Source organism: Physcomitrium patens, chromosome 25 (assembly GCF_059467195.1).
Source record: "Physcomitrium patens ecotype Gransden chromosome 25, ASM5946719v1, whole genome shotgun sequence".
Classification (NCBI taxonomy): Eukaryota; Viridiplantae; Streptophyta; class Bryopsida; order Funariales; family Funariaceae; genus Physcomitrium; species Physcomitrium patens.
Genome location: NC_143434.1, coordinates 15,482,219 through 15,626,397, shown reverse-complemented (window position 1 = coordinate 15,626,397; position 144,179 = coordinate 15,482,219). Strand labels below are relative to the sequence as shown.

The window sequence follows — 144,179 nt, the reverse complement described above, 5'->3', positions numbered from 1 at the left end:
AATTCTAACAAGATTCTAATTAAATCTTAGTCAAATTTTAATTATATCCTTTAACAAATTTAAAACTTCAATAATTAATAAATTGGCCATCAACCTTATCAAATAATTATCAATTTTTTAGTTGAAAATCTCTCATTAATCATTTGATGAGAATTTGACTTAATAATTGAAAAGAAAACTCTAACATACTTGAGTGTTGGAAGGCCTACTTTTCCAAACTTAATGCCACACTTCTAGTTCTAACATCTCTCTTTTTTATTTTTTAATTGCTCTTAAATTTTGTACAAATGTTAAAAATCAAGTTTACTACTAGTCTACTAATTTTTATGTCAATCTACCTAGTAAATTGTTGCAAATCTTAGAAAAATTTACTTGCCTTCAAAATCCAATTTTTGAGAGCCAATGCCACTTAAATTTAAATCACCTTTAATGCAACCATCCAATTAAACTTACATATATAACACACTCAAAACAACTATTATCAAATATCTACAAAGTTTTACTTATAGATCTACTAAAAGACTTACTAAATTTTTCAAAGTATAAATTATTTTTTTATTTTAAAAAAATCAAAGTCATATAAAGCAACCATTACTTTGTAAAAATCCTAAAATGTCATAATAAACTCAAATCATTCAATAAAAAAATGCTCAAAGAAGCTCTCTTATGTTTGCTTTTAAATCTTATTCTTTGGTTAATAAAAAAAATCCCAAATTGCCATTGATGCACATTATTGTGCCTTGGGATTTGATTTTGATCCAAGTTCTCAATCAATGTAATATTGTAACACAGTTATTAGGTAAAAGAAGAAAAAAAAGATTGTACTATAGAGGAGCTTGAATAAAAATATTTTAACAAATTATCTTAAAAATATAATTAATAGATAAGGAGATAATAAAAATTAATAAATATTAATACTCTTTTCTTATAAAAGAGATTCCTATTCACTTTATAGGACCATATTGAGACAAATCAAAGTAGAAAAGATAAATAATTAATATAGACATCTTTGTAAAAAAATTAAGAGCGATTTCTAGCAAAATTTATCTTTAAAAATCAAGAATTAGTACCCAAGCACGATTAATTATGAATCTAAGTTGACTTTAGATTTGAAGGCACAAAACCATGTACCTATAGCAATTCTAGAATTCTTTTGCTAATCAAAGGATGTATTTAGGGAGTAGATTTTAGAAGGATTTTTTAAGCATTAGTTTTAAGTAATTTGAATATATATTGAATTTTAGAGGGCTTTTTGAAGTGAGATGTACTCAATGGTTTTGGATTTTGAGAAGTAAAAAGAATTTTATAAATTTAAAGATTATGTGACTATTATAGTAAATTTATAAAAGAAGTTTTGTGAATTTGTTAATGTGGTTTTTTAAAATGTGATTAATTTTTTTGATTACAATCAAATGATTAGATTGAAAGATATGAGAGTATTATTAAATTAGAGTCTTAGATATTTGAAATTTAGGATTAATGAAGTTTTTTACAATTCTAAAAAATTTACTAGTTTGATTAAAGAAAAATTTGGTGAGAGAAATTTTGACTTAAATATCTATACATGAGCTAATTTATAAATTAATTATATTTTTTAATAAAATAAATTATTGTTGAAAGATCAACATCTTAATTGGAAATAGAAATCAACTAACATCTAAGAATTTTAGAACTTTTTTACTCAATTGGTGAATTCAAATTTTTTCAAATATTGTATATTTTTTATTTATTTGTGAATTAAAATATGAAAAAATGGATTAATAATATGATTATTAATTGTTAAGATTTCAAAATGGCTATATAAATTTATTAGAATTTAATTAAGATTTGGTTTAGAATTAAGAATTTAATTAGGATTAATTTAAGATTTGATTAGAATTTTATTTTGGATTTAAAATTCAATTAAGATTGGTTTAAGATTTGGTTAAGATTTTATTAAGATTCCATTAGGATTTTATTAGGATTCGGTATAGAATTTAAGATTTTATTAGAAATTTATTAGAATTTGATTAGGATTGATTTAAAATTTATTATGGTTTATTTAAGATTTAATTATAATTTGATTAAGATTGGTTTATAATTTTAATAAGATTTATTTACAACTACATAAGGACTTAATTAGGATTCAATTCAGACTTATATTATTAATATTTTAAAAATAATTCTTTATTATTTTTTTAGAATATATATATATATATATATATATATATTTTAGGATTTTTTTCTTACATATATATTTTTAAGGTTAATGTATAATTTTTTTATGCTTCTTTTGTAATTTCTTTAAGACTACTTTTGGATTTGATTAAAAATATATTAACATTATTAATGCTTAATTGAAGTTTATTTAGGATTATATTAGAGTTGTTAGGATCTTATAATTGCAAATTCTATTTTATCTTTCATAGCCAAGTGCCAAGTGTATTCTTAAGTAGACTTTATAAAATACAATACTAGTATTTTTCAAATATCAAAATCTAAATATTTTATGTAATTCATCTTAAAAACTACTAATTATTTCTATCTAAAATTATCTATGATACTAATTTTACTATTCTATATTTTTTATCTTATTTATGATTGTTTTGACAAAAAATAGTATTAGGATATATTAATTTTATTAATTTTTAACTTTTGTTTATATTTTAAAACTATTTTGTTACTATAAGGTATTTTATAATATTATTTATTAATTTTTTTTATCTTTTATCTAATAGCTATATTATAACAAAATACTCACTTTTAATTACACAACCATTATTAATTATAATACTTATTTAATCTTATTTTATTGCCAATACAATATCAAACATATTACCAAGAATAAGTACTCAAAGAAGATATATAAATAAATAAAAAATGAATCAAAGTGAGATGACAAACTAGAAATAAGAAATAAATATATTCAATAAGAAACTAGAATGTCTATTATTAAATACTAAAAAATTAAAAAAATCTTTAAACTAGATTAGAAGCAAGAAAAGAATTGATAAGAATGAGTCAAGCTTCATTCTTGTTTTTAAATATATTATCTATCTAAAAACTATGTGGCAATATTCTACAGTACCTCCAATACGTGTCCAATTTCAAAACACATATCTTAACTTGCAAAATAAGTAACTTATATATATGCCACATTGTTCACTTGTATCACAAGCTACTAAGACATGTAACACTTGGCTAACTTGTTGGCTAGGTTTCCAACCTATCAATTACCTATAAAGATCTATAAAGATGAAATTGTATCCATAAAGCTTCTAAGAAGCTAGTCTATAAGATATTATCAAATTAATTTATTTTCACCTATTTCTATCTATACATATTATCTAGATAACTATAGGTATATTTGTGACATTACTCCCTTTTCTAGAAATGAGTTCTTCAAAGAGCCGTGATTACATGTTGAAGAAGTCCAAGATGTGGCAAATTATATTTGCGACATACTTTGATTGTTGTTCCTTTAGAAAGTAGTAAAAAGATCCTCTTAGTTATCAAAAATTTCATATTTTAAGGTGAAAATATCCCCTATTATTTGATCATTATTGGTGCCATCATAAATTTTGTCAAATAAAACATTTATAATACCATTAAGAATCATTCTTATTTCAAAAAAATCATCAAACATTGAGAGTCTCTTCCAAAATCATGATATCAAACGCGTTGTATCTTCCTATCTATTTAAGAAAGAATAGTCATTTTTGAAGGTCATCATCTTAATTATATTATCTTAAAGACTATAATAATTATAATCTTTTGTCTAATAAGTCAACAAACATTAGTTTCTAAATTAAATTTGTTGACTATTGGTTTTTCATCTACTTATTTCCACAAATATATAGAAACTATAAATAAAGATAGAAGGTTAAATGTAATCTTTCGTAAATTATAATTCTTTTATAGCAAAGATTTATTATCTTTCATCTTAATTTTAATGGATGTCGTTGATGAAAAGTATCAACCTTCTTTAGTATATTTGTAAGATTTTTGATTGGCTTTCATGAGTATTCACTAATATCATATCCACTCCAATAAATAAGATATTTTAAATTAATTTGGTGCCTCTTGAGTTTACGACTTCTTCAATCTCAAACTCTTTATTATTGTCCACTTTTATAAGAGGAGATGGTATTTGTGATCTTTTCAGTATATCAATTGTCTTGTATGGATCAAAAAAAGACATATGAAACATTGGGTGGATCTTCATTGACTTCAATAGATATAATTAATAAGTAACTTCATTGATTTATTTACAAATAGGAAAAAATCCAAACCTAGGATAATCTAACTTGTCATAATAACAAATAGTCTTGATATTACGACAAAGTAATCATATCTTATCACCTACATTGAATTGTGGTTATTTCTTGTAATAGGCATGTGCTTATCTTTTATCCTTCTTAAGCTTCTTTTAACTATACGTTCATTGTTGTATGTAATTTTTTTAACTAGTTTTTCAATTCTTTTATCAAAAGATTATCAAATTTTTGAAAAGTTAAAAGTATGAAGTTATAGATGATAATCATAATTGGTAAAAAATATATATATATTAAATAAAAGAATATATCAAATTACTGTATTCAAATTCTACCAATGGCAAAAAAATGTCAAATCATCTTAATAATAGTTGATGATACACCTCAAATGCTACTTTAAAACTTCATTCACTTATTTTATTTATCCATCAATTTAAGAATAAAAGACCACAGATAGTTTAATATCTACCTTCAATATCTTAAAAAATATTCTTCAAAAACTTGATACAAATTGTATCTTTTTATCTAATATAATATCTTTTGGTAATCTACGTCAATGTTAGATTTTTCAAAAAAAAACATAGCTATTTGTAATTCCTATCAATGCATCTTAATTGGTGGATTGATTGAAAATATATTTTTAAATCATTTAATTATATAAATATTAAAATTAAAGATTTTTTTAATATTTAAGTATTTATTATAATTTAAAAGTATTTATAAGTTACAAAAGTCTTATTAAAAGAATAGTTATAATAATTGAATCCTTATAAGTCTTAAACATAATTTTTTTAATTGATTTGATATTTTTATTTATTGTTAAGTATTAAGAATTGGCTATTAAAACCAATGTCTTTATTGGCCTCCTATCTACATGTATTACTTATAAAAATCCTATTAATGATTAGTTAGTAGTTAAAAAAAGAATAAAATAGAATTTTATATCTTTTTAGTTAATTGTATAAAAAATAGGATTTTTAGTGGATTTAAACTAATTATATTATTATAAAAAATTACTAAGATATTAAAATATAGATTTAAATAGATATTATTATTATAAAATTATTATATATTTTTTATAGTTTATTTAGAACTTATTTAGAAGATTTTTAGACTTTGATAATTCTATCTAAATATATATATTTTTAAATATTTAATTTTACTTTTTATTAGATAAAAACTTAGTGAACAGACTATAAACTACTTTTTTTTTGTATGTAATTGCTTGATTGTACTTATTTCACTTATTTTATATTTTTCTTTCTTATATTTTTTTTTATTGCATCTTTCACTTTACACCACCATTTACAAGTAATTTTGAATTGAGAAGATCTTGTAATTTAGGTTGAAGGAGAAATTTATTCTTATGTTATTTTTTCATTTGAAATTGATTTTGTATATGATACAAAATATGCCATTTTGATGAAACAATCTACTATCATGAATATAGAATCATATAAACTTGAACTTAAGAGTTCCATAAAAAAAATATCTTTAGAAACAAAAAAACATGATTTGTTTGATATAAGTAATGGTTGAAAAAGTCCATGAGATCAATGATAAGGAGTTTTTGACCATGAATAAATATCACATAACTATATAAAGTCTTAAATAGCCTCCGACATTTGCGGCTATCAAAAATCTCTCAATATAAGTTCTAAAGTCTTGTTGTATCTAAAATGTATTGTTGCTAGAAAGTCATGATAAACTTAAAGAACATGTAAATATATATATTTTTTTTATAATATGTAGGAAACCTTCAAAATACAGTAGGTTGTTTTTAAATTTTAACTTAGATATATCATGAGACTTAAAAGAAGTATTCTTGATATTATGAACAAGAAGATCATAAGGCATACTTGATTAAATTTACTTGATAAAAGTTGAATCAATAATAAATATTGATTTTATTATTTAAAGATAAAATTTCTCAAGCTTCAAGATAATTATTTTTTCTTAATCAAAAAGTATATCTCCTTCTTTTGGTATAAGATAAGAATACTTAGAAAGTGAATCTATAAAATCTTGTTGTATTCCATATCAATATAGGATCTTAAAATCAAATCTTGATAATGATATGTTCCAACAAGGCTGAAGAAAATTTAATATATACATTGACATGAAGTACTTGAGGTTCTTGTGATCCATATATGTAATTATTGGATTAGAAGCACTTTCTAGATACTAACACTATTCTTAGAAAGAATCCACAATTACAAGAAGTTTTTTATTATAGATTTTATAATTGATTTGTGTTATTAAAAATTTCTTGAAATAAAAAGCTATTTGATGGAATTTGTCATTTATTTTTATTTATTTCAATATCACACCTAAGGCAAATTTTGATGTATTTTTTTCCAAAACAATGTCTTTGAGAAGTCAATATCATATAAAAAATAAAAAATACAAGAAATAAGAATCTTAGAAAAGTCAACACAATATAAAAAAATAAAAAAAATGTGTTAAAAAAGTTAGCTGTGGCTTCTTTACTCCACTCAAGTTTGTCTTTACAAGTCAAATAAGTGGAGTTTCAACTTAAAAAGAAATTGATCAAGATCTGATAATAATTGACAAAGCTCAAAAAACATTGTATATCTCTTATTATTCTTGAGATCTTTCAATCCATGTTAGTTTGGACCTTCTTAGAATCTATCATAAGCTCTTCATTGGAAGTGATATACCTTAGAAAGTCAATTTGAATAGTATAAAATACATTCTTTTTTATCTTGGAATATTATTCTATATTCTAATTTTTTATAATATACAATAAATATGAAGTTTATATTTTTTTATTCTTAGAATAGATTAGAATATTATCTAAATAAAAAATAATAAAATCATCAAAAAATTTATAAAATACTTTATTTATAAGATATAAAAATTAATTAGTGTATTTATAAATCCAAAAGGCATGATATTATATTTAAAATATCCATATCTAGTTGAAAAAATAATCTTCTATTCATCTTTTTTTTTTTTAATGTGGACCATGTTTTATGCTCCTTGTAGATCTATTTTTGTGTACATCTTTGCTTAATTGAGTTGGTTAAGAAGTCTTGAAATCAAAGGTAAAGGATACTATTCTTGATGGTGATCTTATTAAGTCTTTAATAATCTATGCACATCCATAGAGATCCATCTTTTTTCTTTACAAATAAGATAAGAATTCTTACTGAAAATTTTGAATGGTATATGAAATTTTTATCCAAGTTCTTTTCAATGTATTCTTTAAATATAGCCAATTTATTTTACAATAAGCTGTAGATTGATCCAAATTACAATTGAGCTCTTTCTTGAAGATTAAATAAATATTTTTATTCTTTTTTTCAAAACCATCCTAAAAATCTTGATATTGGCTAAAAATACCACTTGACATCTTTCCACCATCAAAAATGGATATGACATATATAAAAAAAGATAACCCTTCTTTTGCTATATGTATGAAAGTTCTTACACCTACTAGTAGGAATTTAGATATATTATAATTATGTAACATTTATATTATTTTATATTATTTTTAATTGAATAACAAAATTTTGGATTTAATTATAAAAAAATTGAATTTATAAGAAATCTAATATATTTGGGGGTTATACTTTTATAACCATGGTAATCCTAAAATAACTTGATTGAAAGGAGATTTTATCATATTAAATATTATTTGCTATTATTTTCTTTAATTACTACATTTAAAATAATAATCTCATAGATTCATCTCTTGAAGACAATAGATGACGATCTATGACTTCTACATATATGAATTTAATTTTCTTGACTAAAAATATTTCTTATTTTTTGACAAAGTTATTATCTATAAAAAAGTTGAAGCTCTTGAATCTAATAAGACAAAGATTTTATGATTTTTAGGTCCTAAATATACATCTATTTTAAAAAAAGATGAGAAATTTGAAATAAAATCAAACTTTTATTAGATATTACACATGATTCTAGTCCCACAGTCCCTATTGTAGTTGAAAAAATTAATTTTTTAATAAATTATCTTTTCTAATAACCACGCTTTTTATTTTTTGATTGTGTTATTTCTTTGGATAATAATGAGTAATATGCTTAGCTTCTCCATAATATAGGAATAAATCTTCTTGACAATATTAAATCTTTTCTTGCTTAGTGAAAGATTTAAAATGTATTATATCAATTTGCATTGATTTTGGCCTCAATGAATAAATTTCTAAATACTTAAGAGCTATCATCATTATCTAATTGGTTCTTCTTCAACCAAATCTTTGTTCTTGATATGTTTCAAATTGTCAATTGTCGCATGCAATGGCTTAAGTAATAAATTATTCTAAAGAATTTGCTTTTAATATTATTAATATAAAATCTTTGACATTCTCTTTAAATTCATATCAAAATTGATTGACAAGGACTTTGTTGTGCTAGTCTATATTATAAGCAAGGTTTTGGAATTCAATAGTGTATATAGTAGCTAATCATGATTCTTATTGTAATGATAAAAATTTGGTCTTTGTTATTCTTTTTTAAACATTTTTTTCCATACATGGCCTTAAATAATTTTAGGAATGAATTAAAATCATAAAAGAGCCGTGAATTCCTTCCTATTAAAGGTATAAACTAAGAAAAGATACTTTTAAATAGAAATATGTATATAAATTCAACTTAAGAAAATCCATTAAGGTTTTAGAAAAAATGTAATCTTAGATAGAACTTGACTTATTACAAAAATCCTTGAAATTTTCATCTTATTCTATCTAAATTCTTTGGCATATTAATTCTTGCCTCTCTCATGCTTGTAGAAGCCAGACTTCCTAGATTTGGTTGTAAGGTCGATCTACGTTCTTCTTTCAATTATACAAATTCTTTGTGTAAACTTTGAATTTCTTCCATAGGCATAGAAATAATACTTCTATACTTGATATTAATAATGTGTGAAATTTCTACTATAAGAGGATTGATAAGCTTATGAAGATATACAATAGTTGCAACTCTATTCTTACTTTTGCTTATTATAGTATCCATGATTTTTCTTTCTATTTAAAATAACTTAATAAATCTACATGTCAAATTAAAGAACGGTAATCCATAACCTCTAATATCAAATCAGAATTTCTACAAAAAAAGATAATTCACTCTCTTTAAGGAAAAAATCAGCATTAAAAAAGTAAATATTAATATAAGGTGGATAGTGCACAACATTTCAAATACAATAATAGAAGTAGAGTAATCCACTTACTTCTAAAAATAAAGTAAGAACAATGAATTAAAGTCATGTTAATCTACCAAGAATAAGAACTCAAAGAAGATATGTCAAGAAGTGAAAAATGAATAAAAAAAAATAAAAAACTAAAAATCAGAAATTAAATATATTTAATAAGAAATTAGAATAATTATTGCCATAGGCTAAAAAATTAAAGATTCTTAAAACTAGACTAGAAGGAAAAAAAAAATTTGACAAGAATGAAGAAAGCTTTATTCTTTCTTGAATATATACTATATACGTAAGAACTACAGAACAACAAGACTTCTAACACATGTTTAATTTGTGATGCACATATCTAAACTTACAAGGTAAGTTTCCTATATGTGTGTCACATTGTTAGCTTGTACTTGTAGAATAGATATTAATTCGTTTTTGAAAGATATTGATAAAATATATTAATAGTCCATATAATAAGAAATTCAAGAGTACGGATGAGTGATTTAGTTATTAAAAGCGGTTAATTATAAAATTACGGTTGAAATCTGGAGAATCAGGGGAAAGTATATAGGAATTGTAGAAGTTAATTAAGATGCCAGACTGTGAGAGTTGTGAACTGGGGGCCATCGCTATGATAGTGTGAGCCGGAGTAAGCTTCGTGCTACCTCTTTTCTTTTGTTTGTTATTTTCTTTAAATAAGAGGATTGAAAGTTTCTGAATATTATGAAGTGAATTATGGAATAGAAATGTGATTGGTATTATTTGAGAAGAAGAAAGATTGAATGCTGAAATCTGATTGTAGTTCAGCAGAGAGAATGAGTCTGTGTTTGTGTGAAATACTGTAATGTGAATGGCAGTTCTGTGTGAAGAATTCCAATGATTGGAATGAAGGTAATTGTGTGCTGAAAGCTGTGAGGGTGTAGTATTACAATTGGAGATTCTGAGGGTGAATATATTAGTGGAAATAGCAGTTATTGGTATGACTGAATTATTGTAAGGAGGAGACTGATTGTTAGGGACATAATCCTTAGAACCTTCTAGAGACAATTTTCTAGAACCATCTAGAGATAAGTTTCTAGAACCTTCTAGAAGCTTCCTAGTTGGTAGAAGTTGCTTGAGAAGCTTCTTAAATAGAATTATATATTGGAATCGAGGTTGAAGAGTTCTTCAGTCTCGACAACACATCTTTTGGAGCTCTAGCTCACCTCTTTGGTGTTGTTCTCATCTGATTAATCTAGTTCTTGCCAGTTCTTCTTGAACTTCTTGTTAGATCTCAAGTTTATATTTTTGTGTCCATGACAGTTTGTCGAGACTGGACTCACCTCAGATATCAAAGCTAGTTTCTTCTTTGTTAGAGTGTAGATTACTCCTGTGCTTGGAAGTGTACTAGCATTTTAGAGGTTGCGGATTACCCTCCTCTAAACTGATACTTCTTTTGTTACAATATTGGAGTCTTATTCTTCTTGGAGAGAGTGAATTATCCCTTTTCTTGAAGCTCTTAAGGCATTTTAGAGGTTGCGGAGTACCCTCCTCTAAACCAATATTGTCTTCTTGTAGAGTCATTTCTGTCTTTCTCTTAGAATGGCCGGAGGCCAAGACATTAGTATGACAGAAAGTTCGGAGTCCAAGTTGAATGCTATCATGAAGGCCCTCGCTACGTTATTACAAAGAACTGCAAAGATTGAAGGAGTCATGGCAAGGCTTCATAATGATGGAGCATCTGAGATGGCACAATGTAGGTTGCGCCAACCTCAAACTTCTGCACTTGAAGAAGCAACTTTGCCTCAGGTCCGACAAGCACCACTGGTTCTACAACATAAGGAGCCCTGAATTACCCTTCCGAACAAGTTCGATGGTACGCATTCCAAGTTTTAAGGATTCGTCAACCAAATCAGGTTGATAACAGTTTTATAGCCCGAACGCTATCCAACGAAGTAGTCACGTGTTGGGCTTGTTGGAACCTTACTTATAGGACAAGCTCTATCATGGTTTGCTCCTTTGTTTGAAAAACGATCCTCCATACTAAAAAACTTTGAAATCTTTTTGGAGGCGTTTGCGGAAGCATTTGGTGAACACGACAAGATTCGATGAGCTACAATAAAGATCCGATCACTATGACAAGGGATGCGCTCTACATCAGTCTATGTATTGGACTTCAGGCAATTAGCATGTAACATCAATTGGGAAGAAGAAGCATTGATGAGTCAATTCTATTGGGGTTTAAAGGACGATGTGAAGGATTTGCTGTTAATTCTTCTTGATCCAAAAATGCTCAATGAAGCTATTAGTCAAGCTATGAAGTGCGATAATCCCCTATTCCAACGCCGCCAAGACCAACGTTCAAGATAACATACGGTTCGCCATGCCCCAACTATGTCGGCAAGCAGTGTGAATTCACATTCAGAGGTAGAAGACATGCAAATTGATGCGGTACGTGTCAAATCCCTTATTCTAGAAAAAAAAAAGCGGCGTATGGAGGAAGGTCTATGCTTGTATTGCGGTGAAGAAGGCCACAAAGTTGGAAACTGTCCCAAGAAGCAAAATCGATGTATTGTCAAGAATAGGGGTGCGTTTATTCAAGAAAACAAGGATGCCCAGCTATAATAGGAACCGTGCGGCTGGACAGTGAAACATCACAACAACAATCAAGTTCCTTTCTTTCCGCTCAACCTGCCCTTTGATTTACAATCCCTTTGCTTATTGGCCCCCAGAAACTAAGAACCTTAGTATTATTAGATTCAAGAGCATCTGCATGTTACTTAGACAAAGAATTTATAAAGCATCATAAGATCCCTTTAGTACAAAAATCCAAACCTGTTCACATTGAGGTCATAGATGGGCGACCTTTATTGTCTGGTAGTGTCACCCATGAATCAAAACCTATAGAAGTGACGTTTAAGGGCCATAGTAGTCATATTATTTTCAATATTATTAGAACCCCATCAAATCCTGTTATTCTTGGTCTTTCCTGGTTGAAAAAGCATAACCCATCCATAGATTGGAAGTTGCGAAAGATAACCTTTTCTACAAAACCACCCAAGAGCAAACCTAGTAGAAAACCCCGAATAGAGAAATCCTTATTCATTGGAGCAAGAGCGTTTATAAGATTGTCTAAGGAAGACACACCGTTTGTCATTTATGCGGCTCCAACTACCGGGGAGAAGATCTCGACAACAAGTATACTGGAGCAATATAAGGATTTTAAAGAGGTATTTCAAAAGAAGAATGCCGACATGCTACTGAAACACAGACCATAGATTCCGCTATAGACTTATAAGAAGGAGCAGAATTGCCTTTTGGCCCAATCTACAATCTATCGCAGATGGAGTTGGCGGTGTTGCGAAAGTACATCGACGAGAATCTAGCCAAGAACTTCATCTGTCATTCAAAATCGTCAGCTAGAGCACCCATCTTATTTGTGAAGAAGAAAGATGGCTCATTGCGGATGTGCGTGGACTATCGAGACCTCAACAAGGTAACAAAGAAGAATCGTTAACCATTATCCTTGATTTCTGGTCTCTTAGAACAACTTGGACGTGCAAGGATTTTTACAAAAATTGATCTAAGGGGAGCTTATAACCTCATACGAATTAAGGAAGGAGATGAGTGGAAGACAGCATTCCATATAAGGTATGGCCATTTTGAGTATAACGTCATGCTCTTTGGTTTTACCAATGCTCTAATGGTCTTTCAACATATGATGAATGACATTTTTCGAGAGTACCTTGACGATTTTGTTGTCATCTATTTGGATGATATTTTGATATTCTCCAAAAATGAGGAAGAGTATGAAAAGCACGTTCGTTTGGTCTTGGAGAAACTACGCGAGCGAGGACTATATGCCAAGTTGGAGAAGTATTTATTTCACTAAATAGAGATGGAGTTTTTGGGGTTTGTTACGACTACAGAAGGCTTGAAGATAGACCCCAAGAAGGTGGAAGCAATCGTGTCCTGGGAGGTTTCGAAGATGGTGAGAGACGTACAATGCTTTCTTGGCTTTGCCAACTTCTATCAAATCTTCATCAAGAATTACTCTCAAGTTGTTGCTTCTCTTTCTCGGTTGACATGCAAAGATAAGCTGGAATGGGGACCTCTAGCGGAGAAGGCATTTCAAGACCTAAAAATCATATTTACTACGGCTCTAATCTTGGTACATCTAGACTTTACAGAGGCCTTTTATTTAGAAAGTGATGCTTCAGATTTTGCTTTGGCAGCTGTACTTTTACAAATAGAAGAAGACAAGAAGCTCCATTCAGTGACATTCTATTCTCGAAAGTTCTCCGCTGCTGAAATCAATTATGAGATCTACGATAAAGAACTTCTTGCTATAGTGGATTCTTTCTAAGAATGGTGTCATTTTCTTAAAGGAAAATGACCATATATACAGATCACAAGAATTTGGAGTATTTCATGTCAGCTCGAGTTCCAAATCGACGTAACCGAATGGAGCTTCTTTCTCGTGGTAGATCGGCTTACAAAGATGGCACACTTTGTTCCTTGCAAGAAGACATCATCCAGTGAAGTCACAGCAAGGCTCTTTCTCGATAATATGTATTGATATCGTGGACTACCAGATGATATTATATCAGATCGAGGAACCCAGTTCGTATCAAAGTTTTGGAGATCTCTCTTTGAGATACTGAAGGTGGATATCAAGCTTTCTTCGGCTTTTCATCCTCAAACTTACGGCCAAATGGAACAGGTGAATCAAGTCTTAGAACAATACTTATGATGCATCATCAACTATCAACAAGTTGATTGGACCACATATCTGCCGCTAGCCGAGTTTGCATATAACAACACCCTCCATGCATCGATTCAATACACACCATTTTTTTCTAACTATGGGTATCATCCAAAGCTTGATTTATTGAGTCCATCAACAAATAACAATCCAGCAGCTGAAGGATTTACAAAACAACTATCAGAGCTTCAAAATACATTGAAGCTTCAATTACAATCTGCTCAAGAATCCTACAAGGTGTCTACAGATAGATTTCGAAATCAAGCACCTACTTTCAAAATTGGAGATAAAACATGACTTCTTTAACGGAATATCAAGACCAAGCGACCATGTGATAAGTTGGACTATCGAAGATTGCAACCATTTATCATCCAAAAGCAAATCAATCCAATGGCGTACCGTTTGGAATTATCGGCTTCTATGAAAGTACATCCAGTCTTTCATGTTTCCATGTTAGAGCCTTATCGAGAATCATCTTTTCTTGGAAGAGTACAATGTTCGCTGTGGTGTTGTAACACGAGTATACCGTGAAAATATAAAGAAAAGGGACTTTTATTAATATTCAGTTACCTCGAATATTGGGAGCAACGACCAACTCCAGTGCAAATACTGAGTGGCCAGGTTCAGTCATCCCGTTACAGTCAGCCGGGGCATACTGAAATGCTCCATTCGATTCTAATAACGGGAGTCAGCAGGAAGAAAAAGGACCAATTCACACGATGGGTGAGCCTGGTTCGAAGAGCCAATTGGATCCAATTTCAAGAATCCAATCCGAGTCATCTTACCCAATATGAGACCTGCATTGGTCAGGCAACCCAATGCAGTCTAATTACGAGAAAATCCAGGTCTTACTACGGGCCTCAGCTAGTCTGATGCGAAGGACCAATTTGATCCAATTACGGGAACATCCAGGTTACTATGGGCATCTTACCCAATATGAGACCTGCATTGGTCGGACAACCTAATGCAGACTAATTACGGGAAAATCCAAGTCTTACTACGGGCCTCAGCCAGTGTGATGCGAAGGACCAATTTGATCTAATTACGGGAAAATCCAGGTCTTACTACGGGCATCTTACCCAATATGAGACCTGAATTGGCCGGGCAACCCAATGCAGTCTAATTACGGGAAAATCCAGGTCTTACTATGGGCATCTTACCCAATATGAGACCTGAATTGGTCGGGTGACTCAATGTGGACTCGAGTACAGGGTTTCGATTCTGTTTCAGGCTGTCCTATTCTCTGTGCCGTTTCAGGGAACGTTGTTTTCAGTAAATGGATCTCTTAAAGGTAAAAATGGAGGGAAAAGCTCTGGCGGCGAGAGCCAATTTCGGATCTAAGCCTTGATGGCGAGAGGCAATTTTGGATCTAAGCTCTCATGGCGGGAGCCAATTACGGATCCAAGACGGAAGATTGAAGAAATTCAGAGAATAAGGTTATGGGAGAGAATAAGTTTTTTGGAGAGGTTTTTCGGAAGATCACGGGGATCGGAGAGAGCTAGCTTCATGCTTCGGGTCGGGGAAGACTGAGGCAATCGTTGCTGAAGTCAAAGTTGTAATGGTGAATCGGGATTTTTTTTAATGAAGTAGGTTTGATTACTCTCGATTGTTTTGTGAAATCGAGTTACGTCTGTGATTGAAGAATTAAAAAGGTGTCTATAGGATTGAGTATGCGGAGTGAATGAAATTTTATTGGATTAATCTAACGAGACAGTCAGTGGATACAAGATCGTAAGTACAAAGCGGTATCGGAGATTAGCAGATTGGGTTGTTTGGGGTTCTCTATAACGTCTAGAGATCTACCGGCTGGGACAAAAATAACTTCGACAAGCAGTTAAAGGACATCCGTATAGATTTACAGTGTATTCTTGCAGTCGTTTATATTCCAGCAGTCAAAAACTGATAGACTGCTTGACTATTGGCGAATCTCCATACTAACTTCTACAGCTAGACGCCCGGCGCGTTCTTGAGCAGGAAAGCACGTAATACGAAAAAAAGTGGTGAAGCCGACGTGAAAGCTTCAGGTGGAAGGTATTGGATTTCGTTTGATTTTATCTTTATTTTATGGAAAACGAAAATAAAAATTTTGAAGGATTTTTGGGAGAAGTTTCTGGTAGGGATTCTTCTAAAGGACAAGGTATACACATGGATCCATCTATTGCTAGTATGTTTCAAGCCTTCTCATTATCAATGCAGCAACAACAAAGCAATCATCGAAAGGCAGCTTTGGCAACCACAGCATTGCAAGCAGTGGCCAATAAAATTGATCAATTTGATGGGAGGAATATTTCAAGATATTTAAGATGTTATGTTCGTCAAATGGAATTAAATCGGGTTTCTGAGAAGAAAATGGTTGCACTATTTGGACTTGCCACGATACTGGAGATAAGAGACCATATTACATCGATTATGGATCATTATGGGAATTCATGGAAGGTTTTTTCACATGCATTGAAAGACGAATATTTCTTGGAAGATGCTGATCGCATTACTAAGAAGCTATATCTGGAATGGATTGAACGGCCCAATAAGAATTTGCAAGCAACAGAGCTACTAAGGGAATTTAAGAGGCAGTACTCTCAATTATCGAAGGTAGAAAAATTGACATTGGAGCCGAACAAAGTTGATCTATTTCTTCAAGCTGCTGATGAAGAATTGCTAGGGAAATTAGAACTTCTTCTTGAAGACAAAGAAGAAGATGAAGGATTGACAACAAAGTGGAAGAATGTTGAAGATGCGGTGGGTTTGCTTACAAAAAGAGAAAGGAAGAAGGATAGAAGCAATATTCCGAAAACAGTACAAGCACCCAAAGCTCCAGTACGTACAACACCACCAACAATGCCTACAGTTCAACCTTCGACATCCTTATCAAAGAAAGCAGATATGGGGATGGAAAAAATTATACAAGGAATGCGAGATCTTCAAATCAAATTGGCAAGACTTGAAGAGAATACTTCTATAAACAATTCGAAGAATGTTTCGAAACAAGGATACGTACAAAGATGCATTTGATGTGATGATGCTTCACACACTAGAAAAGATTGCAATGAATTTAATAATATGATACGGCAGGGAATTATTTGCTGGAAAGATGGGAAGATAGCATTGAAAAATAGAGAGGATCTTCTTCAAACCAATTTTGGCAAGGGAGGAATGAGAGCATTGGTTCAAGATTATCTAAAAGAGCATGAAACAGCGGCACGAGAAAGTGCAAGTTATGGTGCTAGAGTAGATGATGAAATTGGTGGAAGTACGGAAACTAGTGAGTTTTGGGCTTCTGCCGTTTCTACAATGCAAGAAGGGAAATTACCTCGAGAAGCATTATTGAGGACTGCAGCTACAAGTTGAGAGGATCCTGTTGAGTCTCTTTCAGTTCATGCATATATTGCTAAGAGCCAACATGAAGCTTTGATGGAAGAAAAGAGACGAGGAAATTTTGATGATACTAGAGAAGAGAATTCTTTTAAGAGGCAAACTCGAGGAGACAAGGCTCGGGAGGCAGCTTCACAAGAATTTCTTGTAAAGGATACCTCAGCATCATTGGGAGAAAAAACAAAGGAAACACAAGATAAGGGCAAATCAATTGCTTATAAGCTACTTTCTGACATTGAACCAGCAACAAATTTGAAAGGGGTATTGGAAGAACGTATATTAAACGCTAAGGTGGAATTCACATTGAAAGAAGTCTTGGGAATTGCAAAGAAGGAGTTTCATGATGTTATCATTGACAGCATTAAGTGAAAGAGGCAATTAATGGACGAAACTAGAATGAGTCAAGCTATTGATGTAAGAATATATAAAGATGGAGAAGAGGTTGATATTGGTTACAAGCAACCAACAAATAAAAAGAATGGGTATAATCAACGAGTACGTTTCAAAGATTCTAGTGACAAGGAAATGGAAACTTTGAGCCATTATATTCGAAAGCATTGGGCAAGGGCAACTACTGAGGTATTGGTGAAAGTAGGAGATATAGAAGAACCAATAGTTGCTTTAGTCGACCATGGTTCTAAAATAAATCTCATGTCTAAAAATCTTTATAAGAAGCAAAAATGGCCAATTGATATGGAACATGGATGGGCAATTCGAGTAGCTAATAATACATGGGGCGAATTATATGGAGCTTGTCCAGATGTCAAAATTCGGATTGGGGATGTTGCGACGGAGCAACATTTCTTTGTTCAAGATACAACGTCTTATCCGTTGATTTGAGGACAACCTTATAATACGGCAACACGGATGGAAACAAAAGTACTTGACGATGGTTCTGCTTATGCAAGAGTATGGAGCGAAGATGGGAGGAAAGCTGTACAATTTCTAACAGTACCTCCTAACCATGAACGGAATCGAGATAGGTTGAGGGAGAAACCATTGCCAAAGATTGTTGAAGGATTTAAGGATTTTGGGAAGGTACCACTGTAAAGCGAGATTATGGAGGTACAAAAGAGGAGGCACTCTCGCAAGATGAAGGTGCCTTTGATGCAAGTTTTATTAGTATATTGGAGAATGGAAATATTATGTATAAGAAAGTTGATGATTTTAAAAGAAAAGAAAGAAAAAGATTATATGATATTGAAGGACAATTATGCAAGTTAGGTACATTGCAAGATGATGAGAGGATTTTAGGTGTTAATGAAGAAAATTGATTGGAAGATTCATTGAAATTGATTACATCTATTGGGTTAGGGGATAATGATAAGATTGTTGAGATTTATTCAAGAGAGGTTTATACCATACTTGAATCTTTTCAAGCACCAGAAGTCACTGTAGAGACGAGATATAAAACGGCAGATAAGAAGGTAAAGCCTGTTGCCGGACCATTACCAGAAGATTCTAAAGAACAAATGGGAGAAGCATCAAAAGAAGCAAGTTTAAGAGATCCAATGAGTATTAGACATCAATTTACTAAAGAGACTTTTGAAGAATTGAAGATTGGTTCTGATGGTTCTTTATTGCCCGAGAAAATTACTTGCTTCAAAAAGATGTTGGCTAAACAAGGTAGATGGTTTGCCTTCGAATCTCATGAAATTGGGTGTGTGGATTCAAATATTATAACACCTATGGTTATCTTCACTATATCACATGTACCTTGGAATCTAAGACCGATTCCAGTACCAAGGGCACATTTACCTAAATTGGTTGAGCTATTAAAAGAAAAGATAAAGATGAAAATATTAGAACCCTCGTTTGTGCCGTATTCTAGTCGATGGTTTACGGTACCTAAAAAGAATGGGTCACTACTGTTTATTCAAGATATGCAACCAGTGAATGCAGTAACTGTCAGAAATGCAGGAATTGGACCTATTGTGGATGAATTTGTTGAGGCGTTTGCTGGAAGGGCGATCTATTCAATAGGTGACTTGTATTCAGGTTATGATCAATTTCAACTTACCGAAGGAAGTACAGATATGACAACAATGAAGACACCACTTGGATTGGTTAGAATGTGCACTCTTCCTCAAGGCGCGACCAACTCAGTTGCGCATATGATGAATGGGATGAATAAGGTATTGAGAGATTTTATTCCGAAAAAGACTATGCCTTTTTTGAATGATGTTCCTATAAAAGGGTGCAAAGAAGGAGACAAGGATGAAACTTTAGATTCGAGGGGGTGTCGCAAATATGTTGTTGATCATATACAAGATTGTGAAAAGATTTTAACTCGGCTTGGAGAAGTTCATCTTACATTATCGGGTATGATGTCCGTATTTGGAGTACGAGAGGTTGTAATTATTGGACATTTATATAGATCTTATAGAAGAAAATCAGATGCGACTAAAGTTGATGCAATTGGAAGGATGAAAGAGGATTGTGATTCTTTAACAGAGGTTCGCAGGTTTTTGGATGCATGTGTATTTTATCAAATCTGGATCCCTCATTTTGCTCACATAGCGGATCCATTATATGAACTGTTATGCAAGGGTTACCGATTTAAATGGGAAGAAAGGCATATTCAAGCAATGCAAAGATTGAAGAAATTATTGATGTCACCTCCAATATTGAGGAAGGTTGATTATAACTACAATAGACCAGTGATTCTTACTGTGGACGTTAGTCCAATTGCCATTGGATGGGCTGTGGGTCAAGATGATTCAAATGGGAGTAGATTTGCAGTTCGGTTTGGGACTAAAGTTTTAAGTATTCGTCAACGTGCATATTTGCAAGTCAAAAGAGAACTTTGGGGAGTCGTTTCGGCTATGAAAGCTGAAAAGGACTATTTGATTGGGGCACTAGTAGTAATTGAAACAGATTGCTTGCCATTGCTTGGAATGATTACTAACTATTCAACGCCAGATATTGCAATGTTGAGATGGATTGCTTATATTAAGTCACTAAATGCAGAATTTAAGCATATTATTGGGAAAGACAATTTAGTAGCAGACATGCTATCTCGAGTAAGATACGAGAGGGAGGACGAAATAGTTGAAGACATTGATGACGTCGGATTGAAATTCTATTCAATATGAAATCTCAACAGAGAAGACAAGCTATTTCTTGAAGAATCTTATGGAGGAGAATTATTGGATATTGGTCATTACTTGAATACCTTGACTAAACAGGGGAATTGGTCTACAGAAAAATTCAAACAAATAAGAAAAAAAGCATATGGATTTTTACTTCAGGATGGATTCTTATGGAAGAGACCAAAGAAAGGAATTGAGATGCCACGACGAGTGATAGGCAAAAAGGAAGAAAAACTAAAATTATTGAAGGAGTTTCATGATAGTTTATAGGCAGGGCATAGAGGGAATCTGGACTACCTTTGTTAAACTCAAGGAACGATATTGGTGGAAAAATATGTATCAAGATGTGCTCTCATTTGTAGAGTCATGTGAAATCTGTCAATCGTATTCTAATATTCGACATCGAGATGGTCTTCATCCTACGTATCCTCTTGCTATTCATTTTAAATGGGTTGTTGATTTGGTTATTATGTCGGTTGGATTATGGCAGATGAGATATTTGGTTTTAGCTCGTGAAGATTTATCAAATCAAGTAGAAGGAAGAGCATTGAGGACAAAATCTACAAAGGGGATCTGTAGGTTTTTACTTGAAGATGTCATTTGCCGCTATGGATGCGTAGGAAAAATCACTGCAGATCGTGGAGAATTAAATGCACAAGAAGCTCGTAAGTTCTTTGAAAGATGTGGAGTTAAACTAACACTGACTACTGCTTATAATCCGGAAGGGAATGCAAAAAGCAAACGCGGTCACACACCGATTGTGAAAGCATTAGTTAAAGCTTGTAATGGGAAAGTTAAAGAGTGGCCACGGCTTTTGTCATTTACATTATGGGCTGATCGAACAACACATAGTTCAGTGACAGGATATATGCCAGTAAAACTTATGACAGGTCGAAAACTAATTATGTCGATTGAAGAAAAGGTATTTACTTGGAATATGCTACCACGGGAAGATAGATTGATAAGAGAGGATCTTCTGGCTATTAGAATTTGACAATTGGAGCAAAAAATGGAAGATGTCCAGATAGCATTGGGAAGGTTAAAAAGAGCAAGGTTACAAAACAAGGCGCGATTCGATAAGCAACATCGATTGAGACCTAAAGCAATTGAAGAAAGTGACTGGGTACATGTTTATGACAATAGTCTAGATAATCAACATACTACTTTGCGGAAATTTTCAAAACATTGGTTTGGACCATATGTGGTAACAACAGTTCATGATAATGCGACTTACTCATTACGGGAGTTAGATGGTACAAAATTGAAAATACCAATTGCAGGGAAGCGAGTAAAAATATTTAAACAAAGACATGCAGAGATGAATATGAAAGACCTTAATGAAGGTATAGAGATTCTGCAGCAAGAGATTGAAAGTGATTTGGATAATGAAGGTGACGAAGACGAACAGGACAAAGACGTAGAGGATATATTCTAAATCAAACAGCAATTGGGTGAATTGGTGCATACCGGAGGATGCTCAGATTCAGAGGGGGTGGATGTCGTGTTGTAACACGAGTATACCATGAAAATATAAAGAAAAGGGACTTTTATTAATATTCAGTTACCTCGAATATTGGGAGCAACGACCAACTCCAGTGCAAATACTGAGTGGCCAGGTTCAGTCACCCCGTTACAGTCAGCCGGGGCATACTGAAATGTTCCATTCGATTCTAATAACGGGAGTCAGCAGGAAGAAAAAGGACCAATTCACACGACGGATGAGCCTGGTTTGAAGAGCCAATTGGATCCAATTTCAAGAATCCAATCCGAGTCATCTTACCCAATATTAGACCTGCATTGGTCGGGCAACCCAATGCAGTCTAATTATCGGAAAATCCAGGTCTTACTACGGACCTCAGCCAGTCTGATGCGAAGGACCAATTTGATCCAATTACGGAAACATCCAGGTTACTACGGGCATCTTACCCAATATGAGACCTGCATTGGTCGAGCAACCCAATACAGTCTAATTACGGGAAAATCCAGGTCTTACTACGGGCCTCAGCCAGTCTGACACGAAGGACCAATTTGATCCAATTACGAGAAAATCCAGGTCTTACAACGGGCATCTTACCCAATATGAGACCTGAATTGGTCGGGCGACTCAATGTGGACCCGAGTACGGGGTTTCGATTCTGTTTCAGGCTGTCCTATTCTCTGTGCCGTTTCAGGGAACGTTATTTTTGGTAAATGGATCTCTTAAAGGTAAAAATGGAGGAGAAAGCTCTGGCGACGAGAGCCAATTTTGGATCTAAGCTCTGACGACGGGAGCCAATTTTGTATCCAAGACGGAAGATTGAAGAAATTCAGAGGATAAGGTTATGGGAGAGAATAAGTTTTTTGGAGAGGTTTTTTTGAAGATCAGGGGGATCGCAGAGAGCTAGCTTCATGCTTCGGGTCGGGGAAGACTGAGGCAATCGTTGCTGAAGTCAGTGTTGTAATGGTGAATCGGGATTTTTTTTAATGAAGTGGGTTTGATTACTCTCGACTGTTTTGTAAAATCAAGTTACGTCTGTGATTGAAGAATTAAAAGGGTGTCTATAGGATTGAGTATGCGGAGTGAATGAAATTTTATTGGATTAATCTTACGAGACAGTCAGTGGATACAAGATCGTAAGTACAAAGCGGTATCGGAGATTAGCAGATTGGGTTGTTCGGGGTTCTCTGTAACGTCTAGAGACCTACCGGCTGGGGCAAAAAGGACTTCGACAAGCAGTCAAAGGACATCCGTATAGATTTACAGTGTATTCTTGCAGTCGTTTATATTCCAGCAGTCAAAAACTGATAGACTGCTTGACTATTGGCGAATCTCCATACTAACTTCTACAGCCAAACGCCCGGCGCGTTCTTGAGCAGGAAAGCACGTAATACAACACCGCCACCTAATATTGAGATCGAGAACCACGAAGAATATGAGGTTGAAAAGATACTAGATTCACGGTGAAGTTGGGGCAAGTTGGAGTATCTTGTTCATTGGTGTGGCTATGACATTAATGAGTGAACGTGGGAGCCAACTGAAAGTCTCGCTAATGCGTCACAAAAAGTACAGGAGTTTCATCAACAACATCCTCATAAACCTAAGCAGGTTCGACGATAGCTTCCTTCTAAAGCTTGCTCACCTAAAAATATAAGAAAAAGAGAGAGCACCACCAAAATTTGTAGTTGATGTAGTTATTTTTTCCAAGATAAAATAGAATTTTTTCAGTAGCCATAGTTTGGTCTTCTGATATGAATAGCCAAGAGATAGATACTATGCGAGTCAGATTATCTCAACCGACTAGCTCATGAAGGCGACCCCGAGTTGAAAAACCGCCTATACCACGACGACGATGGAGGATACCGAGTAACCGATTACTTGTGATTGTATTTGAGTCCGAGCTTGCTTACAATGGTCAGCCAGAAGGCGTGTTTGTAGGACAATTTTATAATAAGGACACGGAAGTTCATGCTTGGTCAGAAGTTGAAGGAGTGGGCCACTACCGTTGGCTTCAAGGGTCGATGAACCACTTGCCTTGTGAACAACAGTTGGAGTTCATAGCAGATGTTATGCGACAGATCTTCATTTTCTTACGTTGGTACTGATCAACAACATTGCTTCTCACAGACCTCGAAGCTAAAGGAGGGGGTGATGTTAGAGACATAATCTTTAGAACCTTCTAGAGATAAGTTTCTAGAATCTTCTAGAGACAAGTTTCTAGAACCTTCTAGAAGCAAGTCTTTGGAACCTTCTAGAAGCTTCTTAGTTGATAGAAGATATTAGGGACATAGTCCTTAGAACCTTCTAGATATAAGTTTCTAGAACCTTTTAGAGATAAGTTTCTAGAACCTTCTAGAAAGAAGTCTTTGGAACCTTCTAGAAGCTTCCTAGTTGGTAGAAGTTACTTGAGAAGCTTCCTAAATAGAAGTATATATTGGAATCGAGGCTGAAGAGTTCTTCAGTCTCGACAACACATGTCTTGGAGCTCTAGCTCACCTCTCTGGTGTTTTTCTCATCTGATTAATCTAGTTCTTGTCAATTCTTCTTGAACTTCTTGTTAGATCTCGAGTTTGTATTTCTGCGTCTGTGACACCGAAATGGTGAAGGGAGAGATTATAGTTTCCTTGTGTGTTCAGATATTGGAAATAGAGATGATACATTCAGGAGGTAATTGATTGTGTGACCTTAACGTGAACTCTTAAGCAACTAGTCATTCCTCGTGTTCGAATCCTCCTCTACGGGTTTATTTTGGGAGATTTCTTCCAGAATAAATAAAATGACAACCACATTTTGGCACTGCTGTCGGAGATTGACAATATTATTGAGTGTTAGAAATTAACTATTGAAGCAGTAAAGGGGATTAGGAAGCAAACTCAGTAGAAATAATGAAAGAGTATGGTTATTAAGAATGAGAATTTAACAGCAAAGAGAATAAAGCAATCAAAGAAAAGAACAGAGCGATTGCAAGCAAGAAATTTATTGCGTAATGAGCGAGATTGTAAATTAAAAAAGAAGCATCGATAAAGTTGAATTAAGCCGTGATTGCATGCTTGTCGGCATATTCGATCATATCCAGAAGACAATCGACCTCTAATATTTCAGAAGTACATACTATTAAAGAAATTACTAAGAGTACTCGCGAGGAGTGTTGCTAATAGTCCAGCATACCTCTCGAAGCCATTAATGGAAAACGAGGAAGGCATAGAGGAATTAGGTACCCCACAGGATATCTTCTCAATTAAAAATACGTCCAGTTCTAACAAGATTGGTTCTGAAGATCGACATAAATTACTTGCCAATAAAGACCAATTCAGAGTATATCAAAACCTATCGTTTTCACCTTATATTCAACTAGTAAAATTATTTGGAGATAATAATAGTCAATCGGAAAGGCTTGAAAGTCCAAAAAAGACTTTTGCGAGAGACAGTTTTTATTTTAATAAGGAATTGAGCAAAACGCCGGCATCTTTAATGACGTCCGGAGGACCAGCAGTTCTGATTGCAGTTCAAATGGGTGCAGTGGGTGATCGAATGACTAGCATCATGCCATTACCTACTTTTTGGGGTTTGCTAGGTGCGGATCCAGATCAACATTTGTCTCAATTCTTGACAGCATGTATAGCCAATAATGGAAGAACAGAAGACATTTGGCTGAGATGGCTGCTAGTGACATTGAAAGACACAGCGTTTGAGTGGTATAACCACCAACCTGTGGGACAATTTATCAATTGGGAGGCATTAAAAAATACATTTTTAGTCCATTTTCGATCAATTGGTTTTGAAGAACGTTTGAGAGAAAAATTAATGAACAGGAGAATGGTACTAGGGAAAGCGGTACAGTCATATTATGGTCGTGTAGCAGATATACTTCAAAAATGGCCAAATAACCAAATGCCAGAATCATTTCTGTTGTCCATATTGGTTAATGGAATACAACCACCAGAATTGAAGATGTTTGTAAAGGAGGTACAATCACCCACCATTGCATCATCTCTTAAGCGAGCAAAAGTATGAAAGGAATGTCACTATGACCAGAACTTAACAGTTAGAGCCACGATGATTCCATCTCAAAGAGGTTATCAAATGACAAATTGGAATGATGCATCAAAAAGTTATCTGGGAAGGAATGATTATAGTACAATTCCATAGGGAATTATAGATGTTGTTCTATTGCAAGCTATACCACCATCATCATCACAACTGTATGCACCTTATTTTGCGTATCAAAAACTAATACCTATGAAGAAATTGCCAAATACATTGATATCAAGGGATCCCAATGAGTCATTGTTGTTAACATTAACAAAAAAAAATGGATGAATTGGTTGTAAATCTGGCCAAGGATAAAGAAAAAAGGCATAAACCAACCAATATGCGTCCCAATGTTTGATGCAGCAATTCTAAGGGGCAAGGTCATTTAGTAACAGAATGTACTTTACCACCGCAAATGACTGTACAATGTACCTTTTATGGGGGCAAGCATATTACCACCAATTCTTGGAATTTATGGAAGCAACAACAACTAAGTAACCAGATAATGACTCAACCAACTTCGTGGGATATCAATCAAGTACAGACAAATAATAGATTTGGCTAGAATGGAAATTGAGCGAATAAACAAAACAGGAATTATTCTAATTTCCTCAACTTTGAATTTCATCAATATTCACGGATTGGCGATGAACCAACCAGGATACCATCAATATCCACCCATGACAAAGCCAATGTCAGACTCTACAATAACAATGGGTCAACCAGGATCCTTTACTCATCCGATATGGAACAGACCTAGCCGTTATATACTAGTAGAGACACCCAATATCCCTGAAGGAGTTGGCATGAGACCACTTCATTGCTATCGTTGTAGATAAATCGGACATTATGCAAGTGAATGTCCTAATCCAAGGACTAGTGATGACTATGCTCCAATATGTAGAAATTGTAAGCAGTTTGGTCACACTTATCAGCAATGTAATGCACTCCTTAATAATAATAACCGAGACTAGCAAATGCAAACAAGCCAACTGATGGAGGACAAAGGCCCTGTTCAACGAGACTCACCAGTACATTGTGTTGAGGTGGTGAACGCAGTGCTTACCAGAGGCCAACAAAAAGATAAGAATCCAATTCAAGACCTTGATGAACCAATCGTAGGAGAGCAAGTAGCACCGTCCATGGAGCTAAACAAACCAATATCAGTATTGGGACGTATCCCAATATTGAGACCTCAACAGACTGAGGAATCCAATTCGATCTCACGTACCAATTTATCGAGACTATCAAGATCGATCCCAATTGACCAAGTATCAATACCTGTACAGTCCAATAAAAGATTTTACGCATTAAAGGAACCTTTAGTAGTAGAAAAGTTGGCAAAGTTACCAACGGCAATTCCAATCGCTATGAAGGAATTGCTGCCAAATGGAATAAAATCAAAACCAATGAAATGTAAAAGAGCATTGGAAATTATTCTCAATATGGAATCCTACCACATTCTGAAGGGTTTGGATGTTATTCAACTTTCAATTACAATGAAGCAACTTTTGGCTGTAGCACCGGAATGTTGATCTACATTGAATTCGATGGCATTTCAATTCCAGGGGTACAAGTCGATGGTGGTTCTAGTGTGAATTTAATGAACGTGGATACAATAGAGTACTTGAATCTAAAGCCATTGCTACCTACGACATTGCTCTTGCGAATGGCAGATCATAGTTGGGTAAAGCCAATGGAAATCTTACGCAATATTGCCATTGTAATTATGGGATTAACATACAAAATCGATTATATTGTATTATGATTACAGAGTTCTACGTTATCGTATCCCATTTTATTAGGCAAACCTTGGCTTTATCAAGCCAAAGCTAAGAACGATTGGGGCGGAGGCACATTGACAATTGAAAAAGGCCGTGACCAGATTGTTTTATAGATGTACTTGGTACAATATCATGGAAAATCTCAATTGCCAGAATCAGAATTTATATTGGACAACGAGAGTCAATTGATTGAGGCAAATGACGATGCTATGAATTCACGACAATTTGGGGTAGGATAAAATACTTCAACAGCAAAGACAGGAGTCTACCTATGTAGAAGTCCCAACAAATATTTATTGCATCAGGAAGATGCAACTAATTCGGATCATGCTATTGTCGAATGGATGAACAATTCCGCAGTCAATAGAGTCAGCACATTGGAACCAGATTTGGGTGATTTCCATATGTCGAATAATACAAGATATTCAGATCAGGAGAAGACAATTAAATTAGAGGTTGTTAAACACCCTATGTGTCAATCCATTAACCTGGGCACCAATAAAATGCCACAGCTAATTAAAATATATGTTGGTATTATCAGTACAAAATTGGATGCTTGGAAATAATTTTTCATCCATCATAATCTGCCTTTGCGTGGTCGTATGCAGATTTGAAAGGAATTCTAATTGACGTGTGTGAGCACCAGATTATTTTGGAGGAGGGTGTTACGCCAGTTCATCAAAGACAATACCGCCTTAATCCAAAATATTTCCTTTTAGTGAAAGAGGAATTAGATAAACTTCTCGACGTGGATTTTATTTATCCTGTTTTGTATAGTGCATGGGTTTCACCAATCGTGATGGTATCGAAAAAGAATTGGAAATTCCGAATTTTTCAGGATTTTTGGAAACTTAATGCGGCTACCAAGAAAGATTACTTTTCATTACCTTTCACGGACAGTATGGGTAACATGTTGTTATTATCACTAGCTAGTAAAAGAATAGGAGTGAGGCACCAGTTAAAGTCATTCTATGGTGTTGTTTTGGATTGGCTGGAGTGCCATTTTTTTGTATTTCTTGTATTTTCGAGATTAGTAGTTCCAGTTAAAAGTTAACAGTGAAGAGCCAGTCACAAGTGTCGATTGAAGATATTCTAGAATGGATGAGTCAGCAGCAACAATAATTAGAACTTTGGAATGTCCAGATCTTGAAATTAGAAGCTCAAGTCCATGAACTGGGCGAGTACAATGAAGACCTTTCAACTCAGTTGAGGTAGGAGCCGATGGAAGGATTGGAAGAGGATGAAGATTTGCAGTTGGAACCAGAATCGGTGGAACCAATAACAAATACTATAGAAATTGATTAATTAGATAGGCCAGAGGGATCGTAATTTTTGTAGAGTTTTGTTAGATAATTTTTAGATAGGTATCAATTGAGTATTTGCGAGGACGCTACACAGATAGGAGTGGGGCTATGTAGAATAGATATTAATTTGTTTTTGAAAGATATTGGTAAAATATATTAATAGTCCATATAATAAGAAATTCAGGAGTACGGATGAGTGATTTAGTTATTAAAAGCGGTTAATTATAAAATTACGGTTGAAATCTGGAGAATCAGGGAAAAGTATATAGGAGTTGTAGAAGTTAATTAAGGTGTTAGATTGTGAGAGTCGTGAGTCGAGGGCCATCGCTGTGATAGTGTGAGCTGAGGTAAGCTTCGTGCTACCTCTTTTCTTTTGTTTGTTATTTTCTTTGAACAAGAGGATTGAGAGTTTCTGAATATTGTGAAGTGAATTATGGAATGGAAATGTGATTGGTATTATTTGAGAAGAAGAAAGATTGAATGCTGAAATCTGATTATAGTTCAGCAGAGAGAATGAGTCTGTATTTGTGTGAAACACCGTAATGTGAATGGCAGTTCTGTGTGAAGAATTCCAATGATTGGAATGAGGATAATTGTGTGCTGAAAGCTGTGAGGGTGCAGTATTACAATTGGAGATTATGAGGGTGAATATATTGGTAGAAATAGCAGTTATTAGTATGAGTGAATTGTTATAAGGAAGAGATCGATAAGGTGAAGGGAGAGATTATAGTTTCCTTGTGTGTTCAGATATTAGAAATAGAGACGATACATTCAGGAGGTAATTGATTGTGTGACCCTAACGTGAATGCTTAAGCAACTAGTCATTCCCCATGTTCGAATCTCCCTATATGGATTTTATTCTGGGAGGTTTCTTTTGGAATAAATAAAATGACAACCATAGTACTATAAACAATCAATACATGTGACATAAAGCTAACTTCTTGGCAAAGTTTTTAACCTATCAATCATCTAAATATATATATATATATATATATAAAGGTAAAATAATCTCTATAAAGCTATTAGGAAGTTTTTGTATAAGATATTATAATATTGGCTTATTTTTACTTACTTCTACTTATTCATATTATGTAAGTAATTATAAGTATGTTTATAATATATATCTATACACACTTTTATTTTATTACAAAAAGTTAAGAAAGCAATTAAAATCAATAAATATAAATGTATACATGGGTATAATGGATTCTTTAAAAGAACATCTAATTGTCAAAATCAATACTATATTATTAAGATTTTTGATAGATTATCTTGTAAATAAATTTTTTACTATCTATCTAATAATAAAATTATCATATTTTCTTTCAAGATAATCTTTAAGACATTAGAATTTGTCTAGAAGTTAATTCTATTTTTTAAAAAGCTTATGATTAAGCCAAGAACAATAGAGATGTATTTTTTTAGATGATTCATTATCTTAAGAACAAAATATAATTCAAATTTGTAAAAGAATGTTGCATTATGAAGCATGAATATCTGGAGTTCAAGATTTGTATGTGTGATTTGATAGAAAAAACTCTTAAAGTACCAAAAGATAGGTGGATGATGTCAAAAGGCATGCCTTGGTCAAGATACAAGAAGAGAGACTAATTAGAAATGATTAAAGTATTATTAGGCCATAATAGAGGTATCAATACTAGTGATAATAAATTGCTCCACCTTATCTATATTTTTAGAAATAACTATGACTCAATCATCACAAGAAAATTGGTCGTATAAATGCTTTGGTCTATTTTTTTATAATACTTATTAATGTGCCTTATATTCTCCATATTAATTATAATTATTACATCAATAATATGTAGATTATTTGTGAAGCCATGTGCTTTATGATAGATCTTAATGCAAGTCTTAAAGTTTGCTATGACAAATTGTTTCAATTATTCGATAAAATTATTTGAATCAATTGAGATACAAATCATGTCTTGTAGATATATAATTTTTCTATTAATGAGCTTAATTTCCTTAAATATTAAAATTAGCTTAAATACATGATAAGATTGGCAATAGTAAGGATATGGAAAGATAGATCAAGAAATTTGGAATTTAAAAATACGCAAATGAAGGATGGATATCTATAGTAATGTAAATTTAATGGCACTAATTTAAATAATTAATATGTAAATTTCAATATCTACTTTAATATGAACATACAAATTCTTTACAATAAAATTGATTCTTTTATAATCTTAAAATAAACTCAAGTGTTCAAAAAGCACCAATATGTCAAAGGAGAGAGAATTTGCCTTAAGAAAGTATTGGACTTCTAATTGTTACTAATTGCTCAACCAAGCCTCAAGATTAAAAAAAAAAAAAAAAAAAAAAAAAAAACACCAAATTTTTATATAAAACTGTCCCTATAGAGGTAATTAAATCAATACATAAGCCCTAAGTACTAAAGATCACCAAAAATGTAATAAAAATATTATAAAACCTTATATGTCCTTAAGGTGAATTTTTCCCAAATTTCAACAACTCATATCTCATGATCGGGTTGTCTAAACAAATCCAAATTTTACATGAAGTACCAATGTATTTTTAAAAACTACCACAAAAAAATTCAATTACAAATTCATTATGGATCTCGAGATATTGCCAAAATCCTAACAGTAGCTTCAAACCATTGTTTACATACACCCATGTGCAAATTTCTTCATATCTCACAAAATAAGTATTCAAATACCATAAAACTTTGTTTTATAGCTTTTTAACCTAGTAACACACACTTTTAGAAATTTTGAGCTGAAAATTCACTTGGAAATTCAAGATGTGGCTCCAACCATTACTATCAACAAAACGACTCACTTACTACCTTTGAATTATATATGCTGTCTTCAACGCTCTATAACTTCTTCATACAAACTCCTAAGGTAGAAATTCTTTCACAAAAGATGCAGATATTAAAATCATCCTTGCGGCCACCTCTTCCAAACTCCAAAATCTATCATAAAACTCCTCATATCTTCAAAATAGCAACAATATATCTTAAAAAGTTACCTTAACTTCAAAAAACTATACCTTCATCACTTTAACTCCAAATCCTCTAAAATTTTCCTACAAATTGTAGCACAAATCCTAAACCTTACAATCCATGTTTTTGATTCTTGAATGCCCCTTTTGAAGTCATCGAAATCCTTGTTATGGTCGTGGACAACTTGCTGAATGCCTATTGGGCATGGCCTTCAACCAATAGGGATGAAGATCTTTACCTTTTGCCTTCATCCATCCATACCTTGCTTTCATCCCTTCAACTAAGTTTCTTAGAAGTTTGGATCTTCATCTTTGAATTCCAATCTTCTCCTTAAGTTTTAAACTAAATATCTAAATCCTATATAATTTAAACACTAAAATCAATATTAGTAAACTTCAAAATAAATTTTCTTACATCAACTCTTTTTAAATTAACCTACTAACCACTCTAAAGTATATCAACACTTACAAATATATTATCTATTTTAGTTAATTTACATATACTATAAACAATTACTATATGACATTATGATAGCTAGAAGGTTGAAGGATATGCTAAGGAATTTGACACTTGCATGTAGGTAAATGTGGAAGAGATGTACACATAATAAAAAGAAGGTGGCTATCTCTTAACTTCGATATTTTATATTAAATACTTATTTATGGATTTAAAGAAGATTTAAACAATAGTATGTTTAAAGATTCAAAGAGTTAATTAAATGTTTTAATAAATTGTAGAAGTTTTTATACACTACTATTTTTTTTAGTTATAAGATTATTTTAAGTTGTTTTATTTCATACATTAATTTATTAGACAAACTTAAGTAGAATAAGAATATAAGCTTAAGACTTGAAGGCTCTAAAATAACATTTTTCACAACTTGTATCCTAAACTATTCTCATTTTAAAAAGCTATTCTTCAAAATGTTTTTTTTTTATCAATTTTTGCATTAAATTAAACATACTAATTTTATTAACAAAAAAACATCATTGACTTTATACTAATTTATATATATTCCAAGACATATTTGGCAACTAAAAGTACACCAAATATTATCACAAAGAATGTTTTGGTAATTACAACTTGAATTTGAATGCCTTGTAATTAAATCTGATATCTAACATTAAATAGTTTCAATTCGAAATATTGTGTAAAGTTTAGTTAAATGATTAACAAATTATTCTTATTTGCACTATTTCAAAATAACCAACTAAACTTAATTACAACATATTGTTTTCAAAAAATAATAATTATAAGAATAATAATAATAATAATAATAAATTGAAAAGAATTGCACAAATTAGTATATTTATAAATCTTCTTTGCCTTCACAATTACAACAATAATTTGGAGTAGAATGTAACACGTTCATTCACACCTCACCCCTGACATAATAGACAATCCCATCTTTTCCCTTTCTCGATGCTTCAAACGTACCTAACAACCGAGGATAGTTAACATATATAAAATCTTTCACTTCTCTACGGCCGACCCGATTCGTCCGATCCCTTGCTTCCACCGAAAGCACATAGTCGGCCGACTTTAACCGTCTGGTGTGCTTGCTGCTGCACAGGAGAAAGCAGCCCCGCTGCAATCCGCAGAATCTGCATTTGTTCCGACACCGCCTGGTGGGCTTACGGAATGTGCACCGGAATAGACTGATGTAATTGGATTCTAACATCAGCTGGCGAGCGTACTCGATTCTGCATCTAAGCGAGAGATACCCAAATTCTAGCCTCCACTACCTTTCGGACTCGATTCTGCATCTGGGTGAGAGGTAACCACGTTCTGGCCTCCCCTACTTTTGGCACTTCCACCATCTTCGTCAGAACCTACTTCTCCAGATCTAATTCTTGAAATCAATTTATCCCACCACTTGAATAGCAATTGCCTCGGTGCATGGGTTTCACCTTCAACTCTTGGGTTCTCGAACTGAAATCTAAACTTTTCCGGCTTTGAATAATCATCTACTATTCTTATAGTGCTGTGTTTATAAACTTCTTCTTCCGATAATATAAGTCTTTCTCCTTTACTTCCAGTGGCCGCCATGTACTCTCGATACGTGGCATTTGGATTTACTTCTACTTTATAAGAGTCTGTTTTAGACAACTCACAAATTCCGCGAAACGCTCCCGCGTTCCCTTCCATCAATTTGATAGTTAAACTCGAGTCGTTGATGAACTTCGTCTTCATCGTAGCTGATGGAAATGCCTAACCACCGTCCTGCACACATGCATTTGACAGTTCCGATGAAACGGCAAGCATAATAAGCATGTAAAACCTAGTCTTCACGCACACCTAATATTGGAACCGATGGATGCGACGTCCGCTCAGAAGACCTCCGTCTCCAACATTCATGTCCCTGTCATGTCCCCTCCGCTCGAAGCTGGAGGGTCGATTTGAGTGGATTACGCAGGTTTGTTCCACTCCACTCAAACTATGAATGCACATCCACGCATGTCTCTCATGTTTGAAGCACCCAATCCGACATTTTCACGGGAGTTCAGGAAAACAAAAACACCTCGGACATTCCAGGTCGCTCAAGAGGAAAAATGTTTCCCACCTTTCCAAGATCCCCGTCCGAAGATCGCTTCCTTGGACGGAGCCGCCCTAGGTCACCGGAGGAAAGTCTTGGGTTGGCAAGAGAGAGTATCCGGGGTCGCACCAAATCCGATGGGTTGCACCAAGAAAAGGTCTGAGATCAATCCTATCACACAACACACAAAATATCTCACGGAACACCACACTATTGCCTCCGCTGTTTAAGATTGCCCTACCGACACCTACTACGTGGTCCTCTTGACTCGTTAACGGACCACCACTAGACTCCGGTTTCGTTGATGCAAACAGACAGCCTCCTAAAACTTGAATCAACCTCTTCTCTTACCAACGATTCTCCAAAGACAAGACCCTCAAGCGTGTGATTCCTGGGCTTGCGATAAAAATGTCGAGTTCGTCAACAACCGAACTGTTAAAAAGGGCTCGATACACGTCTCGTACAGAACTGTGCGTGGAGTGCTGGCTGCCTCTGGTCGTCCATGAACGTTCATCCCTCTAGACAGCAACTTGGTGTTGGTGTCAGCTCCATCCACCAGAGCCCTTTCGATTTGCTGTGCTTGGTGCTTAACCCCAGCAACAGCTCTTTACGGGCATCTCTTGAATGCAGATACAGACCAACCGACAGATATTTACCGACACTTCGTTGATGGATGAGGAACCAGTTCATCTTGCCAGTGGATCACAGTCTGGAACCGGGCAACAATCTTCAAACAAATTTATGATGTACACATGGTCGTCGAGATCTCCGATCTTGGGCCAATTTAGAGATTCGATACGAACAAATATATGCCGTAATTGTGCTGCCCTCGGTTTCACGCCTTGTTCGTACGGTGCAATTTGGATTGGGACACTCACTTGGGTTTGGCTCCAGGTATATCCATCACCCTCCTCTCAACGACAGGAGGAACGGAGGGTTCTATTGCGATGTTTTTAAGACCATGATTTAGTATGTTTTAAGACATGATGGGTGTGTTTATGGAATTTGTTTGCTCTTACGATCACTTTACAGTAAGTATACTACAGAAAAATCCTAGAATAACAATGTGTCCAAACTTTTGCTGTCCAAGTTCCACTTTACTTAGTCTATTTCGTTGCTTGGATTCAGGTTGGCAGAGACATTATGTCATTATGTTTGCAGCAAACAAGTTTTTTTACAGCTTGTTTTTTTATTTTTATTATTGGTGCTTTTTAAGTGGGTAATTCAAATTATTTCATTGTGTGTCTTTTTTCTTTTCTTTTAATTATATGTAGTGGGTGTTAGCAAAGTATTGAAATCATACAAAACTAGTCTTCTGTGTTATAATTTGTTGAACTATTTTTGTATTTTTGTTAGACTTCAATTCCATACCCCTAAACATTGTTCAAGCTCAAAAATACTGGACCAATCATTGCAAGCATGTGCTAAGCATGGACAATCATGTTGTAATATATTTATCAATAACAATACAAGGCATGCATTCAAAACTGGGCCAAGAATGCTTCTACAGACACCTTAATTTCTTTATTTGAGAAAACATAACAAATATATAACAATGTCATATACTTGTTATAAGAAGAACTTGATAGTGAAAGCACTTAATATGATAGAGGCATTATTTTTTTGTAAAACTTTTGTAGAATTTGTAGCATATTGCTGTGTTAAAATTGATAAGATTTACTTAAGATAATTTAAAGAGTACTTTAGTTGTTTATGTTTGCCAAAAAAATATTTTTAAACATCTTATCTATTGATTTGAATTATAAATTAAACTTCAAAGTAAGATTAAGTTCTTCCATAACTAAATGCCTAATGTATGAGTATGGTAATTTTAAAAAGTATCCTTAAATGCTTTGAAGAAGTGTTAAGGCACGTTAAGAATATGAAAGCTAAAGAACACCACCATGAATGGTAGTTTATTAATCTTCACATGCAATTAATCTATTTTAAGTATTTTAATATCATATATTTTTATTTTTTTTCTTTTATCTTATAGTTATGTTATAACACAACAATAACACATATTCTTGAAGTTTTAGCTATTATGCTTATTTTCAAATATAATTTTTAATCATAGAGAACCATCTAAGCAATCAAAGTCTATATATAAGTCTTTATTGGAAATATCTTCTCAATCTACCAAAGATCAATAAAAATCTATTAAGTTTCATAATAAAAATGGTTTTGCTTATGCTTTTATAGCTCATATTTTGGAGTCTACTTTAATTTAGGTTATATCTATCAATCTTAAATCTACTCATTGATATAATGCAATGGATAATAAATATACATCTTTTATGGTACAAAAAACTTGAATATTAATAGATTACATCCAAAATATTCTTTTATTAGTAAAAATTAGCTATTTGTATAAAAATAAAAAAGACAAACTTTCTATTGTGTAAATAGAACAATATTACTATACGTTATGTTTATCCAAGCAACCATGTATGACCTTTATATTCATTAATATTAAAAACAAGAATCATAACAAAATTCTACAAAAAAAAAAAAAAAAAAAAAAAAAAAAAATCTTCTTATAATATTTAAAAAAGAAAGTAGAAAAATCAAAGATAATTACAAGATAGAAATTAGAATAGTTATTGCCAAACACAAGAAAATTAGAGATTCTTCAAATAAAGTTAATAGTAAAAAAGACATTGATAAAAGTAAGAAAAGCCTTGCTCTTGCCTCTATATATACTATGTAATTACAAAGCTATATGATAGCATTCTATAGGTTATTTGAATGTCATTGACATCTATATTTACTCCAATAATTATTTAGATAATACAAATAGATAGAAGTAGATAAAAGTTTATAAATTTGATAATATTTTATAGTTGCAGTTTTGTGTTATAATATGGCTATTAAGTGAAAGAAAAAAACAAAGGTTATATTGAAGAGGAGCTTAAATAAAAATATTGTAGAAAATAATCTAAAAATATGTACATATTAGACAAGAAGGTAGTAAAAACTAATAAATTTTGATATTATATTTTTATAAAAAGAACTTTTATTTATTATGTAGAACTATAAATGAAGAAAATTAAAGTAGAAAAGAAAAGTAATTAATTTAGGCATCTTTAAGAAGAAATTAAGAGTATTTTTTAGCAATAATTATCTTAAATAACCAAGAATTGATACTTAGAGAGGACCAATTATCAATCAGGGTCAAAATTAGATGTTGAAGCACAAAACCGCACACTTATAAGAGTTTTATGGTTCTTTAGTTAATTGAAGAGTAGGATTTGATAGCAAAGAATAAAATGGTTCTTTCAGCTTCAATTTTGAATAATTTGAGTTTGCATTGACTTTGTAAAGGCTTTGCAAAGTTAAGATTTTTTTGGGATTATTTTAGATTTTGAAAATTATAAAGAACTTATACTATGAAAAATTACGTAAGATTGGTTTATGATCTAAAAATAAAATATTGTGATTACATAATTAATATTATGCAAAATCTTTGTTATAAATTTGATCAAATAATATGTTTAATAGTTGTTATAATTTAAATATACTAGAATCTCAAAAATTAGAGTTTAAAGGATCATTAAGGATTTTTAAAATTTATAGCAATTTCTCAATTGGATTAAATTAAATTTTTTTATAATTTTTGTAGACTTAATTTTAAAAAACTTTGTAAATTTTGAAAGACATTAAATGGTGAACTTAAGATATATTGGCTTTGGAAGATTGACTCCAAGATTGAAGAAGGAGGCTGACCAACTCTTGAGCCGATTTTAAAATTTATCTTCTAATTATTTAATTTTATCTTTTTCAAATTATTTGTATTTTTTTTAAAATTTATAATTAAAATGTGTAAAAAATTTTGAATTCAAATCTATAATTTTATTATTAATTATTGAGATTTTAATCTACTATAGGATTGATTAAGAATTTGATTAGGATTTTATTAGAATTTTTCTAATAATTTTAGGATTTAATTAAGATTTATCTAAGTTTTTTATTCTTAATATTTTTTAAGATTTTTTTAAAAAATATTTCTATAATATTTATTTATTATTTTTTTAGGATTTTTATATGTTTTTTTAATTTCTTTATATTTTTTAATTTTTTTTTAAAAAATTAAATTAAATTTGATTAAGATTTGATAAAGAATATTAAAATTTAATTAGAATCTTTTTAAGATTCTATTGGAATTGTTAAAATCTTATTTTTGTAATTTCTATTTTACCTTCTACAATCAAGCTTCATGTGCATTCTCAAAAAAATGTCTTATAATATGATAGCAGATTTCAAAAGCACAAGCTTCAATCTTATACTCTTCACGCTTGTCACAACTTTCTAGCTGCAAAACATTTTGAATACAACAAGACTTTGGAATTAATCTTAAGAGTTTTTCAGTCACTTCAAATGTAAAAAGCAATCAAATACTTTGTACAATCATGAATTTTTTTTCAAGATAAAATAACTCTTTATCATTAATCTTATAAACTTCTACAACGACTATCTATATGTGAGATTAAATTTCACCTTTCAATCTAAATTATAAGATGGTCTTAATTAAGATTTACTTATAATAAATAATATGAAATGAAAGAAATAATTAATAAGTAGAAAAGAAGAAAAAATACAAAATAAGTAAAATAAATGAAATCAAGCAATTATATATTCTAAAACTATAACATTTTTTGTTTACTAAATTTTTATTTAATAAAAAATAAAAATATAAATATAAAATTATTTTTATGAATTTAATTTTTTAGCTTTTCAATGGTATAAGAAACATATAAATTCAAATTATTATGAATAAGTTATGAAGGTTCAAAGCTAGCAAGTTAATAAATAAAAAGTTAAGTAAAAATATTTTATCTCAAGAATAACTTGCTTATAGATCAATGGTTTGAGCCTTATCAAGACTTAAAAGTGGTATATTTAGATTTATTAGAGAAGCTACAAGGCCTTATTTCTATCTTCTTAACTACATTTAAGATGCTACAATCTATATGAGACTTGTGCACCTCTCTTCTTACAAGGATTAAATTAACTAGTGGTCCTCCTATTTTCTATTAAAAAAAGTATTATTTTTATATTTTTGACTTCACCTTGGTATTTAAAAACACCCAATTAGATTAGAAACTTGTATTTATCCTTCAAATCTTGTTTCATTTCTTTATAATAGCTCCTAAGGTGGTAAAATTTAATTTTGCTAAAGTCTTAAAATATTTTCTAAAAAATCATAAAAAAATCTTAAATAAAGTCTAAATTAAATCTAAAAATTTCTATAATATTTCTATAATACTAAATATAAGTTCTACATATATTTTTTAATTAGTAAAACTATTAAAATATAACTTTTAACTATTTAAAAAATAAAATATTAAGATTAATGAGTCTTTTTGATGATTTAAGTATTTATTAAAATTTGACAATGTTTATAGGATACAAAAATCTTATAGGATTTTTTTTTATAAAAATAGAGTCTTAATAAGTTTTGGAGGTAGTTATTTCAATTGATTTAGTATTTTTACTTATTATTGAATACATGTCATGGATATATATAATAACTACATAAACAGTGTTAGATAGAAGATAATGCAGGTAAATTTGATATTATCTTGTAGCAAAATATATTTTATTTTATACATATTTATAAATAATTAATAGGATAAAAATTTAGACAATAAGCTAGCTATGTATTGTGCATATTAGTAGTTTATGATACAAGGTAACTATGTAGCATACATAGAAAAAACTTGCTTTGTAAGTTAAGACATGTATCTTGCAAAGTCTACACATATTAAAGGTTCTATAAAAAGTTGTCATGTAACTTCTAATTAGATAGTATATATGGAGGCAAGAATGAAGCTTTTTTTATTCGTGTCAACACCTTTCTAGTCTTAAGTTTTGTTTTAAGACTTTTTACTTTTTTTTGTCTTTGATAATAGCCATTTTAGTTTAATATTATATCATCTTTGAATGATTATCTAGTCTTTTTGAGTGACAGAAGAATATCTTGATCTTTTAGTTCTTCAAGATTCATATCCTTGATAGTTTAATAAGAATATTAACTTATTATTATTATCTTAATAAAATCTTAATAAAATCCTAATAAAATTCTAACTCCTAAATAAATCCTAGATGAACCCTAATAAATTCTTAATCAAGTTTTAAACCAAATTTCAAACATATCTTAATCCTAACTAAATTCCAAACCAAATCTTAAGTCTCAACTAAATTCTAAATAAATTTTAAATCAAATCCTATAGGAAATTAGAATCTCAAAAATTTATGATCAAAATATTTATATCAATTCTAAATTTATATACTTCTTAATATCTTAATTAAGAATAAGCTAAAAAAAGATAAATTAATTATACTTATGAATTAAAAAAAATACAAGATAATCCAATCAAATGTTCGGTGGCCTCCTACTCCAATCTAAATGCTAAACTTCTAATACTAATATCTCCTTTTTTAACCATTGAATTGCTTTCAAATTTCATCTAAATATTGAAAATTGAATCTAATATCTAAATAAAAAAAAATACTTCAATCTAATAGACAAATTTCTATAGATCTTAGAAATACTCATTGAACTTCAAACTCCATTTTCTAAGACCTCAACTTACAAAAACCTTCATACACCTTGATCTAACCATTCAATTGACTTAATAATTTGCAAACACATTTATAACTAGCACACCAATACACTTACCAAAGTTTATATATACACATACCACAAAACTTAAGAAACTTTCAAATTTATAAACATATTTTTATTTTTTAAAATCTAAACTAACTAAGAACATTATTAACTTTGAATTTTTTTTCAAAAATTCAATATTAATTCAATTGACACAAAATTAATGTCTAAAAATCTTTCTTTGTTTTTTCTTTCAAATCCTACCTTTCAATCTACCAAAGAACTTTGAAGTTGCATAATGGGCATCATTATTTGCCTTAAAATCTGATTTCAACCTAGGTTAACAAGTGGTCCTCTCTAGGTATCAATTTTTGATATTTTGAGGTAAGTTTTATTTTATCCTATTGTTAACTTTTTCTTTAATATACCTATATTAATTTCTTATCTCATTTATTTTGATTTGGCTCATTTTTGCATCTACAAAATAAAAAGAAGTATCTTCTATAAAAAGGCAATATTAAGACTAAATCTTTTATTATCTTTTTATCTTTTATCCTTATCTTTCTACTACATCTTTGTACTAGGCTCTTCTATAATAATATCCATATTTTTATTTTTCACTATATAATTATGTTATTATACAAAAATAGATTATCCACCTTTTAGCAAATGGTTAAGTTTTTTAATATTGATTTTTTCTTGAAAGAAAGTGAATTATTCTTTTTTATAGAAATTTTTATTTTATATTAGGAATTGCAAATTATCCTCTTCTAATTTATTTTTATGAATTTTTTTGAATTGTCTATAGAAGAAAAAATTATGGATGTTACACTTAGTAGAAATGAGAATAGATTTTTAACTATTTCAAATCTTTACTCTTAGGATAAAAATTTCACATATTTCTAATGTGAATCATAGAAGTACTATTCCTATGCCTATGAATGAATTCAACAATAAAATTGAAAGTCTGCACTAAAAAGTTGTTCAATTAAGAATAGCAAGTAGATCAAATTTACAATTGAATCTCAAGAGTATAAAATTAAAATTTCAAGGATTTTGTACAATAAGTAAAGTTCAATCTAAGATTGTATCATTTACAATATCTGATGGATTTATTCAAGTTGGATTCATAGGAGCTCTTTTCTTTAGATGTATTTTTTTTTGTTTGCATCTTTGAAAGAAAAAGATTCATAGCTACTCTATAATTTGAATTCATTCTTTAAATTATTTATAATTATATTTAAAAAAAGTAAAAGTGAAAAAATAGTAGAGACAAAGCTTGTATTTCTATGACAAGGATTGTATTTAGCCACCACATATATTATTGAATTCTAAATTCTTGTTTGCAATATGGATTGAAAAGATAAATTAATTATTAATTAATTTTGATATGGATTAAAAGATATTATCAATGATTTACTATTGACAATACTAAGAACATATTCACTGGAATAATTTATTATTTAAGTGATTGCATACAACAATTGATTCTTTAAAAGACACCAAGAATAAATATTTGATTGGAGAGGTATAAGTCAAGCTATAGCAACACCTTCTAAGTTTTTAGAAGCTTACTTGTAAATTCTCACAATATGCTTTAAATCTTTTATTGAGAAAAATAAGACTTATTATCATTAAGAAGGTTTGTGCTTATATTGTAAAGAATCCAAGTATACTATTCAAAATTATCCAAAAAATTAATGTAATTACAAAATAAGGAGCATGATTACTAAAGAAGATAATGTATTAGAAAATAAGTTTCTCTAGCTATAATAGAGACCATGAGGTTGAAATCTTGTATAATATCTAGTAAAGGTCTTATTTTCTCTTATGATCCTTCACTTTATTTTATAATAAAGATTATTTTAGTACCAAAAAATCATAAAGTCTTAACCTTGTTTGATTTAAGAGCCTTAGCCTATTTTTATAGATGAAGGCTTTATCAAAAAATAAAAAATGTCTTTAGTTCAAAAAACCAAACCTATGCATGTAGAAGTAATAGATGGTTGTTTATTATCTTTTGGAAATATTCTACATGAAATTGTTCCTTTAGGTTGTAGAAAATATTAATTTTAATAATTTATTAGTATTTAATATAATTAAAACTCCTTTTAATCCAATTATTTAAGGATTATTGTGGCTAAAAAAGCATAAACCTCAAATAAATTAGATTTCTTATAACCTTAATTTTTTCTATAATTTAGCCAAAGATTGTGCTAGATAAGTAAAAATCTATATGATCAATATATTCAAATCATTATTAATAGGTATAAGAGCTTTTATACATGCTACAAAAAAAGGATCAACTTTTGCTATATATGCCATACTTATTCTTAATGGAACAAAGACTACAAATAGCATTCTAAGCTAATAGCAAGATTATTAAGACATTTTTGAAAAAAAAATGCAGATACTCTTCTGGAGCATCATCTTTATGATTATTCTATCAATCTTTAATAAGAAGCTCAACTACCATTTGAACCAATTTATAGCCTATCATAGAATAAATTCACTGCACTCAAGGAATACATTCATGAAAATTTGGCTAAAAATTTCATATGTCATTTTAAATAAGATGGATCTTTGCAAGCATATTTGAACTGTTAAGGATTCAACAAGATTATGATCAGGAATAGGTATCATCTAGCTTTAATTTCAAAACTTTTTGATAAATTTAATTAAACAAAGATCTATATAAAAATAAATCTACAAAGAGCATACAACTTAGTATGCATTAAAGAAGAAAATAAATAAAAAATTATATTCCAAATCAAGTATGGACATTTCAAATATAATGTCATACCTTTTGGACTCACAAATGTATTAGCTACTTTTCAACATCTAATGAATAATGCCTTTAGTGAGTTTCTTGATGATTTTTTTTTATTTTTTTATTTTTTTTTATTTAGATAATATTTTAATCTATTCTAAGAACACAAAAGAATATAAATTTTATATTTATTATGTATTATAAAAATTAAGAGATACATGATTATATGTCAAGATAGAAAAGTATATATTTTATACTACACAAGTTGACTTTTTAGAATACATCATTTGAAACAATGGTCTTATAATGGATTCTAAGAACATCCAAACTATCATGGATTGAAAGATTTCAAAAATAATTAGAGATGTGCAATATTTTTTAGAATTTACTAATTATTATAAAATCTTTATCAAGAATTTATTTCAAGTTATTGCTCCTATTACATGTCTAATATGTAAAAATAAACTTAAGTGGAGCAAAGACGCTAAAATATCTTTTGAAGTCTTCAAGGCAACATTTATTTTTGTACAATCTTATATTATGTTGACTCCTTCAAGGCATTCTTTATAGAAATAGATGCATCACAATTTGCTATGGATGTTGTTTTATCACAAATAGAAGTAAATGACAAGCTATATTTAAAAGATTTTATTTTTAGAAATTTTCAATAGTCAAAATTAACTATAAGATCCATCATAAAGAGATTCTTGTAATTATGGATTCATATCAAGAATGGAATTTTTATTTAGAAGGTGCCTTGAGTCCAAAAATTATGTATATAAATCACAAGAATCTTAAGTATTTCATGTTGGCATGTGATTTGAATTATTACCAAGCTTGTTGGAACATATTTTTATTAAAAATTGATTCTAAGATTACTAATTCATCTAAAAAATAATAAATTTTATTAAATGCCTTTTTTAGATATTATTATCTTACATCAAAAGAAAAAAATGTAGCTTTTAATCATCAAAAAATGATTTTCTTAAAGTTAGAATAATTTTATCTTTGAGCAATAAAATCAATATTGATTGTTGATTCAACTTTTTTGAAGCAAGTTCAATCAAGTACATTCTCTAATCTTCTTGTTTATGATATTAAAAAAAATTCTTTTAAGTTTCAAAAATCTTTTTAAATTTGAATTCAAGAATAATCTACTCTATTTTGAAGGATAATTATATATTCTAAAAGAAAAAGAATGATTATATATTCTCTAAGCTTATCACAACTTTTCAATAGCTAGATATTCTCGATACAATAAGATTTTGGAATTCATATTGAAAGATTATTAGTGGCATCAAATATAGAAGGCAATTAAAGACTTTATATAATCATGAGACATTTGTTTGAGATCAAAAACTTCTTGTCATTGACTTTATGGACTTTTTGAGCTATTATCTATTCTAAAAGAATTATGGCCTTTTATTTCTATGGATTTTATCATAGATCTTCAAATATCAAGTTTATATAATTTTATATTTAATATAGTAGATTTTTTATAAAAATAGTATATTTTGTATCATCCATAAAATCTATCTCATATAAAGAAATGGCTAAGCTTTTTCTTAACAACATCTATTACTATCATGAATTACCTAAAGATATTATATAAAATTAAGGAATTCAATTTATATCAAGATTTTGGAGAGTCATTTCTAAGATTTTAAAGATAAATGTAATACTATCTTTAGCTTTTTATTTTGAAACCAAAAGAGAAACAAAGCATATAAACTAAGTTTTGGAGCAATATTTAAGATATATCATCAAATACCAATAAGATGATTAGACAATTTTTTTTACCATTAGCAAAGTTTGTTTGTAATAATATGGTACACTTTTCTATAGAATAAATATTTATATATATATATATATTTTTAATTATGGTTACCATCTATTATTTAATGCTTTGAACGTCTTAAAAGTTGATAATCTTATAACAAAATATTTGATGAATTATTTATGTGAGCTACATATAATAATGAAAGCAAAGTTAATAAAAGTTTAAGAAGAAAAAAAAACCAATGCAAATATCTATTGCAAAGACTAATCTTAATTCGACATTGGCAAAAAAGTATGATTACTTTGTCATAATATTAAGACTAATTTTCTTTGTGATAAGTTGGATTATCATAGGCTTCAACCATTTCCTATTTATCTATAAGTCAATTGAATTGCTTATTGATCACATCTACCATATTCTATAAAGATCCATCCTATATTTTATGTATCTCTTATTGAGCCATATAATTAGTGAATATTTTAAAAATAAGACAAATGCCACTTCTTCGTATAAAAGTGAATAATAACTAAGAATATGAGGTGGAAGAAGTATTAGACTCAAGGCGATGCTAATATAGTTTAGAACATCTTATTTATTGGTGCAGATATAATCTTAGTGAATGTACAGAGAAGCTTGTTAGAAATCTTTTAAATACAATAAAGAAGGTTGATGCTTTTTATTGATGACATCTATCAAAATTAAGATGAAAAATAATAAGATCTATAAAAGATGATGATTACTCCTTATGAAACTTGTTCCTAAAATGAGAAGTAATGTCATAGATATGTATACTTACTTAAATAAGAACTATTAGATCAAAGATAAATATAATTAGATTTGATATTATCTTATGGAAAAGCTTTTTAAAAGCTTCATAGATGTGTATTTGATTTTATACATATTTATAGTTAATTGATAGATTAGAAACTCGGACAAGAAGCTAACCATGTATTGTATACATAACTAGCTTGAAATACAAGCTAACAATATGGCATGCACATAGAAAACTTACCTTGCATATTAAGACATGTGTCATATAAGTTCAATACATATTAGAAGTCTTCTAAAACATCACCATGTAGCTTTTTGTTAACTAGTATATATAGAGGTAAGAATGAAGCATTTTTTATTCTTATTAATATCTTTATAGTCCTTATTATTATTTCAAGACTTTTTAGTCTTTTTTTCTTTGACAATAGCCATTCTAATTTAATATTATATCATCTTTAAAAGATTATCTAGTCCTTGTAAGAAAAGAGGTGCACAAGTCCTAATTTGTAGTACTTTGAATATAGTTATGAAGATAAGACTACTACCTCATGGCCTCTCTCGAAAATCCAAATCCACTAAATTCGGGCTTTGATGAGGCTCAAATCTTTGATCTTTTATAGAAAAATTATCTTTGAAATAAAATTTTTTACTTAACTTTATATTTATTTACTTACATCTTTTAAACCTTCATATATAATTCATAGAAATTTTGATTTATATATTTTTTATATTATTAAAAAAATAAAAAATATCTTTTATTTTTTAATTTTATTTTTTATTAGATAATAAAATAGTATACAAACTATGATTAATTTTTAGGGTATATAATTTCATTATTTCATTTATTTTATTTTTTTGAATTTTTTCTTTTTTTATTATTTTTATTTTATTTTTTTCTCTTTACACCACCAATGACAAGTAACTCTTAAATGATGCCATCTTGTAATCTAAGTGAGGTGAAATTTGTCTTCACACTAATATCAAATTGAAGTCATATTTTTCTACCTTTGAGATTTTTTATAATAATAAAATTGATTTAAATCAATTAAAAATTCTATTTTTTATATTAATTATTAAAAAGACATGAAATTCTTTTTTATGCTATATTTAATCACTAATTAATATTTATAGATTTTTAAATTGATAAAAAATATAAGTAAAAAGTCAACATAGACATTGGTCTTAATAATTAATCTTTAAATTCAATAATAAATAAAAATACTAAATCAACTAAGATAACTGCTTCCAAAATTTATTTAAAATTTATTTTTATAATTTTTTTAATAAGGATATTTTATGCTATAAATATTATTAAACTCTTATTAATACATAAATCATCAAAAGTTTCTTTAATCCTAATATTTTCATATTTAAATAATTAAAAAATACATTTTTAATAGTTCTACCAATTAAGATCTATTGGTGGGATTCATATATGGTGACCATTTCAGATTATTAGTAAAAATAGAAAAAATCCAATTATTGCCTTTTACATACTTATAAAATAAAAATAAAAATAAAAGAATATTTTGATAACTTCTTTTATTAAGAATATATGTTGGACTCAATATGTTTTTACATGTAGTGACTTCTTGCTTTGTTACTAGCTCAATATAGATATCACTTATAATTCTATTAAGATTTGAACTGGAGACTATGTGAGTTGTCAAATTAAGTCATTAATTATTTTAGGACAAAAAGATGCATTTAGAATGCCAAAATTATAATATATGATGATTAGTATAGAACTTATAAGATAAATAGAGAATAGAATAGTAGTTATAAAAATAGAATCTTAGTAAATCTTTGAGGTAATTATCTTAGTTGATTTAGTATTTTTATATTTTTTTGAGTATTAAGGATTATTTATTAAGATCAAAATCTAAATTAACTTTCTATTTATATATGATACTTATAAAAAAATATAAATATTAGTTAATAGTTAAAAGAAGCATAAAAAAGAACCTCATGTCTTTTTAGTTATTGATATAAAAAATAAGATTTATAATTGATTTATATTAATTTTATAACTATAAAAATTATCAAGGTAGAAGAAAATATAGAATTAAATTTATATTATAATTATAAAAAAATTATAAGAATTTTTGGAATTTATTTAAAATTTGTTTAAACTGGTTTAGGAATTTTTAAAGCAGTTTTTAAGACTTTGGTAAAAATGAGTTTTATCACTTTGAGAGCCATTATAAAAAAATAGAGCAAGATTTGAAAGCCTCACAAAGATCGTAGGCTAATTGGATATTTTTTAATACCATGGTGAAGTCAAATGATGCTTTATTTTATTTTTTTATATTTGTTCTACTTTTATTCTTGCTATTTTCTTCTTTCATTTCATACCACCAATTACAAGCAATTCTTAATTGAGTCCATCTTGTAATTTGAATTGAAGGGTGAAATTTATCTTCATAATCCACATGGTTGTAAATCCATAACAACTTAATTTAATTCTATCATCCACATTGGATACGATCACAATTCAAAGATAAAATACTTAATAATACTTGCCACTTGTATCTTAAGCCTAATATCGCAGTATATTAAAGATATAAGTAATCTATGGATTTGACTTATAAACCACTGTAAAAATGACAAGTTGTATTGATATTAGAACAAATGTATATACCTTATTTTTTTTACTATGACTTCTATTTGTTTATATAAGAAAATCTTCTTTATATAATATTTTAAGTTGAAATAAATGACTATCAAAGATTTCTTTGATAATATAAAATCTTATCCAAAGAGCATCAAAATTGGTTGGAAATTCTAAGTTTTTAGCATCTTGAACCATCATCCACATCCTTGATGTAAGAAGATGTTCTTTTATCTTCTTATCTAAGATTTCCTTACTTCACCATAAAGTAATTTTTATATATTGTATTGCAAATCTTTGAATCTTACTAAGTCTTTTTAAATACTTTAATTATTCTTTAAAAGAATAAAAAACATCCAATCTTTTATTGATGGCAATATATAAAAATAAAAATTCAAATTTTGTAGGCAAAATGGTTTTTATTCTATATATTAAAGAAAAAGGTGTAGATCTTATAGAATCTTTATAAGTAATTTGATAAGCCAAAGAATTGAAGTAAATTTAGGATCTCAATCAAGATTAGAATCTATTATAGTTTTTTTCAATAATCAAATTAAAGTTTGGTTGATTCTTTATGTATGGCCATTTAATTAAAGATAATAGGAAGTAATATTTTTATGCTTGATGATAAAATATGTGGTTATTTTTTTGATAGTATTATTCAAAAAATAAATAAAATTATTATTCATAAAGATATTTGGAAAAAAAAATAAGTTATAATATTCTCATATAAAAATATAACAATTTGTTTAGCAATTACCTTCCTCACAACTTTTACTTCTCGTACTTGATGAGATATTTTGTAGCTATAATAATATATTGGTTTTTTTTTAATATTATAGAGTTAAAGATGGCTCATTATTTTCTTTCATGTATTAAAATCAATTATTAATTTTTTAGTCATATCAACATTAAGTCTTGTTGTAAAAAAAATGAAGGCAAAAGACTTCGCAATAGTAGAAATTTTTTCTTGCTATAATTATTTTTGCCACTAGTCTTGTTGGCACCTTGCAAATTGTACATTGGTAAAGACATTAGCATATCTTACTTTTAATCTAGTGGATCTAGTATTATTGACATTTGCAAGTACTACAATAATCTCTAATTTAATCTAGATCAAAGTTTGGCAAGAAGGTTGGATGTTGTTTGATTTGGCTAGCAAAGAGTGGCTTAGTTAGTATCAATATATTCAACATATCTTATAGAACTGCTACAAAATTATTGTAGCAATATACATAAATCTATTCATTTGCCATATTATTAGTACTAAAACAAGGACTCTAGTGCAACGAAGTGTTGAATTGAAATGCAAGGTTGGCTAACATTTTGTCAAAGAATAATTAAATAAATATATATATTTTTTTATTTACTTGGTGGTGAATGTCAAGAGTTCAACTTTTAAACATTAGTAATATCTTGACTAACATTATGGTGAGCATTGATAGAATAGAAGCTATGTTAGTTAGTATTTAACTTTAATCAATCACTATTTTGTCATATTTGCCATAATTTTTTAAAGAAATGAGAGCAATGTTAATTGTATTGTATTTATTTATTCATAATATTTTTTAATACTTTTATAAGCATTATTACTAAACTAGTGTCAGCAAACTTCACTTGTAGTGGTTATCTATAAATAATTACTTTGATTCAACTTTAAACAAGGCATAAAGTCATTATGTTATTGAGAGATTCTTATACCATGATCTCTCATTTCGTAATGATAATTGCAATGGATGCTAGTTGTGTTCTAATTTTATTATCAATTATAGTAGTATTATCAATTATTATTCTTTTGTTACTTCTTTAGTTACTCAAAGAGAATTAAAATTATGATGGTTTTCAACATTGACTATGTAAATCCACATTAGTGATGGATTGCTAAAAGTAATTGTTATATTCTAAAGTATAATTTGACCATATTACTGTACTCCTTGATTTTTTTTCTTTTTCTTTTAGTAGAATATTTATAGTGGAGATCTTAGCAATATACTTGAGATGATATTATGTTGTGATTCGACTATTATGTGAAAATATTATATTTATATATTTGATATATAATTTACTAAGTAACATAATAAGAACTATATTAGTAGATTTTAATTGGTTGTAGAATGTAGTAAGATTACTACTTTAAAAGGAAGTTGTTTAAAAGAACTACTATTAGAATGTATATAAATTTATTTTCTTTGATAATGGCTTTTAAGATTAATTTTAGTTGATAGTAACTATTATATATTTAAAGTCACCTGTATTAGATATTGGTGACTCTTAAAGTCTTATTTTGTTTCTTTTATTTGATGTTTAGGACATATATTATGTAAATCTTATTAAAAAAAAGATTAGGTAGGAGTCTTGGTAGCAAAGAGAGAAGTTAGGGCATCCATATGGATGAATGGAGATGGATGATAAAAATCTCCATTCCTATTAGCCAAAAGACATGTCCAATGGACTTCAAGGAGGTTGCTTGAGACCTTATTAGAGATTAAGATTATTCTTCTGAAGTCATTTGAACTTTGAAGACTAAAATGACTAAATTTAGGATTTTGTCTATGATTTTGATATAAATTTTGTATAATTTGGAGTTTATATGAAAGAGATATGGACACTCAAAGTTAAGGTGATGATTTTGTACGTGCTGTCACTCTTTTGAATATAATACATGCATATAGAAAGCAATGAAGAATTGGCAACTTGAATTGGAGAGCTTTTTCTTAACTATACTTTTTGCATACTACTTGATGAATTTTAAGTTGAGATAAAAGAGATATTAGAAGTTGAAGTCAGTACTTCAAATCTAAAGATAGTAATAGATATAATTTACTAGTAGTTGTATTTTGAGCTATATCTTAAGTAATTTGATGAAATTTTACCTCAAAATTTCTAAAAATATATATAATTATGTTTAAAATAATTTTATATAAATTTTATAGCATTTGAATTTTGGACTTTTGAGATATGAAGAAAATAGTGCTCGAATTCTTGAAAGTTAGGATTTAGAGCACCTGCAAGGATTTCTAAGATGCTAAAAGATTAATAATAATTTTGTAGTTTATTTATTTTGTAATAAATTTTAAAGATAATAGCTAAATTATAGAAAAATTTTAAAGAAATTGAATGGTTGGAGCAAAGGATATGAATTTTTAAAAAGCAAAAAAGAAATTTTTTTGCGGAAAAAATATATATTGAAGGATTTTACTACAATTTGGACATTTTATATAAAGTAAAGAGGTTTTGAAAGCCAAGAATTTGTATATAAGTTAAAGGTAGAATAAATCATTTATTGGAGCTTAACGAATAAGTTAAAACTAAAGTCTTTAAAACTTGATATTCCATGTATTCTCAGATTACAAATCATGCCAGAGAACAACAGATCAATACTTGTTGTCCGTGTTAGATTCAAGATGCACATCATGGTGAAGCAAAAAAATCAAGCAATAGTAAGTAGATCAAAAATGTTTACAACTACCAACAATAATTTTGTTTTCAGTTTGTGTAGGTGGAGGTGGAAGACCTTAAAATATTCTTATAGCAAAACAAACTACAAAGTAGGAACCAAGCTACCTCTAAGGAATATACTTTGTAGATAAACAAGGTAGATGAAGAAGTGAACTTTTGTACAAGGTGAATTAAATTAAATTCAATTGAATTTAGGTTAAAATATATAATATTGTATATATATGAAATAATTAATGGATTTGATGAATATTTTAAATATAGATGAATTTTGAATTTAGATGAATTTTAAATTAGATAATAAATTATTTATAGATGATAACTTATACTTGAATAATTTTTTATTAATGGATGAATTTTAATTAAATTAAATTAAAAATTAAATTAAATTAAATTAATAAATAAAAAATTAGATTAAGAGTTAAAAGAAGAGATTCTTATATATGTGTTTTGTAAAAGAATCGATATTATGGATATAAATTAATAGTAGAAATTAGCTTAATTACTTGGATATTATAGAAGATTAAAGAATAATTTAATTAGGATTTAAATAAGAGCTAAAACTTATGAAACTTGCATAATTAATTCACTTATTATGAACTAGAAAAATATCCAAGTAGTAGAGGTTTATTTATCCCATTCTTAGGTGATTTAAAGAGTTAAAGAATGAAATGATTAAAATTTAAATAAGAGCTAGAATTTCTAAGATTTTTATAATTAATTCTTTTGTTATGAACTAGAATAAACTTCCAATAAGTTGAGGTTTATTTTAGATCACATCAAATAAGACTTTTAAAGATATTAGACATCAATCTTATGGCTATATTGTGAGAGATAGTTTCTTATGGAAGGTGCCAAAGATAAAGGATGGAGTATCATTGAGAATAATAATGATGCAAGGATCAAGACCTAAATTTTCAAGGAATTTCAAGATAAAAATTAGACATGCCACAAAGAAGTTTGACCACTTTTTATAAGATCAAGGAACACTATTAGTAGAAGGATTTGTACAAAGATGTAGAGTATTTTGTGGCTTATTTCATTAAATACCAATTATAGTACAAAGTCAAATATAGAGATGAGTTGTATCCTACTTATCTACTTGCTATGTATTTCTAATAGATGATTGATTTGGAGACTATACCATTGGAATTATGAGACATGAAGTATCTTTTTTTGGCAAAACAAGAGCTTTTAAACTATATTGGAGGTTGAACTTTGAGGACCAAGATTACATATAGAGTATGTACGTTTTTCTTAGAAGATATATTTAATAAATATGATAGCATTAGAAAGATGAAGGCTAATAAAAAAAATTGATATAGTAGATTTTAGAATTTTTTTTTAAAGATATAATACGAAGTTGAAGTTGATAATTACTTATAACCTTAAATTTAATGATAAGAGTAAAATAAGACATCCTCCTATTATAAATGCTCTTATCAAGGTTGTAGAGATAAACCAAAGCAATAGCTAAGACTTCTATCATTTGCTTTATAAACAAATAGAATCACTTATAGTACTATTATTGCTATTATTAATTTATTTAATTAATGTTGCATCAAAAGCCAATTATGCCTATAGAAGATTTTGTACCTACTTAGATATAGCTGAATTGAGAGGATGGCATTACAACAAAGAGATTATTGGAGGTCCAAATTCAACAACTTAAAAGATTGTCTAAAGATCAAGAGATTGTATTGAAGGAATTAAAAGCTTCCAAGTTGAGCATCAAAGAGAGGTTAGACAAAATTCACTATTTGAAATCCAAATCAATTGAAGTTGATGATTGGATATTAATATTTGATAGTAGTTTAGAGCATCAATATAACACATAAGTTTACTCTTAGAATTTGTTTTTAAAGATGGTTTAATTTATATATGGTAGTGACAATATATATTAATGCCACTTATTTATTTTGTGAGTTGGATGATATAAGGCTAAAGATACTTATGGCTAAGAAATTAAGAACAATATTTAAAAAGAGAGATAATAAATCTAATCCAAATAATCTTATAAATTTTGAGAGTCTAAATTTAGATTATATAAAAGATGTAGAAGTACCTAAAAAAGATGAAAGAAATGAAGATATTTTAATTTACACATAATAAAGAATATGTATATTTGGAAGAGATAAATATCAAGCTAAAAAATAATATAATATATAAAAATAATATAAAATATTTTATGAATTTAGATTTGAGATTTTGAATAATTATTCCTCTATTTATAAGCTTATAGAAAAGCTTTCACTCACTTTGAAAGGAATTAATATGAAGTATGAATATGTTTTAGAATAAAAAAGATCCATCTATTTTTTAGGATTGTTATTTTAAAGTTTTTACTTCGTAATTTTGAACTTAAATTTGAGATATAGGAGAGTTATTCTGTTTTTTATAAAATTTCCAAAAAGCTTTTACTTTCTTTAAGAGGAGTTACTATGTAGTGGTGTTTTTTTTGGATTAAAAAAGAGTCTACCATTCTCTAAGATTGTTCTTTTGAGGTTTTTTTCTTAATGTGTTTAGAATTTGGTTTTGAGATTTTAAGGAGTTTTTTCTCTCTTTGTAAGCTTATTAAAAAGCTCTAACTTGCCTAAAAAGAAATTAGTATGAAATTTTGATATTTCTTTTTATTAATAAAGAAGAATCAATCGGTTTGTGTTATCATGATTTGTGGCTTTATTTTCTCATAAAGTATGTTATAAAGAATTTTAGAAAATAAAATTTTGTGTATATATATAAGGACTAAATAGCTCTGCAAAGAGACACCACATGTTCAAATCTAATGAAGTATGGAATAATAGCGTCTATTTGAGTGAAGAAGGAATGTTAGCTACTACATACTTTCAAGAGCTACCATGTATATATGAGGTGGTGGAGTTTATTTTAGTAAAAAGTAATGTTTGATCATATTTAGTTGTGGCCAAAAATCCTATGTTTTTTTTGAAGAAAGTTCTCTCATTCCAACTATGCTATATCTTTTTATCTATTATGATATAGTAATAAATAGAATTAGAAGAAGATAATGTGTAACCTCTTTTATCAAATAAAAATTTCTACAAAGAAAGATAGTCTACTTTTTTTAATGAAAAAATCACTAATAGAAATAAAACGTTAGATTGAAGATAAATAATCTATAACCTTTAAAATATAATAATAGAAATAAAGTAATTCACTTACTTTTAAAAGTGACAAGAACAATGAATTAACACTCTTATCAAATTATTAAAGACATAACTCTCAAAGATCCAAAAATTCATTATATTCTTGTATAATTAAAAAAATAGATTTTTATTCAAAATTAATATAATATTAAAATTAAAATAGCTATTATTAAAGATAAGAAGACTAAAAAATCTTTAAAAAAAATTAAGAACTAGAATAATGTTAATAAGAGTGAAGAAGGCTTCATTCTTGTTTCTATATATATTATCTAATTGGAAGCTACGTGGCAAGGTTTTATGGACTTTTGATATATGTTCAGTTTACAAGACGTGTGTCTTATCTTGCAAGGCAAGTTACTTATATATGTAAGCTATTAATATGTACAACTCATGGCTAACTTATTGACTAAGTATCTAACCTATCAATCACCTATATATATGTCTAAAAATGAAACTATGTTTATGAAACTTTTAAAAAGCTTCTTTATAAGATATTATTAAATTAATCTACTTATCTATTCATAATACTGAGATAATTATTAAAGTAAATATGTATGTTTGTCACAGTCTTCTTTTAAGACTTTCTAATTTAATATTACACTATTTTTGAATAAATTTGTAGTCTTTTTGAATGACAAAAGAGTGTATTAATTTCTTAGTTTTCTATGACTCATGTCCTTGATAATTTTACAAGAGTTCTAATTCATTATTTTTTCTTTGTATTAGAAGTGAGTCAATTATCTTACTTTTATTGTTATATTTTGAATGTTGTAGACTATCTACCTTTAAACTAATATTTAGTTTTTTAACACTAACTTCTTTTTTAAAGAAAGAAGATTACATCTCTTTTTAGAAATTTTTATTTAATATTAGAAGTTCCAAATTATCTTCAAATAGACTAAAGTTCTCATAAGCTTGATTGTTTTATAGTTTAATATAAGATTCTATCAGTTAAGTAAAAATCCATAAGTCCAATATAATGAAATCTTTATTGGTAGGTGCAAGAGCTTTTATAGATGTTGCAAAAGAAAAGTCACCTTTTGCCATAAGCACCTCACTCATTTCTGATGGTAGAAAGACTATAAGTGGTATTCCAAGTCAATACCAAGATTATGAAGATATTTTTGAAAAAAAAAATATAAATATCCTTCTACAAGTTATTTATATGATTTTACAATTAATCTTTAAGAAAAAGCTTAGCAACCATTTAGACTAATTTATTATTTATTACAAAAGAATTGGTGGTATTCAAGGAATATATTGACAAAAAATTGGCTAAAAACTTCATATGTCATTCAAAATCTCTAGCAAAAGTTCTTATCTTGTTTGTAAAGAAGGAAGACAAATCATTGTAGATGAATATATACTATCAAAGAATCAATATGATCATTATAAAAAATAGGTATCATTTAACTTTAATTTTAAGATTCTTTGATCAATTCAATGAATTATTTATATAAAAATAAATCTATTAAGAGAATTCAACTTAATATACATCAAAAAATGAGATGAATAAAAACTACGTGTAAATATTTCAAATATAATGTCATGCCTTTTAGATTCCTAAATGTACTAGTTATTTTTTAACATCTAATAAATAAATTTTTTTAAGAATTTCTTAATAATTTTTTTATTTTCTATCTAAAATATGTCTTAACCTATTCTAAGAACATAAAAAAATATGTATTTCATATTTTTTGTGTATTACAAAAACTTAAAAATACAAGATTATATACCAAGATAAAAAAGTGTATATTTTATACTATTTAAGTCGAATTTTTAAGATATATCATTTTAAATGATAGCCTTGCGATGGATTTTAAGAAGATTTAGATTATTGTGGATTAAAAGTTCTAAAAAATTGTAAAAAATATTCAATTTTTTTTGAAATTTTTCAATTTTATTAAATCTTTATCAAGATTTTTTTTCAAATTGTGGCTCTTTTTATATGTTTAATATATAAAGACAAACTTGAATAGATCAAAGAAGCTAAAAAAACTTTTGAAGCATTGAAGATAGTATTTATTTTTGTACCAATCTTATATTGCATTGACTTTTTTAAGATATTCTCAATGAAAACAAATATATTAGATTTTGTCATAGATGTGGGGTTGTCACAAATGAAAGTAGATAACAAGCTCTACCAAGAAGCTTTTTATTCTATGAAATTTTCAATACACAAAATTAACTACAAGATCCATAATAAAGAATTTTTTTAAATTATAGATTTATTTCAAGAATCACAATTACCTAAAAGGTACTTCTAATCTAATCACCATATATACAAATTACAAGAACCTCAAATATTTTATGACAATAAGTATTTTGAATTGTTACTAAGTTCCTTGGAACATGTATTTATTAAGATTTTTATTTTAAGATCACTTGTCAAGAAAAAAAATAATAATCTTTATTAAGCAATCTTTTTAAATATCTTATCTTATACTAAAGAATAAAAAGTAGCTTTTGATTAATAAAAAATTATTCTCTTCAAATCAAAGCATTTTCATCTTTTAGAAATAAAATCAAAATTAATTATTGATTCAATCTTTCTTAAGTAAGTTCAATTATATATATCTTGTAATATTTTTATTTGAGATATTATGAATAATTCTTTTAAATCTCATGAAACTTCTAAGTTTGAGTTCAAAAATAACCTATTCTATTTTGAAGGATGATTATAAGATCTAGAAGGCAAAACTTAATTATGTATTCCTTAAGCTCATCATGATTTTTTAATAATATGACATTTTGGATACCATAAGATTTTGGAGTTAATATCTAGAGATTTTTAGTGACATCAAATAAAAAAAGTAGCCAAAGACTTTGTACAATCATGAAGCATTTGTTCAAGATCAAAATTCCTTGTCATTGATTTTATAGATTTCTTTAGCTATTATCTAATAAAAAATAATCATAATCTTTTATTTCTATGGATTTTATTATGGATCTTCTAGTCTCAAGTTTTTATGATTCTATATTTATGATAATAGATTATTTTATCAAAATGACATATTTTATATTATGCTCAAAATCTATTACATATGAAAAAACAGCTAAGCTTTTTTATAATATCTATTGTTATTATGGATTGTCCAAGGATATTATATTGAATAAAAAGATTCAATTTGTATCTAGATTTTAGAGAATTCTATTTAAGATTCTAAAGATAGATATATAACTATTTTTATCTTTTTATCTTTAAATTGATAGACAAATAGAGTGCATAAATCAAGATTTAGAATAATATTTGAGGTATATCATTAACAACCAACAAGATTATTGGAAAAAAAATTTACTATTATTAAAGTTTGTTGATAATAATATGATACATTCTTTTATTTAATAAATATTTTTCTTTTCTAATTATGATTATCATCCATGATTTCATACTTTTGACTTTTCAAAAGTTCATAATCTTGAAAAAAAAAAATTGATGAATTATTTATTTGAACAATATATAACAGTGGAGGTAGAATTAAAAAAATTCATAAATGAAAAAAGACCAATATAGATGCCTATTGTCAAAAATAATTTCAATTCCATATTAATGATGAGATATGATTACTTTGTTGTAATATTAAGAATAATCGCCTTTGTAGCAAGTTGGATTACAATTAACTGGGTCTATTTCTTATATATAAACAAATCAATTCAGTTGCTTATTGATTATATCCATTGGAACCTATGAAGGTCTATCTCATATTCTATCTATTTTTTTTTAACCTTATAAGATAGTAAATATCTCAAAAAGAAGATAAATGCCATTGCCTCATATAAAAGTAGATACTAATCAAGAGTTTGAGATAGAAAAAATCTTAGACTCAAGGCAAAGTTAAAATAGGTTAAAATATCTTGTTCATTAGTATGGATATGATGTTAATAAATATTTATGAAAGCTAACAAAGAATCTTATAAATTTAATAAAGAAGGTTGATTTTTTTTATTGACAACATCTATCAAAGCCAAGATGAAGAATAACAAATCTTTGCTATAAAAGAAATAAGATTCAACCTTTAAGATAATGTAATAGAGACAAAAATCTTAAAAAATAATATATCTTTCTTTGAATAGTTGGCAAGATACAACAAATTTGATATCACGACTTTAGAAGAAATTTTCAATGTTTGGTGATTTTATTAAAAGAAAGAATGATTCTTGATGGTGTTCCAAATATTTTATTTGAAAAGAGTTATGAAGGCATCAACAATGATCAAATAAAAAGGTGGTCTTTATGCCTTAATATAAGACACTATTGATGGCTAAATAGACCTATCAACCACCTTTGAAGAAAAGAAATATTAAAATATGTAGCAAATACAATTCATCTCATCTTGGACTTTTTCAACATATGATGATTGCTTCTTATAGAATTCATACCTAAAATGAGAGATGATGTCACAAACATATATATTTATTTAAATAAGAAGTGCTAAGTAGAAGATATATGTTGATAGATTTAATATTATCTTATACCAAAGCTTCTTAAAAGCCTTATAGATGTATATTTAACTTTATACATGTTTATAATTGATTGATAGGTTAGAAACTTAGCTAATATATTAGCCATATGTTGCATGTGTTGATAACTTGAAGTATAAGCTAAAAATATGGCACACATATAAAAAACTTGCCTTGCAAGTTAAAACACATGTCTCACAAATTGGACACATGTCAGAGGTCTTGTAGAATGTTGCCATGTAGTTCTTAATTAGATGATATATATAAAAACAATAGTGAAGCCTTCTTCACTCTTATCAACACCTTTTTAATTTTTAGTCTTATTTCAAGACTTTTTAGTTTTTTTTGTTTTTAACAATAGCTATTTTACTTAAATATTATACCATTTTTTAGAAAATTTCTAATCTTTTCAAGTGACATAAGAGTGTATTGATCTTTTAGTTTTCTAAGACTCATGTCCTTGACACAAATATGCATAGATACAAGAAGTTATGTTTTTTGTTGATGTAAGCTCTTTTCATAGCTTTGCAACGAGAGCTTTGATTGGTCGCTTATTATATAGATATGATGCAATGTAAATTGCTTTAAACCATAAATATTTGGAAAGGCCACTTTGATAAAGTAGACATTGTGTAATTTTGTATAACAAGAGATTTTTACATTCTATAATGTTCTTGATATGAGGTGTATACTTTGCCAAATTTACAACCTATCAATTACCTACAAATACTTAGAAAGCCAAATTTGTGGCTATGAAGCTTCTAAAAAGCTATCCTTTAAGATGTTATTAAATTTGCCTAATTTTTTGTAACTATTTTTATCTTAGTAAATACTTGTATAATATGTACATGTATAACAAAATGATATTAAGGACTTATTTCCCTTATCAAATATTCTATATACCACTCATAAGCCTTAATAAAGCTAAATTTTTTACCAAATAAACAAGTTATCTTTGAAATAAATTTCAATTGCTAGAATTTCTTATTTTTTATTTCATATTTTTAAACTATTATAAGTTTTTTTGTATTCCAGATTAGATTTATTTTTTATACTATATTAAAAAAATAAAAGGTTTATTAATATAATACATATATATATATATATATTTCCATTTATTTTAATTAATTATACATAATATTAGAATGTGTACTTCTTATATTATTCTTCTTTCATTTATTTATTCTCTTATTTCTTTTTATTTGTCTTTTTTCTTAAATTTTATTTTTTATTCCATATTTTTATTTATGGAAAAAATATTTAAAGAAAAATTAAAATTTTGGCTTGAAGAATAAATTTGAAACTTGCATCTGTACATATTATACAAAAACGTTATTTGAAATAATCACAAATTCAATGCTAATGCTGAAGTTATTATATTCATATTAATTAACTATTTATATGATGTGATAAAAGATAAAAGATTAAATTAAAAAACTTTGATAGTATATATATATATATATATATATATATATTTAAAAATTATTTATTGACAAAGCTCTTTAGAACCTATATATATATATATATATATATATATATATAACCATCACAATTTAAAATACATAATATAAAATATGAAGAATTAAATAAATTTATATATTTAATAAATTTAAGGTTTTAAATTAAAAAATATTATAAAATTATATATCTATTAAAATTTAGAATGTTTATTTTTTATTTTTTTAATATTTTAAATAAAAAAATAATAAATAATAAAAATTAATTATTCTAGTTCTAAATGCATAAATAAGTTGTTTTATAATAATATATCCATTACATTTGCAAATAAAGTAGATTAAATTTACATTTAAGTTTTTGAAATATAAATTTATAAAACTCTATGAATAAACTAAAAATATAAGTTCTATGAGTCTTTTTTAATTTTATTTTTTATATATCTACTGATCTCAAATTTTCTACAATTAGATGACACAAGAACAAGAATATATCAAAACTAAGTGCTAAAATTGAGATATTTGGGCTTGAGTAAATATTTTTAATATAAGATTTTATAAATATGTGATGATAAATGAATAATTTTTAATTAAAAAAATAAAAGTTACAGCAGCATATACATTCAAAAAAAAAAATCAAAACAAAACAAAACAAAAAAAATTGTTGTCACGGATATATACATTTATTTCAATAGTTACTTATATGATTAAGTAGAAGTAGGTAAATATAGATTAATTTCATAAAGTCTTCTAGAGAAGCTTTTTAGAAGCTTTATAGGGACAATTATGACTTCAAATGTGTTTTTAGATTAGAAACTTGGCCAACATATTAACCATGTTGTCGTACTATAAATGCTTATAGTATATAAAAATTAATTAAAACATATTATATGTTAATAAATCTAGATGTGTGTTAGAGTGATTAGTAGTTTTTATTAAAAAGAATTGATATAAGAAACTTTACTTTGTTTTTTTTTACTTATTTTGATTTTGGCATTAAAAAAAATATAGGACCTAAATATTTAGTATGAAGCCTTGGGAGAAGGTAGAAGCATAAGGGTGAAAATCTAAACTAGTAGGAGGCTAATTGAGAGGGATGAAAGTAAGGCATGGTTAGATGAAAGTAAGGAATGGGACACTTCATCCCTATTGGTCGAATACTATGCCCAACGGGCTTTGAAGAGGCTTTCCATGAACTTGACAAGGATTTTGGTGATTTCAAAGAAAGCATTTGGGAATTAGAAGAGAGGATTAAAAAGTTTAGAGTTTAGATTACAATTTGTCTACAAAAATTAGAAGATTTGGAATTAGAATGAAGAAGTTATAGCCGTTTGAATTTAAGGTATTAATTTAGGACATATTATTACTCTTTTGAGAATACAAGGAGTTGTGCGGCAGCTTTTGAAGATCGAAAGGCGTGGCTAGAACGAAAATTTTAAGGTCTACATCTTTTACAAAAGAATTATTACTTTTGGAGTTCATGTGAAGGAGTTATAAGATGTTGGTAGCTTATGGAATAAATTAACTCTGTATAGTAGCTTGTAGAACAAGCTAACTACGTGGTGCATATATAGATAACTTGTCTTGCAAGTTAAAATATATGGCAAGCAAAATCAACACATATTAGAGGTCTTATAGAGTATTGCCATGTAGCTCTTAATTAGAGAGTATATATGGAAGCAAGAGTAAAGCCTTCTTCACTCTTGTCAATGCCTTTTTAGTCCTTAGTCTTGTTTCAAGACTTTCTAGTCTTCTTATTTTTGACAATAGCCATTTTAGTTTAATATTACATCACCTTTTGAGTGACTTTCTAATTCTCTTCTCTAACACAAGAGTATATTGAGGATTATCTTTCTCTAAGATTTATGTCCTTGACAGTTTGACAAAAGTGCTAACATATTATTTCTATTTTATTTTAGAAGTGAGTGAATTATTCTATTTTTATTGTTGTATTTTAAAGGTTGTGGACTATCTACCTTTATATAAAAATTCTTATTTTTTAACACTAGTCTTTTCTTTAAAGAAAGTGGATTATTCCTCTTTATGAAAATTATTATTAGAGGTTGCGGATTATCTTCATCTAATTTAACTTTTTGAATTTCTTTGAGTTGTCTATGGAAGAAAAAATTATAGATGTTACTCCTAATGGAAGTGAGAATAGATTTGTAACTATTGTAGATCTTCATGAACTTGTCAACACTCTAAGAAAAAAAATCTGACGTATTTCTAATGTGAATCATAAAGGTATTATGCCTATGCATATGAAAGAAGTTCAGAGTCTATGACAAGAAGTTGTACAGTTGAAGGAAGCAAGTAGATCAACTTCACAATCAAATCCAAGGAGTTTTGCTTCTATAAGTATGATGGAGATAAGAATTAATATGCCTTAGAAGTTTGGTGGAACAAGATCAAAATTTTGAAGATTTTTGCAAGAAATCAAGCTCTATCTAAAGTTGCATCTTTTCTAATATCTCAATGGATTTACTCAAGTTGGATTCATAGGTGCACTTCTATGAAGAAGTGCTCTTTCTTGGTTTGCACCTTTAATAGAAAAAGATTTGTGATCTCTTTATGATTTGAATTCATTTTTAGAAGTATTTAAGGCCACATTTGGAAAAAGTGATTGAAAAAGAGGAGCAGAGTCCAAACTCTTATCTTTATGGCAAAGATCATGGTCAGCCACTATATATGCTACTGAATTCCAAAACCTTCCTTGTAACATGGATTGGAATGACAAAACCTTTATCAATCAATTTCAATATGAGTTGAAGAATAATGCCAAAGACTTATTATTGACAATGTCAAAGATAGAATCTTTGGAACAATTTATTGCTCAAGCCATTGCATATAACAATTGATTATTTGAAAGATGTCAAGAATAAAGATATGGCTGGAGAGGAACAAATCAAATAATGGTGGTAGCTCTTAAGTTTTCAGAAACTTATTTATCAAAGCTAGAATCAATACAAATTATTATGGTATGTTTTAAATCCCTCATAGAGCAGGAAAAGAGTCGATGATGTCAAGAGGGCTTATGCTTATATTTTGGAAAAGCTAAACATATTACTCAACATTATCTAAAAATCAATGCAATTATAAAATAAAAAACACGATTGCTAAAGAAGACAATGTATTAAAAAATAAGTTGCTTCAACTACAATAGGAACCATGTGACTAGAATCATATGCAACATCTAGCAAAGATCTTATTCTCTTCTTTGATCATTCATCTTGTTTTACAATAGAAGTCTGCTTAAGACCAAAAAATCACAAAGTCTTAGCTTTGTTGGATTCAAGAGCCTCAACTTATTTCTATAGATGAAGACTTTGTCAAAAAAACATGATATATTCTTAATTAAGAAAATCAAACTTATGCATATAGAAGTAATAGATGGACGTTCATTATCTTCTGAGAATGTTACACATGAAACTATTCCTATAGAAGTAGCAACTAGTAGTCACAAAGATTTAATAATATTTAATGTGATTAATTCTCTTTTTAATCCAATTATTTTAGGATTATTATGGTTAAAAAGATATAATCCTAAAATAGAATATATTTCTTACAATCTCAATTTTTTCCATAGTATAGTCTAAGGTCTTGCTAGGCAAGTAGAAATCCATAAATCTAGTATATTCAAATCCTTATTAGTAAGTGCAAAAGCTTTCATGCATGCCATAAATGAAGGGCCATCTTTTGCTATACATGCTACACCCATTTTTGATGGTGAAAAGATATCAAGTAGTATTTCTAGCTTGTATTAAGATTTTTAAGATATTTTTTAAAAAAAAAATACAAATATTCTTTCGAAGTATCATCATTATGATTGTACCATCCATTTTCAAGAAGGAACTCAACCACCAATTAGACCAAGCTATAGCCTATTATAAAATGAATTGGTTACACTTAAAGAATATATTGATGAAAACTTCGCTAAAAACTTTATACACCATTCTAAATCTCCAGCTAGTACTTCTATCTTATTTGTAAAGAAAAAAGACAAATCTCTATGGATGTCTATAGATTATCAATGACTTAATAAGATCACCATCAAGAACAAGTATCCTCTATGTTTGATTTCAAGACTTCTTGATCAATTAAATCAAGCAAAGATCTATACAAAAATAGATCTACGAGGAGTGTATAACTTAGTCTGCATCAAAGAAGGAGATGAATAGAAGACTACTTTCCGAATTAGGTATGGACATTTTGAATATAATGTCATGCTTCTTGGACTCACAAATGCACCATTTACTTTTCAATATCTAATGAATGATGTCTTTTGTAAGTTTCTTGATGATTTTATCATCTATTATTTGGATAAAATTTTAATCTATTCTAAGAATATAAAAGAGCATGAAGTTCATGTTCATCATGTATTCCAAAAACCAAAAGATACAAAATTATATGTGAAGATGGAAAAGTGTGTATTCCACATTATTCAAGTTGACTTTTTGGAATATATCATTTCCAATGAGGGCCTTATGATGGATCCAAAGAAGATGTAAACTATCATAGAATGGAAGATTCTAAGAACAATAAGAGATGTCCAATGCTTTTTGAGCTTTGCTAATTATTACCAAATCTTTATCAAGAACTTTTTTCTCAAGTTGTAGTTCCAATTATACATTTGATTTCTAAGACAAATTTGAGTGGAATAAAGAAGCCAAAACATCATTTATTGCTTTGAAGAAGGAATTTACTTTTATATCAACTTTGTATTGTATCGACTTTTTTAAGGTATTATTTATAGAAATAGATGCATCAAACTTTGCCTTACGTGTAATATTGTCACAAATGGGAATAGATGACAAACTCCATCGAGTAGCTTCCTATTCTAAGAAATTTTCAACAGCCAAGTTTGACTATGACATCTATAACAAAGAGCTTCTTGTAATCATGGATTCATTTCAAGAATGGTATCATTATCTAGAAGGCACTTTAAGTCCACTCATAATATATAAAAATCATAAGAACCTTAAATAATTCATATCAAGACGTGTTTTGAATCGTCGCTAAGCCCATTGGAGCATGTTGTTATCAAAATTTTATTTCAAATTCACATATTGTTCTAGAAAATAACAAGGTTTATTAGATGCTCTTATCTTACACTGAAAGAAAGAGACGTATCTTTTGATCAATAAAGAATAATTTTCTTGAAGCTAAAGCATTTTCATCTTCAAACACTGAAATCAATATTGACTGTTGATTTGACCTTTGTTAAACAAATTCAATCAAGTATATCCTCTGATCCTCTTATTCATGATATCAAGAATCTTTCTTTTAAGTCTCATGATGTTTCAAAGTTTGAGTTCAAGAACAACCTTCTCTACTTTGAAGGACACCTATATATTCTAAAAGGAGAAGCACATTTATATGTTCTTCAAATACGCCATGACTTTCCAGTTGTAAGACATTTTGGATATAATATGACTTTAGAGCTTATATGTAGAGATTTTTGGTGGTCGCAAATGTGGAAGGCAATAAAAGACTTTGTTCGGTCATGTAACATTTATTCAAGATCAAAAACTTCTTGTTATTGATTCTATGGACTTTTTCAACTATTGCATATACTTGAGCAACCATGATCTTTCATTTCTATGGATTTCATTACAGATCTTCTAAATTCAAGTTTATATGATTCTATATTCGTAATCATAAATCAGTTCATCAAAATAGCACATTTTATACGATGTACAAAATCTATTTCAAGTGAAGAAACAACTAAGCTTTTTATTGACAATATCTATTGTTATCATGGATTGCCAAAAGATATAATATTTAATAGGGAGACTCAATTTGTATTAAGATTTTGAAGAACCATATTCAAGATTCTAAAGATACATATAAATCTCTCTTCAACTTTTCATCGTCAATCTCTTGGATAAATAGAATGGATGAATAAAGTTTTGGAGCAATATTTAAGGTATATCATCAACTATCATCAAGATGATTGGACAACTCTTTTGCCATTAGCAAAGTTTACATATAATAATTTGATATATTCTTTTATTCAACAAACATTTTTTTTGCCAATTATGATTATCATCCACAACTTGATACTTTTAACTTTTCAAAAGTAGATAATCCTACAATTGAAGATTTAGCAAATCGTTTGTCAGAGCTACATACAACAATGAAGACATAATTAAAGGAAGCTCAAAAATGACAAAAGACTAATATAGATACTTATTGCAAAGAGCAACCATAATTCAACATAGGTCACAAGATATGATTACATCATCACAATATCAAGACTATTCATCTTTGTGATAAGTTGGACTATTATAAATTAAGACCTTTTCCTATTTATGAACAAATCAATCCTCTTGCTTATTGATTATATCTATTAGAATCTATGAAGATCCTCTCTGTATTTCACATATCCCTTTTTGAGCCATATAAGATAGTAAATAACTTGGGAATAAGACAAATACCACCTCGTCTAATAGAAGTAGATAATAATCAAGAATTTGAGGTAGAAGAAGTTTTAAATTAAAGGCAACGCTGAAATAAGTTAGAAAATCTTATTCATTAATGTGGGTATGATATTAGCAAACGTATATGGGAGCTAGCAAAGAATCTTACAAATGCAACAAAGAAGGTTGAGGCCTTTCATCAACAACATCCATCAAAAGCAAGATAAAGAACTGTAGAGATCCATGAAAGATGATGACCACTTCTCGTAGAACTCATTCCTAGAAAGAGGGGTAATATCACAAACATATACATTTATCCCAATAGTTACTTATATGATTAGGTAGAAGTAGGTAAATATAGATTAATTTCATAAAGTCTTCTAGATAAGCTTCCTAGAAGCTTTATAGATCTAGTTTTGACTTTAGATGTATTTATAGATTAGAAACTTGGCTAACAAGTTAACTCCGTATGATAGCTTGTGGAACAAGTTAACTTTATATAGTAGCTTGTGGAACAAGCTAACTATGTGGCGCATACATAGATAACTTGTCTTACAAGTTAAGACATATGACTAGTCAATACATGTTGGAGGTCCTATAGAATATTGCCATGTAGCTCTTAGTTAGAGAGTATATATGGAGGCAAGAATGAAACCTTCTTCACTCTTGTCAACGCCTTTCTAGTCCTTACTCTTGTTTCAAGATTCTAGTCTTCTTGTTTTTGGCAATAGCCATTTTAGTTTAATATTACATCACCTTTTGAGTGACTTTCTAGTTCCCTTCTCTAACATAAGAGTGTATTGAGGATTCTCTTTCTTTGAGATTCATGTCTGACAATTGTCATGCTTGACTAAAATCCAAAATCTAAAATTAAAGTTGAAATCCGAAATCGAGTGTCACATTTATAAATAAATAAAATTGTGTCCAACTTGTGACCTCGTCTCCCTTTGTACTATTTTCAAAAATATAAAACTTCCACAAAAACAATCATCAACTATTGGAAACCTTCATCAAACTCATGTATAGTGACCTTTCAAAATGGACTTCTAAATATTGCCTCCCTAAATTGCAAATGTATAGGTCTGTCTGTGTGTCTGCACAGGATCTACTTGTTTAATGATTGTGGCCCAGTTCCAGGATGTGATTTATCTGCAAGTTCCATTCGTTCCTCATTCATCAATGGACTGTCGGTAAAGGTCTGTTGGTTGGAATGGATCTTCGTTCAATATCTTCAAAGAGCTGTTTCCGGCGTTAAGCAGGAAGCACATCCAATCACACAATAACAGCTAACCACACATGACTATTGTGGATGGAGCTGATGGATTTGGCAAGGAGCTGGCTGGGGGATGAACGTTCACGGGCGAGTGGAGGCAGCGAGCACTCCGGGTAAAGCTCTGTGGGAGATGTTTTCGGAGCCAATTTCAAGACTTAGTGGTATAGATCTGTCCTATGCTTCATCTTTTTCGTCGAAGTCGCGCTTTCGAGGTCTTCGCCTCAGACAAGTCTCGGTGGGTGCAGAGGTCGATTCTTGCTGCGGCAGCTCAGGTTGTGGGAGGCTGTTAGGTTGCTTGAATGGCACCGGATTCTAGCAATGGTGCGTTACCGAATCAAGGAAACCAAGTAGCAGTTACAAGTTTCATTGACAGTGACGATGAGGAGTGTTTAGCTAGGGATCAGATCAATATCCTTCATTGGATCGAGAACAGCGAACGACATAAGAAGGCTCTTCAGTTCTGGGAAACGCAGGATGCGTTGTGTACTAGGAGGGTCGACAGCAAGAGAAAGCAGAGCGCGGCTGCGAAGAACGAGGTGTATCAGCTGATAGGGTTCTACAGTGTATTTCAAGGTGTGTTGCTAACAGCAGTTGCGCAATCGAATATGCTGCATTGCAACCACTGGTATTTCCCGTTTATTCTCTCCGCGCTCGCATCAATCTCTGCACTTGTCGGAATCTGCCTGAAATTTAGAACTGTCCGGAAACTGGAGAAAACTATCGATTCCGAAAAGCAGTCACGGCAGGTACAGTTCCGTCGCCTTGGTGTTTGCAATGCCTAATATACTATCTAGATTAAAACTGCGTAGGTAGGTGAATGTAGATTGTGACTGTTAGTCTTACTCCGCTCTTCCGAGCACCCATGCCATACAGAAGAAACACTGCGTCCACTGTCTGACCAAACTTATGACAGTTGGGATCATCTTGGAGAACTAGTTTTCAAAAATTGGTCTTCGAAGTTTTTGTTCTGTAACCTACTTTCCGTGTCTGCTTTTCAGATATTTGTCAACCGAATTCAAAAGCTTCGATGGCTTGGACAAGATTTTAAGTTCTCCAGAGACGCTCAAGACGGTGGGAAAGTGAACAGCCGCAGAAATACAATCTTGAACATCAGTATTGTCGCTGTGATGCTTCTAATGGTGGGGTTCTCAGGCACCTTTCTTGGTGCAATTCATCGGATTTTGTGCAACCCCGGATACTCTCTCTTGCCAACCCAAGACGTTTCTCCGGTGGCCAAGGGCGGCTCCGTCTAAGGAAGCGATCTTCGAACGGGGATCTTGGAAAGGTGGGAAACATTTTCCTCTTGAGCGACCTGGTATGTCCGAGATGTTTTGTTTTCCTGAACTCCCGTGAAAATGTCGGATTGGGTGCTTCAAACATGAGAGACATGCGTGGATGTGCATTCATGGTTTGAGTGGGATGGAACAAACCTGCGTAATCCACTCAAATCGACCCTCCAGCTTCGAGCGGGGGGGGGACATGACAGGGACATGAATGTTGGAGACGGAGGTCTTCTGAGCGGACGTCGCATCCATCGGTTCCAATATTAGGTGTGCGTGAAGACTAGGTTTTACATACTTATTATGCTTGCCGTTTCATCGGAACTGTTAAATGCGTGTGCAGGATGGTTGTTGGGCATTTCCATCATCTACGATGAAGACGAAGTTCCTCGACGACTCGAGTTTAACTATCAAATTGAAGGAAGGTAACGCGGGAGCGTTTCGCTAAATTTGTGAGTTGTTAAAAACAGTCTCTTATGAGGTAGAAATAAATCCAAATGCCACGTATCGAGAGTACATGGCGGCCACTGGAAGTAAAGGAGAAAGACTTATATTATCGGAAGAAGTTTATAAACACAGCATTAAAAGAATAGTAGATGATGATTCAAAGCCGGAAAAGTTTAGATTTCAGCTCGAGAGCCCAAGAGTTGAAGGTGGAACCCATGCACCGAGGCAATTGCTATTCAAGTGGTGGGATAAATTGATTTCAAAAATTAGACCTGGAGAAGCAGGTTCTGGTGAAGATTGTGGAAGTGCAAAAGGCAGTTGAGGCCAGAACGTGGTTCCCTCTCACCCAGATGCAGAACCGAGTCCGAAAGGTAGTGGAGGCTAGAATTTGGATACCTCTCGCTCAGATGCAGAATCGAGTACGCTCGCCAGCTGATGTGAGAATCCAATTATATCAGTCTATTCCTGTGCACCTTTCGCAGGCCCATCAGGCGGTGTTGGAACAAATGTAGTTTCTGCGGATTGCAGCAAAGCTGCTTTCGGTGGAAGCAAGGGATCGGACGAATCGTGCCGGCCCATGTTCTGGTCCATCGAACAATCACAGGGCTTCCACCTTTTGATGGGAAGTTTTGTTGGTGAAGTCAGCTGGTCGAGTTAAACATTCTGGTTCCTGAATATATGTATATTTTATACCGTAGAGAAGTGAATGATTTTATCTATGTTAACTATCCTCGGTTGTTTGATACGTTTGAAGCATGGTGAAAGAGAAAAGATGGGATTGTCTATTGATAGTTGTCTATTATGGCAGGGTTGAGGTGTGAATGAATGTGTTATTGTGAAGGCAGAAAAGGAGCTTAAAATTCTTACAGTTCTTTTCAAGTTTCTTTTTATTCATAACAATTCGTAGTAAATTAAGTTGGTCATTTCGAAATAATGCATAAAATGATATTTTTTAGAACGCTATGTATGCTTAAATTTGTAGGGAAAACATCGAACCAAAACTTAATAAAACACGTGAATGTGTATTAGGTGATTAGAAAAAATGCAGATGGGAAATATTACAAACATTGTTTGGGAACCTTCAAGCCATTTTTCATCCTCATTCCGCTCGAGTTTGTCTGCTATTTTGATCTCTAAAGTAAAGGTAAAGTAGATTCATTGAGGAAATTGTGCATTAATAGTTTTATACACAAAACATGCAATTTGGTATACGATAAACCAGGTATGTTATTTTGATTGTTATGCCATGTGTATAGCTCGAAATGGTGATCTTGATGGGTGAAATGTTCAGAAAATAATTGTTTTAGAGCGTTTTATAACATTGAAGGATATAAGTGTTATGCACCAACGTTAAAGATGACTGTGTTTTATTCATCTCAAGTAACCTATTTTTGATTATTTTATTTTGGATAACGGTTCTTTGATGGAATTGAAGTCGGTTCTAAAAATACTAAATTCAAGAATTGAGAAAAAAATTTTGAAACATTAAATGGTATAAAGAATGTACAATTTACTGTTTCCTTTTTCCGATCAATTCTACTTCAATCTTTACTTTACTTTAGAGATCAAAATAGCAGACAAACTCGAGCGGAATGAGGATGAAAAATGGCTTGAAGGTTCCCAAACAATGTTTGTAATATTTCCCATCTGCATTTTTTCTAATCACCTAATACACATTCACATGTTTTATTAAGTTTTGGTTCGATGTTTTCCCTACAAATTTAAGCATACATAGCGTTCTAAAAAATATCATTTTATGCATTATTTCGAAATGACCAACTTAATTTACTACGAATTGTTATGAATAAAAAGAAACTTGAAAAGAACTGTAAGAATTTTAAGCTCCTTTTCTGCCTTCACAATAACACATTCATTCACACCTCAACCCTGCCATAATAGACAACTATCAATAGACAATCCCATCTTTTCTCTTTCACCATGCTTCAAACGTATCAAACAACCGAGGATAGTTAACATAGATAAAATCATTCACTTCTCTACGGTATAAAATATACATATATTCAGGAACCAGAATGTTTAACTCGACCAGCTGACTTCACCAACAAAACTTCCCATCAAAAGGTGGAAGCCCTGTGATTGTTCGATGGACCAGAACATGGGCCGGCACGATTCGTCCGATCCCTTGCTTCCACCGAAAGCACATAGTCGGCCGAATTTTGACCATCTGGTGTGCGTGCAGAAACTGAATTTGTTCCAACACCGCCTGATGGGCTTGCGGAAGGTGTTCCGGAATAGACAGGAGCATCTCCACGACGTGGAACTCGATTCCAACATCCGCTGGCAATCGTACTTGAAGCTGCGCCGGGCGAGAGGTACCCAAACGCAGACCTCCACTGCCTTCTACACTTCACCAGAACATACCTCTCAACTTATACAACCACTTCGAATTTCCATGTGACGATGAGTTTAGTGAAGGAGTTCCTGGAGTCCTGGGATTTCCAAACTCCAACCTATACTTCTGCGGGGCAGTTTCATCATCTAATATCGTAATAGTGCCGTAATCTTTAACTTCTTCCGCAAATAGAAGTGTTTCTCCTTTACTTCCAGTGGCCGCCATGTACTCTCGATACGTGGCATTTAGATCCACATCTATGGGATACTGGGCTTTTGACTCCAACTTAAAAATGTCGAGGAAAACTCCTGCATTTCCTGCCTTCAGTGTGAAAGGTTTGCTCGTGTTGTTGATTATCACCGTTTTCATCGTCGCTAATGGAAATGCCCAACCACCGTCCTGCACACATGCATTTGACAGTTCCGATGAAACGGCAAGCATAATAAGTATGTAAAACCTAGTCTTCACGCACACCTAATATTGGAACCGATGGATCCGACGTCCGCTCAGAAGACCTCCGTCTCCAACATTCATGTCCCTGTCATGTCCCCTCCGCTCGAAGCTGGAGGGTCGATTTGAGTGGATTACGCAGGTTTGTTCCACTCCACTCAAACTATGAATGCACATCCACGCATGTCTCTCATGTTTGAAGCACCCAATCCGACATTTTCACGGGAGTTCAGGAAAACAAAAACACCTCGGACATTCCAGGTCGCTCAAGAGGAAAAATGTTTCCCACCTTTCCAAGATCCCCGTCCGAAGATCGCTTCCTTGGACGGAGCCGCCCTAGGTCACCGGAGGAAAGTCTTGGGTTGGCAAGAGAGAGTATCCGGGGTCGCACCAAATCCGATGGGTTGCACCAAGAAAAGGTCTGAGATCAATCCTATCACACAACACACAAAATATCTCACGGAACACCACACTATTGCCTCCGCTGTTTAAGATTGCCCTACCGACACCTACTACGTGGTCCTCTTGACTCGTTAACGGACCACCACTAGACTCCGGTTTCGTTGATGCAAACAGACAGCCTCCTAAAACTTGAATCAACCTCTTCTCTTACCAACGATTCTCCAAAGACAAGACCCTCAAGCGTGTGATTCCTGGGCTTGCGATAAAAATGTCGAGTTCGTCAACAACCGAACTGTTAAAAAGGGCTCGATACACGTCTCGTACAGAACTGTGCGTGGAGTGCTGGCTGCCTCTGGTCGTCCATGAACGTTCATCCCTCTAGACAGCAACTTGGTGTTGGTGTCAGCTCCATCCACCAGAGCCCTTTCGATTTGCTGTGCTTGGTGCTTAACCCCAGCAACAGCTCTTTACGGGCATCTCTTGAATGCAGATACAGACCAACCGACAGATATTTACCGACACTTCGTTGATGGATGAGGAACCAGTTCATCTTGCCAGTGGATGAACATATGCCACTCATTAATTGAATGGTCAAGTGCTTCTCCATGAACTATAATATAATATCCTGATGTTCTTTGTTAAAAGAACAGCGGGATATTATAACCTTGATATAGTGGATTCATTATACAACCTTCGAAGCCATAAGAAGCCTGACGCTAAGGTCATTTCACTCTTCATACTTAAATTTAGCAAAAGAAGTCCCATGCCTAGGTTATCACACTCTTAAAACTTATATTAAGAAAATTCATTTTTTTGGTTGTATATCAATGTACATTATCATCTTAATGGTAAGAAGCAAAATAAATTTTAACAAATGATGTGAACAAATTCAAGCAATGAACCTGTAGAATATTATCTTGCTTTATTATTTTTTCTTTTAAAATCAATGCATATGGTATAAAAAAATATCAAAGTAAAATAAATTAATATATTTAAATTCATGCTCTTGAAATTTGCATTAAAAATATTAATATTTAAATTTTTTCATGATAATTTTATTATTTTTATCTATTAGCTAATTTAAAAATAATTTTATTTCAAGAAAATATATAAATAAAGAGATAATATCTAATCTTTACTTATAGCAATTACTTAAGTATATTATTATAGTATAAAAATTATTTTTTTACAATTGGTATTGTGTTATCTAAAAATTACCTTTGGACTGTATTTTTTAATATATTATAGAAGGATTTGATTTTACCTTCAAGTTGGATTTACAATCCAAAAAAAAATTAGTATAAGATATTTAATAATACCTTAGAAATTTTAAACAACTTAAACAATCTAATCACATTATATTCAATTTCAAATAAATCCCAAACAATCCTAAAAATTTGCTTATGAAGTCTTTAAGAAATCACAAAAACTCCTAAAAAGAAGGAAAAATAAAAATCCTAAAACAATTACAAAAAAAAACTAATAAAATCCTAATAAAACCTTTATCAAATTCTAATTGAATTCTAAAAATATTCTAAAAATATTTTAAATTTTCTACCAAACTCCATGAAATCCTAATAAACTTAATTAAATCCTAAATAAAAACCACATGTCACTGACATACATATTTATTTCAATAATTACCTATATGATTAAGTAGAAGTAAGTAACAATAGATTAATTTTATAACATCTTTTAGAGAATTTTTTTAAAAGCTTCATAGATACAATTTTGACTTTCCACGTGTTTGTAGTTGATTGATAGGTTAGAAACTTGATCAAGAAGTTAACCACATATCACATGCGTTGGTAGCTTATAAAACAAGTTATCTATGTGGCGTACTTAAAGATAACTTGCCTTGCAAGTTAAGATATATATCTTGCAAGTTAAGATATATATCTTGCAAGTTAAGATATATGCCTTGCAAAGTCAATACATGTTGAAAGTCTTTTAAAATATTATCACGTAGCTCTTAGTTAGGTAGTATATATCGAGGTAAGACTAAAGCCTTCTTCAGTCTTGTGAACATCTTTTTAGTCCTTAGTATTATTTCAAGACTTTCTAGTATTTTAGTCTTTGATAATAGCCATTATAATTCAATATATTATTATTTTTGAATGACTTTTTAATCTTTTTGAGTGATAAAAGAGAGTATTAAGCTTTCTTTCTTTGAGATTTATGTGCTTGACAGTTTAACAAAAGTACTAATTTATTATTTTTATCTTATTTTAGAAGTGAGTGGAATATCTTATTTTTATTATTGTATTTTGAAGGTTACAAATTATCCATCTTTTAACAAACAACTTAGTTTTTTAATGTTGATTTTTTCTCAAAGAAAATAAATTATCTTTCTTTGAAAAAAAATTTATTTGATATTAGAAGTTACTAATTATCATCTTCTCATTTTAATTATGGATTTATTAAGTTATTTTAAATAGAAAAAAAAATCATGGGTGCTATACTTAGTACAAGTGAATAAATTTACAACTATTATAGATTTTCACAAGCTTGTCAAAACTTCTAGGATAGAAATTTCATGCATCACCAATATCAACCACGAAAGCACTATTACAACCAAATTCAAGAAATCTTTCTTCTATAAGCACAAGAGAGGAAAGAATTATTACACTTAAAAAGTTTGATGGAGTAAGATCAAAATTTTGAAGATTTTTGCAATAAATTAAGTCCTATTTAAGATTACATCTTTTTATTTCTCTAATGGATTTATTCAAGTTGAATTCATAGGCACATTTCTTTTTGGAAGTACTTTCTTTTGGTCTATACCTTTAAAAAAAAAAAAAAAAAAAAAAAAAATCACAACTTCTTTATGACTTGAATTCATTCTTAAAAATATTTATGGCTATATTTTAAGAAAGTAATCAAAAAAGAGAAGCAAAGATCAAGCTCTTATTTTTGTAACAAGGATCGTGGCTAGTCCCCATATATGCTATTGAATTCTAAAATCTTGCTTACAACATGGATTAAAAAAAAAAAAAAAAAAAAAAAAAAAAAACCTTTATTCATCAATTTTGATATGTGTTGAAGGATAATATCAAAGATCTATTATTAACAATATTGAATGTAAATTCTTTGAAAAAACTTTATTATTCAAGCCATTACTTGTAACAATCAATTATTTGAAAGGCATCAAGAACAAAGATTTGGCTCCAAAGAATAAGTCTAGTAATAACAACAACTCTCAAATTTTCAAAAATCTATTCATCAAGGCCAAAACTAAGGCAATTTGATATAATATGTTTTAAATATTTAACTAAGTAAGAAAAGATTCAACATTACTAATAGGATTTATACCTATATTGTTGAAAATCAAAGCGTATTTCTCAACATTGTTCAAAAGAGCAATATAATGACAAAATAAAGAGCACAATTGTCAAAGAAGACAATGTGTTGAAAAACAAGTTTTTCTAGCTACAATAGGAATATGTAGCTGGGATTATGTACAATACTTAATAAAGGTCCTATTTTATTTTCAAATCCCCCACCTTGTTTTACAATAGATGTATATTTAGGACCTAAAAATCATAAAATCTTTGCTTTAATAGATTCAAGAACCTCAGCTTGTTTTATAGATAAAAACTTTGTCAAAAAATAAGACATATCATTAATCAAGAAAACTAAACTTGTACATATATAATTCATAGATAGTCATTTGTTATATTCTAGAGATGTTATCCATGAGACTATTCTTTTAGATGTAACAATTAAAGGTTATAATAACATAATAATATTTAATATAATCAGATCTCCTTTTAATTTGATTGTTTTAGGATCACCATGATTAAAAAAGTATAATCCTTAGATAGATCGGATTTCTTCTAACCTTAATTCTTCTTATAATTTAATCTATAATTTTGTTAGTCCAATAAAAATACATAAGTCTAGTACATCTAAATTCTTACTAGTAGGTGTGAGAGCTTTTATGCATGTTGTGAGTATAAATTTCACTCATCAACCCCAATTATAAGATGGCCTCAATTAAGTATTGTTTGTAATTGGTGGTATGAAGTGAAATAAAAAATTGGCAAAAATCAAGAAGAACAACCACAATACAAGTGAAAGAAATGAAATCAAATAATCACAATATCCAAAACTGTCATAATTTGTTCACTGGATTTTTATCAAAAAAAAAAAAAGTAAAAAAAAAGAAGTTAAAATTATATTTTTAGATATATATATATATATATATATATATATATTTATCTTTCCAATGACATAAAAATCATGTAATTTTAAGTTACTATGAGTAATTTATGATAGATTAAAGATAGAATATAAATAATAAAAAGTTAAGTGAATAATTTTTATCTCAAGGATAACTTATTTAAGAAATCACGAATTCGAGCCTCACCAAGGCTCACAAGTAGTGTATATTGTTTGTCCAAAGTGGCCTTGAGGCCTTAGTCTTATCTTCCTACCTATACCGAAGGTGCTACAACCCCTATGAGAAGTATGCACCCCTCTCTTCCTATAAGGATTACATTAGCTGCTGATCCTCCTATTTTCTACTAGTAAAATTAATTTTTTATTTATATTTTTGACTTCACTATGGTGTTTAAAAATACCTAATTAGCCTAAAAAACTTATGTAGTCTTCAAATCTTGCTTTATTTCTTCATAGTGGCTCTCAAGGTGGTAAAACTCAATTTTACTAAGGTCTTAAAATTTTCTCTAAAAATTCATAAAAAATATTAAATAAACTCTAAATAAATTCTAAAATATCCTATAATATTTCTATAATACTAATATCCATATGATATTTTATTTTTCTATCTTGGTGATTTTTTATAGTAATAAAATTAATTTAAATCCACTAAAAAATATATTTTCTATATACATAACTTAAAAGACATGAAGTTCTTATTCATGCTTCTTTTAACTATAAACTAATCATTTAAAGGATTTTTGTAAGTAATACATGTAGATATGAGGAAAATATAGAAATTTTTCTCAATTACTAATCATTAATATTCAATAATGAATGAAAATACTAAACCAACCAAGATAATTGCTTCGAAGACTTACGAAGACTCGATTTTTGTAACTTTTGTTTTAATAAGACTTTCATACTTAAAAATACTTCTAAATTCTAATAAATATGTAAATAGTCAAAAAGACTCTCTAACCTTAGTATTTATCTCATTAAATGACTCAATACTATATTTTTGATCAATCCACCAATTAAAATCTATTAATAGGACTCATACATGTGGCAAATAAAGATCATCTTTTGCTATATATGCCATGCCTATTTTAAATGGAAGAAAGATATCAAGTGATATTCTTAGCCAATATTAAGATTTTAAAGATATTTTTGAAAAATATATTAAAAATATTCTTTCAAAGCATCGACCTTATGATTGTTCAATTGATCTTTAAGAAAGAATTCAACTGCCATTTGGACCAATTTATAACTTATATCTAAAGAAGTTGGCTATACTAAAAGAATATATTGATAAGAACTTTGTGAAGTACTTTATATGCTATTCAAAATATCCAACAAGAGCTCCTATCTTATTTGAGAAGAAAAAGGATAAATCTCTATGAATATGCATAAACTATTGAAGACTTAATAAAATCATCATAAAAAAAAATAATTATCCTTTATTTCTAATTCTAAGAATTATTGAAAAATTTAATCAAATAAAAATCAATAAAAAAATAGATCTACAAAGAACATAAAACTTGGTCTATATAAAAAAAAATTAAAAAATAAATGAATAGAAGATTTTTTTTCAAATTAGGTATGGATATTTTGAATAAAATTTCATGCCTTTTGGACTCATAAATGTATGAGTCAATTTTTAATATCTTATGAATGATATTTTTTGTGAATTATTTGATGATATTTCTATTTAAATGATATTCTAATCTATTCTAAGAATATAAAAGAACATGAACTTCTTATTTGTTGTATATTAAAAAAACTTAGAGATGTAAGTTTATATGCTAAGTTGAAAAAGGATATATTCTACATTACTCAAATTGACTTCTTAGTATACATCATTTTCAATAAAGACCTTATGATAGATCCCAAAAATATCCTAACTATCATGGATTGGAAGATCTGAAGAACAATAAGAAATATATAATATTTTTTCAGCTTTATCAATTACTACTAGATCTACATCAAGAACTTTTTTCAAATTATAAGTCTACTTAGTTATTTGACTTGTAAAGACAAAATTAAGTAGAGTAAAAAAATTGAAGCATTCTTTGATGCTTTAAAGAAGAAATTTATTTTTGTACAAATCTTGTATTATGCTGACTTGACTTAGGTATTTTTTATGGAAAAAAATGTATCACATTTTGATTTGGATTTTTATTGGCACAAATAAGAACAAATGATAAATTCCATCCATTAGCTTTTTATTTCCAAAAAATTTTAATAGTAGAGATCAACTACAAAATCTACAATAAAGAACTTTTTATAATTATAGATTCATTTTAAGAATGGCATCACTATATAGAAGGTACTTTTAGTCAAATAATTGTATATAAGAATTTCATGGACATACACATATAAGCCAATAAATACCTATATAAATAGGTAGAAATAGATAGAAGTAGGTAAAAGTAAGTTAATTTTATAATATCTTCTAAATAGCTTCTTAGAAGCTTCATAGATATTACTTTGACTTTACAGGTATCCATTGTTGACTTTTAGGTTAGAAACTTGGTCAACAAATTAACCATGTACCACACATATTGATAGCTTGAAGAACAAGCTAACTATGTGGTGAATATATAGAAAAAATTTCTTTATAAGTCAAGGCATGTATCCTATAAAGTCAATACATATTAGAAGTTCTATAGAATATTACCACATAATCTCTAGTTAGATACTATATATAGAAATAAGAATAAAGCCTTCTTCACTCTTGCCAATTCTTTTTTTTACTTCTAGTCTAGTTTCAAGAGTCTTAAGTTTTCTTGTTTTTGGCAATAAGCCATCTTAGTTTCTTTTTAATATACGTACTTTCTTATTTCTATTTTATTACTTTTTCTTTCACATGGATTTCATTGATTTATACATCATCTTTTAGTTCATGTCCTTGACAGATTGAGAAGAGTACACTTACAATATCAGAGCTTTGTCTTGTCTTGATTAAGAGTAGATTACTATATTCTCATAATAAGACATAAGCATATTAGAAGTTGTGGATTACCCTCTTCTAAACTGGTATTGTTCTTAATATTTTCTTTGTCCTTAAGTATTTTTTTCAACTTATCTTGAGTGGTATTAGATATTTTTTTGAGTGTTATTATTGTAGAGCTTGTTGAAATGAAGAGTATAATGGCACAAATGCAAGAGCAATTGAAGGAGTTGATGCTTGCGATGCATCAACTTAGTTTACCACTACAAGGATCAATAAAAATGGTAGAAAGAGAAGATATAGAAATGATTAGAGTTGCCTCAACATTTGTACCAAATCATATCCCTCCACCCATAGTGGAACATCCTTGAATTATTAGAGAACCAAGAGTTGCTATGCTCGAGAAGTTTGATGGTACAATATCCAAATTTTTAGAATTTATTAAACAAGTACAACTTATGATTGAACTTTAACCTCAAAGCTATCCAAGTCTAGGATCACAAGTTAGATTCATTGGTACACTTCTTTCAAGTTCAAGACTATCATGGTTTTTATCTTTTCTTGAACAACAAGATCTAATATTCAATAATTTGGAGGCATTTTTGGAAAAAATTTGGTCCATGTATGGAGAACATGATGTAACTCCTATTGCAACCAACAAGATTAATATTTTGTAACAAAATAATCAATCTATAATATTATATGCTTCATAATTTTAATAACTTGTAATTGATATCAAGTGGAATGATGCTACACTTATTAGCCAATTTTTCTATAGATTACAATATGAAGTAGAAAAATTGATGTTCATTTTATCTGATCTTCAAGTATTGAGTCAAGCAATTGACTTTGCTCTAAAAAGAAACAATTGACTTTTTGAATTTTGATCTGAAAGGTGTACAAGTAGGCTTCAATGTTACTACAATTTGATAGCAATACCAACATCTCCTCAACACATACATTAGAAGTAAAAGATATGCAAATCAATGTGGTATATTTTAAACCTCTTATCGAGCAAAAAAAGACTCGTTGCCATCAAGAAGGATTGTGTTTATATTGTGGAGTATCTAAACAAACTGCTCAACATTGTTTAAAGAAGCGAGAAAACCACAAAATAAGAAGCACAACTATCAAAGAAGACTATGTATTGGAAAACAAATTTGTCTAGCTACAATAAAGATCGTACAGCTGGAATCTTGTACAATTTCTAATGAAGGTCCTATCCTCTCTTCAAAATCCTCTCTTTGTTTTATAATAGATATGTATTTAGGACCTAATAATTATAAAGCCTTTGCCTTGATAGATTCATGAGTCTCAACTTGTTTCTTAGAGGTAGATTTTGTTAAATGTAATAAAATATCGTTAGTACAAAAAACTAAACTTGTTCATGTAGAAGTCATAGATGGTTGTCTGTTGTCTTCTAAAGATGTTATTCATAAAACACTTCCTATAGATATATCAATAAATGGTCATAATAGTTGCGTAATCTTTAATATAATTAAATCTCCCTCTAATCTAGTCATTTTAAGTTTATTGTGGTTAAAAAAATATAATCCTTGTATAGATTGGATTTCTTGTATTCTTAAATTTTCTAAAAGTATAACTAAAAGTAAAATTAATCTAGTAGAAAGTCATAAGTCTAGTACAATAAAACCTGTGTTTATAAGTGCAAGAGCTCTTTTGCATATTACAAAAGAAGGATCACCTTGTATCATTTACGCCACACCTATTTCTAAAGATATAAAGACTTCAAGTGGTATTTCAAGCCAATATCAAGAGTTTCAAGATATATTTGAGAAGAAGAATGTAGATACTCTTCTAGAACATCATTCCTTTGACTATTCAATTGACCTTCAAGAAAGAACACAACTGCCATTTGAATCAATCTATAATTTATCACAAAATGAATTGGCTGAATTTAAGGAATATATTAAAGAGAATCTAGATAAGAATTTTATATGCTATTCCAAATCGCTAGCAAGAGCTCCAATCTTATTTGTGAAGTAGAAAGATAGATCATTGCAGATGTATGTTGATTATTGAAGACTCAATAAGATCACCATCAAGAATAGATATCCTCTACTTTTGATATCTAGACTTCTTGATTAATTGAATCAAGCTAAGAACTACACAAAAATAGATCTATGGAGAGCATATAATCTAATACATATTAAAAAAAGAGATGAATGTAAGACTATATTTCAAACTAGGTATGGATATTTTGAATACAACATCATGCCTTTTGGACTTACAAATGCACTGATAGCTTTTCAACATCTAATAAATGATGTTTTTTGAGAGTTTTTGGATAATTTTATTGTCTGTTATTTGAATGATATCTTGATCTATTCTAAGAACACAAATGAACATGAACTGCATGTTCATTGTGTGTTACAAAAATTAAGAAATGTGGGACTGTATGCCAAGTTAGAAAAGTGTGTATTTGACACTACTCATGTCAACTTCTTAGGATATATCATTTCAAATGATGGACTTGTAATAGATCCTAAGAAAGTTTAAACTATTATGGATTGGAAGATTTCAAAAATGGTAAGTGATGTCCAATGCTTTTTGGACTTTACCAACTATTATTGGATCTTCATCAAAGACTTTTCTCGAGTTGTAGCCCCACTTACACGTTTGACTTGTAAAGACAAACTTGAGTAGAGTAGAGAAGTTGAAGCATCTTTTAAAGCTTTGAAGTCAACTTTTATTTTTGCACCAATCTTGTATCATATTGACTTTTCTAAGACCTTTTTTTATGAAAATAAATGCATCAGACTTTGCTTTATGTGCTATATTATCATAAATGAGAATAAATGATAAACTTCACCTAATAGCTTTTTATTCTAAATTTTTTTAATAATCGAGATTAATTATAAAATCCACGAGAAAGAACTTCTTGTAATCATGGATTCATTTCAAGAATGGCATCATCAAGTAGAAGGTGCTTCCAAACTAGTCGCCGCATATATAAACCACAAAAATCTCAAGTACTTCATGTCAGCACTTGTTTTGAATCATCGCCAAGCCTATTGGAGCATGTCTTTATCAAGATTTGATTTCAAGATCACATATCGATCCAAAAAATAACAAGGTTTAATAATCGCCCTTTCTAGATGTTCTTAACTTGTACCAAAAGAAAGAGATGTATCTTTTGATCAACAAAGAACAATTTTCTTGAAACTAGAGCATTTTCATCTTCAAGTAATGAAATCAACATTGAATGTTGATTCCATCCTTCTAAAACAAATCCAATTAAGTATGTCTTTTGATCCTTTTATTTATATTATCAAGAATCCTTCTTTTAATTCCCAAGATACTTCTAAATTTGAGTTCAAAAAAAATATAATCTTTTTTGAAGGTTGATTATATGTTTCAAAAAGAAAAGCTCGATTACATGTTCTTCAAGTACATCACGACTTTCCAATAGGAAGACATTTTGGATACAACAAGACTTTGGAGTTTATATCTAAAGATTTTTAGTGGCTACAAATGTAGAAGTATGTAAAAGACCTTGTTCAATCATATGATATTTATTCAAGATCAAAAACTCCCCGTCATTGACCTTATGGACTTCTTCAACCATTATCCATTCCAAAACAACCATGGTCTTTTGTTTCTATGGATTTCATCACAGATCTTTCAATCTTAAGTTCTTATGACTCTATATTTGTGAAAGTAGATCACAAGTAAAGAAACAGCTAAATTCTTTCTTAACAACATCTATTCCTATCATGGATTATTGAAAGATATCATATTAGATAGGAAAACTTAGTTTGTATCAAGATTTTGGTGGATTATTTTCAACATTCTAAAAGTGGATATAAAATTATCTTTGGCATTCCATCCTCAAACTGATGGACAAACAAAGTGTGTTAATCAATATGTTTTGAAGCAATATTTAAGATGTACCATCAAGTACCAACAAGATGATTAGACAATTTTTTTGCCATTGGCAAAGTTTTCTTGTAATAATATAATATATTTTTCTACAAAACTAACACCTTTCTTTGCCAATTATGGTTATCATTTACAACTTGATACTTTTGATTTCTCAGAAGCTAATAATCCTATCGCAGAAGATTTAGCAAATCGTTTATTAGAACTGTATGCAACAATGAAGGTGCAATTAAAAGAAGCTCAAAAATAACAAAAGTTCAATGTAGATGTCTATCAAAAGGAACAACCACCATTCTCATTGGGTGATAATGTATAATTACTTTGTCATAATATCAAGACTATTCGTCCTTGTCATAAGTTGGACTATCGTAGGATTAGACCATTTTTTATTTTTGCACAAATCAATCCAGTTGCATATTGTTTACACCTATCGAAGTCAATGAAAATCCATCTAATATTCCACATATCTCTTCTTGAACCATATAAGACAGTGGATATACCAAGAAGAAGACAAGTACCACCTCTTCCTATAGAAGTGGAGAATAATGAAGAATTTGAAGTAGAAGAAGTCTTAGACTCCAGGCAGTGCTAAAATAAGTTAGAATATCTTGTTCATTGATGCAGATACAATATTAGTGAATGCACATGGGAGCTAGCAAAAAATCTTGTAAATGCAATAAAAAAGGTGGAGGCTTTTCATCGACAACATCTATCAAAATTAAGATGAAGACCTTCCCTATAAAAAAAACAAGATCTAGGTAAGATAACATTCTACTTTCAATTCTTGTTTGTAGCTTCTTTGTATTTTTGAGGTTGAGGAGATGGAGAACCAACAACCAACAAATTTGATTGAAGAGCCTTTGTTTGCTGACCTATTGGACAAGACATTGCGATTGTTAGAATCTTCAAGATAATGCAATCGAGATGAAGATCCTCAAAAATGACATATTTTTCCTCAAATAGATGGTAAGATACAATGCGTTTGGTATCACAACCTTGGAAGAGATTCCTGATGTTTGATAAATTTATTAGAAGTAAAAACAATTCTTGATGGTGTTCTAAATATTTTATTTGAACAAAGTTATAAAGGCCTCAATAATGACCAAATAACAGGATGGTCTTTCTGCCTTGGTATGGGACACTATTAATGGTTGAAAGGCTCTATCAACCATCTTTGAAGACAACAAAGATATGAATATGTGGCAAATATAATTTGTCGTATCATAGATTTTTTTCAACATATGATGATCACTTCTCATGGAACTCGTTCTTAGAAGGTAAGATAATATCATGGACATATGTATGTAAGCTAGTATTTACATGTAAAAATAGATAAAAGTAGATAGAAGTAGGTAAAAATAAGTTAATTCTATAATATCTTCTAAGATAGCTTTTTAGAAGCTTTATAGACATTTCTTTGACTTTATAGGTGTCCATTGTTGACTTTTAGATTAGAAATTTAGTAAAAAAATTAACCATGTGCCACACATATTGGTAGCTTAAAGAACAAGCTAACTATGTGGCAAACATATAGAAAAATTTGCCTTATAAGTCAAGGCATGTATCCTATAAAATCAACACACATTAGAGGTTCTATAGAACATTGCCACGTAGTCTCTAGTTAGATACTATATATATAGACAAGAATGAAGCCCTCTTCACTCTTATCAATTCTTTTCTTATCTCTAGTCTAGTTTCAAGAGTCTCAAGTTTTCTTGTCTTTTGGCAATAAGCCATTCTAATTTCTTTTTAATATACATACTTCTATATTTCTATTTCTATTTTTTTTTTTTTTTTTTTTTTTTTTTCATATAGATTTCATTGATTTATATATCATCTTCTAGTTCATGTCCTTGACAAAGAATCATAAGAACCTCAAGTATTTTATGTCAGTGTGTGTGTTGAATCATTACCAAATTTGTTGGAATATATTATCATCAAGATTTCATTTTAAGATCACATATCAACATTGAATACAATAAAATTTATCAGTCACACTTTCTAGACATTCTTATCTTGGACGAAAAGAAAAAGATGTAGCTTTTAATGAAGAAAAAATAATCATCTTGAAGCTTGAATAATTTTATCTTTAAGTAATAAAAATAATATTAATTATAGATTCAATCTTTATTAAGAAAATTCAATTAAGTATGTCTTCTGATCCTCTTATTTATGATATTAAGAATACTTTTTCTAAATCTTATGATACTTCTAAGTTCAAATTTAGGATTAACCTATTATATTTTAAAATTATATATATATTCTAGAAAAAAAAATATATTTAAGTATTCTTTAAGCACATCAAGACTTTCCAACTGTAGCATATTTTAGATACAAAAAGACTTTGGAGCTAATATTTAGGAATTTTTGGTGACTATAAATGTAGAATACTATAAAAGAGTTTATACAATCATATGATATTTATTCAAGATTAAAAATTCTTCATTAACAATCCTATAGACTTTACTAACCATTGCTTATATAAGAACAACAAATATCTTCTATTTCTATGGATTTTATTATAAATCTTTTAAGTTCAAATTCATATGACTCTATATGTATAATCATAGATGGCTTCACCAAAATGTTATATTTTGTACCATGTACAAAATTAATTTCAAGTGAAGAAAAAACTAAGCTTTTTTTTGACATCATTTATTAATATCATGGATTACCAAAGGATATTATACCAGATAGATGGATATAATTTTTAGATTTTAGAAACTTCTTCTAAAGATATTAAAGATGGATATAAAACTATCTTTGACCTTTCATCTTGAAACTGATAGACAAACAAAATGAATGAATTAAGTTTTGGAGCAATATTTGAGATATACCATCAATTATCATGAAGATGATTGAATAACTCTTTTACCATTGATAGAGATTGCATTCAATAATTTAATACATTATTTTAATCAAAAAATATCTTTCTTTATTAATTATAGTTATCATCTATAATTTGATATTTATGACTTTTTAAAGGTTGATAATTATATGGCAAAAGATTTAACAAATTATTTGTCAAAGCTACATAAATAATGAAGCCATGATTAAAAGAAGCTCAAGAACGACAAAAGATCAATATGAATTCTTTTTTTTAATAACAACCACAATTCAATGTGGGTAATAAGGTATGGTTACTTCATCATAATATCAAGACTACTTGTCCATGTGACATATTGGACTATTATAAGCTTTAATCTTTTTTTATTTGTAAAAAAATCAATCATATTGCATATTAATTATATATTTTGGAGTTTATAAAGATCCATCTTATATTCTATATTTCTTTATTTAAACCATATAAAAAAATTAACATCTTAAAAAGAAGGCAAAAGCCATGTCTTCTTATAGAAATAGATAATAATCAAAAGTTTGACATAGAAGAAGTCTTAGATTCAAGGCTGTGCCAAAATGGATTGAATATCTTATTTATTGGTGTGGATATAATATTAGTAAATATACATTGGAGCTTGCTAAGAATCTTATAAATGCAGCAAAGAAAGTTGATACTTTTTATCAACAACCATCAAAATTAAAATAAAAATAATAAGATCCATAAAAGATGATGACTACTCTTTGTGGAACTTGTTTCTAGAAGGAAAGATAATATCACAAACATACATATTTATTCCAATAATTACATATATTTTTAGGTAGAATTAGGTAAAAATAGATTAATTTTATAATATTTTTTAGAAAATATTTCTAGAAGCTTCATAGATGGGATTTTGACTTTATATATGTAAGTAGTTGATTGATAGGTTAAAAACTTGGTCAATAAGTTAACCACATATCACATGTGTTGGTAGCTTATGGAACAAGTTAATTATATAACAAACATAAAGATAACTTGCCTTGCAAGTTAAAATATGTGTCTTGCAAAGTCAATATGTATTGAAGGTTGTATAGAACATTGCAACATAGCTCTTAATTAGATAGTATATATGAATACAAGAGTGAAGCCTTCTTCACTCTTGTCAAAGCTTTTTTAGTATTTAATCTTATTTCAAGACTTTCTAATCTTCTTGTCTTTGAAAATAGTCAGTCTAATTCAATAAATTACTATTTTTGAATGACTTTTTAATCTTTTTAAGTGATACAAGAAAGTATTGAGTTTTCTTTCTTTGAGATTCATGTCTTTGATACCACATTAGATCTAGATCTCAATAAATATTATATCATCATTTGATCTTTATTTTAACTTTTTATACAATTTAATTTATTAGTTGAAAACAAATGCACAAAAAATTGAAGAGTATCAAGTATATGGATTGAGAAGAAATGCTCATAATCCTCATAGGTGCTGATCATTGTTATTTTTTAATTTCAATACAAATCTTCTAAATTTAATATCTTTATTTTCAACCATTAATTTTTTCTCCAAATTTTTATTGATATAAATAATTTAATCAACTATTAGGATACAAAAACATCATTTCAATCTAAGCAACAAATTACTTATAATTTGAGAATTCTTTACAAACCTTCTTAATCCAATCTTAAAATTTTTAATCCATTTTAACACCTATTATTTTTTATATAACTATTAAATTGAGCTGAAATTTAAAACAGTTATCTAAGACAACTACATTTGCAAAATTATAAAATTTTATATATAGATTTGCTTTAAAACTCATATAATTGATCATAATAAAATTTCTATTTTATTCAATTCAAAATCTAAAAAAACCCTAAGTTTGCAAATCTCTCAATAAATTGTTATACATTGAAATCTCCTTAAATCAATGGTAAAAAAAATCCTATTAATTTTGCTCTCAAATTTTGTTATTTCATCATGAAAAGAATCCTTCAATTTTTGTGCTGAGTTTTGTGCTTCAAGGTCTGAGTTCAATCCTAGTTTATAAATTTTTAATCTTAAGATACCTTTACTATCACTTTTTTTAGTCTACTTTCTTTTGACTTGTTTATGATTCTATAAGTTAAATAGAAGACATTTTATGAAATGGAAAAAATAGCACTAAAATGTTTTACTACCTCTCTAATTTTTGTCTATGTTTCAAAAGTAATTTTTTACCATAAGTTCATCTGTAATATATATATATATATATATATATATTTTTTTTTTTCATTTTTTATCTTCCATTTAATATCCATATTACAACACAATATTGATTAAAAAAAACTATTCTACTCCAGTAAAGTTGACTTTATACTTTGGTAAATAAGCAACTAAAAAAAACTATTTAAATTAACAATCTACAATTATAGTTTAAAATTTTATACTAAAGTATTTTTTTTCTTGTTTTTTTTAATTAAATAAAAATATGTGATAACCATTTTCAAAGATGGTACTAATTGTAAGAATTCATCTCTATAGATTATTATCATCATACATTTTATACAATAATCTTAATAAATTAATTTAAAATTGAATAAATTTCTACTACTTATCTTAGAAGAAATCCTATGTCTTTGCTAAAAAATCTTAATTTTATTTTATTATGCTTAAAAATTAGACAAAATAATCATGTATATATTTTAAATATGAAAGTATTTAAATTTTTTTTAATCATCTATTAAATTCTTTTTTAACCTATAATTCCAAATTCTAAACCTTAAACTAAAGTTTTCATATTATCAAGATTTCTTATTTTAAAATCCATAGAAATCAAATTATAGTATAAATTCTATTTATGCACAAAATTTTAAAATTTAAGATATAAATAAATAAAAATTCAAAGAAAAAGTTTAAATTTACCTAAATGACTTTTAAAAATAACAAGAGTTATAAAAACCAACCCAAATTTGTAATGTGCTTATAAAATACACATCAAGTAAAATTTCTATTTATAATATAATTTCAAGTCTTAATATGATTGTACAATTAAATGATATTATAATGTAACACATTAATATCTAAAAGGTTTAAATGAGAATTTTTTAAATAAAGAATGTAGTATTTTCTAAATAGGAAAAAATTGATCATATATTGGAACAAAAAAATAATAATGTAATCCTTTATACAATATTTTTTCATTATGAATTTCTAATTAATTAAAATAATTATTTAATGCAATTTCGAAATATTAATAAATAAATAAAATGCTCAATTCTAAAATGCAAAAATGGGAAACATTGAAGCAATTTGAAAACCAATCTGCAAACCACCACTCTGGTCTCAAGCTAAAACACTTATCCATTACGAAAATTAACTTAATCCCTTTGATCTCTTTGAAAACTTAGACCTTTAGAAAATTCATTATTGAGATGCACTGCAATCATAGATGCCATTACACATGCACATTATTTTTGCAACTACAAACGAAGCAGGATTCTCATGAATTGTAATTGCTCAGAGACAAACCAATAATTCAATGGAAGGAAAACCAATGCACCATTGAATTGGCATAAAGGCCAAAGAGCTTAATCAACATGAAACCACACCAACAGCCATGGAGCAGCAGGCAAGCAGAAGAGGATTGACTATGAGCATCCACATTCAAATATGCATCAAATAAAGCAAATGGACAAACCTCAAGGTTAAGCGAGAGCTGCAGTTGGAAAACAAAGGCAAATCAAAGAAGGCAAACTGTGCACACAAGGTGGTGAAAAGATTGAGGTTGAGTCCTCACCTTATCATCTTCAGCCTTAAACCTAGTTGGAGAATGAAAATAAAGGTGATGGAGAACTTGTTCATCGGCTTCAGCTGATGTTTAAGAAATACCGATTTGTAATAGTTATAACCCATGCATTACTCATTCAATACATAGGACCTAAAACACTTTCCAAGTTATTGATTTAGGTTCAAAACACCAATTTTATTTAGATAGATAGGTGCTATTCTGGTGACTTTTATAAACCATATGTGATACAACACTTCTATAAACACATATGTGATATGTATCTTGAAAGGCAATAAAAATATGAAGTTTTTGCCATTCTCAATTACCCTACACTCGACGCGTTGCTAAGAGATTCACGCTATACCTGATTTGAAACCAAAGGAAATATTCATTCTTGGTCTAAACTCGATGTATGAAAGACATTGACGGGCTTGTGAGAGGATCAACAGCGATGGGACACCATTCCCAGAGAAGTCTCAAACAACAATAGGATATTAATAAATAAAAGTACGAGAGAAAGATGCAGTCAAAACTCTCTATCTACGGGATGTCTTCCTAGATTTAGATAGTTTTCCACCTTGATTGCCTCCAACTCTAGTAGGCTTCTGTTCATGAGTTTCTACATACTAATGTGCAAGTTGTGAAGCAATTTTTGGATCGTTGAGTCAGTGTAGCCTTTAGTTCAGGTTTGCCGTCACTCTGGCCATGTGCTTGATAAGATCGACCACCCGGTTGCTGCAACAAACAGTGGTCATGTAAGGAACACGATACAAGTATTCAGTGAAGAGAATGTTTCTATAATGCAGAACTTAACGCTTAACATGAGCTGCCTCGCAGCGAACAAGTAGCCGGAAGAAGCTTAGATCTTATCACCTGTAGCCCCATTCGTTGTCGTACCACGAGACCAGCTTCACGAAGTTATTGTTTAAGGCAATTCCTGCTTTGGCATCGAAGATGCTGGATCTGTATCACATGGCAAAAGCATTCCTTTATTTATCATTAAATTAAGAGGTTCAACAATATCCTCGAGCTTGTGTAGACCAACCACGCTACGACGTTAGAGAAGACATACCTTGAATCACCCACAAAGTCGAAGGATACAACATCGTCTTCAGTATAACCCATTATGCCATGCATGGGTCCCTCAGATGCCGCCCTGCGTTGAAAAAAATTGAATATTCAGATTTCTCAAATAAAAAGTGAAAAACTTGTCAATTATCGATTACGACAAATCAAGATTTTCGGGAATTTAAGACCCGACGAGATGAAACACGTGTTTCCAGTCAATCGTATATCTGCTACAGTTATGCCATCCAGAAGAAAAACATGGAAATTTGTATCCATCTTACTTCATTGCGGCCTTGAGATCTTCGTATGAAGCACCCTTCTCCAGTCTCACAGTGAGATCTACCTTGGCAGCTCCAGTCGAGGAAGGAATGATATTTTGGCCAGCTCCCCGACCACCACGCCAATCTTTCACGGAAGGACCGTCTACAATCTTCTGTGTTGCTGCATACAATTTAACTTATTCCCTTCAGCTTGCAAGAACACAAATTTGGATATGTTCACAATTCAACACAAATTAAAAGTGTAACATAGCATGATTATCCAGACAAGCTTCGAAGAGCATGCCGTACCAGTTGTGGCATGAACTGTGGTCATGAGCCCTTCAATGATACCAAACTCGTCCTGAATAACCTGGTTAAAATACCATGAAAATTTAGCCTCTGTTTTCGGTTAACCAATGTAATATTCTTGAAGAAAGGAGAAAAGTATTGAAGACGAAGCACGTGGTTCACCTTGGCAAGTGGGGCAAGACAGTTGGTGGTGCAGCTAGCATTAGAAACAATGTTCATGTCATCCGTGTACGAATTCTCATTTACACCCATGACGAACATTGGTGCATCACCGGATGGTGCAGATATGATAACTTTCTTTGCCCCACCCTGATTAACAACAAAGAAATAGAGGTAGGCTCAAGCCACATAATAATCGAACTCAGAATCATCAAATTCCCTAGGTTTCAAGGGCGAATGCGATCAAATAGATCAAAAAAAAGGAATGGCGCACGAGCATGCACATAAATAAACGAGGACTTCCACCTTAAAATGTGCTTGTGCCTTAAAAAGCGGCAGCAGTGAAAACACCGGTGGACTCGACCACATAGTCAGCACCCTCATCACCCCAGGGAATATCAGCAGGGTCCCTGCCCGAGAACATGCCCATGGAAAAAGTTAGACTCGTTACACCAGTCTACATTGAACAAAGGAAAGAAAGTTAAGATCTTCGAATAAAGAGCCACCAAGCATACCTGTGTCCAAAGACTTTAATGTTCTGAGGTCCTACTTGAATAGTCGTGTCATCAATTGCATGTACATCAGTCTTCAGCATTCCGTGTGTAGAGTCATACTTGAGAAGGTATGCCTATATCATAAACAAACAAAATCCAAAGTTCAGAAAATCTAGTAGGCAGTGTTGGCCTCGTAAGAACCTATATTGTGAAGAGAAGCTTGTAAATGAAGCTCATACCAGGTACTTGGTGCCAATGAAGGGATCGTTCACAGCAACGACGTCCACATCATTCATTGCCAGAATGGCCCGAAGCACAAGCCTTCCGATCCTTCCCGCACCTGATGAAAGCCAACCAAAAACCAATCAGGGTTTTAACGCTTTTGACTGGATTTTTTTTGCGTCCTTGGTCTACAATTGCGAAAACCACACACGTATAAACCTTCCCTCCAGAAAATTTTAAGCAACTTTGAGAAATTTTACAGATTAAGAAATCAAATGCACATTCAACCGCTAGTATTTAATCATATGACTATGTAATGAAGTAACAAGTTCAAAAAAATGATTTCCTCTTTCATCCCTGGTTGCGGTGTAGTCTCACCGTTAATTCCAATGCGAATGTTCTCCTTTCTGCCCGACTCTGCATATGAAAAAAACACATCAATTCAAGAAAGGGGAAAAAAAAAAACTAAAAACTGAATAAATATAAATAACTAAATAAATAAATAAAAACACCGACAACGAAGAAGAAGGAGAAGAAGAAAGCGTTGAACACGAACAAACTTTACTGTTCCAGCAGCTACGTAGCATGCTTAAGAGTAGAAGCGTACTTGAGGTTTTGGTAGGCATTTCGGTGGCGGTTGCCTTCACGCATAATGGACTACGGACTGATCTGTAGCTCAACATTCAGAAAAAAAAGGGTCTAACTTGACATGTTTAGAATCCATCAACTTTGACTCGTTTAAATACTCTAAGAAGACATCACCAAGGCGCATACCGCAGAAACCAGTAAAATAAAACATAGCAAAGTAATGTCAGACCAAGAGCAATTGAAGCGAAGGTCAATCATTCACAGACAAAGAAAAAGCACGCTCAACCTGGAAGAATGTCCTACCTGGAAATAGAGGAATTCGATGCCTGCAACCATTTGCTGGACCCCATGAAAGACTCGTTAGGGGATAAGCTCACATTCCTTTTCTGGCAAAACACTTGTTTCTAAAAAGTAGCATCATGAGAAATAATTACACTTACGTAAACTTCGATATCCAAAATTAAAGAGACCATGCCAAGAAGACACAGAGAGCGAAAAAAGCATAGCCTGCGCCATAATACAAGTAGCATATTAATGATCAGCATGCTGAGTAAATCTAACAACACAAGACAAAGACAAACAACAAAAGCGAAAATACAGAGGATGCAAGGCACAATTGAGACTGTGTTTCAACTCCCAATCCTCGCATCAAGAGAACTAATTAACAAAAATTTACAGCTAAGAGCATAAACAAACTAAAATCCAGGACAAGTAAAGAGAAAGGGTAGGATGTCTACTTGCCATAGAAGCCGAAACATGGCAGCCCCTTGTGAAGAAAGAAGTTGCACGATTCAGGGCAGCCGGCGATTGATGCACTGTGGTTGCAGCAGCCATTGTGTTCGGTCCCTGTAACCTCGACCCCACCCTTTCATCTCATCAAACCATCCCGATCATGCATCCCAACTCTAAAACCTCCCACTCCAAGTCCCCGAAACCTCCACACCCGTCTCTCCAATCACAAAATAATCCAAAACCCACCCTTCACAACACCATTACGCCTCACGTCGTCCTCGATCAAAGCCTCGCCACCAACATGCAAACCCACACAACCTCCACAGCAAACCTCAACAACCAAACCAACCCCACATGTCCCGGCAAAAACGTCCACCGATGCAATGTCCACTCACAGGATACGGAAGCTCCAAGGCGATAGTGTGATCGGTCGCAGAGGCAAAACTACACGGGACAAAGCTTGCTCAGAAGTGGTAGACGAGTAGGTCAAGGTAGCAACAGCGATATCGTCGATGTGTGGGAGGGGAAACAAGAGGGTGCAGCATGGGAATCCACGGGAGTCAGGCCAAGTGGAGAATATTTGTATTCCTGCCTCATGGAGAGCGTTGGTATTGGTGGCATCCATGGCAGCGAGCAGGAGGGCAGGAGACGATTTCTACAGTGAGAGAAGATGGGGGCAGCGTGGGGGTTGGTCAGCATATGACAGTGGACATTAAGGTTCTACTTCGGGGACTCAGCTGCACTTCGAGAGCGACTGGTGTCTTCGTTTTGGCATACAAGAGGGTGTCACAGTGGGCATCAAAATTCGGGGCAGAGTTTCCAAAATGGCCCCCAAATGAGAGTCATTCCCGTGTGTATTTTAACGTTTCTAATTTGTTTGCGTGGCGTGGGTTTTCTGTTGGCTTTGGAAAGGAAGAAGAAAAGAATAAATAAGTAAACAAAATTTAAAGCTCAAACAAGGGAAAAAAAGAAAAAACGAATGGCTTTCCGTGTGGAACGTTATGAAGTGTCTGGTTATTATTTACTCAAACTGTTGATAATGTTGTGCACTTTTGAGAAATAAAACCCACTTCTTTAACACAGATGATCTTATTTGATTTAGTTTAAATACGCGGTTTTGAAAGAGTATCATTTTATCATCCTCAATACTTTCTGTCTGGAGGTGGAACTGTTGCATGTGTATATATATATATATATATATATTCTCTTCCATAAACTTTTCTTTTCGTGATATAGGCAATTAGAAGGAATTCATGTATAAAATAAAGAATTATAGCAGATTTAAAATACTCGAGCAATTGTAGGTGAAATCCTTTTCCTCCTAATTTATTTTCTATCATCAGAATATATCGTGGAATAAACTGCTCCTAAAGCGGAGGGCGATTCTAATTCGCAGTTGCTTCTGCGCCGATGGAAATGAATAAGTTACTAAACCTATAATTTTACCTGCATTAAACTGCATGTTTCTGCACACTCAGAGGAGTTCCACTTCTGCACCCAATTGACCTACTGAGACTAGAATGAACACGTTCGTGTGCATGGAAAGGAATGAACTCTTTCTAGCTGGAATGTGCTAATTTACATAGAAGTGACAGGCTTGCATCCTTATGACGTCGTTCCATTGGAAATTCCTCAACATCAACCACAACTCATGGATCGAACCAGTGTGAATTCTGTGAGCCGTTTTCCCATCCAATACTAAGAGCACTGCAGTATTACTGGAGGGAATGAGCTTGACTTAAACAATTTCACGTGATTGCGAAGAAGAAACTCTAATTGGCTAACAGTAGCAATGTGTGCCAAACCTCACGAAACACAAAGCACTGTATGGCAGATCTAATGATAGATGACATATCATGCATCCGCATCAAATGGACTCGCACAAGCAATGACAGTCCTCGGCATCCGACATCAGCACAACATGCAGAAAAGCTGGCGTTAAGACCTGCTACTATCCCCGAAAACGATAATCCCTTTCAGAAATAGAACAACCTACTCAGAGAAAGTCGAAGTTTCAAAGGACGTTTGACTGTTTGAATGTACCTGCGATGGCCGTCTCAAGGGAAGTCGAGTAATTAACAAGAGACTGTGAAGCCTCCAACACTGATTTTGGACATAAAAAACCTGCTGCGGAAAACAAACTGACACACACAACAAATGCTTTCGAAATCTAGTTTGAAGTTCAGCTGTAAAGCATCCACTTAAGTTTCACATCGTGAAGTTGCGGAGTCTCTGTAAAACCTGAGTTCTGTGATAAGATTGTGCCCATGTCCGTCAATTAGTCTTTCCAATATATGAATGCAGCAGTGGGGCTTCGACGATACTGACAATTAAGTGATTCAACAAAGTTCGTCATGGAATAACGGGGACAAGAACTACAACAATGACCGGCACTTGAAGCTTTCCAGATCATGTCATCACTGAAAAAACAAAGCGTGTGTTTCGGTTTCCTTCGCACAGTCCAATGTTCATTTCTGCTGGGAAAATATAGGAAAATAAGGGTAAATATACATATCTATTATGTAAAACAGCTTGGGTACAAGATAAAGAGAAAAATGCATTTTAATTGGTTGTTGAGAAGGGAACACTGATAACTTGGAGAACATGAAGTGGTTGGAGCCTTAGGTATCTCCAAGCATCAAGTTGTTGAGGACCCAGTAATGGCCTCTTCAGAGGCCAAACTACTTGAGGGTAGTGGAAGAGAGATAGAAGGAGGGTTTTATTTTTAATCCATATGAGGTTTACATTTATTGTTTTGCAACAAGATCCCTTCAAATTGTTAGATTATTAATCTGTTTCTTTGTGCATGCATTATTAGTTTGTGTATGTATCTTGGAGCTGATTGGAGAGCCCTACATAGATTGGTGTATTTTTGATGTTGGAGATGTTGATGAGCTTAATTCTTTGTAGATCTTTGCAATATTTTTAAAATTGCGCAAGTTGTGGTTAAGATCATAGTTGCATGTGTAGATCCCTAATAGGAATTTTAAGGATAATATTATGTTGTTGCAAAATATTAGTTTGGATCAAAGACTTTGTAATGTTTCTTGAGCTTTTCAAAGAATTATGATCTATGCATTCTCAAACCTTCTTCAAAAAACTATGTCAATTTTTATTGATGACTTTAGTTGTCAATCTTCAATGAAAGATGACCTTGAAAGCCTTCAATTGTGTTTCTAATATTGTAGAAAAGTAGGAATTTCTTTCAACGTAGAGAAGGTTTATTTGGCAGTTAAAAAAAGAGATTTTATTAAATTATGTCATTTCCAAGAAGGAAAAAGAACCCAATCTTAAAAAAATAGAAGTTATTACAAATCTACCACTTCTAAATGGAATAAAGACATTCAAAAGATTTTAGGACATATGGATTGGTATTGTAATCTGATTGAAACATATTCTATTGACTAATTTGTTAAAGAAGACTACTAAATTTGAATGGACTTCTGAATGTCAAGTTGATATTGATACAATTAAAGTCAAATTTCTTTCATATCCTTGTATAGTACCACCTAATTGGGATCAACCTTTCTTTGTCTATTGTGATGCCTTTAAATTGGTAGTAGATAGTGCCTTATATCAACCAAATGATAAGGGTGTAACTCATGCTATTGCTTTTACTAGTAAATAATTGACAAGTGTTAAGTGCAATTATACAACCATGGAACGAGAATGTTTGGCTATCGTCTTTAGTATCAAAAAATTCCACCATTACCTTTTAATGAACAAAGTTTTTTTTTTTTGTATATCATATGGCTCTTAGATATATTATAAATAAATTAGATTTAAGTAATAGTTTAGTAAGATGGGTTTTTCTTTTAGCAAAATTTGATTATAGAATGTAATAAAATAAAAATAAAAAATAAAAAAAAACAAACAACTGATCACTTTTCATGATTATTTACAACTATAGATACTCAAGATATAGATGATGAACTTTTTGATGCTCAATTGTTCCATGTTATGTTGGTGCCTAATAAAAAAATGGCTATTTAGTAAAAAAATAAAAAATAAAAAATAATATTATAAAAGAATTTAATTGAAAATATAATATAAAATTATTTTTAAAAATATAAATAAAAGACAAAAAGAGATTATAAAATTTAATATTTTCTATATTTTTTTGTTAAAAAAAAATTCTACATACTTTGTAAGATGAAGGTTGAAACTATACTTGAAGGCACAAAATTATAAGTTCATAATAAGTGCGGATTTTTTTATAGATTAAAGAGCAAAATTAGAAAGCATATTACATAGGATTTTCTTAAGCATTAGTCTTAAGTGATTTATGTAGATAATAACTTTGTAGAAGTTTTACAAATTCAAGGTTGTTTTAAGTGATTTTTTTTTTGTGGAATAAAAAAAGATTTACATATTAAAAAAATTATAATTTTTTTATTGAATTGACATACAAAAATTTATAAGATTTGTAAATATAATTGTCTTAGTTTTCTATTGAAAATTTGAGCTTAATCAAAAAATTAGATCTTATGCTATTAAAATTCAAATGGATTATGGTTTCAAAAATTAGACTTTGTAGATTAGTGGAGGTTCTTATAATATTGAATAAATTTCCAATTGAATTAGGATAATATTTTATAAAATAATATTTGACTTTATTTTTAATATTCATACATATTTTGAAACTAAGTTATTAATGCAAAATAAAGTTATTAAAGATAGAAAATAACATTAAAGTTAGAAAAAGATGATATTAATCTCTAAAAACATTAGATATTCTTTTCAATTAAAAATTTAATTTTCTAAAAATAATATATATTTATTTATTTATTTCTATTTTAAATATTTATAGACATTAAAATTTAAATTAAGATCAATATTTAATTTAATAATAATTAAAATTTTAAATTTATAATAAGTTTTGATTAAAAATCAATTAGAATTTACATAGGATTTTTTTAAAAATTCTTCATAATTTCTTATTATTTCTTAATAATTTTTTAATACTTATAAAATATATATTTTTTAGATCAATTAGAATTTATTTGTAATTTAATTGTGATTTTTTAGAATTATTTAATATTTATTTGAAATTAATTAAAGTATAAAAAGATATATATATATATATATATATATATATATATATATTTAATATTTTTTTAAGGTTGATAGGATGTACATATAATAATTAGAAGCTTACTTGAGTTTTTCAAGTTTGAATTAATGATATGAATTATAAAAACCAAAAAATCAATACACTCTTGTATCATTAGAAATAAGTAGATATTCACTCAAAGATGATAATTATTAAGACTAGAATGACTATTGTCAAAGATAAAAAGAATAGAAATCCTTAAAAAAAAACTAAAAATAAAAAAGGCATTGATAAAAATAAAAAAAACTTTAATCTTGCTTCCATATACTATCTAAGTAGGAACTATATAGCAACTTTCTATAAGACCTCTAATACATGTCCAACTTGTGAAACACATGTCTAATTTGTAAGATAAGTTTCCTACATATGTGCTACATAGCCAACTTCTTGGCTAAGGTTCCAATCTATTAATCAACTACAAATACATATAGAATCAAATCTGTATCTATAAAGCTTTTAAGAAGCCTATTTATAAGATATTATCAAATCTATATACATTTATCTTCTATCTAACACTTCTTAGTTTAATAATTACATATGTTTGTGAAAAATTGCCAAAAAGATGTTTCTAAATACCTTATCCATAGTTTTGGATTGTAAATTTAACTTCAACGTAAAATCAAGTCCTTCTATAACTAATTGATTGGTATTTTTTTATTTGATTTTCACTTAATATATCATTACTTGGTAGTTTTTATTTTTATTTTTTATTTTATTTATGTACTATATTAAAATTGAAATAAAATATATTTAAATATGTATAAGTTTTAAAATTTATTTGTGTATGTGTGTGTGTATATATATATATATATATATATATATATATATATATTAATTTTAAATTATATTAATTTAAGATTTTTTTATAATAAATTGAATACATCATTATTATATTATTTATTTTATTTAAATAAAAAAGTATCTAAGAAAAAAATTGAAATCTTATAAATTTTCAAATGACATGATTACTTTAAAACATTATTCTTCTTAGTCAACTCTTTTTTATATTCGCATTAAAACTAATAATTTTTTAACTTAATTTTTTAAAGATATATAGTTTAAATTCTATTTCAAAGTGGAATAAAAAAATTAATTAATTATACATATATATTAAATTTCAACAACTTCTATTTTTTTTATTAACTTTCTTTGTTATTGTAATTTTTTGGATAAAAATGTAGACAAATTAATGCAACAATCATATATTTAGTTCTATTTGAGTAGAAGCATGCTTGTTGTTTAACCATTTGTATCTTTAACATCAAGCTATATAATAGAAGCCTCATTGTACTTGCATCTCTTTAAATTTAGATGCAACAATCTTTGATAAGATGAAATTAAAGTAAATTATAATAATACAATTGTAGCAATGAGTTCTATACATACAAAGATAATATTTTTTTATTTTTTAAAATGGCATATATTTTTATTGATTTGGTATATTCTTAATTAATTTTATTTAAAAAAAATCTATAATATTATAGATTTGGCTAATAAGTAAATATTTAGTTGCTTTTAGAAGCATTAAATTGGTTCCTCACATGTGAATTAAATTCTAAAGACTATTAAATTACTTTTACTAATAAAAATAAGAAATTAAAATTTATATTAATTTAGATATAATTATCTTAACTTTAAAAATAATAATAATATATTTTTATTAATTTTTTTAACTTTAAAATATAAAAAATAATTAAAAAGTAATTTAATCTAAATTATACTATTTTTGAGATTTAAAATATAATATTTAAATTAAAATATTATTGATAATTAGAATTTGATCATTTCTTATAAGTAGCATTATTTAGATATTGTCAAGGATACAAACTAGAAGAAGATAAATAAACTTGTAGAATCTGTGTGAAGAAGAAAGTGACAAAATAGAAGAAAATATGTATATTCAAGGAAGAACTAGAATGACTATTATCAAAGACTAGAAAACATAAGACTCTTGAAATTAGACTAAAAGCAAGAAAAGAGTTGAAAAGAGTGAAGAAGGCCTCACTCTTGCCTCCGTATATACTACTTAACTAAGAAATACATGGCGACATGCTATAGGACCTCTAACATGTGTCCAACTTGCAGGACACATGTCTAATTTGCAAAGCAAGTTTCCTAGGTGTATGCCATATGTCCAACTTATACTACAAGTGGTCAACATGTCGACATGTGACCCCTTTGTTGGCTAACTTTTCAACCTATTAATCATCTATAAATATTTATAAATGCAAAGCAATGTCTATGAAGTTTCTAAGAAACTTTCCACAAGATATTATCATATTTATCTACTTAGATTTATTTCTACATATTCTTATTATGTAGATAAATATGTATGTTTATGACAATATCCCCTTTTCTAGAGACGAGTTCCATGAGGAGCAGTGATTACATATAGATGAAGTCCAAGATGCGCCAAACTGTATTTGTCATATACTCTGATCTTTATTTCCTTCAAAGATAGTTGATAGGTCCCTTCAACCATCTTTAATGTCTCATACTAGGACAAAAAGACCACCCTGATATTTGATCATTATTGAGGCTTTTATAACTTCTTTCAAAGAAAACATTAGTAATACCATCATGAGTAGTTCTTTTCTCTAAAAGTATTATTAAATATCGAGAGTCCCTTCCAAGGTCGTGGTATCAAACACATTATATCTAGTCATCTATTTGAAGAAGAATATGTCATTCTTGAAGGTCTTCATCTTGATTTTGTCAACTCAAAGATTGTGATAGTCGCAATGTCTTGTCTAGTAGCTCAATAAATGATTGCTATTGAATTGAATCTACTGGTTGTTGGTTCTCCATCTCCTAAGTACTAAAAAATCCAAAGAAACAATGATACAAGATAAAACGAAACCTCTATTGGGCTTGCTTTGCTTTATAGCAAAGAATTTCTTGACTCTTCATCTTGGTTTTGATAGATGTCATTGATGAAACGCTATAACTTTGAATGATGCATTTGCTAGATTCTTGGATGACTTCCATGTGCATTCATTAATATTATATCCATCCCAATATATCAGATATTCTAACTTATTTTAGCATCACCTTGAATCTAAGACTTTTTCCACTTCAAATTCTTCATTGTTATCCACTTGTATAAGAAGTGGTGGTATTTGTCTCTTCCTTTGTATATAAATTGTCTTCTATGACTCAAGTAAAGATACATGGAATATATTGTAGATTTTCATAGACTTCGATAGGTATAATTGATAAGCAATTAGATTAATCTATTCACATATGGGAAATGATCTAAGCCTATGTTAATCCAGCTTGTAACAAGGACAAATTATTTTAATATTACAACCAAGTAATAATACCTTGTCTTCTATATGGAATTGAGGTTGTTCCTTGCAATAGACATCTGCATTGATTTTTTTGTCATTCTTGATCTTCTTTGAATTTTTCCTTAATTGTTGCATGTAGCTTTGACAATTGATTTGCCACATCTTCTACTGTAAAATTATCAACTTTTGAAAAGTCAAAAGTATCAAATTTTGGATGATAACCATAATTACTAAAAAAGAGAGTTTGTTGAGTAGAAGAATGTACCAAATTATTATAAGTAAACTCTGTCAATGGCAAAAGAGTTGTCCAATTATCTGTCACGGCCATAATCATATAAGCTAATAATTACATATAGAAATAGGTAGAAGTAAGTAAAAGTAGGTAAAAGTAAGTTAATTTTATAATATTTAATATGGAAGTTTCTTAGAAGCTTCGTAGACGCTGCTTTGACTTCATACGTGTCTTTAATTGACTTTTTGGATTAGAAACATGGTCAACAAGTTGGCCATGTGCCACACATGTTGTTAGCTTGAAGATCAAGCTAACTATGTGGCCCACACGTAGAAAAACTTGCCTTGTAAGTCAAGGCATGTGTCCTACAAAGTCAACACATATTGGAGGTCCTATAGAACGTCGCCACGTAGCCCCTAGTTAGATAGTATATATAGAGACAAGAGTGAAGGCTTCTTCACTCTTGTCAACTCCTTTCTTGCTTCTAGTCTAGTTTCAAGGGTCTCTAGTTTTCTTATCTTTTGGCAATAGCCATTCTAGTTTCTCTTTCAATATATATACTTGTTTATATATATTTTGTTACCTCTCTTTGAGTGAAGGCTCACTTGTCTGAATTATTTTTTCATCGAGTTCTTGTCCTTGACAGATTGACAAGAGTACACCTACAATATCAGAGCTTTGTCTAATCTTGATTAAGAGTGGATTACCCCTTTTTTCTTGGTAAGATATAAGCGTATTAGAAGTTGCGGATTACCCTCTTCTAAACTGATATTGTCCTTAGTATTTTCTTTGTCCGCAAGTCCTCTCTTTTAAGTGTTATCATGGCAGAACTTCTTGAAATGAAGAGTGCAATGGCACAAATGCAAGAGCAATTGAGAGAATTAATGCTTGCGATGCATCAACTCAATTTACCACCACAAGGAGCAACAAGATTGGCAGGAAGTGAAGATATAGAAATGGTTGGAGCTGCTTCAACATCTGCACCAAACCATGTCCTTTCTCCTATGGTGGAACGCCCTTCAAATATTAGAGAACCAAGAATTGCCATACCTGAGAAGTTTAATGGCACCAGATCTAAGTTTCGAGGATTTATCAATTAAGTGCAACTTGTGATTGAACTTCAATCCCAAAGCTATCCAACCCCAGGATCACAAGTTAGATTCATTGGTACGCTTCTTTCAAGTTCGATACTATTGTGATTTTCATCTTTTCTTGAACGACGAGATCCAATATTGGATAATCTAGAGGCTTTTTTGGCGGAGTTTCGATCCATGTATGGAGAACATGATGCAATTCGTGTTGCAACCAATAAGATCCGTATTTTGCGACAAGACAATCGATCGGTAATGTTATATGCTTCACAATTTTGACAACTTGCAACTGATATCAAGTGGGATGATGTTGCACTTATTAGCCAATTTCTCTACGGATTACAGTATGAGGTAAAAAAATTAATGCTCAACTTACCTGATCCTCAAACATTGAGTCAAGCAATTGACTTTGCTGTGAAGTGCGAAAATCGCCTTTTTGAATTCCAATCTGAGAACTGTACAAGTGGACCTCAACATTACTATAATTCAATGGCAACACCAACATCTCTTCAACACATACATTCGGAAGTAGAGGATATGCAAATTGATGTAGTACGTTTCGAACCTCTTACTGAGCAAGAAAAGACTCGTCGTCGTCAAGAAGGATTATGTTTATATTGTGGAGAACCAAAGCACACTGCTCAGCATTGTCCAAAGAAACGACGCAATCACAAAATGAAGAGTATGGCTGTGAAAGAAGATAATATGTCGGAAAACGAGTTTGTCCATCTACAATAGGGACCGTGCGGCTGGAACCTTGCACAATTTCTAGTAAAGGTCCTATTCTCTCCTCAGAGCCCTCTCCTTGTTTTACATTAAATGTTATTTTAGGACCTAAACATTACAAAGTCTCTGCCTTGTTAGATTCAGGAGCCTCAGCGTGTTTTTTAGATGAAGAATTTACTAAAAGACATAGCATATCTTTAGTAAAGAAAACTAAACTTGTTCATGTAGAAGTCATAGATGGTCGTCCATTGTCTTCTGGAGATATTACTCGCGAAACCCTTCCTATAGAAGTAATAATCAATGGTCATAATAGTTTTGTAGTATTTAATATCATTAGATCTCCCTCTAATCCAGTCATTTTAGGTTTATCGTGGTTAGAAAAATACAACCCTCAAATAGACTGGATTTCCCGAACTCTCACTTTCTTTGAAAGTATAACTAATAGTGTAGTTAAGCAAGTAGAGAGTCATAAGTCCAGTTCAATTAAATCCATATTTATAGGTGCAAAAGCTTTCTTGCATATTGCTATGAAAGAATCACCATACATTATTTATGCTATACCCGTTTCTACTGGTGAAAAGACTTCAAGTGGCATTCCAAGCCAATATCAAGAATTTCAAGATGTATTCAAAAAAAAGAATGCGGATACAATCCCGGAACATCGTCCCTATGATTGCTCAATTGACCTTCAAGAAGGAGCACAACCGCCATTTGGACCAATGTATAGTTTATCACAAAATGAGTTGGCTGAACTCAAGGAGTATATTGAAGAAAATCTAGCCAAGAATTTCATACGCCATTCTAAATCTCCGGGAGGAGCTCCAATTCTATTTGTGAAGAAACAAGATGGATCATTGCAGATGTGTGTTGATTATTGAAGACTCAACAAGATTACCATCAAAAATAGGTATCCACTACCTTTAATATCTGGATTTCTTGATCAACTGAATCAAGCTAAGATCTATACAAAAATAGATCTTCGAGGAGCATACAATCTAGTACGCATCAAAGAAGGAGATGAATGGAAGACTGCGTTTCGAACTAGGTATGGACATTTTGAATACAACGTCATGCCTTTTGGACTTACAAATGCACCAGCAGCTTTTCAACATCTAATGAATGATATTTTTCGAGAGTTTTTGGACGATTTTGTCGTATGTTATCTAGACAACATCTTGATTTATTCTAAGAATCCAAAAAAACATGAACTTCATGTTCGTCGTGTGTTACAAAAATTAAGAGATGCAAGACTCTATGCCAAGATAAAAAAGTGTGTATTCTACACTACTCAAGTCGATTTCTTAGGTTACATCATTTCAAATGATGGACTTATGATGGATCCTAAGAAAGTCCAAACTATTATAGACTAGAAGATTCCAAAAACTGTAAGAGATGTCCAATGTTTTTTGGGATTTGTCAACTACTATCGGATCTTCATCAAAGACTTCTCTCAAGTTGCAGCTCCACTTACACGTTTGACTTGTAAAGACAAACTCCAATGGAATCAAGAAGCGGAAGTTGCTTTTGAATCTTTGAAGACAACGTTTGTTTCTGCACCAAACTTGTATCGTGTTGATTTTTCCAAAGCATTCTTTATGGAAACAGATGCATCGGACTTTGCTCTGAGTACGGTTTTATCACAAATGGGAACAGATGACAAACTTCATCCAGTAGCCTTTTATTCAAGAAAATTCTCAGCAGCAGAAATCAATTATGAGATCCACGACAAAGAACTTTTTGCAATTGTGGATTCTTTTCAAGAATGGCATCATTATCTAGAAGGCGCTTCTAGTCCAGTCACCGTGTATACAAATCACAAGAACCTTGAATATTTTATGTCAACACGCGTATTAAATCGTCGCCAAGCTCGTTGGAGCATGTCTTTATCAAGATTCGAGTTCATCATCACTTATCGGCCAGAAAAACAATAAGGTTTGTCTGATGCCTTGTCTAGACGTTCTTGTCTTGCACCAAAAGAAGGAGATGTAGCTTTTGACCAACAAAGAATGATTTTCTTGAAGCCGAAACAATTTCATCTTCGAGCAATAAAATCATCATTGATTTTTGATTTAACTTTCTTTAAGCAAGTCCAGTTAAATATGTCTTCAGACCCTCTTGTTCATGATATGAAGGACAATTCTTCTAAATCTCATGATCCATCTAAATTTGAATTCAAGAACAACCTACTCTATTTTGAAGGACGCCTATATGTTTCAGAAGGAGAAGCTCGTTTACGTGTTCTTCAAGCTCGTCACGACTTCCCAGCATCACGACATTTTGGATATAATAAGACTTTGGAGCTGATATCTAGGGATTTTTGGTAGCCTCAAATGTGGAAGGCAGTTAAAGATTTTGTACAATCATGTGAAGTTTGCTCAAGATCAAAAACTCCTCGTCATCGACCTTTTGGACTTCTTCAGCCATTATCCATTCCACAACAACCATGGTCTTCTGTTTCTATGGACTTCATCACGGATCTTCCAATCTCAGGTTCTTATGACTCTATATTCGTGATAGTAGATCGTTTTACCAAGATGGCACATTTTGTACCATGTACAAAATCTATCACAGGTGAAGAAACAGCTAAGCTCTTTCTTGACAATATCTATCACTATCATGGATTACCTAAGGATATTATATCAAATAGGGGAATTCAATTTGTATCAAGATTTTGGCGGACTCTTTTCAAGATTTTTAAAGTGGATATAAAACTATCTTTGGCATTCCATCCTCAAACTGATGGACAAACGGAGCGTGTTAATCAAGTTTTGGAGCAATATTTAAGATGTACCATTAATTACCAACAAGATGATTGGACAACTCTTTTGTCATTGGCAGAGTTTGCTTACAATAACACGGTACACTCTTCTACAAAACAAACACCTTTCTTTGCTAATTATGGTTATCATCCACGACTTGATACTTTTGACTTTTTAAAATTTGATAATCCTGCTATGAAAGATTTGGCAATTCATTTATCAGATCTACATGCTACGATGAAGGCGCAGTTAAAAGAGGCTCAAGAACAACAAAAGGCCAATGCGGATGTCTATCGAAAGGAACAACCATCATTCGTCTTGGGTGATAAGGTATGGCTACGTCGTCGCAATATCAAGACTACTCGTCCTTGTGACAAGTTGGACTATCGAAGGCTGGGACCATTTTCTATTTCTGCACAAATCAATCCAGTTGCATATCGTTTACATCTACCGGAGTCAATGAAAATCCAACCAGTATTTCATGTGTCTCTTCTTGAACCATACAAGACAGTGGACATACCAAGAAGACGACAAGCTCCACCTCCTCCTATAGAAGTGGACAATAATGAAAAGTTTGAAGTAGAAGAAGTCTTAGATTCAAGGCGACGCTGAAATAAATTAGAATATCTTATCCATTGGCGCGGATATGGTATTAGTGAACGCACATGGGAGCCAATAAAGAATCTTGCAAATGCAGCAAAGGCAGTGGAGGCTTTTCATCGATGACATCCATCAAAATCAAGATGAAAACCTTCTTTATAAAAGAAACAACATCTAGGCAAGATAACATTCTACTTTCAATTCTTGTTCGTAGCTTCGTTGTAGTAGTGGCGCTCAAGAGATGGAGAACCAACAACCAGCGGATTCAACTCAAAAGCCTTTATTTGCTAACTTACCGGACGAGACATTACGATTGTCACAACCTTCAAGACGACGCAATTGAGATGAAGATCTTCAAGAACGACATGTTCTTCCTCGAATAGATCGTGAGATACAACGCGTTTGGTATCACGATTTGGGAAGGGACTCCCGATGTTTGGTGATTTTGCTAGAAGTAGGAACAACTCCTGATGGTGTTCCAAATTTTCTATTCGAAGGAAGTTACGAAGGCCTCAACAATGATCAAATAACTGGGTGGTCTTCCCGCCTTGGTATGGGATACTACCGATGGTTGAGAGGCCCTATCAATCATCTTCGAAGAGAACAGAGATCAGAGTATGTGGCGAATACAATTCGTCGCATCATAGATTTCCTCAACATATGATGACCGCTCCTCGTGGAACTCGTCTCTAGAAGGGGGGGTAATGTCACGGCCATAATCATGTAAGCTAATAATTACATATAGAAATAGGTAGAAGTAAGTAAAAGTAAGTAAAAGTAAGTTAATTTTATAATATTTAATATAAAAGCTTCTTAGAAGCTTTGTAGACGCTGCTTTGACTTCATACGTGTCTTTAATTGACTTTTTGGATTAGAAACGTGGTCAACAAGTTGGTCATGTGCCACACATGTTGTTAGCTTGAAGATCAAGCTAACTATGTGGCCCACACATAAAAAAACTTGCCTTGTAAGTCAAGGCATGTGTCCTACAAAGTCAACACATATTGGAGGTCCTATAGAACGCCGCCACGTAGCCCCTAGTTAGATAGTATATATAGAGACAAGAGTGAAGGCTTCTTCACTCTTGTCAACTCCTTTCTTGCTTCTAGTCTAGTTTCAAGGGTCTCTAGTTTTCTTGTCTTTTGGCAATAGCCATTCTAGTTTCTCTTTCAATATATATACTTGTTTATATATATTTTGTTACCTCTCTTTGAGTGAAGGCTCACTTGTCTAAATTGTTTTTTCATCGAGTTCTTGTCCTTGACATTATCTTATTAATAGTTGATGATATACCTCAAATACTGTTCTAAAACTTGATTTACTCATTCTGTTTGTCCAACAATTTGAGGATGGAAAGCCAAAAATAGTTTTATATCTATCTTCAATATCTTAAAAAGAGTTGTTTAAAATCTCGATAAAAACTGTATTCTTCTGTGTGATATAATATCCCTTAGTAATCCATAATAGTGATAGATATGGTCAAGGAAGAGTTTAGCTATTCTTTCATATGTGATAGTTTTTGTACATGATACAAAATGTGCCATCTTAGTGAAATAATCTACAATCACGAATATGGAATCATATGAACTTGAAATTGAAAGATCCATGATAAAATCTATAGAAACAAAAGACCATAATTGTTCTGGTATAGTTAATGGTTAGAAGAGTCTATAAAGTTAATGACAAGGAGTTTTTGATCTTGAACAAACATCACATGTTTGTAAAAATTCTTTAACAGCCTTCCACATTTGAGGCCACCAAAAATCTCTAGATATAAGCTCCAAAGTCTTATTATATCTAAAATGTCCTATTGCAAGAAAATTGTGACAAGCTTCAAGAATACATAGTCATGTTGTAACATAACTATATGGTAAAAGATGATAATATGGATCTTATTATAGAAGAGCCAAGTTAAAAGAAAAATTAGAAAAATATGGATAAAACATAGGAAGGTAGTAAAACTTTTAGTAGTAATGCTGCCCTTTTAAAAAAAAAAAAAAAAAAAAAAAAAAAAAATTACTTACTTACTTTGTAGGGCCAAAAATAAGGAAAAATAAAGTAGATTGGAAAAATAAATGATATAGACATCTTTAAGAGGAATTTAAGAATAAATTCTAGTAAAAAGTACTTAAAATAACTAGATATTGATACCCAGAGAGGACCAGTTATGAACCAGGGTCGAAATCAGACCCTGAGGTACAAAACAAAGTCTCAACGACGACTCTGGGACTCTTTGGTAGATAAGAGAGTGGGGTTTGATAGAATATTGGATAGGATTTTTATGAGCATTAGTTTTGGATGATTTGGATTTGTATTGACTTTGTAAGAGCTTTGCAAAGTCAAGGTTTGTTTTGGATGACTTGGGTTTTATGAAATAAAATAGGATTTACGTTCTAGATGATTCCAAGAGTTTTGTAATAGATCTACAAGTGAAATTTTGTAGGTTAATGGTTATAGTTGTGTTCAATACGTGTCATGAATTTGAGCTCAATCTAACACTTTAATTGAGGATTATTGAGGTTTAAGTAAGTCAAGGTCTCAAAAAGTAGAATTTTAGGTCTAGTGAGGATTTTTAAGATTTCTTGCAATCTACTAGTTGAATTGGAGTGAAACTTATGTAAAAGGATATTAGACTTATTTTTCTATATATATGAGAATTTTGAAATCAATCGAACAGTGAAATGGAGAGATATTGGCTTTGGAAGATTGGTATCAAGGTTGGAGAAGGAGGCTAGCCAATACCTGAGTACGTTTTTGAGGTTATCGTCTATTTGATAATTTCGATCCTTTTTAAATTTTTTGTGCTTGTTTTCAACTTAGTTTTTAAGAAGTGTAAAAAATTTGAGTTAAGATCAACAGTTCATTTATTAGTTATTGACGTTTGAATCTATTATAGAAATTACTAGGATTTTGTTAAGATTTGGTTTAGGATTTAGAATTTGGTTAGAGTTTCATTTAGGATTTAAGATTTGGTTTAGGATTGGATTAGGATTTGATTTAGGATTTGATTAGGATTTTATTTAGGGTTAGGATTTGATTAGGATTTGATTAGGATTTGATTTAGGATTTAGGATTTGATTTAGGGTTTGATTGGGGTTTGGTTTAGGATTTGATTAGTGTTTGGTTTAGGATTTGATTGGTGTTTGATTTAGGATTTGATTAGGATTTGGTTTAGGATTTGGTTAGGATTTGATTTAAGATTAGGATTTGGTTAGGGTTTATTTTGGAGTTTAATTAGGATTTGGTTTAGGATTTAGGATTTGATTGAGATTTGATTTAGGATTCAAGGTTTGATTAGGGTTTGGTTTAGGTTTAGGATTTGATTTAAGGTTTAGAGTTTGGTTAGGATTTGATTTAGGATTTAGTTAGGATTTGATTTAGGATTTAGGATTTGGTTAGAATTTGATTTAAGATTTAGGATATAGTTTAGGATTTGATTCAGATTTAGGGTTTAGGATTTGGTTAGGGATTGGTTTAGGGTTTAGAATTTGGTTAGGATTTGATTTAGGATTTAGGATTTGGTTTAGAAATTGGTTAGGATTTTATTAGGATTTATTGGGATTTAATATTTAGTTAGTTTTGGCCTAAAGTTTGAATGAAGTCCAATAGGATTTTAACTAGGATTAAATTAAGATTGAATTGAGATGTATTTGAGATATATTTGTGATCATTCTAATATTTCTTTTAGATTTTTTATTATTTCTTTGAAATTTCTTTGAAGTTTCTTTGAATTTGATTAAAGCTTACTTAAAATTATTATGGTCTAATTAGAGTTTAGTTAGTATTCTATTAGAGTTAGGATTTTATTGTTGTAATTTCCATTCTATCTTCCATAGTCAGGTGCTCGGAGCATTTTCAAGCAAGATTTCACGTATTACAACAATGTAATCATGCTTCTTCTTTTAGAATATATAAACATCTTTCAAAATAAAGTAAATTCTCCTTGAACTCAAATTTAAAAGTAACTTGAGACTTAGAGGAATTATTTTTAATATCATGAACAAGAAGGTCTGAGGACATATCTGCTTGAGAGAAGTCAAATCAACAATCAATGTTGATTTCATTCCTCAGAGATGAAATTGATTTGGCTTCAATAAAATTATCTTTTGTTAGTCAAAAGCTACTTTTTCTTCTTTTGATATAAGATAAGAATGTCTAGGAAGGATATCAAACAAACCTTATTGTTTTTCTAGCCGACAAATGATTTTGAACTCAAATCTTGGCAAAGACATGCTCCAATAAGTATGGTGATGATTTAAAACATGTGTTCACATGAAATACTCGAGGTTCTTGTTATCTATATACATAGTGATTGGACTTGAAGCGCCTTCTTAATAATGATGCCATTCTTTAAAAGAATCTATAATTACAAGAAATTTCTTGTTGTAGATTTCATAATTAAATTCGATTGCGGAAAATTTTCATGAATAAAAAGCTACTAGATGAAATTTGTGATCTGCTCCTATTTGTGATAAGAATGCACCCAAAGCAAAGTTAGATGCATTTATCTCTATAAAAAATATTTTAAAGAAGTCGATATGATGTAAGATTAGTGCAAAAGTAAAAGCTTTTTTCAAAGCTTCAAATGATGCTTCTGCTTCTTTACTCCACTCAAGCTTGTCTTTATATGGTAGGCATGTAAGTGGTACTACAACTTGAAAAAAATTATTGATAAAGATCTGATAGTAATTAACAAATCTCAAAAAATATTATACATCTCTTATTATTTTTAGAATCTTCTAGTCTATGATTGTGTGAATTTTTTTAGGATCCATCATTAGACCATTGTTTGAAATGATGTATCCTAAAAAGTCAACTTGAGTAGTATAGAATACACACTTTTTCATCTTAGAGTACAATCCTGCATCTCTAAGTTTTTGTAACACATAATGTCATGATGTAACATGACTAATAAGTGAAAGAGTGTAGAAATTATTATAATGTAGGAGATCTTAGTTCAAAGTATTAGAGAAAATTATCTTAGAAATATAATTAATAGTCAAAAGGGTAGTAAAATTAAAAGATACTAATTCTTCCTTTTAGAAAGGTGACTTCTACTTACTTTGTAGGACCATTAATAAGGCAAACAAAGTAGATTGGAAAAATAAATAATATAAGCATCTTTAGAAGGAAGTTAAGAATAAATTCTAGCAAAATTTACTTAAGAAAACTAGATATTGATATCCAGAGAGGGCCAGTTATGAACTAGGATCAAAATCAGATCCTGACACACAAAACCGAGTCTCAATGACGACTCCGGGATACTTTTGTAAATCGAAGAATGGAATTTGATAGCAGATTAAATAAGATTTCTATAAGCATTGGTTTTGGATGATTTGAAGTTTTTATGACTTTGTAAGAGCTTTACAAAGTCAAGATTGTTTTCAAATGACTTGGGATTTATGAAATAAAATAGGATTGATGTTTTTAATCATTTCAAGAATTTTGTAATAGATCTACAAGTGAAATTTTGAGTGTTAATGGTTATTTTTGTGATTAATATGTATTATAAATCTTAGCTCGATCTAATAGTTGAATTGACGATTATTGAGGTTTAAGTAAGTCAAGATCTCAGAAAGTAGAATTTTTAGTCTAGTAAAGATTTTTAAGATTTCTTACAATCTACTAGTTGGATTGGAGTGAAATTTATGTGAGAGGATATTAGACTTATTTTTCTATGTGTATGAGAATTTTGAGATCAATCGAATAATAAGAAGGAGAGATATTAGCTTTGAGAGATTGGCATCAAGGTTGGAGAAGGAGGCCAGCCAATATCTGAGCACTTTTTTGAGGTTATTATCTATTTGGTAATTTCGATCCTTTTCAAAAAATTTGTACTTATTTTTAACTTAGTTTTTAAGAAGTGTGCAAAATTTGAATTAAGATCGATGGTTCATTCATTAGTTATTGAGGTTTAATTTTGTTATAGAAATTACTAGGATTTGGTTAGGATTTGATTTAGGGTTAGGGTTTGGTTAGGATTTGGTTTAGGGTTTAGGATTAGGATTAGATTTTAGTTAGAATTTGATTTAGGATTAGGATTTGGTTAGAATTTGGTTAGGATTTGATTTAGGATTAGCATTTGGTTTAGGATTTATAATTTGGTTAGGGTTTGGTTTAGGATTAAGGTTTGGTTAGGATTTGATTTAGGATTAAGGTTTTGTTAGGATTTGATTTAAGATTAGGATTTAGTTTAGGATTTAAGATTAAGATTAGGATTTGATTAGGATTTGATTTAGGATTAGAATTTGGTTAAGATTTGATTAGGATTTAGGATTTGGTTAGGATTTAGGGTTTGATTTAGGGTTTAAGGTTTAATTAGGATTTGATCAAGATTTAATTTAGGATTTAGGATTTTATTTGAGATTATTTAGGATTTAAGATTTAGTTAATTTTTGGCCTAAAATTTGAATGAAGTAAGATTTCAACTAGGATTAAATTAAGATTGAATTGAGACATATTTGAGATATATTTGTAATCATTCTAATATTTCTTTAAGATTTCTTACTGTTTCTTTGGAATTCCTTTGAGGTTTCTCTAAATTTGATTAAAGCTTATTTGGCATTATTAGTGTTCTATTAGAATTAGGATTTTGTTGTTGCAATTTCCATTCTACCTTTTATAGCTAAGTGCCCAGAGCATTCTCAAGCAAGACTTCACGTATTACGACAACAATGAATATGAACTTCATATTCTTTTATGTTTTTAGAGTAGATTAAAATATCATCTAAGTAATAAATAACAAAATTATCTAGAAACTGACAAAAAAAAAATCATTCATAAGATGTTGAAAAGCAGCTGGTGCATTTGTGAGTCCAAAAGGCATGACATTATATTCAAAGTGTCAATACTTTGTTTGAAATATAGTCTTCTATTCATCTCTTTCTTTAATACCGACCAGCTTGTATGCTTCTTCTAGATCTATTTGTATATAGATCTTAGCTTGATTTAATTGATTAAGAAGTTTAGATATCAAAGGCAGAGGATATCTATTCTTAATGGTAATCTTATTGAATCTTCAATAATCCACATACATTCGCAATGATCTATCATTTTTCTTCAAAAATAAGATAGGAACTCCTGCAGGAGATTTTGAATGGTGTATGAAATTCTTGACCAAGTTCTCATCAATGTACTTCTTGAGTTCAGCCAACTCATTCTGTGATAAACTATAAATTGGACCAAATGGCAGTTGAATTCTTTCTTTAAGATCGATTGAGCAATCGTATGGACAATGCTTCAGGAAAATATCTATATTCTTCTTTTAAAAAAACATCTTGAAAATCTTGATATTGACTTAGAATTTTACTTGAAATCTTTCCATCATTTAAAATGGGTGTGGCGTAAATAACAAAAGAAGATTCTTCTTTTGGAGCATCCAAAAAAGCTTTTGCATCTACAAGTATAAGTTTGGATACATAAGATTCATGGCTTTCTATTGAATTAAAAAAAATCTTAATGATGTTTGAAAAAAAGTCAAGTTTATAAGAAATCCAATCCATCACAATATTATATTTTTTTAGTCATAATAAAATTAAAGTGATTGGATTAGAGGGAGATTTAATAATATTAAAAATTATGTGACTATTATAACTACTTATTACTATATCTATAGGAAGTGTTTTATGAGTAACTTCTCCAAAAGATAATGAACGACCGTCTATGATTTTTACGTATACGGGTTTAATTTTTTGTACTAACTATATATTATGACTTTTAACAAATTTTTCATCTAAAAAATAAATTGAGGCTCTTGAATCTATTAGGGCATAGGCTTTGTGATTATTAGATCTTAAACGCTTATCTATTGTAAAACAAGAAGAGGGTTCTGAGGAGAGAATATGACCTTTATTAGAAATTGTACAAGATTCCAGTCGCATAGTCCGTATTGTAGCTGGACAAATTCATTTTTTGACATGTTTTAATCTTTGACAACAGTACTCTTTAATTTGTAGTTGGATTTTTTTTTTAGAAAATATTAAACAATATGCTTAGATTCTCCATAATATAAACATAGTCCTTCTTGATGACGACAAGTCTTTTCTTATTTGATAAGAGGTTTAAAACAAACTCCATCAATTTGCATGTCTTCTACTTCTAAATGTTCAGATTGAAATGTTGTTGATGTCGTTATTGAATTATAATAACGTTAAAGTTCTCTTGTGTAATTCTTAGATTGAAACTCAAAAAACTAATTGTCATATTTTACATCAAAATCAATTGCTTGACTTAATATTTGAGGATCAGATAAATTGAACATCAATTTTTTTACTTCATATTGTAATCTGTAGAGAAATTGGCTAATGAGTGCTGCATCATCCCACTTGATATCTATTGCTAATTGTCAAAATTATCAAGCATATAATATCACTGATCAATTATTTTATCGCAAGATATGAATCTTGTTGGTTGTAATACAAATTACATCATGTTCTCTATACATAGATCAAAATTCCACTAAAAATGCTTCAAAATTATCCAATATTAGATCACGTCATTCATGAAATGATAAAAATTATGATAAAGCAGAACTTGAAAGTAGTGTTCCTATAAACCTGACTTGTGATCGTTGAGTTGGATAACTTTGAGGTTGTAGTTTAATCACTAGTTGTACCTAATTGATGAATCTTTGAAACTTTGATCTTGTGCTATTAAACTTCATGGGTAATCCAATTTTTGGTTCTTTAAAACTTGAATGATGTTCCATTATAGGAGCAGTAGTATGGCTTAGAGTAGATATTGAAGCAATTCCAATCATCTCTATATCTTCATTTCTTGATAATCTTGTAGCTCCTTGTAGTGGTAGACTGAGTTGATGTATTGTAGGCATTAATTCTCTTATTTACTCTTGTATTTGAGCCATTGCACTCTTCATTTCAGCAAGCTTTGCCATATTAGCACAATAAAAAGAAAGGTGTTTATTCACACAAAATACAATACTTAAGAATCAAGAAAAAAAATTCTAAATATAATATTTATTTAGAAGAGGGTATTTCATAACTTCTAATACACTTATGTCTTATCAAGAGAAAGGGATAATCCACTCTTAATTAAGTAAAGACAAAGCTTTGATATTGTATGTGTCTTCTTGTCAATCTATTAAGAACACAAATTAGAAGAAGATAAATAAATCCATAGAATCTAAGTCAAAAAGAAAGTGAAAAAATAGAAGAAAATATGTATATTCAAGAAAGAATTAGAATGGCTATTGCCAAAGACTAGAAAACATAAGACTCTTGAAACTAGACTAAAAACAATAAATGAATTGACAAGAGTGAGGAAGGCCTCATTCTTGCTTCTATATATACTACTTAATTAAGAAATACATGGCAACATGCTATAGGACCTCTAATACACGTCCAACTTGCTGGACACGTGTCTAATTTACAAGGCAAGTTATCTAGGTGTGTACTATATGCCCAACTTGTACTACAAGTTATCAACATGTGAACACGTGGCCTGCTTGTTGGCTAAGTTTTCAACCTACTAATCACCTGTAGACATATATAAAAGCAAAGCAACATCTATGAAGCTTCTAAGAAGCTATCCACAAGTTATTATCATATTTATATACTTTGATTTACTTCTACATCTTCTTATTATCTACATAATTATGAAGATAAATATATATGTCCGTGATAGATATGGTATATTAAATAAATATTTTAATTTATAAAAATTAAATATTTATATTTATACAAATTAAGTAATTACTACTTAAATCAATGAAACAATACTTATAAGAAGGTAAAAAAAACAAGCTTCAAAAGAAACAAATATTTTATGTAATATACTTTGTAAAGATAAATTCTACCTTTTAATCCAAATTACAAGATAACCTTAATTAAAAGTTTTCTATAATTGGTGGTGTACAGTAAAAAAAATAAATAATAATAATAAAAGAAGAAAAAACATAAAATAAGTGAAATATATAAAATCAAGCAATTATACAATTCAAAACTTTATAATATAATATCATGTTTAAAATGCATCAAATTTGATAATATAAGTTATTATTCAAAGTGCATCAAATTTAGCTATAAATTCTAGTAATTAAACTCTATTTTTTTTAAAGAATTTTCTTACTTCTATTATATCTAATCCTTTTCTATTTGATCTCATTCTTCTAATGCTTTTATATTACTTAAATATATCTTCTAATATAAATTGACATATTATTTTTATAGACTTGTTTCTTGAAGCACTTTTTTTAACAAAATTTAATAGTTTTTTTTCTGCCAAAATCAAATATTTCATGCTCTAAAGTCTAAATGCTATAGCTACCAAAATTGATCATCTATTGAAAATATATAGAAAGAAGATAGATAGTTTGAAGCCTATTCCTATATTTAATCTTAGATTGTACTTAGCAATCTATATAAGATGCTATAAAGTCCTCTATATCTTTGAATAGTCCTTTCTGTTAATACTTTTTTTGATTTTGATATAAGTGGTCTAAATTCTTCTATGTTCAATCTAAAGTGTATCATGAAATTTTTCTAAAATTTTATTTTTAGTCATTGAATCTCCTACCACCCACAATAGAAACTTATCACTCTATTTTGGTTTCTTCCATAAAATTTGTCTTTAAGAAGATAATCATAAGATTAATGTCAAATACCTTAAAAAGACTTATCTATCTAACTTTCTTATCTCTTCATTGTTTTCAAATAAATTCTAATATCCTTAAGCCTTTCTTCATGTAGATCTTTGTAAAAGACTTGAATTCTATCTTTAGGATTTACTTCTTGTACAGAAAATAAATATCCATGGATCTTTTTATCTCTATTTTTTCTATCTTCATGAGCCATCAGCTCTTCTTTGCAAATATATTTAGTTTTAGACAATATATCTGCTATCAAATTATTTTTATTGATGATGTATTCCATAATCAAATTTAATTTCTAAATATAAGCTATCTATCTCAATATAATAATATTTGAAATAAAAAAATTACATACTATATTAAATAAAGATAGACAATCTATTTCTAAAATCATATTAGCTCCAATCAAATAATTCTTTTGAGTCTTTAAAGCCATAAGTACTTTTCAAAGTTTACAATTAACTTGTTAATATATCCTTTATTTACCTATAATAATTTTGGTTCTAAATCTTATAATAAATATCTTCTATTTTTGATTATTTTGTCTAAAAGTCCATCCAATTGCTATTGGACTAGTATCCATCATTATCATATTACATATGTTCTTACTTGAGAACACATTAGACACCTAGCTATAGAAGGTAAGTAGAAATACAACAACAATTCTATTAAGTTTAATAAAACATTAAATAAACTTTAAATAATATTTTATAATTCTAATCAAACTTTAATTAACTCAAAATAAATTTAAAAGAAGTTACAAAAAAATAAAAAAAGTCATAAATTAATTCTAAAGAAAATTAAGAAATAAATAATAAAAAAATATAAAAATAAAACTTCAAAGAAATAAAAATAATCATAAAAAATATTAGACATGAAAAAATTCAAAGAAATAATAAAGAATTTTAAAGAAATATAAAATATAAAAATTCTAAATAATTCATAAGTAAATTTTAATTAAAGTCTAATTTAATTCTAATTAGAATCTTAATAAATTTTAATCAAATTCTAAGATAAATCTTAGTAAAATCCAAATTAAATCCTAGAAAAACTTTAATCAAATTCTAACAAATCCTTATCAAATCTAGAAAAAATTCTAAATTTAAACCATATCCTAGAAAAACTCTAAATTCTAAAAAAATCTTAAATAAATTATTGATCTTAAATCAATCCTAATTAATCCTTAATCAAACTTTAAATCTTAAATAAATTCTTAATAAATCCTATAGCAGATTAAAAATTCAATAACTAATACTTGAATTATTGAATTTGATTCAAAATTTTTATATCTTACAAAAACTAAGTTAATAATAAGCATAATTTTTTTAAAGAAAATCTTACATATCAAATAGATAATAATCTCAAAACTTCGTTCATGGATTAGCTGGCTTCTTTTTCCAACATTGATATTGATATTCTTAAGCTATGATTTCTTTATTTTATCATTTAATTTATTCCAAATTTTTTAAAATTATTGAAAATCAAGCTAGCTATCTTTAGTCAAAGTTATATTTCTATCTAATTGATAAATTGAAAAATAACTTAAAAATCCAATTGACAATTTTTGAGACCATAATTCACAAAAATCTTTGTATGCTTTAATCTAAGTCCTTGATTGATCTCAAATTTTTCATAAAAATTTACAACAAGCACTAAAAAAAACTTTCCAATTTTTACTTATAAAAATGCTATGTAATTCACATAATCCTAAAACTTATAAACTTATTTTTATTTTTTAAAATCCATATCCACCAATTATATCACTAACTTTGAAAATCCTCTAAAATCTCAATATTAATCCAAATGATATAAAACCAATATTCAAAATCTTTCTTCATGTGTGCTCTCAAATTCTACTCTTTAGTGGACAAAAAAAACCCTATTATTACCGTAAATACGTGGTTTTGTACCTTAGGCTATGATTTTGATTCAAATTGGCAACTAATTCTCTTTGAATATCAATTTTTAGTAATTTGAGGTATTTTTTTAATCTATTTTTAATTATTTATATATATATATATATATATATATATATATATATATATAATACTTAAGCCACATCTTTAATATATTTTTAAATAAATATTTTATAAATATTTGTATCAATGATTTTATTTTTTTTCATATTTATAATCTTTTATTAGTATATCAATCAAAAATGAGAATGGTCTCATTGTACATAAATTCTTTTAATATTTGATTTATTAAATTTTATACATGAGCAGCCAAATTGGTTGCACTTTGAGATAAGGTATACATCCTCATAAAACCCAAAATAGTTTTTATGGTTGTAAGATCCTCACTTTCTTTTACAAATTAGAATTGATCATATCCTAAATATAAATCTCTAATAGAATAGATAGCATGACCAGCAAATTATTTTGTTACTTCATCTACAACCGATTTAGGTCTTATATTTTTAATGGTTATTTTATTTGCTAATTGTATATCTTAAATGAATCTCAATGCTCCTGATTTCTTAGGCATTGTGAACCATCTATTTCATTAGGAAGCAATTGAATATTCTAGAATTTCTATCTTCATCTTTTGTTTCAATAATTTTATTAATTTAAGAAGTAAAGTTCTAAGTAGTGAAATATGTTTCAAATTCTATGGAATATGTGGCACAATGAAAATTACCATTGATGCAAGAATACTAAGATGCACACAATCTATCTTATTAGGAGTTAAAGCAAATGCTTTATCATATTTAATAAGTATTTTTTGAAACATCTTTTTTTCTAGTGTTATTAAAAATTCACCTTCTCTAATCTTTACTTTAGCCAATGATTCTTTAATGAATTGATATTTGATCCTTTGTTTCTCTATTAACCTTGGCTCTTTAAATACTTGCTTAATATATTCCATGGTATCAGGTGGTAATTGAGTAGCTACTGACTTAATCTTATTAGTGACTATCTTATACTTTGTTTGAACCATAGTTTCATGCTTTAGTCCATAGCTGATATTATCTTCTATACTTTCTATTATCTCTTTTAATTCTTTGTAAATTTTTTTTGAATACAAATTTATCTAAACTTTTTTTTCTTTGTTCTTTACTAGGTTTTTCAAAAATAGTATCTTCTACAACTATTTTTTCTATTATTCTATCTATATTTTCTTTGTTTGAAATCAAATCTATATTTTTAAAGTTTTTTTTGTTTCTTCATGCATGTTTTATCTATTAAATTTAAATCTTTAGTTTTTTAAAACTCATAATCTTATTATCATTCAAATCCAAAATCCTATTATTCAAAATATTTATATTGAAGTTGGCATAATTCTTATTTGTATCCTTATATCTCTTTTTTATAAGAGTGCTCTCTAAAAATCAAAAAATCTACTATTAAGTTTTAAAGATACTTCCTTTAATTGATCTCAATTGCTCTCATGAATAAGCTTTATCATAAGGAATTATATTGCTTTTTTTCTATCGCAATCACAAATCCTAGTGAAAGCATAATTAATAGCTCCAATGGTTAGTTATAATCACTTTTGTAATTTTTAACATATTTTTATTAATTTTAATCCTAATATGATTAACTTATAGATCAAAATTAGTTTTTTTAGTTAATTATGAGTTTATTCATATTTTTAGATTGTTAATTAGGAAGATACTTTTAATTATTAGATTGAGTGATTATTAAAATTTCTAAAAATAGAAATTTTAGAAGATCTATGATTCTTTTTTTTCATCTGGTTTAAATTCTCTTTTAGTGCTAAAATGAAAATTTTAGTAGAATTTCTTTTTTAAGTCTTAGAAATTATATCTTGAATTAATCCACAATCTTAATTCTCAATCCCAAAACTAATTTTTAATTTGACTATGAATAGAAATTTTTTTAAGTCTAATTTCTTTATCTTCCTATTTAATTTTTAAGATTTTTTTAGCTTAAATTTGATGGCACAATTTAAATAAATTAAAAATATAAAGTCTAATTATTAAATTAACAATGATCTCTAGAAGATAGAGATGAGCTAATTGTTGTAGTAGAATTCTTCTTTTAGTAATTTTTATCACTATTTAAAGTTGAAAATTAGAAAAAAAGAAAAATAATCACAAGTGTATTAATTCAAGCCCAAATTACAATTGAATCTTGGATTTATTAAGAGTTCATATTTAAGAGAGTTTAAATTAAAGAGTAGTGATCATGATGGCTTTGATAGCAAGAGTCCTTGCTAATCTCTAAGTAAATTGAGTAAAATTAGAATTATAGTTGAAACTTACAACTAAATTAGCAAATTAATTAATTTTTATGATTTAGAACTCGGATTTGGGCTTATGAATCATCAACCTCAAGATATAAATATGTTTTAGAAATATTGGTGGTGTTAGTTTTACCAAAAAGATGTTAATTTTTGAATTATAAGCATTTCCACCCTTAAAATCGAGCTTAGGTTTAGAATGATTGTGGATCCTTGATCTTAGTTAGAAATTTTTTGATTTGAATGGTGGAGATGTAGCCACCACCTTTGAGCCTCCTTCCACTTGATTAAGAGGACTTGGATGGCCAAGCTCCCTCTCTCTCTTCTCCCTTTTGTGAGGCGAAGCCCTGCCAAATTATTTCTAAGCTTGTAATTGAAAGAATTTTCTCCCACCTAGTCACTGCTTTAATATTTTTTCCTTTCAGTTACTCAATTTTTTATGCTTTTCAGCAATATTTGGTAGTGATCTTCTTGTAATTACCAGCTTTTCAATGATGTAATTCTAATTGATTTCATTTTTCTTGTACTTATTTCTGACTAAGACATTAAGAAGTTTGCAAATTTTGAGTTGATATCAACAGTTTGATTATTAGTTGTTGAGATTTTATTTGCTATAGGATTTGTTAAAAATTTATTTAAGATCTAGGATTTGATTAGGATTTGATTTAGGATTTGGACTAAGATTTGATTAATATTAGGATTTGCTTAAGATTTGATTTAAAAATTATCTAAGATTTATTTAGGATTTAGGATTTCATTAAGATTTGATTAGAATTTGATATAAGATTTGATTAAGATTCAATTAAGGTTTCAATTAAAATTTGACCTAAAATTTGGTTAGGGTTTAATTATGATTTTAATTAGAGTTAAATTTAGATTTTTGTATTTAGTATTTCTTAAGGATTATTTGTTATTTTTTAAAGGTATTTATTTCTAGTATTTTTTTAAGAATATTTTTCTTTCTTCAAAGGTTATTTTTATATTTTTTAAAGATTTCTTGTTATTTGTTTTTGAGATTACTTTGGAACTTCTTTATATTTCTATTATAACTTCTTTTAACTTTATTTTAGATTGATTAAAATTCAATTGGGATTATTAAGGTCTATTTAAGATTATTTAAGATTATTAAAGATTTTATTAGATTTAATAGGATTGTGCTTGTATTTCTATTTTCTTTCTACAATTAAGCATCTGATGTATTTTCAAGCAAGAATATACATAATACAACATCATGATTCATGTCAATTGGCTACTTAATCTTTTCATATATCTTCCTTGACATGATATTAATTATCAATCCGTGATCAATCAAAACCAACACTAAATTATTTAAATTATCAAGATTCACTTATATCTCCATCATTGCTCTAGTCTAATAAAAAATTGAATAGTTCACTTTATCTTCTTTATGATCATCATACTTGATACAATTTTTAATTAGAGATTTTTGTACGTGATATACTTCTATAAGCATATTATTATTGATCAAAGTCTTGTCTTTTAAGTTTGCTTCTTTTCCTATTTTTTTCATTGCAGATTGAGCAAATACATGTTTTATTTATTTTTCTTCATTTTGAGTCATTTGAGTGTCTAATGTATCATTTATAATAGTCTCAATTGTTGTTTTTATTTTTTTTATTATATCAATGATCAACTCATAGAAATCTTTTTTTGCTATATCAAAAGCTTTTTTCAAGGTAAATTCAATTTTGACATCTAAAATTTTTTCTTCCAAAATATTCTTTATAGTAATTTTTTTTTCAATATTAGATTAAAGTTTATGAGTACCATTTTTACCTTTGGCCTTCTTTGATGCATCTTTCTCATTCTCTTTCTTTTTTTTCAAATGCTTATTTTTTGTTGAGAAGTTCAATAGAGTTTTTTAATTAAGTAGTTCTATATCTCTTTTTTCAACTACAATACCATATAAATTAGTAACTTGTTGATCTTCACCTAAAAAAGCTCTAATGCTTATAGCATCAATTAGATCTTTTTATTCAATCATTCTTCTAATAACTTCAACTCTTCTCCTCATAGTATTAATTGTTGATGAATTTACAATATTCATTTTTCTTTGTCCTATTTTAGTGGCATAAGACTCTACTTCTCTTTTAGATATAATACTAATCTTATTGGTTTATTCCTCTTCTAATTTTTTCATACCTCATTTTTCAAATTTGATCCTTAAAAGTTCATCAAAGCTTAAAAGTCTTATCCTTCCTTCTTTGAAATGAATAATATCTTCTCTGATTGTTGCTTTATAGTTATCATATTCATCATACTTGTAGCTTATACTATCATACTACATACATCTTTTTACATATCTCTTAGGTCCTTTCAAAATATTTAATTTACTAGGCTTTTGAAATCTTTTTAATTCTATCATCTCCATCCTTAAATCTCTCATGCATTTGATTGATTCTTCTAATACTTCATCATATGTAACCTTCCTCATCTTTTGAAATGATGACAAATATTGACTAGTAGATGCTAGATCTAATTATTTCTCATAATCTTAAGTCTTTAGTTTTTACTACTTAATTAAAAGTCAAACTACGTCCTTCATCTTCTTTCAATGATTAATAAAACCATTCTCAAATATCCTATCTATTATATGAAAGAGTAAATTGTTTTTCAAATTGTTATTTTTTGCTTGCAAAAATAATTCAATTTTCCTTGTATCAAGCAATAGCCTTTCATATCTTAGTAATTGACCAAACATCTTCTTAAAATCTTTAATTAATTTTCTTATGTCTATTTGACATCCAGGCCTTTACTCAATCTATACTAAAAATGATCTCTTAATTATTCTTTCTAAATCTTCTTGAAAAAATTCAGCTTTAAGACATTACACAAATTTGCTTCAAGAAATGGAGTCTTTATGCAATTCTTTCACTCCTTTTCTAATCTTAAGAACAACAAGAAGATCAAAAGCAAGGATCATCTTTACTTTTGAAACTTAATATATTTCCATCTTACATATGTAGATCCTAAGGAATTTGGTGATGTTTCTTCCTTCAAACCTTCCAATCTCATCAACTAGAGCTTGCAAGGCTATTGTGATATCTTTGCTATAGTTTTGAATTTATTATTTTTGCTCCAAAAATTATGCAAATGTGCAAAAAAAATTATTTGAAATAACTCTTTTTGGTATTTTAAAATCTAAATCAATATCTTCTATTGTTTTTACTAAAACAATAAGTGCCTCAAGGCTCTCTTAATAGAATTACTAATATGTCACGGAGAAAGAATTTACTTTGAGAAAACATAGAACTTTTGACTACTACTAGATGTCTTATTATCTTATAATTTTAGAACATATACAACATTTCATTAAATAAGAATCTTTTATAAATTTCTTTGTCCCTTATATTAAAAAATTCTTTCATTGAATTTTTATAAAATAAAAAAAAAAAGAAAATAAAAACTTCCTTGAAAAATCTTTATGTATTTCTTTTAAAAAAGTTGATTCTCTTTCAAAATCCTAAATCCTATGCTAATTCTAAATCCTAAATCCTAAATCCTACTCTCAAATCTTAAATCCTATTTATTTTATTTTATTTTATTTTATTTTAAAAGAAATAAAAGTTAGATTGGAGATTGATACCATCTCACTTTAGTCACCACCAACTTAAGGCTTCTTCTTTTTTAGAAAAAGCTATATACCAATCTATTAAAAAGGTGAATACATAAAAAGTATAAACAACATATATCATGCTATTATTAAAAGATATTCTTTATTTTTATCTATAGGCAACAAGTGCCCTTATTATCCAACATAATTTTTTAATGTTAGCATTTTGGAACCAACTTTCTAGATATCTTCAATAAATAAATTAAAGATTTTTGAAATATATTCTTTTTCTTTTTTTTTCATGTGCCACCATGGAGTTTTGAATCCAAGACCTTTTAGGTGCCATCCAAGAACTTTTTATATTTTGAAATCTATAGTTATAGATAATTGTAAAAGGTAATTGGCTTGTTCGAATTATTTTTTTGATTTGTATTATATTACATGATCAAATTTGGCTAAAAGTAATATCTATCTTACTAATCTATTATTTAAATTTGGTTTGTTAATAATATATCTAAAAGCCATGTGATCCACATTAAAAATAATCTTATTCATTAAAAAATAATGGTAGAATTTTTTGACATTAAAGATCAATTCCAAACAATTCTATTTTATGGTTGTATAGTTACATTCAACACTTGTCAATTATTTACTAGAAAATTTAATATGATAAATATATCTTAATAAATATAAAAAAGCTAATTCCAATTTAGTAATAATAAATAAAGATATGAAAGTAATTTGATTTTTATTGCATCAAAACTAGCTTGATATTCCAAAGTCTATTCAAATTTGGTAGTCTTCCTCAACAAATTAATCAATAGAGAGACATGAGTAGAATATGACTTAATAGATATCACAATAGCCTTGCAAGCTCTTACAATACCAATTCATATGTCTTCAAATCTTTTGAATGTCTTTTATTTTATTTGGAGGTAGTAAGTTTATAATAACTTCTACCTTTTCAAGAGCAAGTTTTTTTTCTTTCTCAAAAATAACATAATTAAAAAAAAACTCTTTTTTTAACTACTAAATAAATATTCTATGGATAATAAAAAAAAACAAAACATATTTTTCTACAATATTAGAAGCATAATTGAAGGCTTTTAAGGTAATCATTCTTTAATGTTTGATAATTAAAGTTATTAATAAAAATTGACATAGTTTTTTAAAGAAGATCTAAGAATGCATAGATCATGATTTTTTGAAAACCTAAAGAAGCATTGCATAAGATAAAAGAAATAACTACATATACAAAGATTTCCTAAGATGTAAATACAGTCTCGCTCCAATCTTTAGAAGCTATTGATACTTAATTGTAAATAAAATAGTCATCCATAAAATTATATAAGTTATGATCTACCATATTATCTATTATAGAAGTAATAAAAGATAATAGAAAATATTATTTTTGAATATATTTATTTAAATTCTAATAATCCACATACACCTTGAGCTTATTTCTTTTTTTTTCTTCAATAAGATAATATGAGAAAATTAATCCATAATTTCTATAGACATTATAAATCTTGTTTAAAGTAGCTTTTTCAATTCAATTTTTATAATAAATTTTATCTTAAGATTGAATATTCTATATTTTTATCTAATATGTATTATATTTAAAAGAAGTCAAATAACATGTTGAAAAATGCTAAAAAGAATATCTTTTATATTTTTATCAAATATATTGTGATATTGTATCATTAAAGATTTATATTTTTTTAGTTCTTCTTTACCAAATTGAAATCCAAATTTGTCATATTTGGATTCTTCTTCATCCTGATTAATTAGAGTTTTAATTCAATCTTATTCTATCACATATATAAGATTAATAGGTCTATAGTATCAATTTTCAGGTACTAATAGATAAGCCAATATATCATATCAAGCTTCAATTCCTTGAAATATATATTTGAATTGGAAAAATAGAGGCATGTTAGTTTTTTTTTTATAATAGTGTCAAAGTCTTCAACTTGAGTTCTATCAATTTCCAAGCTAAAGGATTTATTTATACAAATATCATCAACCAAGGTTATAAGATCTATATAATCATCTTTAAATTCTAATCAATCAATTAATTTTATAAATTGAATATAGATATCTTCTTCTTTGTAAGAATTTTCTTCTAATCATTTGGCAAAATCACCTTCATATTCATACTCATATAATTCAAGACTAGTATATCTTATTGGTATAATAATTAGATTTGAATTGAATTAGATCAAATTACTTTGATTGGACTTTATGGATATTGGTGATTTTTTCAATAGAGCTAAAATGACTAGATAAAATATTTGTTTTTTAATTTTTTAAAGGTCCAAAAATAAAACAAGGCTTCAAAGCCTCTCAATTAGTTACTCTTTTAGATTGTATCAATTGTATTTTTTTTTAATAAAAAGAAGTTAACTATCTATCTTTTTATATAGATATATTACATAAAATAATATCACATTACCTATACATCATGCTTGTATACAAAAGTCACAAATTTGATCTAGAAGTTAAAAATACCTTTGATAAGTTAACTTTACTTTTATAATTTCTTTGTAAGTGATTTTAAACCCAATTTTTTCATAGTGGATTCAAGCATAATATTGATGTTATTTTCATCATCTACTATGATCATAGGAATTATTTTTTCTACTATTTTCACATCTATTTTAAGAAATTTATATTTTTTTTATTCTTTTATTTTTCTAAAGTGATATTTCTTTTGAAATTATTAATTTCAATTCTAGCTATTTCTTTTATATTTTTGGCTTTTTTGATAAAAAAATTTCTTTTTTGAGATTCTTTTTTATAGTTGATGATATTTAAACCAATTGATCAAAAGAAATGTTGTTTCTAGCTCTATAAAGATCATGTTATGAATCATAAGATTTTGTAAGGTTGAATATTATATTAATTATAAGTTGTTTCAAAAAAGTACTAAGAATCTAAGACCCTTCTTTGCATATAACTTGGTATTCTTTCAAATAATATTCAATTAAAGAAGAAGGTTATTTTTCTTTCAATTTTTTAACTAATCTTTCAATAATTTTTGATAATTCTATAAATTTAGGTGATTCTTTTGTAGTATCTACTAATATTTAATTTTTATTAAATTGTACTAAATCTATTGGTCTATTAGTACTTATACATCTTGTTTCAATTATGGAAGACAAATAGACATTGTGTAAGGAGATTTTTTTGCTATCTAGTTGTACTAAGTTGGATTAATGAGATGGTAAATTTGATATAGAATAAGATCCAAAAATCTAAATCCTTACATGTTTTCTCTAGTTAAGGTATTATAGTTACTTGAAGAAGTTGAAGAAATAACTTATTTGAATCCTTTGTAATAATTTTTATAGTAAGATATTCTATAATTAGAGTATCTAATTCTATTTTCAATCTAACATTAATTTATTCAATGTGGTTGTCTACAAGTAAGATGAACTGTTATATTATTCATTTGATTTGATGGAAAACTAGGAGTGACTTATTTTAATTGATGAAAAGGCTTATAATGTTGAGATTAGTTTTCTTTCATAGGTTATTATTGTAGAAATTATAAACAAAGATATATTGTATGATTTACTAGTCTATAATTTGTATACTATAATTTAGAGATATGAATTTTTTATTTATGGTATTTAAATTCTATAGTTGGAGTTTGATTTTTGATGAAACAAGGTATTTGTTTACTAATAGCCTTTATAATTTTGATCATCTCATTTTTAAATATATTATTAGCTTATCTTACTTCACTTTTAAATTCTTCTAAACTAATAACATTGAAAGTCTTAGTTTGAACTTGATTATATAAAGCTTGTATAGCTAATGATATTGGATTGCTAATTGAAAAAGAAAAGATAAAAGATTGTGAATAGTCTAAGGTTAGAGATTGATGGAATTTTATAGGTTAATATTACAAGGATATAAACATAGGTATTAATTCTTCTATCTTTTTAAGTAAACAATCATTTTTCTTATCAATGACTTCTATTTCTAAAGCAACTTCAATGGCTCTTTCTAAATCTTTATGTTGTTTGTTTAAAATATTTCAAATTATAAAAAATCATGGCAGAACCTTGGATGAAGTACTATCTCATGATATCTTTATTTAAAAAAATATTAATAAATTAAAGTATATATTATTCAAAATAATCTCACATAAAAAGTGATATATTTAAAGGGGCCTTGTCTATTATTTGTCAAGACTAAAAAAAACCTTATTTAATGTTAATCAATTATGGATCTATATTAATAAAAGAAGGTAATTAGGAATTATTTCTCTTTAAAAAATATTCTTTTTATATAGGATCTATACCAAAAATATGCAAAATTTATCAAGATTGTTAGAAATCATATTAAATAATATCCATAATTAATTATTAAATTGATAATAAGTATGAGTGTAAAATTCAATCTTTAATCCAATTACAAGTTGACATCAATTAAGAGTTGCTTGTAATTGGTAGTATGAAGTGGAAGTAGAAAAACAAAAAAAAAAGAAATAAAATACAAAAACAAGTGAAACAAGTGCAATCAAGTAATTATATACTACAAAACTAGTCACAATCTATTTATTGATTTTTTATCTAGTAAAAAATAAAAAATAAAAGTAAAAAAATATTTTTAGAAATATAACTTTTTATCTTTTTAATGGTATAAGAAAAATATAAATCCGAATTACTATGAATAAGTTATGAAATTTTAAAAATAAATAATAAATAATAAATAATTAAATAAATAATTTTTACATCAAAGATAACTTGCTTAAGAGATCAAGAGTTCGAGCCTCACTAAGACTCATAAATAGTGTGTATGGATCTCTAAGAGAGGCCTTAAAGCCTTAGTCTTATCTTTTTAACTATCTTCAAGGTGTTACAACCTATATGGGACTTAAGCACATCCTTTCTTACAAGGACTATACTAGCTGCTGGTCCTTCTATTTTCTACTAGTAAAACCAATAATTTTTTATTTTTGACTTTACCATATTATAAAATTAATTTTTTTTATCTACTTTTATGTACTTCTACCTAATCATATAGATAATTACTATAATAAGTATGTATGTCTATGATAATATATTCATGACAATACTTTTAGAATCTTAAAAAAAAATTCTCCAAAATCTTGATACAAATTGAATCTTCTTATTTGATATAATATCCTTAAGTAATCCATGATAAGGACAGATGTTGTTACAAATATCCTACAAGAAGATTATAGAAATATTTTTAGAATATTTTATTAGATTTTAAAAGGTTTTAAAAGATTTTTAGAATATTTTAATAGAAGATTTCAAAATTATTTCTTAAGGATTTTAAAAGATTTTTAAAATATTTGAATAGGTTTTAGAAATTTCTAAAAAAATTAAAGAAGTTATTTGAAAAGCTTTTTAGAATTGCTTTATCTTCAAGCAATATGGAAATTCTTAAAAAGCTTCTTAATACCTAATATATATTAGAATTGAGGTTGAAGAGATCTTTAGACTCAAAAATACATCTCTTAGAATTCTAGCTCATTTTTTTTTGTATTGATTTTGTATTCATATGATTCAATCAAGTTTTCCTTATCTTTCTTGTTGAAACTCTTTTGTTCAACTTCTTATTTGATCTTTTATATAATGTATCCATGATATTTGTTAAAAAAAAAGCTTAGCTATTTTTGCAATTGTAATAGATTTTGTACAAAGTACAATATATACCATTTTGATAAAATTATCTACTATCACAAATATAGATTCATAAAAATATGAGATTAGAAGATCTATAATATAATCCATAGAAATAAAAGACCATGGTTGTTTTAGAATAGATAATGGTGAAGAAGTCCATAATATCAATGATGAAGAGTTTTTGATTTTGAATAAATGTAATATAATTGTACAAAGTCTTTAACTACCTTCTATATTTGAGGCCACCAAAAATCTTTAGATATTAACTTCAAAGTCTTATTATATTTAAAATACCCAACTACTAGAAATTCATGATAAAATTAAAAAAAATATAATTATGATTTTTCTTTTGAAATATATAATCATTTTTTGAAATAGAATTCATTTTATTTAAATTCAAAATTAGAAGTATTATAAAATTTAAAAGAATTATTCTTAATCCCACAAATAAAAAGATAAGAGGACATACTAGATTGAACTTGCTTAAAAAAAGTTGAATCAATAATCAATGTTGATTTTACTACTCAAAGAAGAAAATGCTCACTTCAAATAAATAATTTTTTTTTAATCAAAAGCTATTTTTTCTTCTTTTGGTGCAATATAAGAATATTTAAAAAATAAATCTAACAAAGCTTGTTATTTTTCAGGTCAATAAGTGAACTTGAAATCAAAAATTTATAAATACATGATCCAATAGGCTTATCAATAATTCAAAACATGTATTGATATAAAATACTCAAAGTTCTTATGATTTGCATACATGATGATTGGACTAAAAGCACCTTTTAAATAATAATATCATTCTTGAAAATATAATATAAAAATCAATAAAAAATCTTGCAAATATAACAAAGGCGGTCGAGGCTTTCATTGATTCCTATATAACCTAAGAAATCAACTTGAGTAGTGTGGAATACGCACTTTTCTATCTTGGCATAGAATCCCACATTTCTTAATTTTTTTAATACATAACAAACATGAAATTCATATTCTTCTATATTTTTAAAATAGATCAAGATGTTGTCTAGATAACACACAATAATATTATCCAAAAATTCTCAAAAAATATCATTCATAAGATATTAAAAAGCTACTTGTGTATTTTTAAGTCCAAAAGCTATAGCATTATATTCAAAATGTCTATACCTAGTTCGAAATATAATCTTCTATTCATCTCCTTCTTTGATGTTTATCAAATTGTATGCTCTTTATAGATATATTTTTGTATAGATCTTAGCTTAATTTAAGTGATCAAGAAGTCTAGATATTAAAGGTAGTGGATACTTTTTCTTGATGGTGATTTTATAGAGTCCTTCATAATCAATAGACATTTACAATAATCCATCTTTTTTCTTTACAAATAGAATTGAAGCTCATACTAGAGATTTAGAATGACGTATGAAATTCTTGGCTAGATTTTCTTCAATATATTCCTTAAGTATAGTCAACTCATTTTGTGATAAATTTTAGATTGGTCCAAATGGCGGTTGTGCTTCTTCTTGAAGGTCAATTAAGTAGTCATAGAGATGATGTTCTGGAAGAGTATATGCATTCTTTTTCTCAAATATATCTTAAAATTATTAATATTGGCTTGGAATATCACTTGAAGTCTTTACACCATTAGAAATGGATGTGGCATAAATGATACAACGTGATCTTTCTTTTGCAACATGCAAGAAAGTACTTGCACCTACAAACATAGGTTTAATTGCATTAGACTTGTAATTTTTTACTTGATCACTTATAATCTTAGTTATACTTTTAGAAAAGTTAAGAGTATGAAAAATCCAATCTATTTGAAGGTTGTATTTTTTTAACCACAATAAGTCTAAAATGATTGGATTAAAAAAAAAAATCTAATGATATTAAATACCACAAAGTTATTATGACCATTGGTTATTACTTCTATAAGAAGGATTTTGTGAGTAATATCTTGAGAAGACAACAAACAACTATCTATGATTTCTATGTGAACGGATTTAGTTTTTGTTACTAAAGATATGCTAAGTCTTTTAGCAAATTTTTTATCTAAGAAACATATTGAGGCTTCTAAATCTAACAAAGCAAAGGCTTTGTAATATATAGGTCCTAAAATAATGTTTAATATAAAACAAGGAGATGATTTTGAGGAGAGATTATAATCTTTATTAGATATTGTACAAGGCTCCAGCCAAATGGTGTCGTATTACATGTTGTTTTGCTCAAGAATGCACCGGACACCTAGCTGTGGAAGGTGAGATTGTGTTTCACAAGTAGCTAAGAAATCCTACTAGGTTTTGCCCATATGAGAAGAATATAATCTGAATTTCAGTTCAAAAGTGCTTAAAACACTCTTCTTAGTAGTCTTAACTATACATAAATCCCAATTATCTTATTACTTTCATATTTAAGCAATTTAGATTTTTCTTCTAAGCTCTAATGCTAATTAGTGAGCTTTAATAAGCTATAACATCCAATCCGATTGTCCACTTGATGTAGAATTTTGCATGCAATCGTCAATATAAGTCTTCTATATGTTGAAGAATTTTTAGCCCAATCCAACTTATAAATTGTGAGAAAACCTCCAAAAATTGCACTGATGTCACTTAGTCGCCAATTTGAAAAGTGAAGCAAAAATCCTAGCAATGATTTCTTTCTTTTCAACTATTAACTTTGTCTCAAAATTGGTATATAGCTTGATCTTCAAGTCCTTCAACACCATGCCAATTTTCACCTTAATGTTATTGATAAATCTTCAGATATCATAGAAACCCTACTCAACCTCAAACCGCCACCTTCCAAAAATCTTCTTGTGCTAAAAAATAGTTATTTCTAAACCACACTATTAGATTATGACAAAATTTTGTATACATTTAGCACACTCAATAATCCAAATAGTTTCTAGTTTTCAACTATAGATGTCACACAAATTGCACAAACTACCTAAAATTGCTAGCCCTAATTATATTATATAAAATCCAAAATATTGATACAAACCTACACTTTGAACAACAATTGCCAAGTCTATTAAAACCCTCTCAAAACAATTCTTATGTCTTTAAAAAGAATTTTAAGCTAGCTCTGAAATCCTAACCTTCGATTTTAAAGTGATCTCCTAACTTACCCTCGGCGGTCGTTTTAGTAACCAGAGATTTGATTTCGACCCTGTCTCACAAATGGTCGATCCGCTGTCGTATTACGTGCTTTCCTGCTCGAGAAAGCGCCAGACGACTAGCTGTAGAAGGTAGTATGGAGATTCGCTAATATTCAAACAGTCTATCGGTTTTTGACTATTGGAATATAAACAACTGCAAGAATATATCGTAAATCTATACCGATGCCCTTCGACTGCTCGTCGAAGTCCTTTTTGTCCCAGCCGGTAGGTCTCTAGACGTTATAGAAAACCCCGAACAACCCGAACTACTAATCTTCGATACCGCTTTATACTCACGATCTTGTATCCACTGACTCTCTCGTTAGATTAACCCAATAAATTTCATTCACTCTGCATACTCAATCCTATAGACACTTTTTTAATTTTTCATCACAAACGTAACTCGATTTCACAAAACAGTCAAGAGTAATCAAATCCACTTCATTAAAAATCCCGATTCACCATTATAACACTGACTTCAGCAACGATTGCCTCAGTCTTCCCAAAACCCTATGAAGAAAAAAAACCCAATTCCTTGTCTTTTTTTCCTGCCCAAAGCATGAAGTTAGTTCTCTGATCCTTCTCAAAAAAAACTCTCCCAAAACTTATTCTCTCCCCCCCAATTTTTTAACCTTAATTCTGAATTTCTTCAATCTTCCATCTTGGATCCGAAATTGGCTCCCGCCGTCAGAGCTTGGATCCAAAATTGGATCTCGCCGTCAGAGCTCTCTCCTCCATTTTTACCTTTAAGAGATCCTTTTACCGAAAACAACGCTCCCTAAAATGGCATAGAAAATAGGACAGCCTGAAACAAAATCGAAACCCCGTAATCGGGACAACATTGAGTCGTCCGACCAATTCAGGTCTCATATTGGATAAGAGTCCAGTAGTAAGACCCGGATGTTCCCGTAATTGGATCAAATTGGTCCTTCGCGTTAGATTGGCTGAGGCCCGTAGTAAGACCTGGATTTTCTCGTCATTACACTACATTGGGTTGCCCAACCAATTCAGGTCTCATATTGAGTAAGAAGACCTGGATTGGATGTCTTGAAATTGGATCCAATTGGCTCTTTGAACCAAGCTCACCCGTCGTTGAATTGGTCCTTTCTTTTTTTTGCTGACTCCCATTATTCGAATCGAATGGAGCATTTCAGTATGCCCCGGCTGACTGTAATGGGATGACTGAACTTGGCCACTCAGTATTTGTACTGAAATTGGTCGTTGCTCCTAATATTTGAGGTAACTGAATATTAATAAAAGTCCACTTTCTTTATATTTTCATAGTATACTCGTGTTATAACACGACATTCACCCCCTCTAAACCTGTGCATCCTCCGGTATGCACCAATTTACCCAATTGCTGTTTGATTTAGAATATATCCTCTATGTCTTTATCCAGTTTGTCTTCGTCACCTTCATTATCCAAATCACTTTCATCTTCTTGTTGCGGAATCTCTATACCTTCATTAAGATCTTCCATATTCATCTCTGTGTATCTTCGTTTAAATATTTTTACTCGCTTCTCTGTAATTGGTATTTTCAATTTTGTACCATCTAACTCCCGTAATGAGTAAGTCGCATTATCATGAACGGTTGTTACTACATATAGTCCAAACCAACGTTTTAAAAATTTCCGCAAAGTACTATATTGATTATCCAGACTATTGTCATAAACAAGTACCCAGTCACCTTCCTCGATTGCTTTAGGTCTCAATCGATGTTGCTTATCGAATCGTGCCTTATTTTGTAACCTTGCTCTTTTTAACCTTTCCAATGCTATTTGCATATCTTCCGATCTTTGCTCTAATTGTCGAATCCTAATAGCCAAAAGTTCTTCTCTTGTCAATCCATCTTCCCATGGGAGCATACTCCAAGTAAGTACCTTTTCATCAATCGGCATAATTAGTTTTCGACCTGTCATAAGTTCTACTGGCATATATCCTGTCACCGAACTATGTGTTGTTCGATCAGCCCATAATGCAAATGACAAAAGCCGTGGCCACTCTTTAACTTTCCCATTACAAGCTTTAACTAATGCTTTCACAATCAGTAGGTGACCGTGTTTGCTTTTTGCATTCCCTTCCGGATTATAAGCAGTAGTCAGTGATAGTTTAATTCCACATCTTTCAAAGAACTTATGAGCTTCTTGTGTATTTAATTCTCCACGATCTGCAGTGATTTTTCCTACGCATCCGTAGTGGCAAATGACATCTTCAAGCAAAAACCTACAAATTCCCTCTGTAGATTTTGTCCTCAATGCTCTTCCTTCTACTTGATTTGATAAATCTTCACGAGCTAAAACCAAATATCTCATCTGCTACAACCCAATTGGCATAATAACCAAATCAACAACCCATTTAAAATGAATAGCCAGAGGATACGTAGGATGAAGACCATCTCGATGTCGGATATTAGAATACGATTGACAGATTTCACATGACTCTACAAATGAGAGAACATCTCGATACATATTTTTCTACCAATATCGTTCCTTGAGTTTAGCAAAAGTAGCCCAGATTCCTCTATGCCCTGCCCATAAACTATCATGAAATTCCTTTAATAATTTTAGTTTTTCTTCCTTTTTACCTATCACTCGTTGTGGCATCCCAATTCCTTTCTTCAGTCTCTTCCATAAGAATCCATCTCGAAGTAAAAATCCATATGTTTTTTTTCTTATTTGTTTAAATTTTTTTCTAGACCAATTTCTCTGCTTAATCAAGGTATTCAAGTAATGACCAATATCCAATAATTCTCCTTCATAAGATTCTTCAAGAAATAGCTTGTCTTCCTTGTTGAGATTTGATATTGAATAGAATTTCAATCCGACGTCATCAATGTCTTCAACCATTTCGCCCTCCTTCTTGTATCTTGCTCAAGATAGCATGTCTGCTACTAAATTGTCCTTCCTAGTAATATGCTTAAATTCTAGATTTAGTGACTCAAAATAAGCAATCCATCTCAACATTGCAATATCTGGCGTTGAACAATTAATAATCATTCCAAGCAATGGCAAGCAATCTGTTTCAATTACTACTACTGCCCCAATCAAATAGTCCTTTTCAACTTTCATAGTCGAAAGAACTCCCCAAAGTTCTCTTTTGACTTGCGAATATGCACGTTGACAAATACTTAAAACTTTAGCCCCAAATCGAACTGTAAATCTACTCCCATTCGAATCATCTTGACCCACAGCCCATCCAACGGTAATTGGACTAGCGTCTACAGTAAGAATCACTGGTCTATTGCACTTATAATCAACCTTCCTCAATATTGGAGGTGACATCAATAATTTCTTCAATCTTTGCATTGCCTGAATATGCCTTTCTTCCCATTCAAATCGGTAACCCTTACGTAACAGTTCATATAATGGATCCGCTATGTGAGCAAAATGAGGGATCCAGATTCGACAAAATACACATGCACCTAAAAACCTGCGAACCTCTGTTAAAGAACTACAATCCTCTTTCATCCTTCCAATTGCATCATTTTTAGTCGGATCTGGTTTTCTTCCGTAAGATCCGCATAAATGTCCAACAATTACAACCTCTCGCACTCCAAATACGGACTTCATACCCGATAATGTAAGATGAACTTCTCCAAGCCGAGTTAAAATCTTTTCACAATCTTGTATATGATCAACAACATATTTGCGATACCCCCTCGAATCTAAAGTTTCATTCTTGTCTCCTTCTCTGTACCCTTTTATAGGAACATCATCCAGAAAAGGAATAGTCTTTTCCGGAATAAAATCTCTCAATACCTTATTCATCCCATTCATCATATGCGCAACTGAGTTGGTCACGCCTTGAGGAAGAGTGCACATTCTAACCAATTCAAGTGGTGTCCTCATTGTTGTCATATCTCTACTTCCTTCGGTAAGTTGAAATTGATCATAACCTGAATATAAGTCACCTATTGAATAGATCGCCCTTCCAGCAAACGCCTCAGTAAATTCATCCACAATAGGTCCAATTCCTGCATTCCTCACAGTTACTGCATTCACTGGTTGCTTATCTTGAATAAACCATAGTGACCCATTCTTCTTAGGTACCATAAACCATCGACTAGAATACGGCACAAACGAGGGTTCCAATATTTTCATCTTTATCATTTTTTTTAATAGTTCCACCAATTTAGATAAATGTGCCCTCGGTACTGGAATCGGTCTTAGATTCCAAGGTACATGCGGTGTCGTATTACGTGCTTTCCTGCTCGAGAACGCGCCGGGCGTCTGGCTGTAGAAGGTAGTATGGAGATTCGTCGATAGTCAAGTAGTCTATCAGTTTTTGACTGCTGGAATATAAACGACTGCAACAATATACTATAAATCTATACGGATGCTCTTCGACTGCTTGTCGAAGTCTTTTTTTTTTTTTTTTTTTTTTTTTTTTTTCCCAGCCGATAGGTCTCTAGACGTTACAGAGAACCCCAAACAACCCAAACTGTTAATCTTCAATACCCCTTTGTACTTACGATCTTATATCCACTGACTGTCCTATTAGATTAACCCAATAAATTTCATTCACTCCGCATACTCAATCCTATAGATACTCCTTTAATCCTTCAATTACAGACGTAACTCGATTTTTACAAAACAGTCAAGAGTATTCAAACCCACTTCATTTAAAAATCCCGATTCACCATTACAACACTGACTTCAGCAGCGATTGCCTCAGTCTTCCCAAAACTCTACGAAGAAGAAAAATCCAAATTCTATGTCTTTCCTTCCCCGACCCGAAGCATGAAGCTCCTCTCTCTAATTCCCTTGATCTTCAAAAACCTCCAATGAAACCGAACTGGTAACCTTGCAAAAGCTTGAAAACTAGCTCTCCCCCGATTCCCCCCCAAAACTATATTCTTCCCTAACCTTATCCTCTGAATTTCTTCAATCTTCCATCTTAGATCCAGAATTGGCTCCCGCCGTCAGAGCTTAGATCCGAAATTGGCTCACGTCATCAAGGCCTTCTCCTCCGTTTTTACCTTTAAGAGATCCATTTACCGTAAACAACGTTCCCTGAAATGGCACAGAGAACAGGACAGCCTGAAACAGAATCGAACCCCGTAATTGGGACCACATTGAGTCGTCCGACCAATTCAGGTCCTATATTGGGAAAGATGCCCGTAGTAACCTGGATGTTCCCGTAATTGGGTCAAATTGGTCCTCGCGTCAGATTGGCTAAGACCCGTAGTAAGACCTGGATTTCCCGTAATTAGACTGCATTGGGTTGACCGGCCAATTCAGGTCTCATATTGGATAAGAGGACCCGAATTGGATTATCGAAATTGGATCCAATTGGCTCCTCGAACCCGTCATGTGAATTGGTCCTTCTCTTCCTGTTGACTCCCGTTATTGGAATCGAATGGAGCATTTCAGTATGCCCCGGCTGACTGTAACGGAGTGACTGAACCTGACCACTCAGTATTTGTACTGGAGTTGGTCGATGCTCCCAATATTCGAGATAATTGAATATTAATAAAATTCTCCTTTCTTTTTATTTTCACTGTATACTCGTGTTACAACACGACAGCGGTACAATGAAGATAACCATAGGTGTTATAATATTCGGATCCACACATCCAATTTCATGAGATTCAAAAGCAAACGATCTACCTTGTTTAGTCAACATCTTTTTGAAGCAAGTAATTTCCTCCAGCAATAAAGAACCATCAGATCCAATCTTCAATTCTTCAAAAGTCTCTTTAGTAAACTGATGTCCAATACTCATTGGATCTCTTAAACTTGCTTCTTTTGATGCTTCTTCCATTTGTTCTTTAGAATCTTCTGGTAATGGTCCGGCAACAGGCTTTACTTTCTTATCTGCCGTTTTATATCTCGTCTCTACAGTGACTTCCGGTGCTTAAAAAGATTCAAGTATGGTATAAACCTCTCTTGAATGAATCTCAACAATCTTATCATTATCCCCTAATCCAATAGATGTAATCAATTCCATTGAATCTTCCAGTCCATTTTATTCATAAACACCTAAAATCCTCTCATCATCTTGTAATGTACCTAACTTGCGTAATTCTCCTTCAATATCATATAATCTTTTTCTTTCCTTTCTTTTAAAATCATTAACTTTCTTATACATAATATTTCCATTCTCCAAAATATCAATAAAACTCGCATCAAAGGCACCTTCATCTCGCGAGAGTACCTCCTCTTTTGTACCTCCATAATCTCGTTCTACAGTGGTACCTCCCCAAAATCCTTAAATCCTTCAACAATCTTTGGCAATGGTTTCTCCCTCAACCTATCTCGATTTCGTTTATGGTTAGGAGGTACTGTTAGAAATTGTACAGCTTTCCTTCCATCTTCGCTACGTACCCTTGCATAAGTAGAACCATCGTCAAGTACTTTTGTTTCTATCCGTGTTGCCGTAATATAAGGATGTCTTAAAATCAACGGATAAGACGTTGTATCTTGAACAAAGAAATGTTGCTCCGTCGCACATCTCCAATCCGAATTTTGACATCTGAACAAGCTCCATATAATTCGCCCCGTATATTATTAGCTACTCGTATTATCCATCCATGTTCCATATCAATTGGCCATTTTTGTTTCTTATAAAGATCTTTAGACATGAGATTTATTTCAGAACCATGGTCGACTAAAGCAACAATTGGTTCTTCTATATCTCCTACTTTCACCAATATCTCAGTAGTTGTCCTTGTCCAATGCTTTCGAGTATAATGGCTCAAAGCTTCCATTTCCTTATCACTATAATCTTCGAAACATACTCGTTGATTATACCCATTCTTTTCATTTGTTGGTTGCTTGTAACCAATATCAACCTCTTCTTCATCTTTATATATTCTTGCATCAATAGCATGACTCATTCCAGTTATGTCCATTAATTACCTCTTTTGCTTAATGCTGTCAATGATAACATCATGAATCTCCTTCTTTGCAATTCCCAAGACTTCTTTCAATGTGAATTTCACCTTAGCATTTAATATACGTTCTTCCAACACCCCTTTCAAATTTGTTGCCGCTTCAATGTCAGAAAGTAGCTTATAAGTAATTGATTTGCCTATATCTTTTGTCTTGTTTGTTTTTTCTCCCAATGATGCTGAGGTATCCCTTACAGGCAATTCTTATGAAGCTGCCTCTCGAGCCTTGGTTCCTCGAGTTTGCCTCTTAGAAGAATTTCCTTCTCTCGTATCATCAAAATTTCCTCGTCTCTTTTCTTCCATCAAAGCTTCATGTTGGCTCTTAGCAATATATGCATGAACTGAAAGAGACTCAACAGGATCCTCCCAACCTGTTCTACCTCGTAT

At 29.7% G+C, this 144,179-nt stretch overlaps 2 protein-coding genes, 2 long non-coding RNA genes and 1 pseudogene across 5 annotated transcripts; 1 reads left to right on the top strand and 4 right to left on the bottom strand.

Moving 5' to 3' along the window:
• Positions 1–33,517: 33,517 nt before the first annotated feature.
• On the bottom strand, positions 33,518–35,163 carry LOC112277162 (uncharacterized). Its single transcript, XR_002968265.3, has 2 exons — positions 34,790–35,163; positions 33,518–34,449 (listed from the first exon to the last, which is right to left on the bottom strand). It is a non-coding gene; the product is annotated as an uncharacterized LOC112277162 (long non-coding RNA).
• Positions 35,164–69,687: 34,524 nt separating this feature from the next.
• On the top strand, positions 69,688–71,986 carry LOC112277456 (uncharacterized). Its single transcript, XM_024509818.3, has 3 exons — positions 69,688–70,277; positions 70,530–70,816; positions 71,155–71,986. The coding sequence occupies exons 1-2, from the start codon at positions 69,831–69,833 to the stop codon at positions 70,782–70,784; spliced, it is 702 nt and encodes a 233-aa protein (XP_024365586.1). The 5' UTR covers positions 69,688–69,830; the 3' UTR covers positions 70,785–70,816; positions 71,155–71,986.
• Positions 71,987–73,223: 1,237 nt separating this feature from the next.
• Positions 73,224–74,722, bottom strand: LOC141044924 (uncharacterized). Its single transcript, XM_073531211.2, has 2 exons — positions 74,351–74,722; positions 73,224–74,010 (listed from the first exon to the last, which is right to left on the bottom strand). The coding sequence occupies exon 2, from the start codon at positions 73,978–73,980 to the stop codon at positions 73,627–73,629; it is 354 nt and encodes a 117-aa protein (XP_073387312.1). The 5' UTR covers positions 73,981–74,010; positions 74,351–74,722; the 3' UTR covers positions 73,224–73,626.
• Positions 74,723–92,532: 17,810 nt separating this feature from the next.
• LOC112277280 (glyceraldehyde-3-phosphate dehydrogenase GAPCP1, chloroplastic-like) lies at positions 92,533–95,616 on the bottom strand (annotated as a pseudogene). Its single transcript, XR_016500950.1, has 12 exons — positions 95,474–95,616; positions 95,190–95,251; positions 94,961–94,999; positions 94,600–94,700; positions 94,382–94,494; positions 94,173–94,276; positions 93,870–94,016; positions 93,708–93,768; positions 93,420–93,579; positions 93,143–93,226; positions 92,944–93,033; positions 92,533–92,805 (listed from the first exon to the last, which is right to left on the bottom strand). The product of XR_016500950.1 is annotated as a glyceraldehyde-3-phosphate dehydrogenase GAPCP1, chloroplastic-like (transcript).
• Positions 95,617–95,873: 257 nt separating this feature from the next.
• On the bottom strand, positions 95,874–96,729 carry LOC149986337 (uncharacterized). Its single transcript, XR_016500951.1, has 2 exons — positions 96,298–96,729; positions 95,874–96,016 (listed from the first exon to the last, which is right to left on the bottom strand). It is a non-coding gene; the product is annotated as an uncharacterized LOC149986337 (long non-coding RNA).
• Positions 96,730–144,179: the final 47,450 nt, after the last annotated feature.

Excerpts from the sequence above, each read along its gene's own strand:
- LOC112277456 (XM_024509818.3), top strand. The coding sequence starts at position 69,831 with ATGGCACCGGATTCTAGCAATGGTGCGTTACCGAATCAAGGAAACCAA. Across the intron at positions 70,278-70,529 it reads CCGAAAAGCAGTCACGGCAG|ATATTTGTCAACCGAATTCA; the intron begins GTACAGTTCCGT and ends TCTGCTTTTCAG.
- LOC141044924 (XM_073531211.2), bottom strand. The coding sequence starts at position 73,980 with ATGAAAACGGTGATAATCAACAACACGAGCAAACCTTTCACACTGAAG.